General features: G+C 42.6%; 1 protein-coding gene and 1 long non-coding RNA gene across 2 annotated transcripts; both read right to left on the reverse strand.

Annotated features, from left to right (window-relative positions):
* Window positions 1–38,326: 38,326 nt before the first annotated feature.
* tmem161b (transmembrane protein 161B) lies at window positions 38,327–54,444 on the reverse strand. The gene is made up of 12 exons (XM_062382141.1): window positions 54,218–54,444; window positions 49,831–49,934; window positions 48,680–48,760; window positions 47,012–47,109; window positions 46,743–46,899; window positions 45,160–45,311; window positions 44,981–45,041; window positions 44,724–44,864; window positions 43,506–43,619; window positions 42,412–42,586; window positions 41,270–41,366; window positions 38,327–41,168 (listed from the first exon to the last, which is right to left on the reverse strand). Exons 1-12 carry the CDS (start codon window positions 54,218–54,220, stop codon window positions 40,873–40,875), a joined length of 1,479 nt encoding a protein of 492 aa, XP_062238125.1. The 5' UTR covers window positions 54,221–54,444; the 3' UTR covers window positions 38,327–40,872.
* A 15,954-nt stretch (window positions 54,445–70,398) lies between these two features.
* Window positions 70,399–106,423, reverse strand: LOC133944396 (uncharacterized). The gene is made up of 4 exons (XR_009916190.1): window positions 106,041–106,423; window positions 92,760–92,866; window positions 74,241–74,339; window positions 70,399–70,704 (listed from the first exon to the last, which is right to left on the reverse strand). It is a non-coding gene; the product is annotated as an uncharacterized LOC133944396 (long non-coding RNA).
* Between the last annotated feature and the right edge of the window lie 2,146 nt (window positions 106,424–108,569).

A 108,569-nucleotide genomic window follows, 5' to 3' on the forward strand; every position in this document is an offset into this window, starting at 1 on the left:
GTTTTGTTTTTTTTGCCTCTGTCCATTTTAGATGAAAGTGTTTTATTTAGAAAACAAAGCAATTTGTGCTCATTTGTTAACTGTCGCCAGGATTTGAATCATGTAGGAGTGAAAACACACATCAACACTTAGTGTGCGGCGCCTCAGCTTTGAGTGAGATGTAGAGGAGCAAAGACAGAACGGTGTTAAAGTGCAGCCGTTGTGGTGAAAATCCTTCACGCTACAAAGCTCCAACAAGTCCTTTAAATGACCTTTTATACCCACGTGCAATGTCCTCACCTAAATAACCAGGCCCTCGGGGGAAATGACTGGATTTAGTGTGTGCCGGTACAATAATGTGTTGCTCAAATGTGTGTTTTTTTGAGAGCTGAAATTTGAACATTAATTTGTCTGATCATTTTGGGCTTTGTAAATGTTTTTTTTTTTCCTTTTAAAAATATTTATTTAATTGTTATCATATTTATGTATTTTCTGTTAGAATCATAAGGGTCAAGATAATTTACGATTGAAATTCTGATATCTCATCTTTGAAGTCACAGTGAAATGTACCAAACTAAATGATTCAAATATCACATTTAAAATGAATCAATATTTCCCAAAACATTTAATATTTTGTAAAGAAATCATATGGCCTTAAAAAATAAGAAACTTCCACTTAAAAACTAGAATTTTATGAAGCGTCTCCATCACTAAAGCAATGCTATCAATATTGTGTTTTTTGTGTGTGTGTGTGTGTGTGTTAAAAATAGAGAGATAGAGAGATTTTCTCACAGTGGAGGGTTATGCATCTTAATCTAATTAAGAACCAGATGCCTGAATATAGACGAAAAAATTACAAGCTTCAAATTTGGGGGAGGGGAGGCCCGTTTGATCAAGCCAGGTTGCCCGGCAACCCAAACCATTTATTTCAAACAAAAAAGAAAAAGCCCCTCTAAGATTTAATAATCAGGTTGTGTTGCATTAAAATGCAGAGGAGGCTGTCGGGCTGCACCTGAAGGACGGCAGCAGAAATGAAGCAGGTGAATTTCTCCCCTTGCAGGTGAAATTCTGACCTTTCCTTGGGAGTGCTCGTCAAAAATCAACATTCTAATCTAATCAGCCAAACAAGCTCAAAACGCAGCCTGTACAAATGAATGTGAACACAGTGGAAACCTGCTTGTGCGCGGCGTATTTTTCTAATTGTGATTTTTGGATTAGTTGAGCACGCTTCAGTGAATCTAAACGTCATTACACATTTAACACTTTGATTGTTCATTTGCAATTTTCAACTCAGGCAGCGTCACAGTTTGCATGCCTCGTTTGCTCTGGGAAAGGAAACCCAAGTATAATGACAGACAGAAAATAACAACAAGCTAAGAAAAATAAAATGTCAAAATACTTTTCTTTCCCCCTGCGTGTTTCTTATAAAAACATCACATCCGGCTCGGTACAGTAACCGTACACAAATGCATATTTTAAACACAAAATGTTTTATTCATACCGACTCTAGCTACAATCACAGAGCTTTTACTGAAACATATTTTTCAAATTTGAACCAGGAGACGGGACATGTCCTGATGCTCCCGGTGGCGTCTCTAATTGACAGTGTGAAAGCTGGGTGTTGGCTGTTTGAAGTGCTCCTGCTATAATCACGGGCACCCTCCCCTCTTTTGTTTTCCTAATTGCCGCCGTGCCTTTTGTTAGCGAGCATTCTTATAAGTGCATCAATCTCTGCTGGAGAGCACCGAAGGCTTCCTGTGGACTTCCTGTGGACTCCAACAAAAAGCCCTGTCAGGTGGAACAGCCATTAGTCACCAGTCTGTATTGTCTCTGACAAATCTGACGTTTAAAGTACATGCATAATTCCAAAGCACTCACTGTGCTCCACAAATTGCCCACATTTCATCCTGGAAATGTCATAAATGTTGGGCTGAGCTTCTTGGGCTTTTTTCTGCCACAGAAAACATGTTGATGCAAAAATGTTGATTTGGACCTTAGCTCGGTTAAATCGGATTCCAACAAATGAATGGTGATAAATAAATACATGTAATTGTTAACAGCTATTATTATGATATGCTGCCTGGGAATTTACCTCTTTAAATAGTTTTTTTGTTATGTTGGCTTTGCACTCTTAAATCTACCAATTTCTTGCGCTATCAAATTATTATTTTTTTTGTTATCCTGTCGATCGATCAATTGATGCTGATTAAAAAACACAACCACTGCCACAGACATTGATATTAACAGTAATGGGGAAGATGTTTTGTTTTTTACTCAGAGGAAAGAGAGCTCTATCCCTCTATCAGTTTTTTTATCTGAACAGGTTACAAAAATGTATTTTTCCAATTTCAGTGAAATCAGTCCGTTTTGCCCCAATGCTCTGATTAAATCATGCCCTCTTGTGGTCTTTGTGTGGAGAATATTAAAGAGGAGAAAAATATAATTTATGTAATTAGCAGCAGAAACCATTTTATGTACATGTTTGTCCCTCGCTCTTCTTTTCTTAATATATTCCTATATTTGAGTTATATTTCTAATTATGTAAATACTTTAATTTCCACTTTAATTCTGTCTCATGATTATTTGAAGAGAACTCACACACGTACACACTCACTGAGTCGGTTCCTTGTGTGGCTGCTGGGAGTTTCTTGTTCTTTTCACTAGATGGGGTGAGAGCATCATTTACTGCCTTCAGAGACAGAGCAGACGTTTTCCCTTCTGCACCTCTGCAAATAAACATTCCCTGATTTAAAAAAAAAAAAACTGGGTCTCATCTCTTTTTAGGTTTTTCCAGAAATTCTGAGTGAGATGGGAACTTTCACCACCTCAGCGAGTTGTGCACGTGTGACAAATCACTGAAGGAGGTGGTATTTGTTCATTTGCACGACTGGGGGGTGTAAAACACTAAGACAAAAATCGAACATAACAAAACAGCATGCATATTGTGTGTGTGTTTTGGTGTGTGTATATGTGTGTGTTTGTGTGTGTGTGTGTGTGATGGATTGCATTAGTGTTTCTGGAGGCTCACAGGCCTTTCGCTGGTGTTTGTACGCTCGTATTTAACAAAATAAGGATTCTCTGGAAAACCCATTTTCCTGCAGGGACAATATTTCTGAATCTGTTTTAGATTTCATTTCATCCTGTTTCCCATATATTTGCACTCAGCTAAATTGCGTTTTGCCTGCGATTCATAAAGTTCCCCCTTCTCTGTCTCTTCTCCTTTCCCAGCACCCCCCCCCCCCCCCTCCCCCCGGCACCACTCCACCGACACCGGTTCATACATTCATTTCAAAGTAGCATATCATTAGCTCATGGTTGTGTTATGGGCCGCTGTTGTTCGTCCCCGGGCCCAGCTCCTCAGTGCCCCTGAATTGGCATGGGAAAAAGAAGCGGAGAGCTTAACCAGCAGAACTGTGAGGCTCCGTGGAGCTGACAAGTAGCTCCTTGATTAACCCATAGGCTGGTTCAGCGGACCCACACTTTGCCTGTGTTCTTTATTCATTTCCCTTGTCCTTTTCTTTCAGACAGAGACCCAATAGAGCCCAGCAGGTGAATGTAAAGAAACGCGAGAGGACTCCCCTCCGATCGGCCTTTCAGGGCCACACAAAGGGCCGGCCCACCTCTTGTACAGCTGCATTAAAACCCTGATTAAAGCTCTTCCTGTTAGAGATTGATTGAGGATGCAAAGCTAAAACCAACAAAACCCCGCCACTGCCCCGGCCTGATAATGGCCGGGCCCCACCTACAAAGCACATGCTTCAAGTGATTAGTGGGTTTTTGTTTTCTTAGGAGGTGTGCGAGTGTGTGAGTGTGTGTTTTCGTGTCGGTGTGTGTGTTAGAGAAAGAGAGAGGTCGGACAGATAGGTCTTAACAGCCCCCCCCCCCCCCCACACACACACACAATCTTTCTTTCTTTCTTTCGTTTTAATCCCAATCTTGCTGTTGTACATAAGTGTGTGTTTTTGTTATAGCTGTTAAAGAGAGAACTGTACTTGGTCTAAATACATTTACACATAAAATATAGGATTCTAAAGACATTCAGTAGCATCATCAAGTCACACATATATTAAGATGTTAATTTTGCCCTTAAATGAAAGCGTTGAATTAATTTTCTTTAATATTTCACTTATTTCCCCTTTTTTTATTACATGTATTGATAATAATACAGAATAACTGAAACTAAATTTTGCATTAAATGTATATCCACATGCATATATATATATATATATATGTGTGTGTGAATTTATTTCTTTAATCATTTCAAGTAGTCTAAATGTTACTCGACATTAGAAGACCTTACCTGTACCTTACCCCTTCCATCATCAGTAATAAATCGAAGGATTGTATTCTTTCACAAATTGATTGATTGAAAATCCTCCGCTATGCGCTCGAGGTCTGTTCAAACTTTCACACGATTTTCATAATCATGTTTTTAAGTGTGGATTTTTAAACACTTGTCATTGTTATGTAAACAGCCTTTTTTGCATGTTAATCCTTTTATGGGAGAGCGTTAGGGAGACGCATGACGACATGGGAAATGAGTTGTGGAGAAAAGCACAGAGAGGACTTATTAACAATATTATGCATGTGTGTGTGTGTGTGTGTGTGTGTGTGTGTGTGTGTGTATGTGAGAGAGATAGAGAAATATAGAGATAGAGAGAGAGAGACAGAGGGAGAGAGAGAGAGAGAGAGAGAGAGACAGAGAGAGAGACAGAGAGAGTGTGTGTATATCTCAGAGTGGAGAGAGGGGTTCTTCAAGAATCCATAAATATTGCATTTCTTTGTTTGATGGATGTTTGACACATTTTCATGTTTCCTCAACAAATTCCACTGTCATATTTCTCCTTTTGTCAGTCATCTTCCAAACAGCAGATCCTGACAATTATCCCAGAGAAACTTCCTGATCAAAACCACCTTATTCTGTCTGCAGCTCAGCTCCATCACACACTGATCCTGCATCACTCTCCTCCTCCTCCTCCTCCTCTTCCTCCCTTCACACAATCTTTATTTGATTCCATCGCTGCATATTACGCTGCTCATCAGTTCAAATGCAAAAATTACATTTACAAAGTGTTTGTGTCATCTGCATTTCACACGTTTTGTAACAGCTATTTGTTGATGTACAGCACAGTTATAGCAGCGGCGCTGCGGAGTGATTGTCGTCAGGCGTCTCCGTCTGCACTGTAACGAAGCAGCTAATTCACAGTTTCAACAGAGGAGGGCTTCATGCATTTTGGCTTGATGCAGGCCATTTTTAATGATGGGCTTCTCAGCAAAAAATAATGGTAATAATGGCTTTGAGAGGCCTTACTAAAAATACATTTTGGCTTATAACAGACAATGTTTATCATGTTAAGAGCAGCCTTTTTCCCGAATTAGATTTTTGCTTCAAATGGGAGCAAAAATAAGTAATTAGTCATTTTATAAAGTAGATTATAAATTAAGCTATGGGACTTTACGCCTTTTTATTCAGACAATCCTGTGTGTGTTTGAATAGCGTTCGAGTGAGAAACAGAGACAGACAGGTGGAGGAATCTGGCACTGAGGAGGCCTTCAGGGCACAGGGAGGGTACCGGGCAGATTGGCTCCGGGGATCCACAACCATCCTCACATCCCACACATTCATCACAATAGGGTTAGCATACCGCACTGTATACACTTTACAGTTTGCCCTCACCTGAGCGTACACACGCACACACGTTTAGACCCAGACGTCCGCCTACACCCACTGTAAAGCCTTATAGTCTTTTCAACGTCTCCTCTGTGCACCTCGTCCTCCCACTCGGCTGTTATTAGCCTCAGACAATCCGACTGCCTGACTCCACCTCCTGGCTCCTGTGTGAGTCAGAGCAACCCGCAAGTCTCTGTTGTTTTTTCAAGAGTATAATTGTTCCATTTGTGTGGCGTGCAACACATGCAGAATCAGAGAAATTCTGCAGGGCAAGGACAATAAGCAAGATCTTAGTACAATGTCAGAGACGGGGAAGTCATTACAGTATCTTCAGGAATCAGGGAGTAGCACATGTTTTTTTTGATTTTTGCTTTTATTCTTGCAACAAAGAGCCTGATTTTTTATTTCATACATGTTCAGTGAGTCTTACATGCAGCATTATGCTGGCTTTGTTTGTTTCAGTGTAAAGAGGCCAAGCCGGTACAATCAGTGGGTCGTCTCAATGGCGTTATAACAAGATCTCTGAATAAAAGTGGCTTTATTTAGGCTTGCATGAGGCAACTGTGGCCTCACGTGAAAAAAATTCAACTTCTACTTTTCATTTGTACCTTGTCCTTCTCTTTGGTCTTTACATTTTTTTTTTGCATATATAAATGTAAGGTGCAGCGCGCTGGGATAAGAGCAGGAGTCTGTTGATGAATCCAGCCTGGGTTGTAGATGGACTGTAACAATGTCGACACCAAACCATGGGAGTGAAAAGTGATGAAATGCTGATTTGGAAAAACCTTCTAGAAAAAAGTTTTGTTACACCGCTCGTTTGAAAACATGAACTTGTCTTTAATTATAACATCGTTCTGAGTTTTGTCCTCTGCAAATCCAAGTGGAGTCACGATGGCTGTATTTCTCTGTCCTACAGTTACCACAGAGACTGGCAGCCTTGACACAACCTCTGTCCCAAGATCCAACCCCACCCCCAACCCCCTATTCTTGTCCTTGCCCACGCCGACCCACCATTGACAAAACCGCGGTCCTTCCCCGAACAGACAGCAACACGTTGTCACGCGTTCGATCCACGGTGACAGCGCCGGGTCATGGAGGCCGAAGACGTGCAGGCCACGCTTGCCATCAAACACACATGACAGTGTAACGGACTGCCAGATTGTCAGTAACTCTCCTCAACCAACCTCAGACTCACACATACTCTTGCAGACACACACACACACACTGGCTCAGTATCCTGACCTGTCTGACCCCGGTGGATGTGGATCAGTGCAGAGTCACTGACAACTCGGGCTCTGGCTTGCCAACACGTCTGCTGTCGATGAAGTGATGCTTTGAATTAAAAGTGCGTTGGATGCTAAAGAGGAGCTAACCTGATTTGACTGGCTAACGAGATTTGATTGGGCTCAGGCGGAGATAAAGTGCCACAGTGTGTGAAGGGAAATGGAGCCGTGCCAGCCAGATCTGCTTATTCAGTTGATAATGGAGGCAAACCCGGCCAAATGAACCCCGAGGTTCAGCGAGGAGCTAATCTGAAATGTTAACAGTTGCTCTCATTGATGTTGTTCTAGGTTTTATCACTGTGGATATCAAATAGCCGCGGCTTAATGAGCATTACAAGCAGTTATTGTGGTGAGCACTGCTGAGCTCATTCAGATTTTATTAACAGTCAGAAAGGGAAGAAGAAATTCAAATGTAATTCATTCATTGCGCTTACTGTTTTATGGTTTGTATTTCTAGTCCCTTCTAGTTTCTAGAACTAAACACGTAAGAAGCTTTTGATGCACGATGCTGAGCCTCTCTGTGGTGATGCCAGAGGTGCGATAAAAAGGGTGGAAGTTTCTCTAAGAAAAGATTTGGCTATTTGAAGGCCCATTTATTTCTGTGTCCATGAAGTAGCACCTGCGCTCATGTTTCTCTTACCATGATTCAGCTGTGAAGTCATTGTTTGTGTAGGAAAAGTGTTGTTTCATCTATGTATCATATTTTGTAACATCTATTTATTGAAGACCCTTTTGCACTGATCAAAAAAATCCACTAACACGCACCAACATCTGGCTTTGGTTTGTTTGTCTGCAAGGTTATAAAAAATCTACTAAACATATTTCCTCGAAAAATAAAATTTTGCTGCAGACAAAGGGGCTCATCCAATAAACATGTTCTCCTCTTTAACATTGCAAGGTAGGATGTTTTAACATTTTCATCATGGACTAATGCATTGACCCTGATTCCCCCACTATGGAAAGGATGATTTCATGATCTGCATTGATTTAAGTCCGGACTGAATTTACTGTCTACTTTTTGTAGGTTTTGGTTAGGTGACATTTAAGGCACAGCTCATCCATAATCTATACTCACCACCAGGCCGATGGAGTAAAAACAGTAAAACATGGTGTAAATGACCCCTTTTCGAGTCGATTTAAATGTCAGGGTTGAAGGACTCTTGGATGACACCACGGAAGCAGCATGGAGGCATTTCAGGTTGTTTTTTCTGTTGTTTTTTTTCTGTTTGAAAAAGGGGTCACCATTCGCTTTGATTGTATTGGTTTTGGTTTAAAGGCTATTTACTCCTGAAACTCCAAAAATGTTTGATGGACTCAAACACTTCACCCACTCCTCCATCGGCATCGTGGTGAGTAGATAATGAGTGCATTTTCATTTCTGGGTTAACTATGAGAGCTTTCGATGAGAGAGGCCGGACTTCTCGGGTGATTCCTGAGGTGAGAGGACATCAGGAACGGTGAGATACAAAGTGAAAAAGTGTTGATTGGACCATGGTGGGTTTCTCTAAAAACCTGTGAGAATGTGTTTTACCATTTTAATGCCCATTTATATCTGAGTCCATGAAGAACCAGCTGCCTGCTAGTTCCTCTGCTCTGTAGCAACATTGCTGGAGTTTGAAAAACGCAGTGCATTTAAGATGGCGAGGCGCTCCACCACCCTCCCACCTCCTCCCTCAAAGAGCATTAATCATTGGTTCTCGAAGACAAAGTCTCTCTGAGGAGCAGTCACTCACTCCAGAATGACGAGTCAGACATGAAAGCAACATGATGAAGGTATACAGAGAACCATCCTGCAGGGTGAAGGGGGGGGGTTCCATCTCATTAAAGATCAACAGTGAAGCCCGTGCCTTAACGAGAACTTGGAACACTTGGAAAGCACCTTAAAATGGGAAAGATGCTTTCCACAGTCATCACTACTGTTAATAAAGTCAACTCGGCCGCTCTAGTAATCCCACTGTCATTGTTGGTGTGGAAACCAATCAGGGAACATGAATGCTTTCATGTTGCGTTGGAATAATTTGAAAAACGTGTTTGTGACAGGGAAAACTCCCGTGAACACAACCTCAAGGTTGGTTTTAGTTGCCAAGTTACTGTCGTCCTCATTTATAAACACAGTAAAATAACATTGAAATCATTCCAACCTCAAAGCACATCAACACACCAAAGTCAGAACAATGAATTCACAACATTCGGGTAACTTGAGTGTAACTCAATGAAGTTACTAATATGCAATTGACACAAACTAAAAAACTAAAACAAAAAGAAAGCAAATATCTCCGCATGAAAAAGAGGTGTCATACATTAAGATGCTGATGAAGATGTTAACTTGAATCGACAATGAGAGCTGGCTTTGTAAACTCTGGAGATTATTCTGTCGTTTGACCAGAGATTGTTCCGCTGCGTTCTTCACATGTGAACTCCGGACTGAGTTCTGCGGACATTTTCTGGAGTTCCTGTCTGAAACTAGGCTTCAGTTCCCATTTGGTCCCAGGAGGGAAGTGGTCCAAAGCTAGACCATCTTCTGCACTTCTCAGAAATACCTTCATGATTTACAATCGTGAGGCCTTGTCTCATGAAGACCAGGACCCCGGCTGGGCATCTAATCCTGTCTAAAAGAACCAAGAAGATGGTTTCTCTGCTCCATCCCTGACCTTTGGGTCCTCCAACACCTCCCAGTATGTGAGGGGATTAGCAAAGCAGGCCTCGAGCATCCCCGCTGTCTCCGTATGGTGCTGACCCCGCAACCCTCTGGCCAGGTGGAGATCTGCGATGGGCGGATACCTAGGACTGAATTAGCTCCTCTCCTCCTCTCTAAATGAGGTGTCCTGAAGGGCGCCAGGTAAGACAGGTCACCAGGGGTCGGCAGACACCCGCGGTCTGACACAAAAAGAGGAAGAGGATCACCTGCCGCTTGCCAGATCAAATGAGGGCTTAAATAGGGGGCTCCTCTCTTGTCAAATCTCTCGCCATGAATACTCAGGAAGGCCAGAGACTACTGTATAGCCTCCCTCAGTCTCGGCCTCCTGCAGACCTGAGACCCTCCCGACCGCTAACACCCCTGTACTTCAGCCCAGGTCCCCTCGCAGTAGCCATCAAGCTCTTAATTCCTACTCTCAGCCCATCACTAAGTACTGTGTGCATAATGGGCCTATAATCAACCTCTGGCCAATGGAGCCTTTTCTCTCAGCGTGTCTGCACTCATGTTGAGCTTGCATGTCGAGTTGCAATGAGATGCTAATTAGACTTCATATCTACGGGGCTGATCTGTGTGTCCACATTCAGGTGCTTTTAATCCACTCCATAGCCGAGCAGCTTGCTAATTTACAGGTAGAATTACCATAGTGGTCAGGGGGAAAGGGTAAAATTATCTTGTGAAATATTATGATGTAGACATGTTTGAAGGGAGCCGTTCGGCTATAACAGGAGGCGGTAATTTTTTTACGCGTAGGCACAGCGTGTTCTGTGGCTGTAAGGTTAATGGTCAGATGCTGTTCTCTCTGCCAAATAACCTCATCAAACCGCACCACATGACAGGGTAAGTGAGGGGTGTGGCGAGCTAGGTGAACAACACAATGCCCCTTGTCAGTCAGCCTCATTCCTGGGGGTGAAGAGGGGATAGGGAGGGTGTGATGGAGGCAGCCACAGGCCCTTGGGTCCCTGCGATTGGCCTTAATCCGCCAGCTAATAAGTTCAGAGAGGGGCCATATGCTGCGGTGCAATGTGTGGGGAGGGGAGTGTTGCCTCATGTTACTTACACCAGGCCGGCGCTTTCTCAGGTACCGCCCTCCCACGGTCTGTTCCTTTGTATTTGGGGATCAGCCCTCTCCACGCTGTGAATGGTCCGAATTGATTAAACCCCACCGTATAATTGTCAGCAAATCCCAGCGAATCATTTCCCATCCATTTGAAAAGTACAATGTGCGTTTCTCTTTTTCCTCCTTGCCTCCTTTCTTACACACCATCCCCACCCCTCGTTCTCCCCTCCCATTTTCTTCTCTCTCCTTGTTTTTTTTCCTCTAAGGTCTCAGGTTTGTCCCTGCATGCCACTCTCGGTCTCCCCATGAGAGAGAGAGAGAGAGAGAGGGAGAGAGAGAGAGAGAGGGAGAGAGAGAGGGAGAGAGAGAGGGAGAGAGAGAGAGAGAGAGAGAGAGAGAGAGAGAGAGAGAGAGAGAGAGAGAGAGAGAGAGAGAGAGAGAGAGAGAGAGAGAGAGAGAGAGAGAGAGCGAAGAGGAGGAAAAGTGGAGGCAGGGGTGAGGAGGCATAGGGGTATGCTTGGCAGGACAGTTGGCTGTAGATGAAAGTAGGCAAAGTGGAGATCTCTTTTAAGTCGTGGTCCGAGCCAGAGAGTGGGGTGTTGATCTGAGCTGGTACCTGCCTGGGCACAGCCAGGGCCAAGTCCTGGTCGCAGCATCAGGTCGACGCCAGGCAGCCGAGGTTTGAAGGAGGCAGAGGAAATGGAGCAGTTATCTCTGTTGGACATGTCAAGTTAGCACTTTCACTGAGGGGCTTTTCTCCATACTGGCCTCCCACAACCAAGAAGTAATTTCAGCAACTGCTTAAAAATGACATCCAAGCAGCTGCGGCTCAGGAGGTTGTCAACTAACCAGAAGGTGGTTGGTTCAATGCCCTGCTGCTCCAGTCTGCTTGCCCGAGGTGTCCCTGGGCAAGATGCTGCACCCTAAATTACCCCTAATGAGTGTGCGATAGAAAAACTGGAGCATGTATGTATGAATATGTGTGTGAATGGGGGAATGTGGCTTGTTGTATAAAGCACTTTGAGTGGTCAATAAGTTTAAATAAATAACAGTGTATTTATGTTTACCATTTACTGCCCGTCTGGTTGTATACAAGTGAAGATGCCCTATACATGAAAGACATTAATATGGAGCGACAAAGTCCACAACACCATCATCATTAAGTTCACCGATGACACGACCGGACTGGGCCTCTTCACAAACAACGACGAGACGGTCCACAGAGAAGAGACGATGTCACTGACGAGCTAGTGCAAAGCAAATAAGCTCTTTTCTCAATGTCAGCCAAACCAAGGAGATGATTATGGATTACAGAGGATAGCAGGGAGGTGGACGCCCCCCACATCCAAACCGACGATGCTGAAATTGAGAGGGTCAGGAGCTTGGGGTTCCTCCGCGCGCACATCGTAGAGGACCTCTCCTAGACACTTCAAACAGACACCACGCTCATGAAAGATCGACAAGGCTCTTTTTTCTTAGGGGAAGGAGGAACTTTGGCACCAACACCAGCATCCTCGCAAACGTCAACCGGTGAACCATCGAGAGCTGGCTGACGGGGGCTGCATCTCAGTCTGGTACGAGAACTGTCCTTCTCACAGCAGCAAATCACTGCAGAGAGTGGTAGAGGCGGCACAAAACATCCCTGGAAACAGTCTCTTAGCCACCTAACATCATCAGGGATCGCAGCTAACAACCCTCTCTACATCTGCAGAGGGTTGTTAGTCATGAGTCTTAATTTGGAAAAATGTGAAACAGCTGATATACACGGTGCAATAACTAAACATACACATGTGCAACTGTACATCGATTAGACTTTTTTATAGTAAGCTCTTTCTACCTTGCTTTAATTTCAATTGAACTATAGCTCATTATAGTGTTGCACCTGTGTTAACTTGCACGTGACAAATAAAACTTCAAACTTGAACTTGAAAAAACAGAGGTCGACAAATATTATGTTCCTTGAGTAAACGTTGCTTTTTTAAACCATGATTACTAATTAGTTATTATTCTACTCAGGACAATAAAGATCTAACCTCTACGAACTAGTCATTTTGTCTGTGATCTCAAATCACAATGTCGCCACATCGCGACATGGATTTGTGAACTTTTTGAAAGGCCCAGGGAGATGTTATGGGCGTCACATCAGAAAGACTGACCCGCTGTATTTGATGTCCTGAAGAGTAGCGACAAACGATGGATTTGGTTGTGTAATTTGCATGACTTTTTAGACTTGTGCACTTAGACATGACAGTGACAGGGTTCCAGCTCCTAATCTTAAAATTATTCTTCAGAACCCTGTCTGGAGACCAATCAACCCCTCTGACACTTGTCCTTCCTCTAATCAGCTGTCTATTATCAGCGAACATGTTCCACACCCATTCATTGATCTGAGAGGTCCCTCGGCACAGGTTCAGCACCCTATGACCTCAGCCACTTAACCTGTGACCTCAGCTCCCGGCTGAGGGTCCGGGCCAGGGCTGGGGATTCAGTTTATTCTATTTGGCCAGTGACTTCAACAAGATTCATCAGTATTTATAGGTTTTAGAAACACATTCACTGTGGAGGAGTACTTAAGACATGTTTAACCCTAAACCCTCTCATATGTATATGGACAAAACACAGAAACTGATTATTGTGTGTGTTTTAATTTATGTAAAATACAATATTGAATTAAAAGCTTAGAATTTTCAAGCAAAACCCCTCAAGAAAATGTATGTTTAGCTAAATAAATCAGTTTTTCTAGAATCTAATCTAATCTAAACATTTTGTTATCAGCCTTTCCTGGTGCTCTCAACTGCATCTCAAAACACTGAGAAAGAACTTTTCATATTCAGTGCTTTTTTTTTATTATTAAATTTTGTTCTGAAAGGTTGTTCCATATCTGATAGAACTAAATAGTCCCCACCTTTATGGATTGTAATCTCAAATTGTCCCCACTCCAGATCCCTGTGAGATATGTTTGGGGTCATCTACATGCAAGCAGGCCCCGTCAAGCGTCTCGTAACCTGACTCTGATCTTCAGCTCTGGTGCTTGGCTTTCATTACTGGCTGAAGGGCGTTGTTTGTGAGAGTGATCTTCATGTAGAGTGCTCATAAACGATCCCAGGCCATGCAGGCGGAGTTTATGATCACCGAGGTTACAAGGAGACACGGGACAATGCAGCACCTCAGCCATACTCATCAAACAGGACAGGTGCAGGTCTCAGGTTTGCATGTGGTCGCGGTGGTGGTGAAGATGAAGGTGATGATGACCATGATGATGATGAGGAGGAGGAGGAGGAGGCGGAGAAATACGAGGAGGCTGGAATCAGGTTGAGAAGGGCAGCGATGGAGACGTTAGGCAAGAGGTTGCAGTAATGACGCTTTGGGACGGATAATGGAACCCGTCCAAGTCAGTCTCTAATCCATATTAACATGCTAATCCTGGGTGTAGCTCATGGTCAGGAAATGCTGCACCTCTGGCCCCTTATTTCTATGCAGAATAGTTAACCTTGAGCTCAACACTGGAAAATGCAATCCTCAAAGAGTGTCCCTCCAAAGACCCCATATAGAGAGTTAATTAGCTTTCCCCACGCACAGTTCTGCAATGTTAATGACTTGCCGTGCTTATTTTTTGCCCCTTCTTTAGACTAAACTGCTTTCTATCATGTTGCTTTATATGTCAGCAGGTGTTGGACTGAGAATTCAATGTCTACATTGTGGTCTTCTTCTTCCTCTGTGTTTGAACTGTGTATTTTTCCCTCCTGCCACATCACAGTATACCAAGGTCAGTATTCCTATTGTCGTCATCGTTGGACGTGTTCAACTGGTGTGACGCTATTGTTGCACAGAGCTTTACACGTTTAAGTGCCTTTGTGGCTATAACCTCCCATCATTCGCTATCTCTGTTTGCAGAATATTTTTTTGCGATTTGCTCGTAGCTGCGGCTGCAGGGTTTTGCAGCTCGTCCCATCCATGATCCGGGGCAATTAATCCTTCACTTGTCCGGCCTAAATCCTTAATGATGTCCGTTAACCAGCGCATGAGTCCATCAGGAAGAGTCTCTTGGGAACAAGGTCTTGGTGTTTGGTTCGTGAACTCTGACCTCCGGTGACCACGCCAGTCTGACCCACACAAGTGCCCTTGTACCATTGAGGTCGTCAATGGGCCCTTGTCAAGGGCCCTGAGCAAACAGGTTGGAGCCATTGTGTGTAAAATGGAATAACCAGCTGCCTCATTGACTATAATTGTGTGACCCGTGAAGAAATTAAACAAGGCCTAGTTTACTGGAAGTTGAGATGATACTCATTTAAAGGACCACTTTTAACAATATTTTCACCATTTTTATGTCAGAAATTGAAAAATTAAGTATTTTATCAAATCAAACAGTACGTAATAGTCTGTTACCTCCTGTTGGTCAGTGTGGCACCGGAGAAACAAATTAATTTGAAGCCTTCAACCCAACCAACGAAACTTTCATCACCCGCCCATTAATCTCAGTAAAACCAGTCACAGACACAGAGTTTGGGATTAAGTCGAGCATCGTTTAGTGCCATTATTCCCTTGTTAACCCCCCACTCCACAACAATTTGCCCCCCTGCCATCGCTGGGTAAACACGTTAGCTGTGTTCACCCGGTGCGGCAACCGCCACCCCCCCAAACCCCTGGGAGTGCGCAGCGTGGCTGACCATGTCCTCATTTGACCTGCATCTCCCATATGGAGAGGGGCAGTAGACGGATTGCGGGGAGACACTGCTGGAAGGTCAGGGGTTAAATGACCAGGACTGTTTACAAGGCGGTGGGGAGTTCAAACAGCAGATGATTGTCCAGTCTTTGTCCTTGGCCGTTTAAAGACTCCATTAAAGACAATAATACATTTTAATTACTATTGCTTAACAATGTTGTTTTAAGAATAAAACAATTTCCTAATTGAACCATTTCAGTTAATGGAGGAATATATAGAAATAGACAAAGATTAGATAAACACATTATTTCTTCAGTTAACGGATTTAGTGACCAGTCCAAATCTAAGCCTTCCACACCTTAGCATCTATACATCTCTTCATAGAGGTTATGAATCTGATTAGCACAGGGTTTGCTTTTGTTTGGACACCCTGTGTTTACATAAAGAGGCCCAGTGGGACCAGCCTTGGAGGTCAGGGGGTCGGACCTTGGTTGTCAGAGAGCCCTGTGACATTTCTTTCCCACGTTTCCCTGCGCTCATTGTCTGCGGTGAGGAGCCCCTGTTAACGTTTGGCCCTGGGAGGTAGTGTGGCGTGAGAGGGAGGCCTGGGGGCATTGGACCCTCAGCGGGTCCCTGGGAAACGGGCGTAACCAGGCGGGGCCAAGGCGAGCAGGGGACAGCATGGGGTCATTTTCCGGCTTGCTGCCCCTCTAAAGGGCTTTGGAGCACGGTATTGGCCCCTGGAGGAGTGCTGGTGTGGAAGACGGCACAAAGGCCTTTGTGTGTGAGTGTGTGTGGGTCAGACAGAGAGAGAGGCAGAGAGAGAGAGGGAGTGAGAGAGACAGATGAGGAAAGAGAGATGTGTGACTGACTACACACCTCATCAGGTTTGTGGAGGTATCAAAATGATTATTTTCCGGGCTATAAATTCTGGTCTCTGATTCTATTGATAACTAATTGCGATAATGGGCAAGAAGTTGCCCATTATCAAACAACATAGTAGTTTAAAGACACTGACAAAGGTGTGTGATCACAAAACCAATTAGTCACTCTGCATTTGAAGACTTGTCAGGAATGTCACATATGTATTTAGTTCATTTCCAAATAAGGATCAACATAAATCCTATTGGCCCTATTGTATTTCGAAGGATTTCAAAGTACTATGAGTGTATAGTCTTTGATGAATCTTCCCTTCTAAAAAAGAATAATTGAACATTGAATGTTTGCAAAACTTTCTGTGTCTCATGATTCAAATGTGCATTGACTTGATACTAATTAAAAAGCCATGAGGCCATTTTTTATTTTATAAATAAATAAAAAAATTGAGTTAAGAAAAACAAAATTACTGAGGACATATTGACACATAGAGCTGTTCAGGCTTGGACTCTGATCATGAGATAGACGTTTGGTGGTGATAGGACAATGCACAGTGGCGTTACGACAACATTGTCTTCTTTGGCGAAGGATGAATCTTCGCACCTCAATGTTTACACGGTTTGAGGAAATGTCCCAATTCTGAGAGAGAGAGAGATAAAGAGACAGACGTCACCTTTGCAAGACTTAAATATTCCTTCGATCTTTAACCACTGACACTGCAGGAGTGGAGTTGTTTGTTTACGGCTCAGCATCGAAGGATTCATGGTCCATGTTTCTAATTTTCTGCAAATTTTGGTAAGAATTTGAGCATGTTAAAACCTTCAAAAAGCCACTGGCCTATGATCACAATCCTGACCTGAACAGCTCCATATATTAATATTGGGCCCGTTAGTGCTACAACGTAGCCCTCGTTCTCATTGTTTCTGACTTTCTCTGATTGTTCAGAAAATAAAGTTTAATAACCAAGTGGATTATCATTCTGTGTGTTAACAGAATTTAACAGCATTAATGTTTATTTCCTGAATTAAACATTATTCATTAACAGATTTAATTGCTCCATTTGGGGCAATTAGTCTTTTTTTTTCTCTCAGAAAACAAAACTGGAACATTTTACCACAAACTCTTAAACCACGTCTTCTATTATTCTGATTAGAATTCATTTACACTCCTGTTTGTTTGTTTGCTGGATTTAGCAAATCTTCCATGTTTATTTATATCTCAGCGTGATCTCGCAATATTGACACACACATTCCTTCTTCCTCTCACCTTTCCTCACTAAGTAGACGTGCATTTACATTTCGCCTCTTGTAGTCCTCGGATGTCATTTGAAGCTAACACACTGAGCTATTGAATAATGAATAGACATCTGCAAAATGAATAAATAAAACACATCATTCCACCATTATCACCTTTCTCTCTGTCTACATGCCAGAAAAAATAATATATATACATAACCCACATTCCTACTTATAATAAGGTCATCCTTTTAGTTTTTTAATGTAAGGCTGCTTGTATCTTCAGGGTCTTTGACAGATTTGCAGGAGTAGGTTTTTCCTGTAGAATTGGTGTGAAAAGCAACGCTTGACGTCGGCTTTGTTGATCTTAGAGGGTTGTGCGCTCGTTGGGTTTGAGAGATGACGGAAGAGAGAGACCCCTCCACCCCTCCACCCCAACACACACACACACACACACACACACACACACACACACCAGCACCACTACCACTGTTCCTGTGGATAGCGAAGCCAGAAGCAGGCGGGGATCATGTGGGAGAAACGCAGCTTGCATGTGCGGTGATGAATGGCAGCCATTTTGTTTTTATGCATTAAACATTCTCTGTGCCCCCCCCCCCCCCCCCCCCCCTTCCTTCACATCTCTAAATTTTTTTAGGCCATCCCAATGGAGCACAATAAATAAAGATACAAATTCACACACATTAAACATATATTTTTTCTTTAAGAAATAATTCCACATTTTCGTTATTAATAACTAAGTCTTATTCAGTGACCATTATCCATATTCATTTATCTGACACAGTGAAATGACGAAGCTCCAGCCTGCTCAAGCTTGAGGGGAATGAAAGGAGAAAAAACATTGGTAGGAATGTGAATTTTTATACACTGAAAAAACCCCAGAGAGGCACGGTTTGTTTGTCTCCAATGGAGCATGACAGCTCCTGAGTGCCATATATAAAAGTTTCTGTATTCATCCCATTGTAAGTTTACCTGGGCTGAACGTATATTACCAGTAGCATATGCAGCTGCGAGAACTGGCCTGATAGAATCTCTCCACTCTACCAAATCGCAGACAAAACATTGCAATCTAGTGGCTGATTGCAACTGTTTCCTTGCTGCTCTCTTTAGCAGGATTGTTTTCCGGCCCCCGTGAATCGAGTTTATCAGGTGTTGAGCAGCGGGATAGGGTTGGTTTATCAGGTGTTAAACAACAGAGTAGGATATTGTGGAAAGAGGTCACATCATTTTCTTTTTCTCCACTTACAAAACTCAAAACCAAACTTTGTTTCAATTTCATTTGCGGGGAGAGGGCAGTAAACCTTTAGATCCGAAATGAAGGGAAAAAAAGAAGTCTCGCTTTCTTTGGATGCACTACAGCGTTTCCACAAATCTCTTGTCGCGTGGGAGGGGGGCCATTTTATTTTCAAATGTATTTATTCATGGACCTGACATTTTAAACAACCTCTGCATGCCTGCAGAGTTACAAAGCAAGCTAATTTTCCGCCAGACTCCATAGGTTTAAGCCTCCATCACGTTCCATAGGCGGCTGTATCTGAGAACTATTCACCAGCTGTCTTTCTCTCCTCGCCTCCCGCGCTCCTCGAGCCTGAACCTGAACTCGGGAGTGCAGGAAGTAGATTTATATGCATGCCCCTCCTTTGATGACAGGGTAAATATTCACACAGACAGCCAAGGTGCCCCCGTCATTACCCATGTGCTGCGTGTTTGCCCACCAGTTAAATTCTTAGGGGGATTGTTTGGTGAGATGAATGGGGCCAAAGTGCTGAAGGACATACCGGGAGTTCAGCAAACAAAACCTCCCCTGATTGGTTCAACGGCAGCTTGGTCCAGTGAGGCAAAGTTAGCCAAGTGAGAGGGTGGAAGAATAAAAAAACCCGGTTGTTGGCTTTCGTCTGTCATTTACGGCTGCTATGAATGGCTTTGGAGGTGGGGAGTGCCCGGTTGTGCTTGCCATGTCTCCGGTCCATGTTGGATGTGCGGAGATAGCAGAGGTGGCGTTCACCTCAAATAGGAAAAACCACCGTCAATATTCATCTATTTAATAACCCTGAATGTGCTGCTCGCAGAGCCTTTTGAAGACTGTGGGGTCTGCATTTCCCTTTGATGTCCTTTCATTGTCAGACTCTCTATCTGAAATCTTCCAAGATGACATTTTCTCTTTTTTCATTCATCCAATCCAACCTCAAAGGTTTTCAGCAGTATTTCTCTCGTCCACGATGCTTTGTTGTGTGAAGGAGGAGGGGGTGGGGGGGGGGGGGCATTCAAGTTGGCTCTAGTTCCCCCACTAGGATTTCTATCACTGGGTAATGGAACACAAAGAGATTTAGGCGAAGGATGTTTCTGACAAAATATATATTTTTATATGTGCCTTGCCTGCTAAAGCACGGACGGCCGAGTCAAGACTGCTCCAATTTAGTTCGTTTTTAGAGAGTCAGAAACACGGAGATGCTGTGGAGCACATTTGTAAACATGCAACGGCCACACACACACACACACACACACACACACACACACACACACTGACTGACATCTGATTTGTGTAATTAACTGCATTGTAGTCACTAGCTGTCACTGTAACACTGTAACTCAATGTTTATTCCTTCATCACGAGATCTTCACTCCCTATTCACTGCAACAGGTCAATTATTGGTCTAGGACCATAACAAACTGTGTCTCAATAAGATAGTTAATGCCAAGAAAACATGACTGTTAATGATTTAGGTCCGCACCATCAACATTTCAGTTTAGTGTGAACCAATCTAAAAGGTGTGAAAGGTTTCTAGGACCAAATTTTGACACATAGTTTAGATTTTGGTTTGCAATTTAAAAATGTATTTATTTATTATTAAGAAGAAAGCACATTGCTGCAATCTTTGCCTCTGATGATGTATCTGAATGAGGAGGATGTTCATTTTTGGTGTGAGTTTTACCATGATGATATTACAGAGGCTTTGAATTAAACAAAGTGAATTGGTTCAGTCATTCTCTCCATTAAAACAGAAACACTACTTTTGTCTTTGCACTTGATTTAAATAATTCACAACAGGCCTGTGTCAGCCGCAGCCCATAGGTGATGAATACAAACGTCTATAGCTTGCTCTCCATATTTCAATGTCAAAGCAGGACTAATTGGATAAAATGTAAACAATGTGACAAAGACACGATGCTTGGGTCGGACCATGAAAATGCCCTAAAAGCATCAAATCCTACCAGACTCTACAGCAATAACAAGATATATGAAGTGGCCTGAATTTGTTAAAAGTTCACTTTGTAGTGCAGGCAATTAAAAGGTAAACGTGAAGAGAGGTATCAGTGTGATAATGAAGTTGTTGTAACATTGTCTTATTGACACAAAATTGCTAAAGATTCATCAGAGCCCCGACTTGAACGGATCTATAAGCCTGTATGTAATAATAGTGATGGCACCACCTACACTTTCTGGCAACAGGAAGTAAGCTTCGTTTTACAACTATCATTCGATTTACATAAAATTGTCCGTAATGAGCAATTAGCAGGCAAGGATCAACATCGCATCATGGACAGTCAAGTGAAGCGTTTAACATCGGCGCAGTGTGCAAAATGCATGCAACGCAGAGACATGCGCTTGGTCATTGATCACTCTCTCCACTAACCGCAACAGGCTTCAAAATGCATGTGCTCGGGCCCTTTAGTGCTACAACGTAGGACTAGTTAATCATGAAGTCACTCCTGGATACAATAAACACACGTTATAATACTGAAGAAAATACGTGTCACAGTATCATTCAATTTACAGCCAGTATTCTCAAAATTAGAAATGACTCTTTAGTTGCAGCGGCTGCAACTAAAGAGTTGCAGCCAACTAAAGAGCTAATTTGTGATTGTTCTCGGAACAATCACAAATTAAACCCCTTAGTTGTATGGAAGCCTGACAGGAGTGTTTTCTTTCGGTGTTACATTTGAAGACTTTGTTTGAATTAGTGGCAAACTGGCTTTTTTCAGTGGGGGAAATTACGAAGCTCACCTAAAGTGACCACAGAGGCAAAGCATTTCAAACCTACGTCCCACTCTGCAGCTTTAATGATACTGAATCACCCAGTTTACTTTATTTGAACCATTTATTGTAGGCAGTGAATAAAATGTCACACAAGACCAGACAGATTTGTCAGACTTAAAAATGTAAGCAGCCGTTGAAGTGAGGAATAGAGTTAGATATAAAGAACAAGGTGAATTTCTAAGAGCATAGTTACACTTCACCATGACCTGTCTGTTTCAGTATAGGTGTATTAGAACCGCAGCGTAATGTACACCTGTAGGTGTAATGCTTTTGTCATGTACATTCCATAAATCCATCCATTATCTATATGGCTTATTCTTTGAGGAACATAATGGGTGGGAGGTGGGTACACCCTGGACAGGTTGGTTTAATGATGTTGTTTCAAGTCTGCTTTGTATGTCAGGGCTTATGAACACTTGGATGACACCACAGTATGGAGGAAATAACTTTTTTACCTCTCAAAATTTGTGAGAACACTGATTGTCTACGTCGACTGCAAATTCTCCAGAAACAGTTTATCCACCTCCGGGAACAAAGCACACATGAGTTGGACGCCACACCAACTCGGACGCTGATCTTAATATGAATGCAACTTCGGACATGTGTGAACGGTGCCGGTACACATGTCTCAGTAGACACTGAGCGCAGAAAGAAAGTAGCCTTTGGAGGATTGGTGAAAAAAAAAAGAAAAACATGACACAATAGATCTGTGTTTAGTTAATGGCAATACGCATTTGGAGAGAAAATTGTAGGACAGATCAACAGACAGGGATTTCGTGATTTGATAGGATATTGATTTGGTCCTTTGGCCTTAAGGAGGTACCCATTATAACCCAAACCACAACCCTTTCACCAAACGGCCCCACCACTTTTTGGGACCAAATACAACAAACTAAGTCCTTTCCATAAATTGAATTTAATGTGGCAACCATGAACACAAAGGTCCCTGCTGCTGTAGGGTACTTTTCCAGGAGACACTCTTTTGAGTCGTATCAGGGTCGGGAACAAATGATCGACATGGTTGTTCAGGCTGGAGTACTTGTCACAAAGGAAGGTTAGTCACACCACTCTCTTTAACTGGATGATAACACGCCCTCCTTGACCTTAACTATGACCTTTCTAGATCCAGTAAAGATACAAAGCATGTTTATAAAACATCTAAGACGCCTGTAGAACTTGAAGCGGAGCCCTGAGCCACGTCAGATATGATATAGAGTCTGTACTTGTGAAAGCAGTGTCCCTGTGAAATGAATAGCCTGGACTTTCCCTCGCTATAAAGTGTCTTTCAAGGTCTGTCTGGAGGAGGCCATAACTATAGAGTCCGCACTCCCAGGCGTGCAGCTGTAATGTCTAACAACTTCCTCCATTTTCCTTTCTCATATTCAGCTAATTTGAGTCTTCCCGTCTCTTTGTGGTGCCGTGTGCTCTATACATCTTCACCCAGCGTTCCCTCACATTTTCACTCCGTGCACTCTCACTCTAGAGGACCTATACACTGGCAGATAAGAGGAAATGAACTCTCATCGGCACAATTTGAAGCGCCGCTTTGAAGCTGAATGTGAAATAGCAGCCGCGCTCCTCTCCGACTGGTAAAATAAGGGCCCTCTCGTTAAAAGCACTTTACCTGTGCTCCCTCTATGGATCATTGCTCTCATTAAACAGATTTGGGGTTGCATTCAAATTACAATTACTCCATGCGCTAACTATTAATGGGCGCAAGGGTTGAAAGAGTAAGAGAAATGTTTCTGACATTTATTTTTATATCCCTTTAAGCGTAAACTAAGCTAAACCTGAATGGGGATTGATTTCAAAGATGTGCAATGTTGAACTGTACAGGAAATCACGGCTAAAAAGTTGAAACCTCGCGGCAGATTTTAATCTTACGGTCCGCTGGGAACAGTCGCTAACATAATGATTATATGTTTAAAATATATAATTGAATCTTCTCTCCCGACTGAACTGTACTGTGACCTTTTAGTACTTAGTGAGTGAGTTGTTCTGCTCTTGAATATGCAACACATTGCCTTGGTGTGTAAGCAAGTGTGTGTTTGTCTTGAGGAGTGTTGTGAGTGTGTACCAGACTGCTGAGAACACCCCCTGGGTCCTCAGTGCACAGTGCCAAGAACAGTGCAGGCAAGATACTTTTCATCTGCTCACCATGGAGATCCTGCTGGGCGCGTGTGTGTGTGTGTCACCTTGGGCACCGAGCAAAGAAACACACTTGTTTGTGAGCTGAAAACTATTCCTCACTTTGATTATTCAAATTTCACAGTACATTACACTTACATTTACTCTCAATTATCAGACGCTTTTATCCAAAGCAACTTATAACTGAGCAACAACTCAACAGCGTCAGTACAGTAGGAGACCTTGAAGAAAGTACAAGGGGCTAAATTTGACAAAGTGTAGAGGATCAGGGGGGAGAAGTGCACCGGATGTGCACAGTAAGTGCTAGTTAGGCAATATTCAAATGACTGTTTGCACATTCTCAGATAAAGACAAACCTCTGTAAAACTCTCAGACTCGCTGCTTCCACTGAGAGTTTCTTTTTGGCTCGTAACCTGCTGACTGCCACAGGGAAAGAGAGCGGGACGCTACTGGTCCAAAGTTTTAGAACGCCTCAATTTCTTCAACAAAATTTACATAAATCAGAGCCAAAATTTAACGAAAATTTAGAGTCAGTTTCTCCAGAGTTTTTCCTACCAGCCCCCTTTTTGAATCTGCTGGATAATGTCCGTATGACCTAATGTGAGAGTACTGCAGGACCATGTCCGGAGAATTCCCCCAAGCAAGTGGACAAGCATGTCACAGCATGACAAAGAGGTTTCATTTGTGTAGAGAAAACTAAAACGTGATCTCTGCAGCGGGATGTATACGTTATGTCCTGCAATCCCATTCCTTAACGTTCCAAGACCTTTCTGCTGTTGTGAGCGCATGAGGCTGCACGGCTTCTTCACATGTGAAAGATAAACTCTGGACCCCATTGTCGGAACATCTCCAATAGTTCTGCTGTAGGATGAAGCCCTGATGAACCAGTTTGTCTTCCTTGTAACTAGGATTCCTCACCATTATGATATTTATAATATAATATACAAAACTATTTCCTGCAGCACAGTCATTTCCTAATAATGCATTAGAGGCTGTAGAAACACAGTTTGCTCCGTAATTTCCTTTGTACAGTAAATAATCACGAAAGTCATTTGTTGTTCATCACCTTTTACTTTTATTACCTAAAACGGTTTTAGTTTTAGACATTTTAACACTTAACTTTGCACAGTTAAAGGAAGAAAACAGGTTAAATTTAACAAAGAAAGAACAAAGAAAATATTTCTCCATTAATGACCAGAAATGAAATATGCCTGTGGACACATCCTTAGTATTTCAGACAAATGGAAAATACAGCAAAGCCCCTGATAGTGCATTGTGTGTGTATTCATGAGCATGCGCATGGTCACAGCTCGCTGCCTCTGTGTTGCACATGTTTGTGTATGCACTTTTACTGTATGTGTGAGGGCCTCTCCTGGTGACTGCCTAGGGCAATAGCACAGGACGTAATCCCATGTATGCCTCCAGTCTCTTAGCTGCCTGCATAGATGTGGAGGAACGTTTTAGCCCCTGCAGTGTGCCGTAGGGCACGAGGGCTCACCCTCCTGTTCCGCTAACAGACAGCAGCTGCCTGCTGCCGTTCCAACAGTTTCCTCCCAGCTCTCACTATTTGTGCGCGACTCCTTCCCCACTCTGTGTGGCACAGTTCAATTTCCAGCAATGAGAGATGTCTTAAGGAGGGAGAAATTGAATTTTGACAGCCATTATATTAAAGTATGCTCACTTTCACAAATTTGTATCAGTGTCTGGAGGGAGAAGAGCACTCTCATGCCTGGAAATCACATCATCTACTTACTGTATAGCCTCATCTTGATTGGCACTTGGTTGTACAAAAGCTTAGAAATAGTAAGTAAAACATGCTTATAGTGAAGCCAAATGTCATGCATTGATAAAAAAGATGGCAGACATCATCAGTGCTCAATTCTGGCTACGACAATCAAATATCAATCAACGAGGAAGCTTTGGCTGATATGAATAGCCATATTTAGTAGATTCATAGTAATAATATTACTTAAAATAGACAACAAGGGGAAACAGCCAGGATTGTTCCTTGTTGTAGAACACATTTGAAGTAAAAAACAACTAAAGCTGCAGTAATTTAGTGCAAAAATATGCTGGTTAATTAATTCCACCTAAATCACAAAGTGTTTCTGCATCAGTGGAATACTTCCATCCTCCCTAACTGAGACTCTAACACACTCAGCTGTGTGGTTTAGGTAATTATAAATATTAGGACATGAGCACACAATTCAGTGTCCTTGGGCAAGTTACTGAACCCCAACAATGACCCTTCTCATAGAGAAAAGTGCAGCACATAGATGCACTGTACAGATTACATTACAGTTAGCTGACGCTTTTATCCAAAGCGACTTAAAATAAGTGCAGATGTGTGTGGATGTAAAACTGTAAAGTGCTTTAAGTGGTCATCAAGACAAGAAACGTTCTATTTAAATACAGACCATTTACCATTTAACAAAAACTCTCTCTATATGTAATTTCTGAATCACATGGAATACAGTGAAATAAGGGTGTTTGGGCAGCGGCAGGGGCGGATCCAGGGGCGGGTACAGGGGGCACTGACCCAGGCTGAAATCTGATTGGCCCCTGAGGTGACCCAGGCTAGCTCGTAGTCTTTTTGTTAACCTCTTTAAATACATTACTCACATACTAACAATACTAATGACAACAAATATGACACAAATTACACAATATTTAATGATATGTGGCTTTGCTCAAAGCAATGGAGATAACATTGAGCAAGGAATGCTTGTGCACTTTTCTGAATCAGGAATTGTGCATGGATGTTGATTTGGCCCCTCTGTTTAAAGTGAGGCCACTTTATGGCACCTGATGTAGAAAAATCCTAGACTGGTTTTGTCTTTGCAGTTTGCTGCATTCTGATCTGTATCCAGAAAACTGTCTAGACTCTGACTGTTTTAACCCTTTTCTTCTTTCTCTGGTATTGATTGTATAGCAGAGATGCTTTTCGTTTGTATGATCAATACTATATAATCCCCCATGTACTGTTAAGGTGTATACAAATCTGCTGAATTAATACGATAAAAGAATAATATTCTATTGTCATAAATTCTTTTATAGTTTGCTGTGAAACCTGTCGTAGCCTATTTCCTCCCTGTCTGTGTCCTTCTCCTTTCAACTGGTGTATTATTTCCGTGGGCTGACCTCCCGCTGGGTTTATTGAGAGTTCTGATCAGGTTGTCGAGAAAGAGGCCAGAGGAGTGACGGTTTGGCTTGATGATAACTATCCGTCCCCCGCCTTCCTTCTCACCATGGTGCGCGTCTGTCCACTGATCTCATCTGTGATGCGCACGGTTGCAACAGATCACAGCAGAAAGGCAGATCAATAGGTGTCATAATCGATGGGTCAGAATGAAGAATCACCAAAAGGTCGGCGCAGATCAATTCCCACACTATTGCACTGCAACCTCTCAGCTGTTGCGTGTCGGCCATTAAGTATTAGACGCCGCAGGATGCCGGGACCCCTGCCTTCTTTTAGTAACATCAACTAATCCTAATTATTAGTTCCACTGCGGCTGGAGGGGCAGACAACGACATTTTCTTCATCTTTGTGTGATGTGCTATGTTTCGATATCTGCCCGGCCCTCACACCTCTGACTTGTCTCTCTGTGAGACGGTTCCTCGTTAGGAGAAAGCCAGCTCGCCCCCTGCTGCATAGGGCTGCTTCCATACCATCATTAAAGTGTGACAGTGTTGTGTGTGGCTGCCACACCGCAAGCTTCCCCGACCGGCATTCTTGAGCACCGGGATAGTATCCTGGAGCCGTGTGGGGTCCAGATCACAAAAAACACCACTCAGCTCCGAGCTATTCGTCCGTGGAGCTTAGCAAGACGGCACCTGAGCTCTCAGCTCTGCAGGGGAGGGGCGCAGGGGCTACTGGTCGAGCCAAATCTGATTTTCACCTCTGCCTAGACTGGTGTGAAGTTATGATGGAGTTTTGACTGGTTTGAGAAATACTGTATCATGGGGGCGATAGAATGGCTGTCAGCTCAGTGGCACGCTGACACAAAATAAAATATATAAAAATTCAAATCTCACGTGTTTTTTTTCCCTTACACAACATTTAGACCAAAATGTGAGAATCAATAGTGAATTAGTTTGGAAATTAAAATAATCAGCAGTACAATTGGAGCAAATTGAAAACCAGCTACTGACATACATGTTCACTACTGAGCGTAATCAGGCCTGTGCCATGGCCTGGCAACTACACAGGTTTCCTTTTACCCCCGTAACCCATTTTGTCCAGCACTTCATTCCTGAAATGGCATTAGCATAAATCTCCAGCCCACAGAGGTAATGATGGCGTGAAATTATAGCCGCCTCAGCAGACCTTATTCCCCTCTCTGCTCTCCCTCCCTCTGGGTCCAAGGCCTCAGCCTTCGAAGGAGACCGTCTCCCATGCCTTCTTTCTCTCCATCCTCTCCCTCTCTCTTCTCCTTTGCCTCCCAGTTCCATTCAAAGGGAATGTGTTACTGAATTTTAAATTGAGTGCCCTTCTTTCAAGGACCACGGCTAATGAGACGTTTTGCCTTGAAATCCAGGCCGGATGGGGGGGAGAGACCCTGATGGGCGAGGCCCGGAGATGATAGCCACCCTGTACGTCAGGTGTAAGGCTGTCCAGATTTCTCACTGCTGTGAAGGGGAAAGGTGGTCTCTATAGGGGTGAGAAATAAGTATAAGCCTTTGCAGCATGAGCACCCTTCTCTGGGTCACCTGGGGCGGTTATTGTGAATCCAAGAGCCGACCTGAAATTGCAGACCTGTGTGATCTGCATCTATGTGCAAAGAGAAGGCCGACACCAGTCAGGCCTCCCCCTTTTGCATACATGGATTAGCTATATTGGGGGAAAAAAGAGAGAGAATCGCATAAGGGCCTGGTGAGAGATAGGAGGTGACAATTAGATTGAGATGGGAGAAAGTAGAGTGGAGTGGGTCAGGGTGAGTTGAGGAAGGATGGAGAGCGGTGAGATGGAGAGGACAGTCAAAGCGATGCAAAAGGGGGACGGGCCCATAGAAACAGGTACACTTGACAGTTTGCGGTCCGGGGATCATCTGAGAGACGCTGCATGGGTGCAATGATGAAAGGAATCGAGAGCTTTGCGTCCTAGGGGGTTCTCCCATTAATCAGAGGCCCTGAGGAGAGAACCTTGCAGCCCATGGGCCCCTGGCCGCTGCTAGCCACTGTCATGCTAATGAAAGAGGCTCAGGGTGTGAATGGAGAGGCTAGCTTGTTACCAGCGTGCTAATTAATGCATGCGGCAGGGGTGTGTGTGCGTGTGAGTGGGTGAGAGAGGGTTTCTTATGCATTTTAATGAGTTGTCTGTGTACGTGTAAGGGTGTGTGCGAGCGTGTCAGGATGACAGGGATTCGAGGCGTGCAGTGGGACTGATGTGCGACGAGGTTTAAAAATAGGGGCTCAAGAGTGCAGAGCACAGCAGCTGCATCCGGGCATTGTGAGGACATCATTCGTCGGGACTTACCTGAAATTGGGACTCTAGCTCAAGAGCTGCTGCATTGGCAGTAAGCCCCAAAAAACGGATTCTGTGTATATTATCATGTTTTAAAACTAATTAAAACAAATAATCAATTTTAATGTTACTAGTGTCATTTATTAATCGACATGACGTCCTCGGTTTGAACCTCCGCCCTCACACTGAATCCTGTTTATCAGTGCTCTTGTCTTGTCATGTCCCAGACGATATGACAAAACATTATCCTTGGAGATCTGTGAGGGGTCCCTCCCCCAGACAGCCCGGTACGTCTAAGATCCACGATCCCACGGACACATAGATCAGGATGGGGCTGGGGGGGCATGTGGATGGAAATAGCCACAGCATATGGTTCTTAGCCGCATCATTGTCTAGGCTATTTGGGTAAGAAGAAAAAAAAAAGCAGCATTGTTGCACGTGTCCCTCAGACAAGACGTAGGGGCGTGTGTCGCGGCAAAGGGAGAGCCTTCGAAGTCTGTGACCTTTTAATTTGCTCGTGGCCTCTCCCACAGACCTCTGTGTCCGCCGTCCTCGCCCTGTTCTCTTATTTAGAACTCTATCAATCTTATCGCTATTGACAAGGGACGTGTTTGGTAGATTCAATTTAACTGATGTAACCCAGGAGGAAAATCCATAAGCAGAGGTTTTTTGTAAAACGCATTACCGACACTGACACAGTTTTTTTTTTCTTTCCACAGAGGGGGCCGAGATAAATTAGGTTAAATGCTTGGAGGTTATGGCCTGAGAGAGAATAACTATTATGCCTGAAATGTGAAATTGTCGTCTTTGAAGAATTAAAACGATTTCATGGCGCATCAACAATGAATTTCTCAGTGGATGTGACCCAGTACAGATGTGAGACAATAATGAAAATGCTCCACTTTTTCCCATCAATCACCTCATAGGCTTTTAACAGCCTCTTTGAATATGTTATGTACAGTTTAACGTCCCTTTGTACAAAAGTTACACCACGGTAAAAAATGTAGGTTTGATGGAACCGAGCAGTGATATTAACAGTAGATGCAGATAAGTCCTTTGTTGTAAAATACCTAACGCTTCGATTATTGGTGGCAACCTCTTTCGGCTGAACACCAAGACGTACTGTAGGTCACAGACTCGCTTCAGGAGCGAGATCCACTGGAGGTGCTGCCTCCTATATCCCACCCTACCCCCAACCTTGTCCACCCTGTAAAGTGCTATTATAAAAATGTCAAGGGGTCTCTCCCGCTCGTCCTGCCTGTCAAAATCATGTGCCATTATGCAAATCACTGTGTGAACACACACTTTCAAAGATTTACATAGGCTATAAGGGCTACAGGCGATGCTGAGTCCAGATGATTACAGAATTAATCTTATAGATACATACTGCGAATGTACATTTATGAAAATGAGAGATTTTATTTTACAGCTATCTGGCCCTAAAGGTTAAAATGTTATCACTGCATTAACATGTATCATTTTCATGAATACAAATTTTACATTTGTGTATAACGTACATTATTAAGCCATGGGTCGTGGAATTATAAAGAGCTGATTGTTCAGACTTAACTTCAAAAAATTCAAAACTTTCAAATGAAAATATACATGAGAAATATCCAAATCAAGCTTTTGAAGAACATTTGAGGTAAATGCACATATGACCAAATAAAAATATTTTGGCCTCCTGTCCCACTCGGATCGGTCAGACACAAGCTCGAATTTTTAGGATTTTGTTCTGCATTGACCCTTTTTTTTTATAATTATATTACAAAAAGACAAAGCAATATGATGTGCTTGTATGATAAAAAATATAATGATTAAAATAATATAAATAATAAAGGTAAGGTTTGGGATTTGACAACTGATCATCAAAAATACTTCACCGCCGACAATGCACTTCCTCGGATCCTCAGCAACACACCATCCAAGTCGGAGGATGATGAGTTGTTGAGAATGACAGACACTCAAAAGCTCTTTGCTCTATCTATAAATATGATGGTGCCATAACAGCACCCCTGTAAACTGGGTTTAAAGTTATTTTCTCAGGAACTATTAGATAGAAATGCATATGCGATTTAATTCTTTGACATTTCTCAACTCGTTTACTGGTCTTAAATGTCTGTGTTTGAATCGTAATCTCTGGAGTGGTCTGCAGGAATGGACATAGAATGCGTGGGGAAAGAGGGAGAAAGAGGAACGTAAGAGGCAGAAATATATAATTTTGGGTGGAAAGCATGAAAGTACCTGAGGTCAACCCTATAATGTCTCCATTTGGAGGGAGGATCACTAAAGCCATTTGCCATGACTTTCACTCCACCAATTCTTAAGTAATGACAGAGGTCCTCCTATCGCGAGCAGCAGAAAAGAAGCTCTGTGTATCTGTGTGCATCCCTCTGCACCTGTACTTAACAGAAAACCAAGACAGGGCCGATACCTCCGCTGCTCTATGACACATCAGGGTATCCATTAGCCGCAGAAAGAGCACGAGAGAGGGAGAGAAGCGCGGAGCAGGAGCGAGGGAGAGATCGGGCCCTCTGTTTTGACAGCACTGAACCAGGATGCTGCTGCATTGTTTGTTTCCCGGAGCAGAGAAGTCACGGCTGCGGTTTGAGTGACAGTGAGTCCGATGTACGCTGACACGCGGAGCTGCTTCACATTTTCTCTAATTGCTCCACATTGCCCGAGCTTGGCACACATGTAGAGCATGGTAAGAGGCGCCTCTTTTTAGGTCGAAACAGAGGGTGCTGTGATTTGGCATACAAAGAGAAAAGGAGGCACGAGGGGGGCGCAAGAAGAGCGGGAGGAGGAGAAGGGCTTGAAGAGGAGGCATTCTATTATTCCGGATAGACTACTCTGAAGGATAGAAAGGTGATGGCCTTGTTTGTACAACTCCGTGGCATAATAATGTCCTGCATTAAATCTCTTGGCAGTTAAAGCGCAGATATAGTGCCAGCGCACCAGATATATGACATCAGGTGCGATCTACCAATCAGGTGTCAATGATGCAAGCTGTACAGGCGGCGTGGAACTTATCAAAGTAGAAACAAAGACAGGGATGTGAGGAGTACAATGCAGCGGCAGACCTGGCGTCAGTTTTGATTCATGGCGTGCCGAAGAGCAGCGAGATTGGAGGAAATCCTTGCGAGGGAGGGAAGAAAGCCTCTATCCTCGCTGATGCTATTTTAATTAAATAGTTGCTAGGATACATCGTGCAGAACGACAGGGGTGGGGGGTGTGGCACAGGCGCCCGGGCGAAGGGAATGGTGTGTTAGTGTGTGTGTTTGTTTGTGTGTGTGTGTGTGTGTGTGTGTGTGTGTGTGTGAGGGGACATGTCCCTGAACAATGAAAGCACATCCCCCTTTTTTCAACACCCGATCTATAATAAGGATTTCAAATGTGAGACATATTGACATGAAATACAGTGAGAACGATTTTACGCCTTTCTAAAAATCTCCCTCACTGTCTCTCTCTCTCTCTCTCTCTCTCTCTCTCTTTCTCTCTCTCTCTCTCCCTTTCATCTCCGTGACAGTGCCTTTTCACCTCCGCTGGTGACTTACCGAGGACTAGTGCTCCCATTGCACCCTGGGATGCCAGACGGTGGAGGATGCCACGGGCCTGTGTGCCCTGGCAACCATTCCTGTTTCAGATGCTATAACCCCCCCCCCCCCCCATCAACACTCACTCACACACATATACACACAAACTTCACCCAAGCTCTTTTTCAGCTCTCCAGTCCGTCCACGACTTTGACCACACAGAAACCCAGACAGGGCACTGATGGATGGGGCTGGAGACAGCACAGAGCCCCTTGATGTTGGAAATAAATCTGACAGGCCCCACTGGATAAGGCCAAACATAATCTTTCTCATTGACTCCAGGCTGAAGGGTATGTGCATGGGTTTGTCCCTTTTTCTTTTTTTTTATGCACAGCCTTTTCTTTATTTTCAACATCCCTCCCTCATCCCCGCCACAGCCCTTCCCACCTCCTCCGGTCCTTCCCTCTGTGCCAGGCGAGATAATACCATAATTTACAGCTATGCATTGTAGAAGATGAATGATAGTTGCTTTTCTTGCATAATATCCACACACCCTACCAAATAATAGTCCCCTTGTAGGAAGAATAAAAGAAATACCTTCAAAAGGAATGCAGCAGCTTTATGTTATTTTCTCTTCCTAATGTGCTAAAAGTGATATATAATTCTCCGTCTTTCATTAAAAACAAAATTGATAATGATGAAAGTGTTCTAGGTTTTTCTATTGTGGTTCCTTTTTCATACTCTAGAGTGAAATATTGCATATTGGTATTTTTCACACTTGAGTCTCTCCTCGGTGTAAAGAGCCGGCTTTAAAGAAGGAACAAAAACACAGACACACACATGCAGGAGCGCACACACAAATAATTTTGTAAAAATCAAAAACATCCATTCTTGATGCAAACACAGCATAAATATGTCTGAGCCATAAACACCTTCAGCAGAGTGAATAGGAAGAGAAGAGAAGCTGAGGGCCAATCGTCCAGGGGCCGGTGTCTCTCGGGACCACAGGTCACAGTGAGGGGGTCAAAGGTTGCTTGATGCAACAGGGTGTTAACATGCGACCTTCCTGCAGACAAACAGGATCAAACGGTCAAATGAACCCTCTGAACAAGGTCGTGTTTTTAATGATGGTTGAAGGACTGAAAAGATGAGTAGTTCTATGGAAATAACCTCATTCGCAATTTTTTAGTTTCAGAATTCTCATACAAAATTGAGCAGTGGTTACTTTTGTATAAATGTAGCATAAAGGCAAAGTAATATTTTTTTTTATATTCAACTATTTATTTATTTTACAATCAAGCACTAGGTGACAAGGGAGAAAACGATTAAGGTGAAAAAACAAACGCAAAACAGTATGATTGTGGATGATTTTAAAATATTCTCATAACATGTCTGTTATTCATTTCCCTCCAAGGAAATATAACTAAATCCACTGCATGTATATGAATATAATCAGAATTGATCTGTGGGGAATCAAACAGAAAACAGTCATCATATTTAAGGCACAAGCTAATTGACGAGCTCAGAATAAATGCCTTCTCTATTCCAGAGTAACGCTCAGAATTTGCCGCCTTCATTGCCGTCGCTGCTACATTTCCTGAAAGCAGCACAGAGCCACATTGTCTTAATTAGGAACATAGGCTGGCTTTACAGCCATGTGGAAGTTGTGCTTCCCTGTGAATGCAATGTGCATCATCAGCCTAATAAAACATAACGCTGAGAATTAAGTCTGGGGGAGCAGAACAACAGGATCCCTGAAGCACAATGATGCAGGTTGCGGTTGTGCACGTGTGAGTGTGTGCGTGGATATGTGTGCGTTTATGTTAAGTTCACGGAATCACAAAGGAAGCAATTATAGGAAAAATGTTTGTTCACTTTATTAATTCTGTCTTTGTGAAAAGGCAGGAGAGAAGAAAGTGTGATGTTCGGGCCGCGGCTCCTTTGTCCCTGGTTTGAGCACCGCGTTCTCCAAAGTGCATCAAAGTGTCAGCAATTCAAACGTGAGCAACGGATGAAGACAGTGTTGCATTTCTCGCAATTTTTCTAATAAAGTGTCAATCAAACGGCTGCATGAATGACACTAATATCATATGATGCAGCATTCCATATCAAAAGACCTCATCGATTCTCGTTCCCCCCCTTTGGCTCAATGCGAGGCCTGTCCTCCCCTCTTATTATCACCATCATCACTCGGACATGAAAGCAGAGAGAAACAAGTGCCGCACAATTTCCAAGGAGAAACCTTGATCTCGGAGTATTTGCATTCGCCACCTAGCTCCGCTGGATGTGTGAACGCGTGTGCCGAGGCGCTCTCTGATTGGATGGCACTGGGGAAAAGCTGGCATTCTGCTAATGCTCAAAGCAAGTCCCCCTCCCCCCTCTCTGCACTGTCACACCCGGGTGGTGGCACTAGGGGGCAGTCCACTCTGTTGGTTGTTGTTAGGAAGACATCTACAGTGGGACTTTCATCTGAAGAAATAGCTGCACTTAAAAACATATCTAATTCATTTATCCATTCGCGTGGATTACTTGCAAAATCAATTAGGTTCCTGTGAGTTTAATGCTCTGCCTCTTCACCATTACAGCATGTGACAGGCATTAAGCTGCGCACAGTTCTACTGCTGTGCTAATGAATTTTAAAGGTGCCATTAATCTGCTGAACAGTTGAGGACAGTTTTTCTACTAATTCATGGATCACACACATGTAAGACACAGAATATAGAATTCTCGTGTCTTGGCAGGTGTAATTCTGATGACAAGACATCAGATAATTGATACTGGAACGTCTGGTGGCTTTGTGTGGAATGAAATAAAGGCCTGAACTAAGACTGTAATGAGCAGGCAAGAGTCACTGAACACAGCTTTTGTAGTTGTGTGATGCTTTGGAGAATGATGAGCAACACTCTCAGTAGATTCATCCTATATAAGAAGAAATCAGGAATAATACATCAAAATATAATAGATGTTAAAATACAAAGAAAGGGAGTGTCACTGTTTACTTGAACTTCTAATAGCTATTTTATTTGAGCTCTAAATATGTGGCTACGCACACACACACACACACACACGCACACACACACTCTGGTGGAGTTACAGCACTGTGTCTGTGGTGTGGCGTGTTATCACCAGGCTGCTAATTAAAGGCCTACAACATTGAGGCAAGGAAACCCCAATGGAACAATGTTCATCTGGAGATGAATTAATGTAAGAGCAGCAGTGATTACCACGAGGGCAGTCAGCCATTTCATATTTCCAGCACGAGGCAGTGGACCTCAAATTTTGACCAAGGCTAATCTCGGTTTCTTCTCTTCTTCCTTCCCTATACTTCCCCTGCTTTCCCCTGGTAATTGGTTCACATTCAGCTGAGGTATAGGCCTGTATAGTACACAGTCGGCTTTATCAAAGGACAATGTTTACCAAATGTGGACATATGAATGACAAATGGATCATAATTACTGTATAGAAAACATCTAGAAAAGTAAAAAATAAAATAATAATGCATGAAGGATGTTGATTGGTACAATGAAACACAGATTCTTATAAAACTGGATAAAACAATTGACCCTGTGTCAATAAAAACTAATTTCTCTTCCATGTATTTTTAACCTTAACCGTCTCACATTTGTATCTCACGTCCTTTCTAATGTCTCCTGATTTCTGTGTTTTCCTCAAAGGAACCTTGAATCCATTGTGGATTGGATGTTGATTGAAACTGTATAATTTACCTAAGGTATTGGTCCAATAACGCTTTGAGCTACATGTGTCTCTTTTAAACATTAAATGCTGCTCTGTCGGATCTCGTAAACGTTGTTATTTATGTGCTACATTTATGACTTTATCTCCTTTTTATGAAATGTCAAATTTTTCAAAAGCCGTCTTGCTCGCAGGTTACAAACGTGCGTTAATGTTTCGTGCTACCCTTTCGCCGGTTGTCATAGCGACGAAAGGGTGATAATTGCATGAATTGCATTTTGAGTTAATTGCGACACGCTGATCTCGGTCAACTGATGCGTAATTGACACTCAATTCTCCAATCTCACAATTGGAGAATTCATTGTGGAGAAAGAAAGAAACAATGTGACAACAGGTCAGAGGTGTTCAAGCGGTATAAAAGGTTCTCTCTTAGGCTATTCACGATGCAAGGTCAGGTCAATCTACAGTTGCTGCTTCTCACAAATCAACACGAGGTTCACCATTCAGAAAACTCACTATTATAACGTCACCCCTCCAGAAGCTTCTCGGTTCCTCTGGCCGTGTTGGGGATGGAATGTGTGTGTGTGCGTGTGTGTGTGTGTGTGTGTGTGTGTGTGTGTGAGGCTGTGGGCGTCTCTGCTCCCCGTCCTGAAGTGGAGCTCCACGCTCTCTATGGAGAAGGGACCTCAGTGAATAGGTCCCCACTCAGGAGGAATAAAGGAACCCCTCCACTGGTTTGTTTTGGAAGCTGTCTTATTGATCTGTCTACCTATGAATGAATGCATTGGCCCAGTTTTTCCTGCTTGTGTAGACAATGCCACTCAAGGCCTGTGTTCACGTTGTTCCCAGAGAAGGGCGTGCATTAAGAGGAGTTTGGGAGCATTTGTAATTTCATCCCTCCATCTACTCCGCTAACCTTTCCCAACAAAGAATGGAGGTGGCAAATGAAGAAACAGCCAATCGATGGCCATTGACCGCCTGAATCCATTTCAGTTTGCACGAGGGCATTTTCTATAAGCAGGGTGACGAGGAGACCCAATCACCGGGTTATTGAGCAGTATCATACAAACACTATTTAATCTGGTAAAATTGACGCCATTTTACATTGTGCCTGGGACCTTGACGACCCAGAGAGGAGCCACTGTAAACACAGAGAAAGAGGAGCTCATGTGTCTGTAGTCTCCGAGTGCAGAATAAAGCAGCGTTCTCAGAGGGGGACATCTTTGTGGAACTATTTGGAACAGGGTCCATTATGTGTATTTAGTGGGGCATATGATCATTACATAAAGTATGAATTCAATGGCGAGGGCATACCGCTAAAGAAAACAGGAGCTCTGCAGTAAAGTAAGTAAATATGGTCAAATTACCCCTTCAAAGATCCATAGCAATGCATATATTTCTGTTCATTGTTTAAAAAAATAATACAATAACATATTAAACATTGTGGGATCAAAGGTGTTCTTATTTTTTAAGTCTAGTGTATATATGCATATAAACATGTTTATTTGATATACTTTTGTAATTGTATTTTTAAAAAATATAAAAAATGAATATATAAAGTTTGCTAAAATACATAAACATGTTTATATTATCAAACACACATCAGACTTACAATACAGTATTAAGCATTGCTTTAAATAAAACATTCATAACCTTTTTGTTTTGAGGGTGTAGCTTGGCTGGGAATGTCACTAGGAGGGGGTGGGGTGTATCGATTGCATATTTTCAAAGTTTAGCCTGCTCTTGCGAGTTTTTCCAGGATTACTAACTCCAGCTTTAAGCTGACTTAACCGTGAGCTCTTCTGTCAACTGTAAACCAAAAGCTTAGGGATCGTGAGTTTAGGAGTTTACCTAAAAAAACAAAAAAACAAGTGCCGGTCGAATGCAAGGATTCATGAATGGAACCTTCTCCCTGTTGATTTAATGCTAAGGCTTTCTGCATAGAGCATACGGATCAAATAACAAGGACGTTGTAAAGAACATAATTTATTTAAGACAAAATCTAAAGCAGAAATAAATACACGGATGAACAACAACATGTGTGATGTACTCTAAGAACCCAAGAGTGAATAACAAACACTTTCAGTGGTAACAAACTGAAGAAACGCCTCATCAGGCCAACGAATTCTGAGAGTTTCTCCAGGTTCTTCTTACCCGACCAGACATTAGAAAAAATCTGTAACCGATTTGTCAACCACATTTTCAAAACTGATTTAATCCATCATGCACTCTATTAACAAAATAAAGTGAATATTGTTAAAATTAGAAATGTTTACAGGCCTCGACATGTGAAATAAATACAAAAAGGAAAAATCAACCAATAAAAAGTCATTAGGATAAATTAGATTTAGTTTAAAAGGTAGAATTATGAAAGGGTACGGTGGAGAGGGAAGGAAGTGCAGGTAAGGGGGGGGGGGGATGGGCTGTTAAATCAACTCAACATACAAATCAGTTTTCATCAAAACAATCTAGAAATTAGGCAAGATTGATACATTCATTATGTGCATATTCCCTATGGTATCAAACAGACAAACTGAGGCTAAGACTTTCGGCATCAGGAGCTTAAAAGTGTGATATGGTGCTGCTCTGCTTCATAAACCGTGTTCAGTACGCAATGCATAGAGCTGGAATGTGTGAACTGCAGCTCTATGATGACTGTAACAATGAAATTAAATTTGCCAGAGAACCAAGCATATGTTATTAATCTGAGAACACGTACCCTACATTCCTGAATAGACCGGACAATCACAACGGCCCAGTGCAGCGTCTGCACAGTGACTGCATGAGCTTACACCTGTACCCTCTATCTACAGCGTGTAAAGACACTGTGTTTTCATTTAACCAGAACTAGTGATTCTCTCTGTATCAAGTTGGTTCTCTAGACACCAGCACACACCTGCAGACACCACATTGGGAAAGGGGGGGACCAACATACTTGGCACCATTTTAGAATCAAAACTTATACAAATCCACAATTTGATCAGTTAGAAATAGAATAACAACTAAAAAATGATTTTTCTCAAAAGAGTTTAAAAGCAATGGATGGGTTTAAGTAAAAATAAAACAGGAAATGAGAACAAAGGCGGTAGCTTATCAACAGGAGTTGACATCCTTTCTTCTAGATCGCAATGCCCTTTGAGATTAGAGCTGAGGCAGAGATCCGACAGATGCAGACGCTACATGTTGCCTGTCAGAAGAACAACCTCAGATTCTCTCACAGCTTCAAAACGGCTCAGTTAAAACCAGGATGGTCACACTGCAAAATTAAAAACATCACAAATCTATCATTAAAAAAAAACAAGAACAACTAAGTTTGTTCTTGATGGCAACTTCAATTAGACACATTTCAAAAAAACATTAGATTCAAGTCAATGAGATGTGTACCCTGGAGTTCAACATCTTGTGTAACTCTTCTTCAGTTGTCCACACTCAAAGACCCTGGTCCGGTGACAGCTCGTCCCATCCAACCCCCTCCCTCCTCTGACTACAAACACAAACGCACCGGCAAAACTCTTAAGACTCTTTCAGATTACTTTGTGGTCCGTGGCAATGGAATTTTGACATCTGAATTTCAACACAATTTTTTTTTTTAATTTTTTTCAAAGGACAGACAAGAGGCCCCAGAATGGTAGTTATCAGTTTCCCCTAAAAAAAACGTAAGGAAAACATATAATTGAGGATGATTTTAGGCGAATAAGAACAGACCAGCCTCCACAAACCTCTCCAGATTCTATGATATTCCGTGAGCCACACGTCGCCACAATGTTTTCACTGAGGGAAGCTAGCACTCTGATGGGCTGTGATACAGACTGGTTTATAGGTGGTTCCATGACTCTTAATGTCAAGGTGGTGCGCATAACCGCCAGCCAATAAAACTTAAACCTTACAGCATTTATCCAGTCAAGCAGAGTAACTCCAGCTTTTCCTGGATATGTCTGTGATATAAGTCATTGCCGGTTAAATTTACAAGGGGACAACAGGCTGAAATCGAACTGTTACTGTCATGCATGAAACTGTAAGAGTGGGGCTTTCTAAAGTAAAAGACAAAGTGTCGATGGATCAGTAATGGATTGTAATTGGCATCTGAGATAAAAGTATAACACCTCATATCATTCAAATTTCATACACAAAATGGATCAGTATCTCTTGACAGTACTAATACACCACTGACACGGAATAATATTCGTTCAACTCGTACCTTTAGTCCGTCTGTTATTAAAATTTATAAATCTTGCCCTTCAAATGAAACACTGTAATTGTAGTATTAAAAACAACGACGAGTTCATAGAGTCATCTGTGAAGGAAGCACTGGAAGTTGAACCAGGAGCTCTGATAATATGGTCATTGAGAGGTGGTCAAAGGGAGGGAGGGAGGGAGGGAGGGAGGGAGGAGGGAGGAGGTTGACGAGTAGAGTCATCAATTGGCCTCTGCTGCCCCCAATCAGTCCTTTCTGATCAGGCTGAACGTACAGCAGCACTGCGGGATCCGGCTGCCACTGCTGGGTTCCTGGTGCTATGCCGCCATGAGATACTGATGGTAGAAGAGACCGAAGAGGGAGGTGGAGAAGAGGCAGGCGGCAATCCACCAAGTAAAGAAGGAGAAGAGGCCCCGGAAAAGCGAGGGGCTGAAAACAGTCCGCAGGCCTCCCAGAGCCACCGACAGCTGGGCTACTGACGCCCGGGCTCCTGTTTCTACCACTGAAGCTGGTGTTGGGGCGGCTGCTGATGCCTCCCCCATCACCGAGTCAGAGTTCATGTCGTAGGTGCAAGGCAGGTCTTCTTCAAAAGAGACCCACCAGGAGTGTCCACCTGCCGGAGAGTGAGCAAAGGAAAAAAGATCAAACGTCTGGGAAGAAAACTAAAAAAAAGAATCTTTAAAGAGGAAAAACATTGTGCGCTGCATGACTCACCTAAGGTTTTTAGCAGCAAAGTGGTATGCAGCAGTATCACCAGTGGTGCCACATACTGTAGTGCGATTACACACAAGTAGTAAAAAATACGCGCAACCTGAGTGAAAAGGGTGAAAGTGGTGAAAAAGAATAATAACGTTAGTTCAGGCTTTACACAAACTGTTTAAAAGAACAGTTTAAAAACTCTTGAAGCTGATGCAAATATAAAATGTAAAATATCATTGATAGAACTCCAAAACATGACTAGATCTGATATTAATATGATCACAGTTGATACTTTGCCTGATGTCTGCTATATACATCAAAACACTACCAACAATGAGTTGTCGCATAGGAGAGGCTGGTCTGCCCTACACTGAGCTTGTTTACAAGTTTACACTTACATCAGGGATTCTGTGGGTTTCAATAAGTCAGACTATTCAGACCTTAACAAATTCAATTTAAGATCCATGTTAAGTATGAGAGAAATAAAGGAATATCGGGGTCCCAGAATTATTTACACTTGCCCTTAATTGAAAATAAAGTGAAGAAGCCATGTGGAGGATAAACCTCAAAATGCCCTGTTATCTCACAAACAACAGATACAGACAATAGGTATCCATGGCCTTTCCCACAGAAAGCTGAGTGTATGGAGATAACTTCTAACTGGGGTGTTGTAGACAGTTGTCAGTTCCATGTTGGTCTTGTTTATAGTTTTATTGCACGGTGTCAATATCTGTATTGTTGACAAAGAACTACAATACACAGACGTTCCAAACTATGCACGCCACACTAAGTATTATTTAATTGTACAAAAAGTATTGTACAATTGTACGTTGTAATTTAACGTATATAATTCAATCTTAGAATTTTGGGACCACGTTGAGACCCTGAATGTTGGGGGAGCTTTGAAAAGACAATTACTGCACCAATGTCCAACTGCACAAAATTACAGTAAAGTTTTGCGCCCTGTTCCTGACAATATATATGCTATTAATAAAGGGAAAACACTTCTGCAAATCAAACTACACGGCTCCAATTAAAAGGAATATAGATCACCCCGTTGTAAAAGGGATTATTTATATCGTTTTATTATTTTATCATAGAATTACACTGGGGTATAACCATGATTAATATTGATTAAAATGAATGATCTGACTCACCATCTTCTGCAGGTCAACAGTACTTATGCGACCCGCCTCCTTCTTCATCTGGTCCACACCCTTCTGGGCCAGGTTGAGGTAGGCCTGCAAATGATGTCTCATCATGGCGAGCCGGAGCAGACACATCAGTAGGATGGCCCATAACCGCAGCGTATCATATGTCTGCTCAGTCATCCTGGTAGTAATAAGAAAGACAACAGAGAGCGAGAGAGAAGATTAAGGGATGACGGCTTTGCTGGCCCGCTAACTCAACCCATCATTTATCTGCTCCATCACGTGGATGGTAGACAGAGACAATGAGACAGAAAGGAAAGATAGTAGGAGTAAAAAAAGAGTCATAAACAGGTCAAGACAAAGAAGTAAGAGAGGGTGAAGTTGAGATAAAAAGGTGAAACGGGGGGGTTAGGTAACATGAAAGACGACTTGGTCAAGTTTGACCTTGAAGCCACAGTCGCTGTCAGCAGCAGGAGAAAGTTTGACACGTGTCGGGATTCAATCTTATACAACAAATGAAAAATATGTTTATCTTAGTATAAATAACAAGCTGACAAATGACAGCAGTTAGAGATGGAACAAAGAGCTTTCCCTCGAGTATGACTTAATATGTGTACAGTCTCATTTAAACCTGAGTAGACAACGTTCCCATTGCGGTAATTTCATCTACAAACTTCAACACATTCTTTATCTCATTCAACCTTCATAAATTCAATTTTGATAACTGCTGTTGCATTGTTTACACCCATTTTACAGCCACAATTACTTTTATTTTCACAGCTTGGCAACGTTGTCCCGTCGCGCCTGTTTGAGTGGCAGGTCATTAGCTTGCCAGGCAGCAACAGAGTCCAACTGGCTGACAACCAAATACAGATCGATCTGCTGGAGGTACGAGGATATGGCTCTTTAACAGATTATTGTTTTTCGTGAAATGTTTACGCAATCTAATATATGTGCTGCAAAGCAGTTAACCTCTGTCCGTTCTGTCCGATCTAAATTAGGTTAACTATTGAAGATGGTTAACTTAAATTATTATTACATTGGTAGTGTACTTTACATCTGGGTCAAACAAGAATTGTGTGAAACAGATAATTACTTACAAAGGCACATTCTCCTTTCCCAGATTGGGGTTCATTAGGTAGTCCTTTGTTATGGGCTTCACCCACAGCAGGACCATGATGAGAGGGGACAGGAAGTTGATATGAAGCAGAATCCTGCACAAAAGGAGACGTTACAAATAATACATCAATTATAATGTTAGGTGATCAAATAATCCAACAACTCTCTGTAATCATTGCTTTCTAATCTCAATTTGAAGTTAATATGGAGAGAAAGATGGTATATTATCAATACAACTGTCACTGAGAGGGGTGAGAAGATAACTGAGGCGCAGATTTTGTAGGGCTGGGAGATAATCCCTGCTGGTGACAGGGTCTGAGGATGTAAGCTTGTGACAGCTAAAATGGGGAATGGAGGAGGAAGAGGAGGCCAGAAGAGAAGAGAGTCTGCTATGCCAAAGTGGATTATCTGGATGCAATGTGCTCCCTGCTCTGCACCCCCTATCATGGTTGGAGACATGCCACCCAGTGAGTTCGGAAGCAGAAATCTGCCCCAACTGAGGAAGTCTTCATCTGACTCACAAGGTGCTCTCTGGTATCTGACACACTCTGAATAGTAGGAGACAAGTACAGCGGTGCTATACTTGCATTCATGGTACTCTAAAATAGGGTAGACTGATATTTGAGTTGTGGGTTTGTGGCCAATTTGAGCACATCACCACCATAGAACTGGAGAGACCACACTGGATAATATTCTTTCTCCTAGTTCTGATTTTACCACCTATTCTGTTCATCTTATAAAGTTTTATTATATCTTAATTTTACTCTTTTACTCTAATCTTTTTCCATTTTGTATCTGTGCTTCATTGCAGTGTGGTCTTCGAGTAGCTTTAAATGTTTTCTCATTGTAATGTTTAACTACTGTTAGCCTTCAATGCCTTTTTAATCTTTAACTCGTTAAGGACTTTGTATCTGTGTTTTGAAAGGTCCTTTAAAAAGTTCATCATTAATAATACAATATTTTCAATATCAGCAGAAGCATAAATTAAGAGTTCTCTACATCATATGTGATAAAACTAAAAGTTAAATACTGAAGATAATGCTGTCAACAAAGTGTCGAATGTGAAACATTTGCAGCTGGAAACTAATCTTCAAGGTCATTTCCACCAAAGACTGTTGTGGCTTTGAAGATAAGAATGTATTCCATGACAAGAACACTAGAGGAAATAAAGCAAAGACATATTTGTGTGGTGTACTTACTGTGTAAGTTTGGCTGTGGTGAGATTGAGTGCATCGAGGTGCATCTGGGCCAATCGTAGACCAGGGAAAGTTAGAAATGCTCCAATCAAGGAGCAGAGCAGAGCTAGGATCAGCTTGAAGGTGAGTTTAGATATAGGACCCCTGTGTAAAAAAAACCCCACACATGGTGATACTACTGTAGTTTCACAAGTCATAAAGAATTCATGAAGGTGGAGAAAACAAAAACGAAACTGTGAGAATACTGATATTGTACTTACTGGGACTCTAAACCCTGGTTCTCCAGAAACTGTAGAGCGCTGTCAGAGAAGTTTGCAAAACCTGGAAATGAAAAAAGTTAAATATATTCAGTAGTGACTCACACACCGGGGGTAAAAGTATTAAAATATGGTTGTTAGAAACAGGGTCATTTTTAAGAAAAGCCTGACGGAGCACTCACCGGTCTCAAGACCAAACTCCAGGTAGTTTTCAGTGACGATGAGAATGGCCATGGCTTTGACAAAAAAGAAAAAACCAAAAGTAATACAGAGTGAGCGCTCGCCACCTTCCTCGAGCTTGAAGTAGTGGGCCGTTAGAGAGAAAAGAGTCTTACTGAGGGGAAGAGTCAAGGGAAATCAGCACCAATAGCACACTGGCATTTAAAGCTTATCCAAAGTGCTTTGCAGATACATTTCTAAATTCTTTTCACAGGTTCAAGGGAAACAGAAATAAGTCTTTGCATTAAACCATTACAAAAAACTTTATAGCACAGTAACAGACAGATATTCACCACACAAAACCATACTCATCTTTTCGCAAGTTTGGGCACACCTAACAGTGTGAACCCTCAACCCTTTCGTGCCATACAGACCCTGCAACACACACAGCATGTGTGGGTCTGTGGCACCAGCGCGTGCCATCAAGCTCGCAATAGTGTTTTACTCGGCCCCTGTTGACACTGATCGGAAGGCTAAGGACAGAGCGTGTTTCTAAAGTCTAAAGATGAAACTCTCAGTTCACGGAACATTTCAGGTGACAGCATGCCAATTTTTCACTCCCTTTCAGTCCATTTCAAGAAAGGTATTCAATCCAATACGGTCTTCTTTCTGTCTCTAACCCGTATTCAGTGTTGTGAAGACAGCTGCATAAACACTCGGCAGACGAGTTAGAGCCAGCGTGAGGTTGAAACTAGAAATACTGCCACGTTTGAGCTGTCATGTAGCGGCCTACAATTATGATACAGTCGAGCTGGCCTGTAAACATAGGCCAAGCGTGAGGATATCCAGTTTTATCATATTCCACTAAACAAGAGAGAGACTCCACCGGTTTTATCAGTGGACAGGCTAACAGAGCAGTTGAGCTGATCTCCAGGCCAAGAGTCTTAAACATGTCATCAGAGCCGAAATAGGAAAACTGAAATCTAGTGTCCCATTAACACATATATTGCGCCAACATATTTCCTCATCTTCATACTCCAGTGTCATCTGTTCCCAAGTCTGCCCCCCCGAGCATATCAGCCTGTTGGGCTGTGAAAATTGGGCCTCCAATCTCGGGTGAGGGCAGGAAATGACACACCATCTGACCGTAGTGAGCTGGGCCCGAGCGGCAGCACTGGGAAGATTGATCCCTGTGGTTGGTGGCAAGGATAATGCATATTATTTAACCATCATTCAGCGTAGCAAAATAGCAGGTAGCTGTGGAGCATAAAGGTGCTGGCAGCCAAAGCTTTGGCAGTCATTTTACAGCCTCTCACCACCAATGCTGCTGCTGCAACCACACAATCACGCTGGAATGATACAGACTCTCTTATAGACAATGAGATGTTAACCTATAGCATATACAGGGGCTGTTAGGAAGAATGTAACGTGGAAATAATTGAAAGCCTGAAGAAGAGTCCATAAAATATAGGTAGCTGAAACATTGCATGTTACCAACCAACCCACCCACACACTTGATGCACAGCAGAAAGATGTTTTTCATTTGGTGTGATGTGAAAAAACAAAACACAAACCAAGATGTAAAGAGTAACTGATGTAAGGATACATGACAAAGGCAAGTACGAGCAGGCACCAGACCACACTGATGTTCATCTCTCCTGAGGGCTGAGCCACGCTGTAGTAGAGTTCTGTTATCAGATAGACCACAGTTGCCGCTACTGTGAAATCCACCAGCCACTGGAACTCTGGGAAGTAGTGCAATGCTGGGGGCACACACAGAGTATAATTAGATCCATACAGCCCAGTATACATGAACATTAAACATGGGAGAATGAAAACTTGGGATTACAGATGTTTGTCCAGTTAGATTTATACCTAATGTGTCGACTTCTGTGATGCATTTCGTCTCCAGCTGTAAGTCTATGTCCTTTGGAACTGTTAGTGGCTTATTGTCAATGTGACCATTGTACTTCCTAAGGAAAAGAGAGGTGCAAAACAACAAGTGGGGTCAGGAAAACAATGATAGAAACTCCAGAATGCAGCAAATGCAATGTTTGACCATTGGAAAACAACTTAATATTGTAATCTTGCAGACATTTGTTTAGGTTTGTTTGGTAACTTGACTTTCATGCAGATCAAAATAAAAACAGGGTCAATGAACACAGTTTTACAGTAATTTTTTTGCATGAGCAAAACGTTAACCTCACAGATTCACTTTGAGATCTTTATAAATTACGTGTTTAACCTTACTACTGACAATTTACACAAGAACATGATTTACAGTTGATTTTCCTCTCTCTATTATAGTTAATCCATCACAGAAAATATGATCTAATATCCAATAGTCAAATTTAATTTATTGCAAAGTTGTGAGCATGCACGGCCCCCTCTATATTTAATACTTAGCATAGTTCTATTTTTTGCCACTAATACTTCTGGACTTCCATGACCGAGCGCATAGGCGGTGCTAAACCGCTGACAGCAGGTGAATGGATTGCTGTTCTTTAGGTCTGAAGAACTGTCTGGTGGGCCTCCTCAGTTCTGGGCTTTGTTTGTTCAGCCTGGTGTGTGTCTGTGTGTGTGCTCGATTCAAGGGACAATACCACTGAAAGACTTTCGGGCCAAACATGCCCCGGACAGACTTCATCTCTGAGGCACCTGACGGGGGGAGAAAGGGGGCTCAGCAGCTCAGGCACCCCTCACTGAGGGAGTCAGATGGTTGACAAAGGGAACGAAGCTGCATGGCACGAGCTGGCAAAAGGACAGTGGTCCATCTTTTCCTTCAAGGGATTACTGAGCATGTGGTGCTGGAGAGCATTGACCTGCCTCATACAGGGTCGGAGAAAGGACTGTGCTACAAAACCGCCTTGAGTAAGGAGCTGGACACCATGTGGAACAGTAAGGATTAGCATTCAGTTGTGAGTTCAATTTGAATTCACATTAAGAGGGCGAGCACAAAGGAAACGGAGCCAAATTCACAATTACAACATATGGTATAACTTCCACCTGCAGCCATAATGACTGAATAGTAGTTTTTTCTCCCTTTAATTGCAAAGTGGTCTTAAAGGAAATTCATCCTCCAGAATCAAAGCTTGACATCTGACCACTTTGAAGACATAATGCAGATACAATCCTTTTAAACTGTCATCCCTTAAAATAGTTCGATAGTAATGGCTCTAAAAAACAGGACCAGATTTCCTCAGATCCACTAGACGGGGGCCACTTCTAAGCCAAGTTGCTCTGAGCCCAGATGAAGAGTCCGTAGAGGAACACAACAACAAAAATAGACTTCTGTTTCCTCACTTCAAACACCCCGTAAATGAGCCACACAAACACACATCAGCGTCATCTCCCTGCCGACATGCCTGTGGTCTCCATCCATCTCAAACGTCTGTGTCTCATCTTTGCTTTCCCCTCTGATGAAAGGGGTGCCTTTCGTTCCTGCTCTGTGCCACTGCATTTCCCCAGCCCCCAAACAATAGCCCTTCTTCTTTTCATTTCTGCAACCACTACCCCCCCATCCTTGAGCACCTGACAACCTACCTGTCTTTCCTCTTCTGTCCTTTTTGTTTCCCCGCTAAGCTCCTCAGCTCATCTTCCGTGGGGTGCTGATACCACCGCAGACTGTGAACAAAGAAAATGAAAGAGATCAGGCTCAGACTTGTACAGAGAAGGAAAGAAAATATTTAATATAATAACAAATTTAGTTTAAAGGGTTAGAAAAACAAAGACTTATTTAATTATTGACACATACTGAATAAGAAGATTAATAATATTGATTTTTTACAATGAAACAGAAGGAAGTGGATTCAAGGTTAGATACTGTAAAGTCTCCCTCTCTTCACTTATATTTCTTGTAGGAATAAGGGAATTTCACTTACTGCTAAAAGCTTATATTGCCTTTTCATTATACCTTAAAGAAATATCAAAAACCTTGTTGAAAATGCTCTTGAAGCAGTGACATTAAGTCATGATTCAACGAAAATTGACTCATCTCATTTTGTAACAGCAATGAGATTAATGTTTAACTCCTGAATAACAAACACAAAACAGACACTTGTGAGACGCTTTGCGACATCAGTCCTTAAGGATCAAGCTTGAAACAGGATGTAATTTAGGAGCTTAATTTACAAAAAAAAAAAAACTTATTTTTTTAAGAAACCCTTCTGTGAAAGCATCCTGAGAAGCACGTTGTGTGGTGGAGGAGGATAGAAAGAGCACAGCTTGCGTTTCCCCCTGTACATTTATTTATTATGGAAAATTAATTACAAAGTATTCTGGAGGGACACTTCAGGCCTACTGCTTAGGGCTAAAAAGTTTTCAAAAATGTTTCCGCAGTGCCCTGAAAATAAATATTTATGAATTATTAAACGTGTTCCAAAAATCTGTTTACTGAAAAACATATGTGACACTAATTAGGGGAAATGAGGCGGGCACTATATTTGTATGTACTTTTCTCTCGGATCATCCCGATATTTCAGTGCCCTTTGGTCTTTACAGTGTGATTTAATGATTATTTTACTTCTTCAATCCAGACTGTTTTGAACACTCTCCCATCTGAGTAAACATTTGGATGCTCATTGTTCTGGACCCGTTTTGAAATAAACTTCTCAGAAGGCAAAGGAAATTGGAGAAATGAAACAACAGCACTTGGAAGAATTATTTAAAACAGCATGTATGGGATTTTACATTACCTGCCACTGCAGAGAAGCCATCTTGCGAAGGAATAATGAGGTATTATTTTTTGAATTACACTGGCCATTACCATGGTAACCACCAGCTGCACACCGATCACACCCTGTGGAAATGAGATGGGGGGTTTAAAATCACATTTAAACAGTAATTATACATGCCACAAAGCACTTACACACATGAAGTATGGGTTTATATGGACTAATACCTACTGGAGCATGTCTTCTCAGATTAAAAAGAGTTTAAAATGCAATTTAAAGTCTTTTATCAATCTCATATCAAAAGTCTTGGCATTACACCTCAACTGCAAAATGCTAAGTGAATGGAGTTCTTTATCTTGCTGATAGCGGGGCCACAGAAATTCTTTCAACAAACATGTTTGCAGCACAGAAAGATTAATGATTACTATAAGACTTTGTTGAAGCAAGTTAACACAGTCTCTAATGTTTCTCAGGACAATTGAATTCCTTGGCAATGTAATGACAGGTGAGATCATTGATTTAGTTATAATGGTGCTTCTTTGCCCCTGCTAGCAGTGAAGCCTACGATGATGTCAGTCCAAAGTTTACAGATTTAAATATTCATGGTCTTTAGAGGCTTCACCTTCAGTTCAAAGAATCCATTGTATCTAGTTGCACACTGCAACTACATTTGGTTAGTGGTTTCAAGAGGATTTACTTTATAAATAACACTGTACGGGTTGTTGAAAGATTAGGCTCCTCAAACTTTATCAAGAACTCAAACACAGAATGACCTTCATTTGTCCATGAATCCAAGTGAGTACAACACAGGGGTTAATCACTTCAGTGTTAGCCGGTCAAACAAAACGAAAAAAAGTAGATGTGCCACATTACTCAAAACAAAGGATTTAAAACTGCTATGTGTGTAATATGACGTCTTTTGAAGTAGAACCAAATACAAAACCTAAATACTATAGCATCAGCAGTCTTCCAGGTGAGCTCCATTACCATTCTGACATCCATTTCCAAGTTCCTTAAAATAACTCACACTTTTATTCATGTTCATATGAGCCAGATAGCCAGAACCAGAGGATCCCAACAACTCTCTTGTGGCATCACAGTAGACAATATGGGGCCTGGGATTCCCCACTACTCTGCAGATTATAGGACAAGTCAATTTGCAGCAAGCATTAGACCTAGTGTTGGCTGACCTGTCGATCTAAACCTTGAGGTGACTGAGCTTTGGCAACCAGGGGAAATTGTTCTATAAATCGGACCACCAAACAGCAACACCAATAATATATTATTTCAACAGATCAGCCACAAAATGTCCTTCATATTTTACTATTTTCTTTATGTAAGGTAAATGTAAAATATCTGGTATATTGAATGAATTTCAAATCAATAATAGAGTGATGGACGATTAGTAACATTCACCAAAAACTAAGACCCAAAATCAAATTACCACTTTACCTTAGTACCAGACATGGAATGGTAGCTATTTTTAAACACATCTTTTTTTTTCACATCAAACTGTAAGGGATTTGGTTAATAAATCCCCAATTACTCTAACCTGAGTACAGTGATTTGGGTTAATACAATGATCACTGAACTAGGTTCAGCCAGGAAACAATGATGGTCACAATGTCAGTTGCCACGAGCCCAGGAGAATGAACAACTAGCACCTGCCACAGGAGGTAGATCGCCAAAGACTTAGTAACACTAGGGGCTCAACATCAACCCAGCACTTTGGATCAATATTCACTTAGGCTTATGAGGCCAAAATCATTACCTTCATGCTGCGCTTTTATCCACTCACTGTAAGGTAAGGTGTGGGGGCTGGCCCATCTCTTTGGCCATCAGTAGGAATTATTGATATCTGTGACTTCCCCCACTTGAGCCAAGAGAGCCAATTACCTAACTAATCTCCCCTAAAAAAATATATATGTTCTCCTTGCCAACAGCAGTCCCATGTCTGGGCTTGCAACTATAGGCATGCACCAATGGATCTACACTTGAAGCTCATCACAAAGACATGTGGCCTTCTCTGTTGTGTAAACATGATGTTTACACAACAATGAAGTTCGGTGGGCTTATCTTCCCCCATTTGGTAAGTTATTTTGGATACGTTGAGTGATGTTAATGTGACAGTGCCATATGATAATATGTTCAGATTAAATTTTCTTCAAAAAAACTACAATAATTGACGTTGATGCATGATGGATAAGAATGGATCGTCACCTTCATTTCACAGAAGACTATCTATTCACTTCAGCTAATGTGAAGCTTGGTGTCAAATGTGACGCTCATTAGTCATTTTATGCATAGAATGGAAATTGAAATCAGGACTTGATCGCTTGAAAAAAGTAAGATACTGATTCTGCTGATATGTGTCAATTGGGCCAGTCTCTTATTCACCAGGTGCTCGGCCTATTCTGGCTTTAATGAACCATATCCTACATGTCCTTTAGTTATTACTGATGATATTGATAAAACTACTGAATATGGCCAGCTCGTTCTCTGACACGATATTTTAAAATAAGTGATACTTTTGGCGATCCTATGGCTAGTCGAATCCGTGGTGTAACCTTGAATATGTCCTGCTTCTACCATAACGCTGGACAATAAGCAAACATTCATCATACAGAACTCTGTCACTGATACTGTTAGACTGTACCAGGTGTAGAAGGAGGAAGGGAATGACGTCTAGACAATAGAAGTGATGAGGCCAGACTTGTACCGTAGACCTAGATTTTAGATTGGTGGTGGAGATCTCCAGTGTCACCAGGCATGAGATAAGCTCCAAAAGCTTTAGTCAATACCTCCTCTGGAGTCACAGGAAGTGGGTGCCTATAATTTTGACAATTATAGTGACCAGACACAACCGCTCCGACTCAAGATATTTCTCCATGTGAGTAATGGTCATGCTATATAGGTCAAAAGCAGAAAGCCTTAGCTTGGTGGATGCTGACCATTCGCTGTGGGGGAGCTGCAAGGATCTCAGGCCTGGGGGAAATTGAGCCAGCATGGGACTCCCTTATCTTGCCCATGCCGCTTCACCCCCTCCACACAACAACCAAATGAAATCTGTAGGGGGTTGAAAGTGGGAGCTGCAGCGATAACCACCATATCAATATAAGCTCAAATACCTCACAACTATTTGCTAGGAAAACTAACTCTCTGGCAGTGAAACCCCTTATTGACCAAAACTTCCTCAATTTTATTCATCTGGAATACTCTTGGGTCACTTTAATCCTGCTTTGGCAGTAAACTCTTAAAATATTGACTTTTGGAAGTCCAAGACCACATATTGTAAAAATGACTACGGCTGTGGTTAAAAATGAGTCCCACTATACTTTAAAAAAAAGTCCTAATAACTAAAATAAATAGTGTGATAAGCAATTAGCTGGTATCCAGGATGTTTGTCACTGTACTCTGTGGCTGAAGTTTTCTTCTCTCCCCCTGGATATTACAGTATGGTCGCCACTACAATGAACTAGAGATACCCTTATCTATTCTGTTTGTTCTACCTTCTTAATTTGAAGAATGAATAACCACCTGTCTAGCAATCATTTACACATTTTTTTAATCCTCACTGTCCTTTCCTACAGTAGCTGCTGCAACAGATGATGACATTCAGCAGTGGAGAATGATACATATCAACTCATCTAATGTTCATAATGTAAACACAAAACGCAGACAGCATCTCATCTAAAGTTGATACTGATGAGTCTTCTCGTGTAAGTTTAGATTCTAAACATCAGCTGTATTTAGGAGGGACGTGTTGAGATTATTGACTGTCGTGGATGCAATTACAGCAGCAATGGTCAGTCTATGATGTAGTTACACACCTGCAGTACACATCTATTATTTTCTCTGGATGCATTTAAGTCTGTAATAATCATTGTGAAACCCTGAAAACATTGTTATTACCCTGAATACGCTTTACAGTTCCTCTGAGGGCATCTTAAGGTCAAACTGAGACAGGTGAGGTGCGTGGACACTGCTTGCCTTCTCCCATTGGTGCCCTGCTGCCAGGTGATTGGCATGCTAACGGCTAACGCTGGTACAGTTCATGCAAACATAGCACGTATCCTTCCACTTCTACCCTGCAAGGTTAGCCCCTGTTATAACTTCACAACAACACAATGCGACCGAACACCATGGAAAACATTACATTTGTATGCTTGTTAGCATCACTAGGCTGCAGTCGGTTTGTGGCTAACGCTAGCTACAATGCTACACTGGCTAGCCGGCTACAGGCACATGTTATGTCTAGCCAGCTAAACCATCGTTAACACAATGACACGTTCACAGGAAAAACATGAAGCAGTCAGAAACATCGCAGGAGGACATGCACATCGGAGATGATGCAGCATCCAGGCATGAAGAGAAAGCGTTGCGTTCAGGTGCTCTGTGACACACTCACCATGTTGATGCAGTGAAACGGACTCTACCTCGACAACACTGAGCAGCCCGACTCGGAAATGAGGCGGCGAGGAGCTCATAAGACCTTCGTGAGATCTGTGGGCACCAAATGAAGCGGGTGTCTCATTCAAACTATCTTCGTATCATCACAGACACGGGTTACATCGTCAATTTACCCCAAAAAGATCAACGGACACAGCCTCCGATCCTCAGTATTTTCAACTGCAATAGAGGTCACGCTGAAACTCTGGATGAGAAGGGGTCCTCGGATTTGCCTGTCCCGCAAGAGAAAGAAATTACGATAAAAAAAAATAAGAAAATGTTCTAATCGAGATTTAAACATTACCATACACTATTAAGAATGCACATGTAGTCCATGTTGTTTTAATATAACTTCAAAAAGAATACCAGAGTTGGTATTTTTAGACAGGATTAGTATATAATACCGAAAATATGAAATAGGACCCCTTAACCGGAAGAGAGCAGAGTCACTTCTACACATGATGACATGTCGGGAGGGAGACAGTGGAGGTGTGATGCCGACAACACAGGGTCACAGCTTCGTCTGCATTGATCAGTCCGTTACTGTGTGATTACTGACAACATGTTTATGTGTGACTGTAGTAGTTTGCAAGCCAAACAACCTAACTCTGTCTCTGAGCTCCATTAAGCTGATTGTTGACTGATGCTTTTCCCCCTCACAGACTTTAACATTGTGGCATCATCAATAAATACAGAGTAATTAACCACATGTATTAAATCTAATTGTATATTTGATCTTATGATATAGATGTATATAGTTGTTATATTATATTATCAGAAGATAAGTCAATAGAAAATGCTACAGCGATGTAACCCCAGCAAACTCATCTAAAAGCTTTCAGAGAGATTCAAATGTATCTTAAGTCCTTTAAACCTGTGGTCACAGATGTTCCCTAAGTTGTTCCATGGTCCTTAATGCCTCATGGCTTTTATTTTATTTTATTTTCATTTTAATAACATTTAACATGAAACTTCATTCTATGCACATACAACCCACTGATCAATAGTGATGTTTATTGGACTTTGCATCCAGATGGCATCTAGAAATGAGTTTAACCTGATTAATATTACACCTGGTACAAAGTGTCTAGTGTTGAAAGCTACTGCATTTATACATATGTTCAATGAGGTCACAATTTGCCCCTGTGTACCCACCCATCTGTCCTCTAGGCATCTTCGGTTAATTTACAGCTGCTATTTTATGTGGTCAAGCTCTATCAAGTTGTCATCAAATCACAATTATGCATTTTAATCCCATGTATACATGGGGAATAAATCATGAGTTGCTTGTTTTTCATTTGTGTACTTTATTTTTGCCCTTTTTCTTAAAAATAGCAGGCCGGAAATATCTAAAGAGCCGACCATCGCTCTATCCATAATTATGTGGTCATGGAAATTCTCTTTAGTATTCCTATTTCATCATACTTTGTATGAAACATAAAAACACTTAAACAATGTTTTATTATTATATCAATTCTGTAATAAATCAATAAACACTTAAAAAGGAAAAAAATGATATTTTGATGTAAATAATTTATCAAATTACATTGTAAGCTCATACTTTTATATGTTTAACACAACTTTAGAAGCAGGACTATACTTCCGATAAGTAAACACTGAGTGGTTGTTTCATCACTTCAAATTAAATTTGTTCTGTTTCTTACTGCTCCAATGGTTAAAATGTGTGAATGAAATAACCCTGAAGAATCAAGTGTAACATTCCCGGTAAATCACATCACCTGGATTGTGTACAGCAACTATCTCAATGAAGTCAATAAGCTCTTTGATTCTTCAATTCTTTATGTATTTGATTGAGGATAAAATTTGACACAGTGTGGTACGTACATCAACATGTGGACTACGCCATAACATTTGCCCATGCGCATTGAATGTTTAAGCCCTCCTCTCTTAATGCAGGGATACCTACCCCACCCCCTTGATGCATCGCACCAGTCCCTCATGGCACAGACACTGCAGGACTGGGCTTCAACACAGTCTCAATTAAGTCTCTTGCACATTTCCCCTTGTTTAAAGAATTACCATTCTGCCTCCAGGCCTGGGACGCGTCTCAATAACGATCTGCTGTCTACTAATGATGATGTCATCAGTAAATTCAATTAAGCTAAAGGGGCTGCAGGAATTCACGCGAGCAAGACAAAAACTACATCAGGAAAAATATAAAAACAGGATATCGTTTCGCAAAAGTGACTCTGGAGACAGACAATGATTTATTTCAGTATCTGGGTTATTCCATATATTTCACACTGATTTCCTTTTCATTTATAATTGAATGGAGTCTCATACTGTACATTCTCCTTGTTGTGTTCCATATCACACTCAGCACTGTCTCTGCTGCTTGTTTGAACTCTATTCTCTCTGGAGCTTGTGTTTTTTTCCCCTCCTTTTCTTATTCAGCGTTGTCTGTTCTTTTTAGTCAAGCTTGATATTTTTAGATGAAACATAATAGGCAGGATCTTCAGTGCACTGTGAGAGTTTCACACTCCTTCCTAGTGTTTAATCCATATGACATCTCCTCCGTGCAGACTGCTTCTTTTGAGTTTCGACTACAAGCCTTACAATATAAATAAAGATGATGAGAATATTACAGTAAAAAATCTCAGCCTCGTCAATCAAAAAGACTCATTGTTGGATGTCACAATTCATTTTTAATGGCAGGGCTTTTTGTGTGTGAGCGCTGGTGAGCTTTATAGCTTGTTTCCTTCTTTTATTAATCAAACAACAGTTTGAAATGTGTGTCACTGATCTCAGCAGTATACCTCGAAGCCGCGGAGGAAAATAGAACAAAAAATCCATGTCAACTTCTCACCAGTAGGACAGAAAATGGTTCAGAATGTAATTCTCTTTGGTGCAGCACCTCCCTCTCCATTCTAATCTATAAGAATGCAAATTACAATGCAAATGCAAATACTCCTGAATAATTTATGTGTTGCACAGAGTTCCTTTGCAGAAACCTGGAGCTTTATGCTTAAATAATGTGGCGTTCGCAGCACACTTTTTAACCACAGAAATACGCCATAAAATACAGTATGTAAAATTCTCTTTAGCGATTAAGTAAAGGTTTTGCAGGCATCAGGAGTGACTATTTAAAATGCATCGTATCTATTTCTGAATGAGATCATCTCAAATACAGTACTCTTTTTACCGTCTGTTCATATTGCTGTAGGCTGGACATATCTGGATCTATCAATCACTTTTTTCTCTTTTTGCCTAAATACTAAATTTAACATTACATCCACGATCACTGATTGGTGTTAATGTGTAATTTGGCTCGTACAGCCCTGATGAAATGGTGGCTGCAAACCACATTTTACTTTCTGTTGCAGTTGCTGAATAATCTTTTTTTCCAACCTTCATTTGTTCGCATGTTCACTGGAGCTGATATTTAAATACCTCCTACATACTGTATGTAAATGTCAATCCAAACCACTGTTGACATTAGATCCCATTCTCAGATACTGCAGTGCTTCAGCATCTAACACCGTAACAAGGCCTTCAAGGTCCCTGTTCAATATATCAAACGTAATTTCTGGAAATTAAATTGAAGCACAAGCCAAATGCCTTCATCTTTAGTGTTGATGCAGGGGGGAAAATCCTCTATTACTAATAATAACATTCATATATACTTGAACACATATAGTTAGTCCTTTCTATGGAAATAAACATGTCTGTTACTACCCTAATACATGGCCGTCTTCAGGCTTCTCCCTCAGTGTTTTTCTTTTTTCATCAGGGATTGTAATTAAGCAGAAGCATTCATGAGTGGGCATGCTCATTTAGCCTGTGTCTGGGTTTAGACAGCTTTAGAGGGATGGAAGAACAAATCCTGATGGAACAAGGCAATGTATGCTATAGCCAAACTGAAAACATCGCAGACAGAATAACAACTACTCCAAAAGTTTGTATGCATATCTTTTTTCTTTTTTTTTTACAACATGTAGCCTGCAACAAATTCTTCCTCCTCTGATTATTTTTGTACAGGGAAATACATATCTCTACTGTAAATTATGTGTTTCACATTGCAGAGATACTTTAACATGCTTACGAGGTTTACTGTTTACTGTGATTATATTTTATTATCTTTAACTAGAAATGAATTATACACCTATTCTGAATATTGTTTTATGATTTTTGTGTTTTCATAAGCACATACACACCACCATCCTCTTTTTGATGTGAAATTATTTTTGTATACGTAAAAGCTGTTGTTAAATTTTTGAAGTGAAGAAGTAGATTTGGTCAAAATATTAGCAATAGTAATGATAATTAAATATTATATCACTGTACAAATTTACTGTAATGATGTTGCTCTATGCTCATTTGAATACAAAGGAAATATTCTGGATTTGACGCTGTGAAGGTGATGCTGAATCTTAAGAAAATCTTAATAATGAATTTTAATTTAAACCATGAGGTCAAATCTGTTTAAGGACAAACATGAGTAACAACTTGAATATAAATAATATTGCATTCTGAAGGTAGCTTAACGTAACGGGCCTTGTTACGACTTCATCGAATCTGTGCACACACGTATACACGTACAAAATCTTTAAATTTTCTGCATTTTGATTTGTTTCGTTTTATTTAGTAGTTTTATTGTATATACAATTTTCAGCTCAAAATCTCTGTTGTGTAGTTAAGTCACAGGGAAATACTAGGTTTCACCAAACTGGTTCCACTGCTCGGCGCCATTTCAGCAGCCAGAGATATTAATGCAGATTGTTTTTCCCTAATCAATTGAAGACTGATTTATATCAGAATCAGGCATTTGTGTGTGTGTTTGTGTGTGTGTGTGTGTGTGTGTGTGTGTGTGTGTGTGTGTGTGTGTGGTTACAGACACTGAGAAATGAGGGCAGAGCAGGAGGAGAGAGAGAGAGAAAGGGAGAGAGAGAGAGAGAGAGAGAGAGAGAGAGAGAGGGAGAAGCTCATTATAATCAGGCAATTATGCTGGCAGAATTAGAAGCATCCTTATTTTCTCTTGTGGCAGCCTCAGTGTGGAGACGGCTTTTTAAACTGACTGCAGACTAATCCATGGATATGACTGACTATCCTATATTAATGTGGAGCATCTGTAGTGGTGAATGACAACAAGATTTGGAAGTGAAAGCCTGTAATTTTGGCTTTTTTTTCTTTCTTTCTGGAGAACCGGTGAGTCAAGCAAGGCTCCCCAGGTTTGTGGGCTCTGATTTGCATTGATGAAATCGAAGATTTTTTCTTCGCCTCCTGGTTGAGGTTTAGGCTCAGCGGTAGTGAGAGAGTGAGCGAGAGAAAGAGAGAGAGAGAGAGAGAGAGAGAGAGAGAGAGAGAGAGAGAGAGAGAGAGAGAGAGAGAGAGAGAGAGAATGAGAGAGACGAGGGCAGTTACACACGCCTACAACTCAGGACAATGGCTGCACAAAATCAGAGTCTTCTAAACTGTACTATATGATTATGTTGCATGTGTTTTCAGACATTTTATTCAATTCCATGTGGTGTAGTACGTGCATTCAGTGCTGCTGTAGTTGTTGATGTTGCTTTGTCAGTCATAAAGTGTGTGGATGTGTTTGTGCATATGATTTACCCTAAAATTTATTTTTTTCTTTAAAGTGCATCGTTAAATAGCACCTTTAAAACATCAAACAACTGGGTTATCTATGTTATATGTAAAAATGTGCTAAAATCAAAAAATTGTATACGCTTAAAAAAAAATACTGTGGCAATTACATGATATAGTATTCCTATATAATAAGACGTGTAAAGAAAATGATGTCTAACTTTACATTTTTTTGTGAGAATTCTTATTCAATAAATTCACTTTTGTCATATCAAGTTCAGATGAGACACATATGTAACTGTCCCTTCACACTAAAGACTTTGACCTGTAGGTCAAGGGTGTTTGACCAGCATTTGACTCTTGACCTTTTACATAAGTCTTATCAACTCATCCTATCAACTGAGTATTGATCACCGCTCACTCTATACAGAAAGGTCCAAACATATTATTTCCGGACTATCCTGTAATATGAGAGCTCCTAGTTTTTGTCAGCTTAGATGGGCACCTCTGAAGGTAAGGAAAATATTCTTAAATTGTCTTTATTTATTAAAAAATCTTGATGTTACAAAAAGTTGTTTTGCGCAAGTATTTTTTGCATGCTAAGACAAACGTTAGAATAGAAAGGGGCACCTCTTAATGTCCTCAGGACAGACACACACACATATCACATCTCCCACCCCTATTCCCACTTGATAAATAATGTTGGATTGTGCCGGGAATTGGGCAAGAGGGATTGTCTACGTGTGTGTCGGGGTGGGGTGGGTTGGGGGAGGTGTTGGGGCTTTAAGATGAACAGTGGAATGACAACTCGCTGAAAGTTCTCAGGGAAGTGCTTGTGTCTGGCCACGGAGCAGGCAGCTGATTTGGGAAAGGGTGTTAGCATAACAAAGGGCCTGAGCCTGTGAACTTGGGGCACCTTTCGACCCTAGCGCTCTGGGGATGAATAGTCTCGGGGCCTCCCCATAGAGCACCCCTATCGCTATCCTGATCGTGGCTAAATTGTTAATCAGGGTAATTTAATATAGTTTTCAATATGCCTCATCTCTCATCGGGAAAGCATTCACTGCCCCTTCTAGCCTTCCCGCCTAAAAAAAAGAATCCCACCCTATTCAAGCAGGCGAGACTGGCAGCTGCAGGTCTTATAGGCTTCTCAATTTAAATGTCCGCCATCAACATCTTGGAGGCCTCAGCCCTGTGTTTGGAGTTTGTGTGTTGCATAAGTGTGCGTGTCCGAGGGTTGTGAATCAAAGAATCCTGTCTTTCCTGCCCATGAGAACACAGAAGGTTGTCCAGGCCTGTGTCAATATGGAGGTGCATACTCAAATACACCAAGTTGATAGACTGCGTATGTGTGTGGATAAAAGAGGGGACAATGACAGAGCTGTAATGTGCAATTTTACACTACGGCTCCGTGCTCCTAACAAAAATACTACGGCTTCGCCATCTTCGTTTTCACAAAGTGCAATGCCACATATTTACTCTGACCTGGGCTCAGAAGACGAGAAAATGAGGCGGTGTCTTCAAGCGCCGACAAGACAGACAATCTGGGGTTCTTCTCCTCTCTGACCCGGATCAGAGTGAGGTCAGTGGGAGCAGTAACTCTCGCTCTCGGGACAGGTGACGTCAGGTCTCCCGGTGGCAGTGTCCAGTAAACCTGAGGTGAGTCATCAGACTCTGGGCCCTGGTTTTAGGTGGTGTGAGTTGGAAACACCCATCCACACACACACACACACACAACACACACAAACACACACACTCAAGGCCTGGGTCCTGACTCTGCTGTCTATAAATACAACCTGTAATCGAGGCTGACTCAGACACTTCATGGCTCTCTGAAGATGGAGAGGGGAGGACGGGGAAACTGTCGGAACAACGAGAGAAAACTAGCGAGACCATGTGTTGCTTATGTTAGTGTGTAGGCTACATTTGAGCTCTGAGCTCTGAGCTGGCACAGTGGCAGAAAATGGAGGACAAAGAACATGATTTTCCCACGTGCTGTTTTGAAATGGATGACAGTCGTATGGAACTTATCGATTAATAATGTACTATGTCCGAGTGTTATTATGAGCACATTACTTGTGAATGTGAATATATACATGAATATAATAAAAGGAAAGAAAGAAAATAGATGTAAAAATCTATCGAATAGGATGCACATGATCCGTATTTTACGTGTTTATCATAGCTGATTATATACGCGGCTTGATTATGTGCTTTATTGAATGTTAATTTGACTCATTCATTTTGCATGGCGATAGACTGTTCCAAAAGTGGGACAAAATTAAAAGGGATCTGGCTAGATGATATTGCGGTATCGTTTTTTTTTATAATTTGGAATAATTATCTGTGAGGGTTAGGTTTTTAGTGTTTTTTTCTTCTATTGATAATATTTTGATTCATAACTCAAATTATTTTTAACCTCCTTCTCGTCAGATAATCGGTGTTGGCATGTAGACATTATAACAATGCATATGTCATACGTGTGCAAAACTATCTAATTACCATAGCACCTAGCCATGGGAAGGTCCTGTGCTGAAACAGACACTGAGGAGTCTCAGGCCAGCAGACCGTGTTCCCTTGTGGGCCGTTGAATAGAAGTGGTCTACTCCTGTGTACGCTGTCGAAGGCTGTATGTTAATTTCTTTTTTTAACACCGTGTGACTAGATTATAATTCATGACTAAATCACCAGACTGCTCCCCCTACCCGAAACCCCAAATCCAGACGTGTGTCTATGGGAACCAAGGATCTTAAGTCAACGAAAACATATTCACATCACACACCGGGACAAATCTACTCCGTTACACACAGTAAAACAAACTGAATAAAAATTAGATTTGTTCTTGAAAATCAACGTTTATTCCTGCACAAAATTATCTGTAATTACTTATTAGGTTGATTGTGTTTAACAATATTATCTGGCTTCTCTTTGACGTCATATCTGCGAAACGAGACCTCCATTTATGTCTACTCTGAAAGTCACTGCCAAAACCATACCTGTGGTCCAAGTTTCTAACTTTGTTTGTCTGTGTTTGTTGTGTTGCTAGTATGACAGGAAATAGAATTTATCAACATGGAAACAAAGGTATTATAGGCCCCTGGGGGGACAGGGTCTAACAGGGGTCAGGACTGAGGGGCCTTGTCTAGACGGAGCTGCTTTTGTGACTGCAGGGTTTCAGCCTCCATCTCACCCTCTCAAAAGGAAGAACTTGACCCGTGTCTAGCTGCCGTGGGAGTCAGAGACAGGGGGACGGAGATCGACTGACGAGACAGCGGGACAACGAAGGAAGTGGTACGATTATGGCAAATTAAGTAGCGGAGAGAGACTTTTCAAGTATTTGAGGGTGGCGAAACTTAATTGAAACACTAAGTAAAACATAGATTTTGAAATTGCATTTGTAGTGTCTTTTTTACTCATTTCTGATTAATACTGTAGGGGTTGGGATTTTTAGTTTTTTAATCATTTTTTAGATAATTAAAACAAAAAGATGTTAACGTTGATGTTCACCTCAAAATAGAGCTGGCCGACTTCAGATCTTCTTTCGAGGCTCAGTTTGTAAATATTTTTCGGTGTGTGGGTGTGTTACTCCAACATATACAGAATACATGCACTAGTCGTAAGGATTTCAAAGCAACCAATGACAACAGCATATGTAGAAACACCAATACACCTATTAAATGCCAAATTCAAATCCATCCCTCCTTCTTTCTCAGCTCCCATCTCAGCATATGTGGAGGGTGCAGGGTGCTGCTGCGGGGCATGGAATAATTGAAAGGCTGAAAGAGAATACTGCTTGTTTAAACCAACCAGCAGGCAGCGAGGGCATGATGGGAAAACAAAGCCGAAGCCCCAGGAGTGGGTGACGTGACATCACTAATGGTGGAGCAGAGGGGAACACTGCCTCTGTTTTGTTAGCCTTAGTCCTCGCGACAACCTGCAGGTTGAAGATACTACACGGTACAATTCAAGAATTTGAATCTGAAGTTTGCACAGCTGAAGCGAATTGGTTCTCCGGGATCTAACAGGACTCTCTTGGGTGCTGATGCCAGAGTTAGTGTCTTTATTATATATATATACTGTATATTGTGGAAACGTATTGCCAAGTATCTGTGTAATTTGAATCTCAGTATAAAGGAACATTTGGTTCAAAAGGTGATTCATTTGTAGTTTGTTGCGGAGATGGTTTCATAAGTGTTGGTGCAAATTGAATTCTATATTTCCACAGCTAATATGGTTTTCAGGCTGCCACAAATATATGATTCAAGGGCAGAAGGAGCACATATGGATTAATTTGCTGCTGCACATGTAACAGAACCTCTTTATTTCCTCACTTCCTTTCCTACAGTACCTATATACTGTAAATACATATAGCCCTGGCCAGTAAGTGGGTGGGTGGGAGCATAGATTGTAGAGAGTGCAAATAAGCTATTCTATTTAAGCAATATTGAAAATCTGTGATGTTTCCTGAGACCTTTCCATTTCACATCTCGGCTGTGTTTTTCCTCCTATGGGTGGTTCGACACCTGCATATATCTCAGAGGTATAGGCTTCAGCTGTGAATTCCCTCAAAGTAAATCACCAGGCATGTCTGTCTCTTATTGACCTATATAAGCAATTCCCACCCACCAACTTCAAGGCGGTGGCTCATTTTAGCCAGCAATAAATATCATGTTATATATCAATAAACCCATCAGAGAGGAGGGTACAGTAGGAATAGCATGGAGGAAGAGGGGCTCGATTGAAAGGGGGGAATGATGTGGAGAAAAGTAAGGCACCCCTCGCCTGTTCGGCCCCGTGGTCTGGTGCCTCCTGGGATAGGCCCAATACTCTGTCAAGATCCCACACTTCAAAATCAATCGCTCTGGACTGGGCATGCAGGGAAAGACACACACATGTGCGTGCTCGCTCACGCAACCGAACGCCCTTTCAACATCTTCTGCCTGCGTATATGGCTTCTACAAGGCAACCTCAGCTTGTCACTGCAGTGTGTGATTCCGCACCACTGTGATGTGATGTGATGATTGTAGAGGGAGGAGAGAAGGCATCAGATTTCCCAAAGTTATACGGAGAGACTTTTATAGTGTTCGGACATATCAACCATTCTAGGGGGAGTTGCTAGTGGGTACGTGGAGAGATTTTTAAAACTAATTTAACAAAACTAAACAAACAACAAACAAAACAACAGAAATTCTAATAGCATTAAATAATGGATAAACAACATAAAAATTACTCAACCAATAGTGGCAAAGCTGAACGTAGCCACCTAGGCCATGATTACTTGCTTTGAACTATGCATACACATAATGGCTGCCTCGTGAATCCTGCATTGAGTTGTTCTATCGGCACATATGCACAGAAACAGTAGGGGCATTGGAAAAGCAGATACTCGCCATTGTCACGCTGCTGATTTAAGGGTCTCATCTTACAATGGCGCCATGTTCCGTGATCTCAGAAGTAACCATGGGCTCACCTCCTCTAGTGTCGCCATGGTAGTTATTAACAGAATGCAAATCTGGAAGTTCTCAGCGGTCACAGGTCTGTGGTGTGCCCTCTTGTGGAATACTCCAATGGGTGGTACAGAGCGAATATGTGAATATTTACGCTCACAATGTATCTGGTTGTCTCTGCCAACACGTGGCTAAAAAGCAAGTATTTCTCTGGTCTTAATGGTTGAAGCTTCCATCTAAGGTCCTCATTAACTGCTCTACTGTAAAGCTTAAATTGCTATGGAACGCCACAGAGTAAGGTCAACAATAACAAAGAAGGGAACCTCCAAAATAACCTTCAGGACATGTTTGCCAAGGACCTCATCGGGACAGTTTGTTGTTCACTGGGAGACTTCTGACAAATGAAACAGTTGTTGTACAAACGCAAACATGACCACAGTGACAGTTCATTTATTTATGATAAATAACATCCAGTGTGGGGGCCCCAACTACCCCTAACCAGCTTTGGGGGGGCCCAGCTAGCAAAAGTTTGAGAACCCCTGATGTATGTGATTAAAACTGAAAAGCAAAAAGGACAAAGCAAAACCCCTTTTACCTCAAACCTTGAATAATGTAATCAAACTCCAGTTTCAAGCACCTCATTCCGATTTTGATTGTAAAGATGCTGCTTTTTTTAAATCAACACACATCCCTGTGTTGTACAGAACTGTTTAGTCCTCCAACATAATGCAGCCATTATGCTTTCCAAATCTTTTGAGGCAAAAGCCTCAGTGTTTAACACGTACCAAAGGTAGTTCCGGTAAGACCTCATTTTTCTCGCTGTGAAGTTTCCAGACTTGGAGTTCTGTATCTCTCCGTCTTTTGGGATCATGGCGCGAATGGTTCTTGTGAATCTTCTCCCAAACAAAGTAAGATAACACAAAGTCCTGCTATCTGCAGATAAAAGTGAAATACTGTGCCGTCTAGTGGAAAAAAAGAGTAGGGAGACAAAAGAAGGAGCAAAAAAGTTCTAACACATAATGGAGTTTAGAAGTTTTATTCTTTACCTTTCCTAGCCAGCAGCTACCAAGGTCATGTTCATGGGCCAGAAAAACACTTTGATTTTCTTTTTCAAAGATTAAGTCAATAGTAGAGTTCTTGCATTTTTTTTTTTTTTTTACTGCCTTCAAGAGATCAATCTTATGTAAGTGCCACGTAAAAAGTCATCTGAGATCTATGTGGTTCCCAAATGCTTTTGGCTCAGTTCAGTCGTACTGAAAGATGCAGACAGCTGCATTATTATCCCAGGAAGACCTATTCAACCATGTCTTCACGTGTTTCAGTCTGTCTCTGTTGGATTTCACTACACATTCATCCACCAGCCCAGTGTCATACAATATGATCTGTGGGGAGGATTGTCTTTCATTGATAGTGCCAGATAATTGATGAGGTTTTTGTCAAGATACAAAATCATGTTCTATGTCTGTGCATTATGAGTAAGACTGCAGAGATGATTTTGCATGTTTTCAGCCCAGGATCTGAATGAGAAATGAACCTCAATGTATGTGATTAAAACTGAAAAGCAAAAAGGACAAAGCAAAACCCCTTTTACCTCAAACCTTGAATAATGTAATCAAACTCCAGTTTCAAGCACCTCATTCCGATTTTGATTGTAAAGATGCTGCTTTTTTTAAATCAACACACATCCCTGTGTTGTACAGAACTGTTTAGTCCTCCAACATAATGCAGCCATTATGCTTTCCAAATCTTTTGAGGCAAAAGCCTCAGTGTTTAACACGTAACAAAGGTAGTTCCGGTAAGACCTCATTTTTCTCGCTGTGAAGTTTCCAGACTTGGAGTTCTGGATCTCTCCGTCTTTTGGGATCATGGCGCGAATGGTTCTTGTGAATCTTCTCCCAAACAAAGTAAGATAACACAAAGTCCTGCTATCTGCAGATAAAAGTGAAATACTGTGCCGTCTAGTGGAAAAAAAGAGTAGGGAGACAAAAGAAGGAGCAAAAAAGTTCTAACACATAATGGACTCTGATTAACAATTAAACAAAATAAATCATAGCTCGTCTAAGTGATCCAAAGTAGTTATAGGTTAGAGCAGTTATTTTAGAAATACAATTATGTAAGCTCGAGCTCAATTGTGCAAACCTGTATCTCAACTTAAAATGTGGACAGAAAACAGGGCTGTGACTCATTCTTTGTCTTGTTTCAAACTGTCCTTGTGTTACCCAACACATAAAAACAATGGCTTTGCAATGGTGTGGTGTGCTTTCATGAAAAAAGATGTCGCTGCACAGAATTCCCATGTGTGCACAATAAAAGAAGGATTTGAGCACTTGTGAGAGGAATAGTTTATTCAAAATAAGGCTCTGGCATATATGTCATGGTGTGGATAGAAATAACACAGAGAGCAATGCATTCGGTTTTCAATGTGAGAAATAAAATCCTTACCAAAAATGTGTAGATTGTCAATACACTGGTAATTAAAGATATACCTTCTAACACACATTCATTGAAATGTCTAAAAACAAAGAGATCTCTGTTTTATAGTTGTGTTCCCAACAATGTTTACACAAATTTATCTTATTTAATTCAAGTTAATTGTACATTTCAATCATTTTAATTTTGATGTATCCACTTTACCTGTGGCTTTGTCCATCTCTGCTTTGACTTCCGGGGCAAACAACGTATGATGAAGGAAAGCATTCTGTTCGCCAGTTCCCAGTCTGTTGTTTTTTCTCATTTCAGTTTGTATTGGTCGCTCTTAATGGATCACAATTCTTCTTTAACTGTGTAATGTTAGTAAGATTAATAATTATATTCAATGATAGTGAAGACAACAACTCCCATGATCCAACACTACAAACTACAAACCAATTTTTGGTAGTTGTTTGAATCAAGAGATCCCTGGTAGTTGAAGTTGCATATTCTACGTTTAATGAGATTTCGATGTGGGTTGGAACAACAGAATTCTTTGAGCCCCAACCTAAGGACAAAACAACATTTTAATAGAATTGACTCGATAATTTTGGGAGGTTACCAGTCTGGGATTTTTACCTGCTTATGAGCAGTTATATGAATCTGAAGCTTTTTTAATTTTTTAAATGACAAAAGGCCCCAAAATAATGCATGAATATTTTATATCTCAAACACAAACAACTTGTCTTAAGGCGTCACAAGTCAAAAAGGTAGGAATCCACTGAACTGCTGCAGAATAATATACAATATAAAGGCTTCTTTAGTTGTGTGATGACCTTCATCTTCTGTTGAATCATGGCTGGAGCAAAAATGCATTGAATTTTTTAGGCCACACCTACAATAACACTGCAACAGGAACTGAGTTGTATTAACAGTTTCTACAAGTAGTTTAATATTTATTTCATAATTCAAGTACATATTTCAAATATTTGCGCTTTCATAGGCATTTCATGACTTAAGTTTCTAGATCATTAAGATTTATTAATGTAAGTTATAGACCAACATTTTGAATTGGTGGGAATTTTAGACCTCTAGCGATTTTTAGATTGTGCAGTTGTGTAGCACTTAGAAACAACCCCTTGTGTTTGAGGTTCAAATTTTTTTTTTTAAGGCATGACCTTATCTGTGGTCACTACTTTTGTGTGGATGGAAATGTCCTTTAGAAAATAATAATTTCATCATGTATCTAACTGTTACAGTATATGTTAAGTCTGCAGCCAGCAGGACTGACTGGATGCAGTGCACAGGATCTCATGTTACATCCTTCAAGTTGATGCCAAGACAAGTTGGTGCTATTTTAGCCTCCCGGAGAAACTTTATTGTTGACGGCTCCTTTATTTACCTGTAGATGTGACACTGCTGGCTCCAGGGCATCCTTTGTCTAATCACAAAAGCCACTAGCAGTTGATACAAACATCTCTGGACACTCTCGGAATACCACACCGTCTCACCTGTCACACTGTAACAATCACATCGACAACTCAGCGCAAACATGAGGTGTAAAAATGTGCACAGACACAGCCATCAGCTTGGATTCCTGTCCCATACGACCGCTGATGTGTTTTTGTGAGCGTGGCCGCATGTACGCTATGTGTGTTTGTGTGTATGTGTGTCTTTTTGTTTGAGTCTGTACTGTATGCAAGTGTCTGTCTGTCTGCGAGGGGATAGGAGGAGGCGATCTTTCATCTCTGGCTGTGATCAGGTATTCTACATGATATGATATGATGATACAGGCCCAATTAAGGGATGGGGCTGTGTGAAAAATGTGATGACAGGGCAAGCGGAAGACTAGACTATGATCTGACATCTGAGAAGGAGAGAAAGACAAGGGAGGGAGAGAGAGAGAAAGCAAGAGAGCTAGCGAAAGAATGGGCAAGGGTGGGGGAGGACAAGTGGGGGGGGGCAGATGGGACTGAAAGATGTAGGAAAGAATGGAAGAGTGATGCGAGTAAAGGAAATGAAGACGGGGTAAGCAGGAGATATATAGTGAGAATGAATGTTAAGTAGGGAAGGACAGAGAATTAATACGATTAGGAAGTAGAAGGGAGAATGGAAAGTCACATAAAAATGAATGAGGGGTAATGACCGATAGAAAAAAGGGGGAAAAAATAGGCTTCTTCCCCACAAGAAACACTTTAGCAGAAGTTGTGGATCCTACTTTTTATCCCTATAGTGTGAATACACCTATAGGGAATGTTTTGTACAGGAAACAAAAGTCTTTGTCCTATTTCCTTTTCAGAAGCACAAGCCTGAAGTGCATGGGCAGAGAAAGAAAACAAAACATTCTAGTTGTTAAGCAGAGAATCGCTAAAGTTTTTAATTGTTGCTTTGTATTTTGCACATGCTTGAATCTAAAGATCTCACCAAGCACTTTGGAATGGAACTGATTCCAACAGGGGAGCCTTCTTGCCTCCGCGTTTCCTAAGTCTGCCTGGATGACTGTGTCAGGTGTGGGATTTTGATCAGTGCACTCTGCTGCTTTGATCACCCTGCCGGCTTTTTATCGGCACGTCTGCTCTTTTTCGTTAAACTAAATGGGACCCAATTATGTCAAGTACTATTGTTCTTTACCTGGGGTGCACAGAAACAGCAGTGCACAGAACCAGGAGTAAAATAACTCACACTTAAAAGACATCACTTAAAGTAAGAAAAAAGCTTTTATTTAGCTGTCAAAAGATCTTCTTGTTACACTCAATCAATTACATGAAATAAATGAGAAGTTTATTAAAAAGATAAACATTGAAAGAACAAGTGCTGATTTGGAGAATATTTCCAGCGTATATTAATATAATACATAATAATATTTCTCCAAGGCTGCTGTGATTGCATCATTATAGGTCACCGTGAAGGGTATTTAACCAGAGAGAGAAATACAGAAGGCAGTTTTTAGTGTTGTAGAGAGTATGATGAAGCTCCTGGCTCTTGTCAGACACGTCAGTCAAGTCAGATTCTTCTCTCGTTGATCAGGTGGACGCTTTACCTTAGAAATGAGAGAAATATAAAAAGTTAATTAAACCTCAAAACATTAAACGACATTCCAGAAATCTCAGTTGATCATTTGCAGTGTTTTACATTCTATTGCATCAAAGCTTCATGGAAAACCTCAGAAAAAGTTGCCCTTTAGCCACATGAGGCACATAACCTCTGTGTGTGGTGTTAAAGTATGTGTAACAGCACTGGTTGTAGAGTTTCGTCTCATCCCAAAGTGAAATCGTTGAATGAAAAGAGTTCAGTGAGCCCTGAGTGGCTAGTGTGTACTTGAAGGTGACAAAGGCCTCGACAATTATCCACTGACATTAGTCCCCCCCTCATATCACACTGCACTTTCCTCCCATTGTTCCCCCTGCACTTCTCACATGTATTGTCTTACATGATATCCTTAGAACCCGATAAGACGCCCGGGTGAAGGTTTTTGTGGCTGAGGACACAGGCCTGGGAGTGTCTCAGGGTTACAGCTGCTTATTATCCTCCGATAGAAGAGACCGGGAAACTGCAGGGTCCAGGGAACGCCTTATCGGATCCCCTTTACACCAAGCCTAACCTGGGTCATACCTGCATCTCCAGCCCTTCCTCCATTACTCCCTCCATACCTGACACTCCCTTCATCCAGACACACATTAAGGTATTACATTTCTGCCAAACTATAGAGCTCGCTGACAAGCACTGGAGGTATTCTGGGGCCCGATATGAATGTATAGGGCTGTGCACAACAGCTGGGGTTATTTGACAAAGTAACTAACTCAGGTATGCCTTGACTGTATGGTGTCATTGTCTGCATTGGTCAACAAGGACAGAGATACATGTCATATTTTATCCCATGAATTCTCCTCGATGTGTTTCCTAAAGGTTTGCTGTAAATACATTTGCAGATTTATCTTGTGAAAACATCTTAAAAGGGAATCAGTCTTTGAAGCTGCAATAAGTCCAGATCCTGTTTTTTTTCCTTTACAGGGAATTCACATTGCACAAAACTAGTGTTTAGGCCAGGTCTGTCTTCTACAAAACATTTCTCAGATGTTTGGCTGACAGTAAAGAACAGTTTGGGGTGGGCTGGAGTTCCCTGGGTCATCAACAGCCAAACTCAGCCCAGCTCCAAAGAGATGAAGAGAAGGGGATTCAGACAATTCAAGCAAACCAGCCTGTCCACTCAGAGCACCTCAAGGGCTCACACTGGCTGCCTGGCCGGCCTGTCTATCTGTGGCAGCTGATCTTAGCTACATGTGCCTGTCATCTTTTCTGCTGACACTACACTTTAAAACCATTATACTATAAAAGGATGATGTCCGCAGTGTGTGTGGGTGTGGGTGTGTGTGTGTGTTTGTATACACATGGGTCTCTAGACAGATTTTTCTCAATATGTCAGATATTTTGGTTGCATCAAACAAAGCATGGACAATGTGACGGACAGATTATATGAAATAACTGCAACAACGTTCTTTGGAGGTTGACTCAATTTTAGGCTAGTGGCATTTTTGGCTGAGTTATGTTGAAGCAGACATTCTGACATGGATAGAGGGGACAATACATCATTTACGGACGATTATGCTTTATTAAGATGAGAAACAAGGAAAATCCCTGAAAACACATGCATATACATGTGAAACAGTTTTAAAATTAAATTGATACATGAAATGTTTCAAGGAGATGTTGGCATACTGGCAAAACAATAGGTGTGAAGTTGAATTTATCTGTCTATCTAATTTTCATCTTAATGGAAAGAAAAACAATCTTTTGACTTCATAATTTGGGATAGTATTCACTTCCCGTTGACCTGGATATTCACTGACCAGATCTGTTATCATGCTCTCAACCTCAATGCACATTTATCCAGACAAATAAGGAAGTCTTGGGAGTGGTCTCCCCTCATCCACAAAAAAAGGATTTCATGTCAAAGTGTCCCTCAGGAACTTGACAAAAGCAGAAAGTGGTGCCTGGTGTTGCCCCAAGTCTGATAACAGGAAGGAGGAGTTGTATGACTTCTCCGTCTGCTAACTACTCCCTGTGGACCGCAGTCACATGCCTACACTCGCCATGAGGAGGCAACTGATGCTGCTGCTGATCTACAGAGACTGTTACCTGACTGAAGCATTCCAGGTCTGAAAGAGGCTCTATATACTGTATATACAGGCTTGGTGCAGGAGCAACGTGACACATACACATGCATGCACATGTGTACAAGCAAACATGTGTGTTAGATGAGTTCAATTGCATTTTGTAATTTAGAACACTTAATTTAACAGCATCAACTAACTAATTAAAACCAAACTTACCAAGAAAAATAACACTTGATCACTAGCTTAAATGATAGACACCATCTTTGAGAAAAATTTATCTGATGCCTTTCACTTTTTAATTTGGCTCATATCCCATTTTTTGGAACTGTACTGCAGCCAACCAACAAGGACCCATCAAATCGCTCCCGCTTTACTTTTGGGGAGCTGTCTAGTCATTCATATTTAAATACAGTTTATAAGCAAAAAGGTTCTTGGTTCAAAGCTAGGTTGTGTGTACTCCTTGACCTTTGGAACCGTTTTCACAACATGGAGACTATGTCATGTATATTATTTATGATGCTTTATTTGTGATGTACGGTTTATAAATTGTTGTATCGTCAAAATAGCTCTTTAGTTAACTCTGGTAAGATCATTGTGTTGTACATGGGCCCAGTTCAATCCACTAATAAACTAAACTAAATTAATATCCGTATGTCTCATTAAGCTAGCCTGTGATAGGCTGCTGACCTGTCCAGGGTGTCCTGCTTCACATCCAATGTAAACCAAGAGTGGCTCCACCTTTCGATAAAAAGTAAAAATTTAGCTGATGGATGTTTGGGAACATAACACTGTACATGTACACTTTCTAACAAACAGACTGGGTTAAAAATAAACACACATGCTCACAAATGCAGAGACATGCACAGAGAGATGACTGACACACACAGAAACGCATCTCCCTGCCATCCCATCCGCTCCCTCTCCTCCCTTCTCCATCTATCTCTGTCCATGCTTCTGAACCTTGGGGAGACATATTCTTTTTCATCTGTCAGTATGGATGGAAACAGACATGTTCAAAACACACAACAATGGCCGCGCCAGCACCAAGGAGGCTCTATGTTTTGTATGCTTGAAGCACTGCATTATTTCCTAAGTGTCTTGCAACCCCAGTATAGTAAATAATGGATGTTCCCCTTCCTTCTGGAAAAAAACCCTTTTCACTTCAGGGACCAGTCATGGTTTACCTGTATAAATGCCCTTTCTGTGTCTTTGGAAAAATGGATAGCACTAAAGGATGTGGGTCAGACGATTTCATTAGCACAGCATTTCTCTCTGTCGTCTCCGATCAGTCGTTTGACAGAGGCAATGTCACTCAAACTGTCTCACTGACACTTTTATATGGAATTCAGAGGGTTCAGAGTGAATGCAGAGGCCACTGATCTATAGCAAGGAATTTGTGAAATATGGCCCATATAACAAGAGGGCAGAAACAGTAATGCTTGAAAGGGGAGCATGTAGTCACCTCTGATATCAGTGGGATATCCTTGACGTCTTCAGCCTGGAGGCTCCAGTCATTATGCCATTTGTTTCTGGGTCACAATCTCCGAGGTCTGCATTCAACCTAAAAAGACAGGATAGGCATTGTGTTTAGTGGTGAATGTTCAGATACACTCAAACATGCATACAGACAGAGGATAAATATACAGGTTTACATGTAGCTGTACACAATTTAAAGACATTTCATGAAATCAGATTTCATCAGACGATGAGAATCATGTCATGTCTTTCTTATCAGGTTTTTGACCTATTTCCTTTGCTATACTTTGCAGAGGTAACGAAAAAAACTGCACAAATGGTGTGCTACTGCACAACTAAATATCTGGCCTCCCTCCCCCATTCATTCAGAGGTTACATCGAAAGAGTTTCAGCTATTGTGAATTATTTACTTGATTCACTGTTCGGCCCTTTAACCCCTCAGCAAATGCACATGCAGCCAAGGTTAAGAATACACTCCCACTGGATCTGAGTTTGACTCAACGTAGGTGTGTGTATGTGTGTGTGTGTGTGTGTGTGTGTGTGTGTGTGTGTGTGTGTGTGTGTGTGTGTGTGTGTGAGTGTGTGTGTGTGTGAGTGTGTGTTTGTGTGTAGGGATGTAGGTTTAAATATAATACAGTGTATAACCCATGACACATATGGCACCTTCCATACCCCCCCCCCCCCACACACACACACACACACACACACACACACAGGAACTCATCAGAGCATCATTGTGTGGGTACTTTCTGAGTGAGAATACCGGCTGTCCCAGATGGGATTATTATAACACAGCTTGATCTGTGTGAGTGTGATGGTGCGAGGTTGTGTGGGTGTGGGTGTGCATGTGTGTGTGTGTGTGAGTGTGTGCGTGTATTAATGTGTGTGCATGTTTGTGAGCATTAGGCAAGTCTTGACCCCTGCTTCATGACCTGAGTCAATGTGAGGGTGCACCTCCCTGTATCTGTGAGAGTCTGAAATATATAGTACAAGCTTTTAAACTGTGCCATGCCAAACCCTTAGCGAGACAGTGTTTTCCCTGACAACACTGCAAAAACTCTGGCTTACATGCACTTACATGGGGGTATGCCTACAGTGGACATATTTACGTTGGGCCTCTGAGTCAAAGGCTGCAGTAAAGGTGCCTGGGATACAAGTGGGTCAAACAGTGAACTGATTGAGGCTGCAGCTGCTGCCATCTGAGTGACTGAATATTAATGTCACTGAGATATGTGGGCCTTAAACACACAAACACTCACAGTTGGCCATGTTGTCGTGGTATGTCCCTGGCATGCAGCATTGTTGTCATGGATACCCCGAGACACATCCGCCATCCCATATGTGGGGGGATGCTGAGCGCTTCAGAGGGGCTGGCGCCTACCCCCCCCCCCACCCCACCCCAAACCCCTACTCTTTATCCCCTTCCCCCCAAAAGGAAACCCTTGTCCCCTTATCACCCCCTAAACAAACCCTGCTCAGCCTCATCAACTGAGTATAACCTGGAAGCACACGGCAGTATCTCCTCCCGTGTTGGTGTCCTCCTCCCTCTTAACTGGGATGGCTTGTAATGTAACTTGAATGTGGATTTAACAATTAAGAGTGAAATATAGGTGGAGAGGACTTCGCCAGTTTCAGTTTAATTCTTGTCTCAAGATGAGAAAAGGTAAAATAGATGTTGCTCGGGGAAAATGAATGACTTTTGGGTGAGTTTATGTGAGTGTGTGTGTGTGTGTGTGTGTGTGTGTATGTAGCCCTCAGGGCTATGGTTAAGCCTGTAGTTCATCCTGAACTGATCCTTTTCATTAGCCATTATCAATAATTCAACATTGCACTTGCTTTAATGGTTTAATGTGGGCAAACCGCACACATCCACACTGACACTCACACACTCTACTTAATAGCACTCAGTCTCTTGGCCTGCACCCAATGCCACTGAGGTGAATATAGATGTGTAAACGTGCATATAACACAGTCAGTGCACCTGAAGGTAAAATAGCTATCAGTCAGAAACAGCATTTTTGCCCTATATACCAGGCAGCCACAGGATCCCTTGATTTAGAGAAGAAATCATATATTATTTCCCTACAAAAGTCTGTTTTACTGTAAATCCAGTTATATTTGCCATAAAAAGCCACATCAAATCCTCGGCTCTGAACTGAGGAGATGAAAGGGTTAATCTTTTATGACGTGTCCCCTCCTGTCTCTGCTCCCCCTGCCCTCCCTTTCATATTCTCCGGTATGGCTGTGCGCGCTGCCTGCACATAGGCTGAAGAAAAAAATAATAATCCTCTTTGATTGGAAGGCTAATTTGAAGTGTCAATTATTCTTATGCAAATTACGGTACAGATTCTCACGTCTGAAATGGGTTGGGGGCACATATGGGTTCATGTGCAACGTACGTGTGTGTGTGTGTTTGTGTGTGTGTGTGTGTGTTTGTGTGTGCCAATCTCCCTCCCAAAACATACAGCGCCATTCCATCCCCCTCCAACTCTTCATCTATACCTCTTAGCGAGGAAAGCTGCCATACAAAGACAGGCGGCATAATGGGACGAGGATATTTGCATGCACATTGTCCACACTGAACGCCAAACAGATCATAAATTGGAGGACACAATGCCAAAATAGTGAGAAAGGTGTAGAATTGCAAGTCAGCGTCCCAAAACGTTCGACAATGCCCAGGCATGGTCCTATGTTGTAACATAAATAATGAAATGATGTTGGGTAAACAGGAGCTGAAATGCAGCCCGGCTGTATCATGGGAAGCATTGTGGGCCAACAAAACAATTTACTAGAGCTTTTGTCGTCTAAACACTTGCCACTAAATCTCCCTTTTGCGATTGTCGAACCAGAGGTGCAGGCGAGAAATGTAATCCTTGTGTCTGCCGGGGAGAGACACAAGAAGATCATGTTTAGAGGAAAAAAAAGGGAGAAATCAAGAGCAACATCATGCCTGAAAGAATTTAGTTTCCGTCCAAGTACAGTATGTGAATGAGTGCACATTCCTCTTTCTGGTAATTAAAGCTTTGGACACGAATCTGGAGTCTGGATAAGAGATTTAGTTTCGACAAAGTGTGGATGAAAAAGGAGAAAGGAAAAAAAGGAGTAGACAGACAGAGAACTCTACAAATAGAGTCTGTTGTCTGACCCTCTCAGCTGATGTGGTGATTCAAGTAAAAAAAAAAAAAAAAAGGCTTTTCAGGCCCAATACAGGATCAAACAACCTGCTGTAGAGTCCGGTTACACCGGAACAATGGCTTACATTCACTCCCAGCCTCAACACACAAGCTTTTACCTCAAAGGGTGCAGAGCGAGAGAGAGCGAGTCTAGTTTGGAGGGTGCTGGGTGAAAATGCGGGTATATGGAGTGGAAGTGTATAGCGATATCTTAGACGATAATGGCGTCCAACTGATTAGATGGTATCGGCCTACAATGTTTGTTTTCAACTGTCGGCGGCTGCGGCTTCCACTGAGATCTATGGTCGACCCCGCAGGCACTCTCAATCTCAAGGAAACCTTCAGATATTGCCGGAGTAAGTGAAGCGCTCTGATAGATAGCATTCAAAACTCCCAGATAAAGGCAAATGGTGAAGACGGAGCAGCTGAGGACAGATCATTGTCTACCGAGTGAAACGCGCCGACATCTTTAAAACCAGCGAACCTGCCATCCTCAGAATCATTTGTTGTCCGACTGATCGCATTTGAACGTGTGATGGACTTTTAATTGACTGGTGAACGTGTTTTTTTTTTTTTTACTCTTCCAATTCATTATCTCAGGATTTTAAACTCAGACATTTTGACGGATTCCTAAAGATACCTCATGGCCAGACCACAACAGCGGCCCCCTGTAAGCTCCTCTGTCCACAGCAGACAATCTGATTAATCACACACCCACAACAATAGCCACTATATGCTAACCTTCCATGGACCATGCTTCTCCAGTGAGGAACCGCAGCCCCGGCAACTCGTATTTGTTTTGCATTGGTTCAGTAGTTCTGGGGGAAATTAGTATGCAGTCAGGGACGGGCGAGCTTGTCAGGATCAGGGGGAAAATCTCTACCCACCCACTGGGTGGATCTACATTCATGAACAAGGTTGACAAGAAAGCTGACTAGTGTAAAGACAAGGAGCAAATAAAATGGTGGAGAAGACACTGAATATTCTTTTTCATATGAGTGCACGGAGAACACCTTCGTAGACAGCACTGTGCTTTATCTGGCTGTCGTGCACGTCTGTTCATCTGTCAGGACACTCACTCTTGCTGTCTTTTCCTATTTGTTTTCCCGTTCTCAAGCCCCTCGTCTCTTTCCTACAACTCTGTGTCATGCACGTCAAAACGCTAAGGCCAGTCCTTTCTGAGGGTGTTCTGGTGGACCATGGAGCGAATAAACATCCATGTCAGGAGAAAGCGATCTGGTGCCCTTCTCTCGCTGAGCCCGAGCTCTCCTGGGAAACACACAGCTCATACAATGGATAGAGGAGGCCTTTTGTTGAGTCGCTGGGAGCTGCAGGGCTAGCTCTCGATCAAACAGGGGCATGTGCGTGTGTATATGTGTGTGTGTGTGTGTGTGTATGTATGTGTGTGTGTGTGTACATTTTGGCGTTTCACACATGCGCACAAACACATACACAAGTAAACCGCACTGACACGCGAGAGTGCACCTTCGCCCACACACACTTGAATCACCGACTTTCCTCGTCTCCCTAAACTGTGACTAAGTAAACTTCTTCACCCTTTTTGCAGTAGTTGCCAGAGGGCAGGAAGATGAATTAAAAATAGCCAGCAGGAGAGGAGACAAAGAGGAAAGAGGAGAGTGGTGACGAAAATCAGTGTTGGGCTGATTTAAACTGGTTTAGTGTCCGTCTAAAGGGGCTTTCTGTTGTACCACACACAGTTCAAAGCCAGAGGCTGGGCTCCCTCCTAGGGTGCAAGGCAGGGAAATCCGGAAAGGCAAGTGTCTCATGATTGGAGGTAGCCTGTGTGTGTGGTGAAGTTGTTTATTATGAAGTCGAGAGAGAGATATCTTAAATATATGAGCTCACATTGGAATGGGATTAAGTGTGCAGGGGGCTACAATTGTGGACAGAACACTTTAGGGGCAGGAGGTGGACGAACACACACTGCATACATGTTTTAATTTAGCACAATCAGCTGTTATTTTATGATTGTCTGTTTATTGAGGCTGGATCATAGGAGTAAACATGGAGACATAACATATACAAAAACGTCCTCTCCTTATCCCAGAATGCATTTGAATCGATTCCATTCAAGCCACCGCCTTTCTCCTGGCTGTACGTCACGCGTGTTGGATTTATGGGAAGTCTGCTCACCGAGATGAACTCACACCGTAGGGCCCCTGGACTCCCTTTTCCAGTCCCCCAGTTTCCCACAGCCCCCCCACCCACCTCTCCTGTTCCACTCTCCCTTTTGCAACCCTTCCCATCTTCCTCCCTACCTTCCCACTGCCCCCCCCCCCCTTCTGCACTCCCCTCCCATCCTGAGTCTCTGCCGTGCTTTCAACTCCAATTTTGGGCACAATGAAGTTGTTCTGGCTGACAGTTTGGCCAGTAGAATAAGTGTTGTTTGAGCCCGCTGTGTGGCCCTGCAGTGGTCCCATTCTCCCCCTCGCTGGCTCAGTTACAGAGGGCCTCGTTGGTGGGACACGGAAGCCATCCGTCCCCGCGCTGCTGCCCCTCGCCCAAATGAATATCCTGGAACCACACTCCGGCTCGCCTCCTCTTTATACACACTCAAACGCATGCAACTCAACAAAAAAAAAATGGTGGGTATCATCCAAAAGTCTGCTTTTGAGTGGGGTAGAGTTTTGAGATCGCTCAATGTCCTCAAGCCTTTATGCTCCTCATTGTTCTGACTTCATATGGTTCTGTTCCTTGTTGCATCTGATGTTGCGGCCGCAGCCTCACCACAGCCAGGTTGGCCTGATTTACTCAGTTACTCCACGTCTTGTAGGACGTGTCAGAAAGGACTCTGTATTGGGGTCAGCTGGAAAGACAAAGCCTGCAGCCCTCTCTCCTCTGTCGCTTTCGCTTAGCATCAACCGGTCTCCCCTCCGCACCCCCCACCTCACCCCTCACTCCCTCTGTTTCTTCTCCATGTTGTCTATTCCTCTCTGTTCCAATGAGTTATCAAACAAATATACAAATCCAGGCTATAAATATTCCTCCTGTTTATATCCCTGCTGACATGCACGCACACACACATACACATACACGCACTGACACACACACAGACACACACACGCACACAGAAGCCATGACATGAGAAAGTGACTGGGAGAGGCCCTGATGGGGGGACCATATGTCCAGGCGTTGTATATCAGTGGGCTCACCCCCAGCACTCTGCTAGACCACCATAACTTAGTTTGTCTTCAGCACAAAGTTTGGTCCAAGCTTGGCTGGGTTCATTAGGAAGCTATTCTCTGGAGCCAATGAAGCTCAACAGACCTCCAACAAAGGGGCTAATCACACCCACTGCTGCTCTCTCTCCCTCTTTTCCTCACCTTCACTCTGTCTTCAAAATACTTCATCGCTACCGTTTCCACAAGGTCTCACTGCGAAACTAAATATAAACCAACTGTGTGCAATCGGACGGCACCAAACAATAGAAACTGTCAAGCAAATTTTACACAATACAGGACAATCTGTAGCTGAAGAGCATTAGGAATGAATTATCACGTTAAAGGAGCTGCAGAACACATAAGTAATGGCACAAAACCAGCATTTGTCCAATATTCAGGTGTTTCATTCTTTTGTGTCTAGACAGTCAGTGCTTCATAAACATGAACTACTGCGGATCCATCGAAGATTCCCATCTGCAACTTTTGTTTGTTTGTGTTTGGGAGTGGACCTTCCAAAGTGTCACGTTCTCACCTGACAGACACTTTGCCGTCTCGGATGTTGCCAGTGTTAGTGAGATGCCGTGTGTAGCGTGCACGCTAACCTGCAATGTGTTGCGTGTGGATATCAGTGCATGTGTGAGCCAAAGGATGCGATGCACCAACAATGAGAGAGCCCCGGGCTGCTGAATACTTAAAATGACCTTGAACCTCAGCATTCTCCATTCCCATGGCTGCAAGGACGGTGAGCATGTCTGTATGTTTGTATGTTTGAGAAAAAGAACAATGAGGCTTTGCACTTTGTCTGTGCACATAATAGCTCTTCAGAAATGTGTTACACAGACAGCCAGGGACAAGATATTTCCAAATAATCTACAGCAAATAATCTAGGCTAGATTTTATGGCCATGAAATATAGAAAATAGATTTTATGAAATTTGAATATACTCTGTAACAGATCAGGATATCCGACAAGTGTTGGTTATATCTTGTCCAATCAGACAGAGCTCTCCAATGTCACATGTGTACCACACTGCCTCCCAGCCTGCAGTGACTGGATTTGCTCCCCCTGTATCCAGCAGAGAAAGAGGCTTGTTCCATACCATGTCCCCTACTGTGCACACTGCGCTACAGGCAAGCATGGACGTGGCTGATCTGGACACGACTTAAACACACAGACCCTGGACACACAGGAAGGTCCCAAAGCATGCAAACACACACAAACAGACACATATCTGTGTGCACGCTGATGAAGAGGACTTGGTGGGTTAAGAATGACCATAGGGGGTAGGGATGGTGAAGGGAGACCCAGCGAGGGGTGGTAAAGGCCATGTCAATGGGCCCTGCTTGGACACAAATGTCATCAGCATGACTGCCTGTACATGGAGAGCCAGCGGTGTGAGAGCACAGAAGATGATCAAGATGAAATGAAGAAAAGAGAGGAACAGATGTCACCGCCCCAAAACAAATGGAGCTGCAGTTTACCTCAGAAAGCTTTCAACATAAAGAACATAGTTTGAGATTCCTATACCTAAGAATTCAAACACAGTGCAAAAAACAAGCTGTGTCTTTTTATCTTTCATATTTTGTGTGATAACTAAATTGCCAGCTGTCAAAATGTAACACAAAACAACCTCTTTGCATGCAAAAACAGGTTTTCATTGTTAACTTATTTGAACACCGGTGGAATGTTAACGAATCTGACTTTACTAAAGCAAAACTCCATGCAACACACAGCGTTTTTTTTTTTATTCTCTCCAGAACTCTCACCCCACAGCCAGATGTATTACACAAACAGATGCAATAGTGTGTGCAGCCCTCCCTCTCATGCCCCATGTTCCCATCGCTGCTGCCCATCCATTAGATGTTGAGCATTTCAACTTATAAAGGGTAGAGACAACACAATGCCCTCTGCAGCTTAAAAAAAACGGAATACATTACAAGCATTTTGAGACTCGCACTTTCTATTCTGCCAAATACAAATATATATATATATATAAGCGCACATACAGTATACACTTAGATTCTGAGGAGAAATACATACATTTTCTACTCTCTTTGAAAGGTCAAAACACAATCCTGCACCAGTCCAAGGCCCTCTGAACATCAACAAAACACTTCAACACATACACTCAAAGTGAGAGGAGATTAAAAAAATCCACTTTGTAGCTCCTCAGGTAACAACAGACAGAATATACAGTGTGACATGTTTATTTTCATCCATGCATTAGTGAAGAGGCTCTAAGAATGTGTGTGTAAAACCAGTAGCCTTGGATTTCCTGTTCCAGGGATCAACATCTGTGTTTGTCTTTTGTTTTGTTTTGTTATAGGTGCAAACACCACACGTGTGGAAAGACTAAATAAAGACCGAATGACATCAGGAATTCAAGTTTGGATTCTGATGGATGAATATTAGTAAATAAAATGATCTATTTTAATTGAAGAATGACATTTGTAACGATTAGATTCATTGTTACATAGTAAATTATGATGAATGCCATTATGCTCCATTGAAGGTATCACACGCAATGTACTGCAAACAAATACAATGACCGGTTTTTATTCCGTTATCTGTCTGTATTGCAGATTCTGCAATTGTTGTCACATAGTTTTCTAAACACTGCATATTCCAGATACACACAAAACAAAATTGCATTCCAAGTATTAGCCTTGTTGTCAGTGTAATTACAGGTGGAGATGTGTATTTCTGTTGTTTTCTGTTGACCAAAAATTGCACAATTTAAAAGCACACAGTGTGTTAAATATGATTTACAAGTTTAACTAAATAAGTATCAACACGAATTCTGAAATTATTGATATTTTATTGAGGCAGTGGTGCTGCTTTTCTGATCAGCTCACTAACTTGAGAGGAAAATAACATGTGTGATGTGGAATAAAAACGTTATGCCTCGTAGAAAATAAATACAGACCATTAGAGAACAAATGCCATTTCTAGTTTTTTAGATTAATACCTTTTGTCTTAGGAGTCTGAGGTAAATGTGTACACAGATTATATAGAACATGTTTTCAACATTAGATAGTATTAATTTAAAGAAAAAGATAACGTGACTGAGATACACACACACACACACACACACACACACACACACACACATTCACACACACAGCCTTACACAGTAAAGTGTGAATGCCGTTGCAAACCCAGCAACAACAGATTCCCTGAACCCAAACCCAATGACGTCTACCTGCAGGATGCGACTTTACAAAAAGAAACAAACACATACACACACACACAGAAAAACGACATCCTGACTGGTAATACAAATGTTCTTTTCTCCCTTTTTTCCCCCCTTCATTTCCTTTTGTTTCCTCCATTTCCAGCCCCGGCCCAGAATCACATCACAAGTTCCTTATAGCGAAGGCAGTGTGCTCTACTCATCACCGACGCTTTCCGCAAATCCTCAGCCAGACAGTGGTGATTTGTGCCTGTGTTAAGGCAGAACTACTCTTTGCCTCTTTCACAATATAGATTGCTGCCATTATCTGGAGCTATTCCTCTGGAGCTGACACAAAAGAAGAAGAAGAAAAGCATAGGATGTGGGGTGGTGCTGGTTATGCTGGTGGTGGTTGGGGTGGGATGAAGGAATTTCCCCCCAACCGTTGTATGAATTGCTGATGAGACCTGAGTGACAAATAGATATGCAACTGCCAGGGTTGTAGTCACATATCGGGGTCGTGTGGTATTCTCCTCTTGCGGGCCCAAGCTTTGGTTTCCAGGGTCTGAGGCTGTAACGTAACCTGACTAATATTCCTGCTAACGTGCAGTGAATGTGGCCGGGAATGCAAATTTAGCAATGCCCCCTTTCACACCGAGGAATGAAATCAAGTCTTTTGTGGCCGCTGGGCATTGAGGGTGGGAAAAAAAAGCATGGTGAGGAGAGTGTGTGTGTGTGTGTGTGTGTGTGGGAGGGGGGGGGGGGGTTCCTCAGGTCACCCGTTTGGGCGGTGAATGAGCCGGTGCCCGAGCGCAAAAGATGGTGTGCCACTGGTGCGCTCGCTGCTAATTGATTGCCTCTACTAACAAGAGCATAATGTATTCTATTGTGATCATCCCTCGCCCGTGTTCATTAAGCCAGGAAGCGGCGTGATCTTCTCTTTTTGTCTCGCTCCTGCCCCCTTTCTCTCTCCCCTGCTCCTCTCGTTCCCCCTCCCAGTCCTCTGTTTCTCCACTCCCCTCTTCCTCTCGCTCTCTCTCTCTCTCTCTCTCTCTCTGCGCTGCATGGGAAAGGTGATGCAAAGACGGTATGACAGGCAAAGCATCCCTCACCATCCCAAATGCAAAAACGAAGAGGAACAAAGGACAGATGGAGGGAATAGAGTAGGTGGCTGGTAAGATGATGAAGGAAGGATGTATAGATGAAAGGATGAGAGGAAAAGACGGGGAAGAGAGGTGATGGCTGGGGAGATAGAAGGATATGGAAACAAGATGGTGGAAAGAGAAGACATAATGAAAGTGTGGGAAAAAAATAAAAAAGATGAGGATCAGAAAAGCACCTCTCGCCCATCTGCATCCATCCCTATCTTTTTCCTCCACCTCCCCCCACCCCGTCCTCTGCTCCTGTCAGGTTCCCACCCGCTCCCGCTCTCCCCCGCACCTCTTCTCTTTCTTTTTACCCCCCTGTTCTCCCCTCTTGCCCCTTTTTCACCCACCTCCCTTCTCTGCCTCTGCTACTCACTCCATCTCTGGCTCGCCTCTTAATGAGAGCTGGCGGGACAATAGTGCCATTGTTGTTCATGTTTGGGAACCCCGGACTGAAACAATCGCTGTTTACCCAAGCAGGGGCGCAGCCAGGACCCTCTGCTTCATTACGACCGGGCCAAGTCTGATTAAGTCCGTTCCACAAGTGCCACAATGAGCCACTGAGCTGGTCGCTACAAAAGCCCGGTTGCCTCTTTCTCCACCACTTCCTGTCCGTCCTCTGTGGTCTTAATTTCAATGTGATTCTCTCGCTCTGTATATTCTCGCCCTTGCTACCGCTGGCTAGCCTCTGATTTACATGTTCTTTCTCCTCAATGACCAGGACCACGTTCACTTCAGGTGGAGCACAAGAGAGAGGAAGAAATGCAAGAAGTAGCAGAGATGGAGTGTAAATGACAAAGTAAGCACCTCAAAAATCATTAGTCGAATCTGGTCTATTTTCAAAATGACCTTCATAATCTAGGACACCGCTAATTTCTTTATTAAAAATCCCACAAGGGTTGAACATGCTGGAGGCAGCGGCAACATGACTGACTGCAAGAAATAAGAGAAATCTCTCCATAATGGTCTCAGATCATAAAATAAATTGGCATGGAGGTAGTGTTATCAAGCTGATGCTTGTGGGGAGACGCACTGAATCATTGGATTGAAAGCCTTTTCACTCACCCATATCCCTCAGCTCCGCGGCTTGTAACAGAAGTATGCTACCAGCACTATGCAAAACAGCATCATGAATATGCGTAATTAGGTGGGACTGGTGTAATTTTTCTGGGTTATGGGATGTGACATTTGTGGGGCAGCAGCATACATCAATGTAAGCACGACTGACAAATGCATAATCCCTTTCTCTGCCATGAGGAATTTTACACTTCGCGATACAAAATATGCAGTTTTCCTTCCCTGCACTTAAACAGCCCGAACAGATGCATGCACAAATGCACAAAATCATCCAGATAAACGTACACACACGGGCACGCATCAGCACGGTCGCACACATGCAAAGACATGCACAGTTGGACACATGTGCAATAAAGACACTGGGGAGAGAAAGCACTTTGCATATATGGCACTAAAAGAAATCTGTGTATTTGAACAGAAATGCTGCGTAAACTCTAAATCGCGGTCCGATTGTTTTACAAAGCTACAAATAAAAACACGAATAGAGAGAGAGCTAGTCGTAGAATAAGTGGAATACAGCTTGCGTTGTGATTAAGGGGAGCATGACTATCAGAGGGACACAATTACTCAGTGATAATGATGCAAACCAGATAAATAAAGAATAAAATAAAACATGGCGCAGCCTTGGAAGGCGGAGGGACACAAAGACTGCTATTGCCAAGCAACAAGGTTAAAAAAGGACTGATCCACATGCATGTTTAACATGACACGAGACTAGATATGAGTTGGCAATGAGCTTCAGACGTAGTAGTTAGTGATCAGGAAATGCAGCAGAGGGGCTGAGGGACTAAGAGCAATTTACCTCCACACTCAAATACAGTGCTGAGAAATACCTGGAAGTCTAGAAGGATTTTATGCTTTTGTCACAACACTTAATTTACTGAGCATTTATTATAATATATACTATGTATTTTTTTTCTTTCGTTCTTTTTTGTGCGTTAGAATTCAATTTAGATGAAGCTTCAAAAGAACCGAACATGTGAATGCTCAAATAAGGACGGACGCATAATTGGATCATATTCTTACACAAGCGGACACAAACACATACGCCCGCGCACACACACACACGATCAACACACCTCTTCCGAGAGAGCCAATTTATAGCCACTGTAGTGAACCCCCCCTCACCACCTCTCGTCTCTCCCTTTGCCTTGCCATGCCCCCTTTCTCATTCCCCATTCACCCCAACACACACACACACCCACACACACACACACACACACACACACACACACACACACACACACACACACACACACACGTACACAACTCCACTCACAGCACCCTTCTACAATCCACCACCCTGCCACACATACCGAAGGGGACGACACATCCCTCATAGCACCCAGGAAATTAACTTGACATTTGATGCAGACAGAAAAAATATATATTTCGGTGGGGGGGAGGGACAAAAAATAAAAATAAAAAGTGTACCAAAGCAGAGATAGCATAAACCCATCGCCTGTTCACCCTCCTCCACCCCACCCCCCCTTAAGCCCAGGGACGCATTCGAGGGGGATTTCAGCGATCTGCAATGCAGACGCCACTGGGTGCCCACAGAAAAAAATGAGCTTCATCTTTCGCCTGTCCTTCCCTGTGTACGCTGTGTGTCCCTCTTTGTTTCCATCTTTCATGCACTCCATTTTCCTACGCACTTCCCCTCCCTTGTTTGTCTCTTTCTATTTGGGAGGAAGTTGGGACAGGAATATGCTAGCATTGGAGGATCACTGGATGGTGCATGTGTACGAAATTAAGACACACCCTCTGAAAGCCAATGGTATTGAATACAACACTTTATTTTCTGAGGACGGGGGTGTTTTAAAATCGCTACCGCCATCCCATTTCTTTCAGTTTGGTGTTTATTTTCTCAAATCCATGATCCCTGTGACACGCTGCTCCCTTTACTACGTTCAAACAGCTCTGTAAATCTGGGTTAATCGCTCCAACATTAACAATCACCCGAGAAAAGCAGCAATAAACACACATCCACTGGTTATGATTTCTGTTCAAGGCAACAACAACAGTCGTTCCCGTTACTCAGATTGCGGCACACCTACAATTTCATGCGAGCGGGCTGGAAAATGAAGGTGCGGTGTGATCTTGCATATGCTTGATAAGATTAACGATTGCATCGGAGGCCTCGTGGTAACCTCGGCAAGGAGCCCCGAACCCACGAGCGAGAGCAGGCCACAATTAATACATCATTATGCATCGCTACAGTGTACAGCCGTGAACACACAACACGCAGCGCGACCGTCGGCCAGCTAGTGTCGGTCTCAATATCCCCTGCATTAGACATGCAGGAATGCTAACACCATTATGCACAATTGTGAATGTCTGTCTGAGCCCTCCCCCTTTTCTCCCCTACCATATTGTGTCTGCGGGATAGTCCACATGTATGTGTGTGAGTGTGTGTGTGTGTGTGTGTGTGTGTGTATGTGTGTGTCTGAAAAAGGGCGGCACTATTTAAATATGATCTATTTTTGTATGCAAGTTAAGACAAATTGCCGATTGTTGTGTGTCTATGAGACTCTGCATGTTTAACCGTGTCTACGTTAATATCAGCATTTTTCCGCAGAGGGAGGTGATGCTGCAGGAATTAATTTCATGGAAAAAATACTTGCCTGGCAAAAACGGTTCGACTCATGTGGAAGGACATTAATGCATCAATCTAGAATTTATCTACAAATTAGAACTGAATGAAAGAATTAATTTGTGATGAAACGCACACTGGCATATTTTACTCTTCACACACACACACATTTGAAATGCTGTGCAACACTGTGTGGTTCTATGAATTATGAAAATAATGATAGATAATTTAATATGAAAGCAAAGAGGCTTTTAACTTTTAAGTACTCCAGTGAATCTTCTTGTCTACATTTGTGATAATGCAATAACAATACTGGTGTTTTATCCGCAGTGAGAATCAAATCAAATATCAAGAAAAAAATAATACGAGCATATTTTCCTTCTTAGGGCTCCAGGAGAATTGAGGCCGACCTGCGGCGTCATTACCTAAACCTCCTGTAACTGAACATAATTATGAAAATGTCCTACGCTCGACAAAGCTGAAGAGTAGGAGAGGCGGGACTTTCATTAGCGTTGTGTTGCTAATGTCTACTCTGCATTTCTCTGCAGCGGTACGCTCCAAATATTGTATCGTGCACATACACACACATTTGCTGCAATGCTGTTAGCAGCCACTGTATCGCAACTCTATTACCACTGTCTATCTTTTGTATCACAATAAAATAAACAAATAAAAATACAATAGCACTATTCCCATCAAAAAAAAAAGGAACAATACAAAGCTAAATGTCATTCAGGCGTTGTGGGATTAAACACATCTATCCGGCAGAGAAACTCTAGGAATTCTTGAGATCAGATTTACAATCAGATTCAAAACCAATATATTTTTAGTTATCTGCCACAACTTGACGGGAGATTGTCCGGCAAGTATTGTACACACAGTCCTCCGCTTACACAAACTCTCCTCCTGCCACCTCGCTATTCCTTGCTGCCAGCGATTTGCATTCATTTGCATGATTTTTACAATGTGCATATCCTTTGTTCTGACTGTAGGATGATGCAGAAGAAACCCTCCCTACGCAGCGCTATTACACGGCCCCCCTGAAAGCTACTTGGATATTAAATAGAAGACAAAAAAAACACTGTATGGTCTCATCTCTTTTAATTATAAACCGATACGACAAAGATTCCACAAATAGCAGACTCATCCCCTGGTGTGTCCACGATAATGTGGTACATCCCAATCTGGGGAGACAAGATGAGTATGTTCCAGTTGTGTGGAATCTTTGAACAGCCATGGAAAGGACATACTGTACTATCACTAAGAGCCATGAGCATCTGCAATGTAAAGCACGGGGGAAGGAATTGCATCCGAGAGTGAAATATGTAATTACTTGACAAATAGGAGATGGGAAAAATTATAGATGAAAACTAAATCAACTAAAAAGAAAAAAAACACTTTTCACATATTTTACAATACTCATAAATAATTTGTACTATTCTGTCCCTCACTTTCTTTGTGGTTTGAGTCCCTTATTTATAATTGTTTGCTATTGTATTACCGGATCCCCCAAAATATTAAGCCTATGCATTTACTGAGCATTCCTCATTGCGAGAAATTGTCATTTTGATGTTTCTGAATGGAACCAGTGCGAAGCCTTCCTGTTCGCTTGCATCTTTTGTTCTCTGTTGTCGTTTCATCCGCTAACACAAACTCACACACGCACACACACACATGCACACACACACACACACACACACACACTCACACACTGATGCGTTAGCGCTCCTTAATCATGCAGACACAAGCAGATGACTTCATTAATGGCTGAGGGCTACTACTGATGATGCACAGGCTGGCCTACAAGACCGGAGGGTTTATATTCACAAATGCGGGCGCCACATTCTAAGTGCTCACTCCTGCTGGCGCCTTAATAGTAAGCAGCTGCACTGCAAATATGCATGTCTGATGGATGATTATGAGTATAGCATAGGAAATGAGGTAATGCCATGTAAACAAACCACACTGTATAGCAAACACTGTGGATATCCGTGGGTGCTTATGTCTTAATATTCAGCAAATGGCACAAAGGATAAATTTGCAGTGTAAATGTTTTTGTTTTGTTTGAGCTGCAGAAATATTCATCACGGCTGTAGAGATTTAGAAAACGGTGAAGGAGAGGGGGAGAGAAAGACAGAGAGAGAGAGAGAATGAGACAGACTGAGTGAGATGGGATGGGATCATCTCCTGATATTGTCAAGGTACATCTGTATCTGCAAAGATGGAAAGTTGTCCTGGTTTCCAGCTTGGGCTTCAAGCCCATGATCCTGATGCTGCTCGTAAAAAAAGTCTACCTTTCTAACTAAATAATGCAAAGTCAGAAATATAGGGGCCTAATAACCTCGACGCACTTAAAGGGCCGGGCTTTCAGCTTTGAGCGAGGTCGATCCAAGGTGATCGCTTTGTACGTAGAAGTCCTCCATAGAATTTGTGCTTCAGAAAACTGAAAACCACCGACACCAACAAGTCGGCTTTTTACGTTTTTCAGTGATAATATCCAAAGCTCTTAACTACTATGTTGTGAGATGATCAATCAGTAACAACCTTCTTTCTCAAGGAGTCAGTGGTTTTCACTTTGACTCTATTCCTGGATGCTGAAGATATAGCGGACAATACATTCACAATCAATACAGAACATTTTTAAGTTATAAAATATTCTCTGTGAGGTGAAATGGTTCATTCTGTCCAAAAACATAATTTATGGATCTGTACTGCAGAGATCACCACTAGACACAATCTCTCTGTGGTATAGTCTGGACTTCAGCAATGACTTTTCCCACCCAGTGACTCGCCCTGCCCTTCTAATTGGCCCTTTGAGCGGTCCACCAAAAGTGTGTGAGTATTGGGAGTAATTAGGACGAGTAACACTAACACACTGAGGCCCATGGGCGCTGACATACCACCGCTCCTCCTCTGCCCCTTATTTTTTTGTTACCAAGGAATGAAGTTTTAACTCTAAGAGCTCTCAACACAGAACATGTGGAGTCACTGGGGTGTTTTCATTTGGTGTAAGTTTGTCCTAGCAAAAGTGCACCGCGTGTGGTATCGGAGCACTTCTCCGGATCACCTACACGTAAGAGAAATGGTGTCAAAGTTGAAATAAAGAAAGCACCAATGGAAATAGACTCCTGCCGCTGCCAGCTAATATAATATCCATTTCCTTGTCATGAGAGGAAGCTCAGCTCATTAAGGTTTGTCTTCAATAACGGAAAATGTCATGTTTAATAATGGCTTGAGGTCTAATTGATAGAGCAAGATGTCCTGCACGCACCGCAAACAACGCCAGGGCGGAGGGCAATTACTGTTGCCCCATGAATTTGAATGGCTAGAGGAAATCTTTGAAATCACTTCCTGGTTCCAGCTAATGTTGGTGTGTATCTTTTGTGTGTGTGTGTGTTGTGTTGTGATGATGAACAGTGAACAATAACCTCTGTTTCCCCCGCGCTCCTTCTCTTTGGTATGGACCACAGGGCAAAGAATGGGTCATGGGATTTGATATTGCCCACGATCACCTCGCCTGAGCTCCCTTCAAACCACTGTTATTCTGTTTACTGTGTCCTCTGGACCAATGCTCACATCTATGCCTTTATCCGACACACACATGGGCTAACATGGCTGCAGGCAAACACACACACACACATCAGAGGAGATGGGCACAGAGGGGAAAAAAAACCTCAAACCCCTGCCAACAAAGAAATGTTGCCAATATTTGACAAATCTTTCAACACTTGGTTTAAAAATGTCAATAACAAGAACTAGAAATGTTGATGTGAATATCAAAGAGGATCATTTTGAATATGTTAAATAAATAAATCAGAGCTCAATAATTGTAATGTGGGAAGCAATAAAATAAAACATCACTGATTCAAGGCATTTCAACACCTTTGAAGAGTGAGTTTCATTGATTTGTTGTTCTTGAATTTAAAAACAATTATTGTTATTGCTGTTATTGTTATTTAAAAGGTCATGTTAAATAAAGACATTTGGGATGATATAATTTAGTTGTGATTAGCTTAGTTTTTTGTTGTTTTTATGGATAGGAGGAAAAACAACATGTTGCCATGGTATTGCACATGCCTACACATGTGTCCCTATACACACACACACACACACACACACACACTTTCACACACACACATTTTGGTTTATTAACCCAAGCTCACCTCATGTGGGCCCAGCGAAGAGCAAAATCCCAGAGATCCCATGTTGACCTCTACCTCTCGCTGCCGCCCGCAGTTCTCCACAGCTCCCTGTCTCCATCACTGCAGCACTGGAAGACAAAGAGAGAGGCAGGGAGTCAGTACATTTACCAAATGCTAACCTTTACATATTGAATAACTCTTCTCGAGCAAATCACAATTAACGTGGCTCTACCACAGTGAAAAGAGGAAAAGCAAGCGCTCAGTTATCACGCTTATATGGCAGAAGGAGGAAAAAGCTTTCGCCATAATTTTACTCACAGGAATCCAAATTGGCAATAACTTTGTGCAAATGTCTTATCAACCTTTACACTTTGCCACAAATAGCGAGAAAAACTTGGGACCTTTACGGCTCAAGAGCAGCTGCTTTATAAATCATCTGAAGGTCACAGGAGGCGTGTCTTTACAATCCTCAAAATACTAAACAGAGATGTTGTTTAAATGTTAACCTCAACACGGCCATAGTTGAATCATCCAATTAGCACCAATAGTTCTGGTGTCTTTCAAAAGGTAGGTTGTTGAAACCAGCCAAACTTGACCTCTGCCTCCTCTCGCTGGAGGGTGAACAGGTCAAAGGTCAAATGTCAGGCCAAAAGAAAAAAGTCAATTTGAGGTCAAATGGTCAAACTAATAGCTGGAGGTGTTAATGCTTAGATTGAGACAAACGTTTAAATTTAGATTTGTTCACACTGTGAATGGCTGTGATTTTACATATGAAGCCGTGTCTAAGAAAAACTGGTGAGATGTCAAAATCCAATCCTGACATCGCACTGATCATTTTTCCACATTCGTTTCACATTGCATTCTGGTTTTTGATCCAAAACGTGTGCAACGCTAATTGCATTTTGTTGAGTTGACTGCGCATTATGAGGATATACAGGAAAATGTTTTGTGTGTAGTGTCTCTGTCCTTCTGTGTTCTGATGTCATTGTGAGTTTTTTTTTGACGTGTCATTCCAAAGCACACACGTGTTCATAACCACACACTTGTGCGGCTTCAGGGAGCTGCATGGCCAGGGTCAAAAACACAACTACGCATGACTCTGATTATTTAATTCTCAATTTTATTAATAATGTTCAAATACAAAGTACAACAATGCATTTACATCAAGGATCCTGAAAAAAAAGCAGGTACATATTCAATGAACACTTATTCAATATATATGGATACAGACATATTCTTACACTCCCCATGGCAATGTTCTACACTGTTGTGAGTGTGTCTTGCGGTTGTGTGGCACACCAATTTGTGTGTGTGTGTGTGTGCTTCAAGCCCTACGGCAGGGTTTAGGGTAACTATTCAGCGACCCCCCCCCACACACACACACACACACACACACACACACACACACCACCACCACCACCCTCACCCCATTCCCTTTGCGGCTTGTGTGGCTTGTCTCATCCCATCTTCCTCCTGCTCCTCTATCTTCTGCCTGCGCTCCAACACCCCCTCTCCCCTTCTCCCAACCACCCCTCTGCTTCTAGCCTACATGCATGTTAGGAGTGGGGTGGGGGTAGTGGGGGTAGTGGGCTAGTTGGCGACGATAGTGCAAAGAATCAGACCCTGGTTTCTCTAAAGCAGCACCTAGGCGATGCAGGGGGATGCTAAAATCGTATGCAAATTGCATATGTGCTGTATACGTATCACACACACACACACACACACATGCAATGTTAAGTAATGTGTGGAGAAATATGAGCAGCAGCTGCAAGGATTGTTTTTATATTTAAAAAATAAAAAAATAGATTTAAGTGAGCAGCACTGATTTGAAAAATAGTGTGAGAAAACTAAAAGAGGAAAAATTACATTTCTACCGAATAAGTGATGTTGTTAAGACTGTGCGTCTCTCACATTATGTGACTCCTCAACAACTGCACCTTCATAATGACAAAAAGGAGTAGTCATAGAACAAAAGCATTTCCTTCATGAGAGGTGTGTCTACTCTCCATCCCGGTGGCTTACAGTGTTCCATTATCTGAGCGGCGAGTGCTGCTTTGCCACCCAACTCCCCCATGCTGCCTGTCTCATTTCCTACCGGTAACAATCCATTAGCCAGGCTCAAACATGCAGCCGTTTAATTATCCTCACTTCTTTGGCAGCACGCCGGGGCGTACCACTCATCAGAGGAAACAGGGAGCCAGCTGATACTGTATACGTACTTTGTGCATGTAGAAAGGGACAACAGGCTGACGATGCAAGGAGATGGCGCTCGCCTAGACATAATTTCTACTCGTACACTTAAACACAATGGCTTCCAGGTGAACACGTACACAGCAATATACACGTAGCTATAGAAACAAATTTACACATCAACAACGTATGTAAACTGAACCTTTAATTGTGACAATAAACACCTCAGATAAAATACATCCTTAAACTGGTGAACTGCGTATATATCCGTGTGTGTTTGTGTGTGTGTGTGTGTGTGTGTGTGTGGGTGTGGGTGTGGATGTGTATTGATGCACGAAAAATGGGGATGATGTTTGGTATAATCCAACTTGAATAATTTCCTGCGCATTTTTCTTCATGCTTTGCCCCAGGAGCACTTCAGGATGAAAGGAATGTTAATGCTGTGTCTGTATCTCCCTGAACAATGTGTGATTTTTCCCTCTGTGTGTGTGTGTGTGTGTGTGTGTCACCTCACTAAGCACATTTATGATAATTAACAGATAGGGGAGGTCAGCTACTGTATGTGTATGTGGCAGCGACAGTGAGTAAGAGAGGAGACAGAAAATGAGAGAGTCGAGCGCTGATTTACATAAATTGGAAATACTGCCATCGACTTCCTTTCTTTTTTCTTTCATCTGTATTGTCATTTTTGATAGAACAGCCTTAAGAACATCATCTGTACTCTCTGAAAAACAGCAAGTTTTATCAGTGACTGTTCACAAAAGGTAAAATGAGGCACCATTAACCTGCACGTTCAGTTAATGTAGTTGATATATTTGGGATATATAGGAATAATATGCAGACTTTTATTTCTGATATTTGGATACTTTAAAATGGCAAGCTGTTACTGAATATGAAGCAGATGAAATCATTTAATTTGGACTTTGAATAAACACATAAACACTTGAAGTATTATTAAATATAAATCCTGTGTGTCATATTACAGTGTTTCATCAAACATACATAATTGGCCCGAAAAATACATGAATAAACAGAAATACTTAAAACATTAGCAGATAGCAGTTTTGGTTCTAATGACCGCGGTGTTCTTAGCACTTCCAGCCAATAAACCGGGTTCAGCGGAGAACTAAAATGACGGCCGATCTTGTAGGAGTCGGTAATCGAGGGAATTAATACATGCAAATCAAATGCTCAGCATGCATAGCCGCTGTTGACAGTAACTGAATAATTGACTTTCGGAGCTCCGTCTTTCTGGTCCACATATGCCGCACACAAATTTGTATGCGTTAATGTGTATGCGTGCGCGCGTCTATGCCAGCGGACATTTTAAGTCTACCCTCCTCACACTCTCACTACTGCCAAACGCCTTAAGATGGTGGCACCTTGAGGCAGAGAGAGACACTCGTAGAGAAATCCAACCTCCTGCTCCCTCTCCCCCCTTCCTCCACCTCGGGTGCTCACGACAACACAGGACAGGCCCCCCTTCCTCACCCTTCGCCCCCCAAATAAATATTTAATTCGCCCCTCTCTAATAAGGATATTAGGCAAGTACACCCCGGCCCTGGCTTATATGCATGAGTCCTTTCTCATCAAATTTACATAAAAGGGCCAGATGCTAATGCGAGCGTAGCAACTACTGCTCACTATTCTATATGCACTCGTACCAGCTCCCCAGCCTGAGAGCCCATATAATTTAATTGCCGAACAGCATATATTTTTCAAATGGTTCGCCGTATTCAAATTGCACCCAGGCCTCAATACGGTGCCTTACAAAGAGTGGAGCGATGGTCGTATTTTAATTGTGGTGGCGGGACGTCTACAGTATTTATGCTTATTTAATGTTTTCTGAGGACCCTCTACTTTTATGAACCCCTCCATAATACAGTGTTTATGCGTAGCATGGGAAATATCGTACACGTACATACAGTGTATGAAATGTAGGAAATAACATCTCAACCCTTTTAAATACGCAGTATAGCATAAAGCATTTTGAGACTGAGTGCCACGATGTTTGTAATTAATAGTGAATGAATAATGCAGTGACACGAAATATATTATTTACACCCTTTCATCTTTGAGGAAGATTCAAAGCATATTTCAGATGCAATTATACTAATTTATTTATAGCATATTATTTGCATAATCAAAAGCCAGCAGAGCACAGATATCTGAGGAGCCAGGCTGCTTTAGACCTGTAGTGCAAGAATAGCATTTATGTACACAGCCTTATTGTGCACTGCTGCTGTCACAGCACTGATACCTTACCGTGAAGTATATTGTAGCAGCTATTAGCATTATCATCAGTCACAATATAGGTACAAAGTGTTTAATGATATTGTATCGTATCAAATGTCCTGTAAATTCTGCAGTTACTTGATGTATCGAAACACAGGGCTTACATTAAATAACTATTGTAAAATCACGCAAGAAACAAAATCTTAAATTCTAGGGTTTTATGAACATGACTATCGACTCACAGAATTTCTTGCACTATCACATTGCGTTGATAATAAAACTCACACAAGATAAACATTACATTATCTTACTAATGTCTACAGACTAGTATAAATATAAATGTATATATACATGTATTTGAAATGATGAAGTCAGCTTAATTCAATGTGACTTCTTTTTTTATCTTTTTCTTCCATGTAGACTGAGCTTCGTGTTTAATACATTTCAGAGGCTAAATTGTTGACGCTGACAATTTATCAATTTAAAGTTTTCCTAAGTATCACTTAAACTCCATGTGTCCATAACAAGGGATGAGATCATTTTAATTCCTCGAGAATAGCCCTATCATCCCAGATCACAACAAACCTGCTGCATACAGGCAACTCCACTGCCCCTCTTTCAAGCACGATCTCATTATGCCACATATGGAAGGGATCTTTGACGATATGTAAGTGACAAGGGTGCCTGGCAAACACGTCGGCCGTGCATATCCATGCAGTTAGCCGAAGGGGAGGGTCGTACGGCGTGGCAGAGCACAGCATGCCCGCTGATCCCCACAAGACGCTCAAGTGGCCATGCAAGATGTCATTAAAAAGGGCCCGACCACGACATTCCTCATCGGATTATTGGCAAGTTATGGCTGGTTGGTTTATTACGGAGCGGGGATCGATCAGACCCCTGTTAATTGGGGATGACACCTTTTGAGGCTAAGTGCATGTCAGTATGTGTGTGTACAAGACCGACGTACAACCTCGGACATATACGAACACACACAGCCTTTAGACTCACAGTTCATTGAGCAGCTGGTTTGATGTTATGACTTCACTTTATAGAACAAATACTGATAATTTAACTAAATCAATTAATCAATGCATGTGAGGTTACCTTAATAAATTGTGACACTATAACATGTGTCTATATTGGCCCATGGAGAGAGGGTAGGAGGCCTTCTAGTTTCTTGCATGGAGTATACACACACACACACACACACACACACCAACACGCACACACCAGGAACCTGTCCTGCATTGGCAGGGGCTGATGCTGCCATGCGCACGGTGATCTCACCTACCGTTGCCGTGGCGACACCAACCAGAGAGGAAAGCCTTGTTGTGTGTGCGCATGCGTGCGTGTGTGTGTGTGCGACTGTGATTGTGATTGTGACAGAAGCTTGAGCTGGAGAAAGAGGAGGAGGAAGAGGAGGAGGAGAAGGAGAAGGGGAAGGAGAAGGAGGAGGAGGGCCTGCAGGAATTCACATTGTGCCTGGCTTGTTTAAGGTTTATGCTTCATTCACTTACTACCTCTCACCAGGGGAAATACTGAACCGGCCCTTTCAATTATCAAGGCAATAAATTCAGTGTGGCTGTGTCTTTATAATAGCAGCCCGGTGCTTTAATAGGAAGAGGGCCGGTATATGGGAAGGAAGGGGTATGCAGGTTCATTTGCATATAGGCTATAACGGAAGACAAAGATTAACAGGGCTTCATGAATACATACAACACCGACAAGCACACAGACGCATGCACTCTCATATACAGCACACAGTCCTATAAGCTCCATACTGGCACATCCCTACTCCGGCTTCTCTTGAGGCCAAAGTAAACTGCCCTACTACCAGCTGGTATTGTTGAATTCTATTAGTGATGAAGAGCTAACTCAGACTATAGGGGTCATCTGCTCATCAATGGGTGGCGGTGGCCTCGGCCTGCTCCACAGCCATGAATGCACTGAATTCATTACTCCTGGTGCACAGATGGTGTCTGGCTGCCTGTCTCAAGTTCAAGTTCATGTCCAGGAGACACACACACACACAGAGAGAAAGAGCGAGACATGGCCCAAGCCAGACAGACAGACGTTGTTGACTGAGACACAGCTATTGTTCCCTTTCATGATGTCGTAGCCTCACTAGATATCCAAGACGCCTGGGTCGGTTAATGGCAGAGTCGAACGCACAGGGAGGAACATACACTCATGCAAACACAGACACACATGTGTGCATACGTGGAGCCTCTCATCCCATCTCAAGCTGCAGCAGCATGAAAATAATCCCTGCATTTCTGCTGGGAGAACGTGGGGGAAATAGTCCTGACTGTAGCTGGTTAATACTGAAAATGATGTTTCATGTTAGCTCGGAATACAACAGCGTTTAAAAAAAAAAGAGCCACATATCTCATCACTTTGACATCGCAAAAACAATCTAGGCCGCACGAGCAAAAAAAAAATTAACAGCCATGCAACACATCTATTAACAAATGACACCTGTATGAGGTCATAATCACATCCTTTGTCTGGCACAGCAATGACCCCGAGCTGATGATATTAGAAATCTGACACACACACACACACACACACACACACACACACACACACAGGAGAGAGGCACATGACTAGCACAGGCTCGCTCACATGGAATATGCTGATTGCCCGCCCAATGAATATGAATACCCCCTTCATGGTCGCCATGGTTTTGTTACTCAACAGATCACGTGACATCGATGTCTGTAGCGCACTGTTTGTGTTAGCAGGGAAGAAGGACACAGCCGAGCGTATAGTCCCCGTTTACTGAGGAGAGGGACTGGGGACTGTCGCCACCCATGCACGCAGGGTCAAATCACACCCCTGTGATTATATATAAATTCATACGTGGCAATGAGGCACTGTGAAATGAATGACACAGGTGCATAACATATTTTTTACATGAAATACACTTCTCATCCTCGCGTGTGGAGACAGAGGGAAGAATGGAAAAACTCATTCAGGTAAATGTGGAATGTATACATATGGAGGCCAACGATGTAGGATACGCTTCATTATTTGAAGGACTCGTAGCAGCAGGGGTTGTCAGTCTAATAACAAGCACTAATGTGAAGCACATTTTACAGAGATTTACACAGCCTCCAGAGAGAGGCAGTAAAGTCTGTGCAAACTGCTGCCGACCCACACTGCCTCTCTCCTCCGTGCAGCCCGGCTCAGAGTGACAGGGCTGAGGAGGGAGATGCAAGCCCGTGTGATCTGCAGCTGTTGCTCTCACCACTACATCCCAGCTGCATATTACATACCCCACTGACTGGAGGCTGGACCTTTTTCTTAATTTGAAAAGGCTATATAGGAAATTATAAAGTCTTGATGTCAAAGCATGATGACATTAGCGTTTTAGCCTGAAATATACTGAAGTACAATAATGTGGCCTTAATTTGAAGTAAAGAAGAGTCAAGTCAGTCCCTTGATTGATGAAGAGCTCATAAAATGAGTAAAAAGTCGGAAGCACACTGGATACGATTTGAGATGTTAGCTTAGTTACAGACGCTAAGTTCTTTCATGCTCTGGGCTGACATTAAGTGTGGCCCCCAGACATGATGAACAGTGTTCCCTTTCATAAACGACAATTTCAATCCACTTAACAGGGGACAATAAGACTTGTTTTCTTCACTGCTGCTCGGCCCAGATTGTGTTCTCAGATTTTCTCTCGGGCAAACGACCAGGAATTGTGTGCCGTCTTTGACAGGGGCCCGGGAACAAGAGACACTAGTTTTGTCTGACGGTGTAAGAAAGTCAGCTAGAGACCTATTCAGCCGAGGAGGCAGAGCTGGATCCAGCCACCGTGCCTCTGTGTAGCAGTGCACTTGAACAATCCTCCCTCTGACCTATGTCTTAATCAGATAACCTGCAAGAAACTTTTAAACAGGATACAACCAATATTACTTCTTCTTTTTTTTTTGTTACCCGAATTGTTATTTGAACAGTCAGGGCCACTTTGATCAGATCCTGCTGTCATAAGGTAACATTCACAGTCAGCATGTGTCTCTGAGCAACTGAGAAAATAAGCATAAAAACTACACTGATGATTAAACAAGTGCAACTCAGATACAAGTTTAAAACTTCTTATTGCAGTTATTTCATTATATAGCTTATAAAGGGGCTACACACCTAAAGATATTTTCAGATAACGTGTGTATATTCGGAACGTGTGTATATAAATTGAGTATGCATGTATTCTGAAAGTACAGCTATAAAGATTTTATGTTATAATGAAAACACACAACTTAATCTCAAATTGGTCTCAGTTCATGGTCAAGTTCAGGCAGGAACAATGCACTGTGATGTCACCTATTTATACACGGCCCAGATTTCTCTCTGCGCGTCATTATGTGCGTTATTTTCTGATTCTCACGAGGTAGTGAGCGACGCCTGGATGCGCGCGCTCGAGTGCAGGATTATAGGGCTGCAGCGCCTCCCTTTCAAATTCATAAACTCGCATAGTTTTAAGATAATGACCCGGAGTTCTCATCATCAACACAATTGGCGAGACATTAGGCATTCAGGGGCCGTTGCTACTCCAAGTTTAGGGAGCGCCGCGCCGGCTGGGGCTGGGAAAACGTCGCCTCTTTCTTTGGGGATGCAGATGAGTCTGGTGCACTTGACGTCTTTTCATGACCCCTGTCGCCCCCCCCCCCCCCCCCCCCATCCCCTATCCCCCCCTTCCCCCCTCCTCCCCAGCCCCTCTAGGCCCTCACGGCGCTGTCTGTCATATTGGGCCCGGGCATGGCATTGCCACTTGCCCCACCGAGCGTGGGAATGGGATCGTCCAGTCGTTCACATCTCCTGCACTGCGGTTAACGGAATCAATTAAGCAGGCCCGACCCCCCCTCCAACCCCCCTCTCCCCCACACACACACACAATACCCCAATCCCCTCACTCGCACCCTCCCTCTTCTGCCACCTCCCTCCCTCTCCTAACCCCTCTCCCCTGCTCTGTCTCCCTCTCTCCTTCCCTCTCTCTCATTTTTGTCAGTTCAGTATATGTCCTAATTATTGCTGTTTGGGAGGCCAGCGCCGTTGCCTGGCCGGACTCGAACATGCTGCAAGAAGCCGCGTAGAGGCGCACACGTGGGTTTACAAGTGTCACCCATTTAAAACTGGTGTTAAAATGTCCGATCAAATTAAATAAAATATAAAACCATTCGGCCAATAAATAATGCAATATGTGGTCTGGAGTCAACCTCAGTGCGTGTGCGTGTGCGCGCGAGCGCGTGTGTGTGTGTGTATGTGAGAGAGAGAGAGTATATTAAATGTTTAAATGGGGATTTGCGCGCAACTGTTCTTAACAATAAACTCCACGGTACTCAAAGTTATTGATGAAATTAAAGAGAGCGCACAAACAAAGCTGCCCCTTCCTGTAACTTATAAACGTACACTGGGGAAGAAAATAAGAACATAAATCAGAATTAACTCAGTGGGATTCAAAACATCTTCCATATCAGTTCCATGGGATAATACATATCACCCCAATACATGTCAGGAGACGTCCACAAGTCCTCGACGAGTTTGGAAGTAGTTTTTACTTTCGGTTATCTAGCTTTATGACGAGCAGAACACTCATACAGCTAGATAACCAAAGATAACAACCCACTTCCCACATCTTCAGCAGCAATAATCCACATGTGCACGTCCTCTTCGTGTCTCCATCCCTTAGAACTCAAAGTATATTAAGCAAAAGTCATCAGTGTCCCCTGTTCAAGTCACACTGCGCTTTATATTCCTTACATCCCCCTTTCTGCCATTGAGGGCCACTACTGCACAGCCTGAGCCGTCACACACCCGCTGGTAGAAAAAGGCTGCAATTCTTCGCAAAAAATGATATAATCCCAGTGTTCGTGTCATATTCACTTGACATTAACCAATATTACTGAGTTGAAGTAGGCCTTGAAAATCGCGGGTAAGGTGCAGTCATCCTTGCACGGGGGCCCTAATTTGCAATGCAAATAGCTTCAATCCCACAAAAGGCTCTTTCGCCTCTATTAAGTCGTTGTGGCAGCAGCAATAGATATCCTGAGAGGCCGGCGGAGAAGAAACACGGCGGAGAAAGGGGGGAAATCCGGTTTCCTGTGGAAAGTGCAATAACAACACGGGGAATTACGACGCAAATGTTTCGGATTATGAAGACAGGAGCTTGTTTTTTTTTCTCTCTTTCTTTGACCAAAGAGTGTCAAGTTGTCCGTTTACATCCAGCGTGCAAAGCCGATGACTGAGCCCAAAAAAGAGAGAGTCCGTTCTGCAGGCTGCCTGGTCGGTCGGTCGGAAAAGAGTGGGGGGGTGGGATGGGGGGGATAAGGGCCATCCCCAATGGATAAATCGGGGGGCTGGGGGTGGCCAAAATATGGACCAACCCCGGTGAGGTCAAAGGCCTCGGACCACGACAATGTAACTGCGGTGATGTCATGAACGAAAAAAGACAGAATCGCAGATCGCACCGTCCTATCCGAACAATCTCCATCCATTACTGAGCGCGCGCTGGAAGAAGACCGCCTCGCCACGAGCTCCTCTCTCTCACACGCAGCGAGGTTGTCTTTACTCAGAACGAGAGCGATTCTGCTGCTTTTAATGGAGGATGCGACCGGACAGTCAGCAGCTCGCAATAAAAACGAAACAAGTGAGTGAGGGGAACATCCCGGAGCTGCCCGAGCGCCCGCATCCTCCCCGTCTCCTCCACCGCAGGCTGGGGTTTCTATTCGCGACCGCACCGCCACTCACACATTGCATGTAGGACCGCTACAGGAGTTCACCGCAAAGCGCACCTGGTCGATTTGTTTGCGTCGAAATCCCGACTGCTGTGTTCTTCATGTGTGTGTGTGGGTTTTGTCATCGTCGCATCCTAACGGTGTATAGACCATACACTTGTACGTGTTCAGGTGTACGGATATGGCCATGTCACCCTCGTCGCGCGAAATCAAGCCCAGTACGCGCTGCACGTCGTGCGCACACAGCCTATATGTCACTTTCCCACAGAAATGTAAAGTCAGCCCGACGAGCTGAGCACAACCGGGACAATATGTAAGGTCTCTGCCAGTGAGTCAACAACAACAGGCAGCGGGAACATGTGATGGATCATGCGCAGGAGCGTACGACTGCAGGTTGGACCCAGGCAGGTTGTGTGGCGCCTCTGAGGACCACTCTCGGTCCTGACCATAAAACACAAGTCTATTAGAGGAAAAGTTCCTCTCTGACAGTGATTGACTTAATTCATGCGCGTCTGCCTGTGAGTGAGAGCTCGTGCATGAGAGTGTGTGCGTGTCGTCGGGTTGGGAGGGGGGGGGGTGCCTGTGCGTAAATGACAGGAAAAGTGAATTATAAGCTGGTGATAAAGTATCACCGTATTATTTGTCAATGGCATCATCGGCATATTTCTCTTTTTCTTCCATCAGGCCCCCCTCCCTTCTCTAGCCACAGTTTTAAATCTGGCTCTCAAGTTTACTCTACGGTGGGAGGGGCGAAGCAGAGAGGTTTTAATGAGCCGGTGTGAGCCACAAGGCCTGTGCATTTCAATAAGAGATTATTATAAACATCAGTTTTATTCTCACATGTTTACAGTCACAGCCACAGCATTCGTAGCATCTCTAAATATCACACTCCACCTGCCACACATGACACCAGCCAGCAGCCCGAATTTATCCAAATGTCCAAATGTGCCAGGAAAAAACCTCAAAATCCACTAATTTACGCAAACATTTTTTCATATATTTAGTTATATTAAATGCATCGTCTATTTCCATTCAATCTGCCCCCTCTCCCTGGTGTGGCTGAATGTTAAAGTGTGAGGAAAGCGAGATATCACTAACATTCACGATATAAAGCCCACCTCATTAGGATAAAAGGGCCGGAATAGGCCTCACTCGCAGGCCAAGCTTTAATTGCACTACAACCTGCTGATTAACGATAGGGTTAACGATACAGCAATGAGAAGCCAAAAAACATATATGTTCGAAAGGGGAAATTATATCCGTATTACCGCTGCGCGTAATTGTGTGCGTAAAACAGAAATAAACACCACAGGGAAGGCTTTGTTTTCGAGTCATTTTGTGACGGTTTTGGTGACGTTGTTGTGTGAGGTTAACTTTTTGTTTCATCACAACTGTTCAAGTCTTTTGCTGAAGTTAAATAATACACTCGTGATTTTTGAGAATATTGTGGTTGTTTTGTTTTTACATTTGTAAAATCTTTTTCTCTGAAACCATCTCGCGCATCGCTCCCGGAACGAAACTGAACCAAATGTAGTTTACACACACACACACACACACACACACACACACACACACACACACACAGAGTGTCCTCACTGATGTTGAAATGAGCCTCATATAGGCCTGATAATAACAGCAAATTAGTATCACTTCAGTCAACAGTTTTAACAAGACGCTGTTTATGTGTGTGTCTGTTCGAAAGCACTGAATCACAGATTGCTATCCAGTGCATTAGAGATACTGCCGATAAAACTCAGTGGGAGTCAATACCTGAGGGCAGAATATAGAGCAATGTCCCCTGTAAAGTGGAAGATATGTCATTGATTTTTACAAATAATACAAATAAGTAATCAGATCAAATTTTTGAATGAAGCCACCGGTGAGTTGTGGTACATACAGTTGATTCCAAAAGGTGCCAGAAAGGTGTAATCGGTGCGCCCTTGGGCCAAACTTGTTATTTCCCATTAAATTCGTGGAATCTCTACACGAAACACGAGTCCAAATCATCTCTTAACAAAACAGCGCACACAACCTACCATCTATTTTATATTTCCCGTATTTAACGCGTAAAGACCTTTTACGCACATGATAGCCACTATATACACAGCCCATCAATGCAGGCACAAAAAGTTGTACTTACTTCCCAAAGGTGAGTCAAATCACTGCACTCGATCAGAAAGGGTCCCGAGCAGGCGAGGCCGGACAGCGGTGCGGAGTGGGGTCCGTGTCTGTCGGGCTGCGGTCGTGTACGTTCCCCTCAAATATCCCAGCCGTGTTCATTTGATGGGGGGGCATCACTTTAAAATTGCCGCTGACACTCAGTGTGAACATAGCCTGCATCATCAGGCGTGCTCCACAGCTGCTCTGTGCAGAGCCACGAGCACATCCCGAGCACATGATAGACGGAGGGAGGATGGAGAGGGACGGGGAGGGACGGCGAGAGGGAGAGAGATGCAGGGAGGGACACAACTTTCCCAAGCACCAAATAGAAAAAGTGCACGGCACAGTTGAGCTCTCACAGTGTGCAAGTTTTTTCTTTCTCTCTCTCCCTCTGTTGGTGGTGGTGGGGTGGGATGAGAGTGGGGGGTGTGGGTGGGGGGTGATGATGATGATGAGGGGGGGGGGGGGGGCGGTGTAAAGTCCATCCTTCTGTGTGAGGAGAGGACGTGCTCGGAAATTCAAACAAGTTCCCTCGGTTCTTTTGTTGCACGCACGAACTGAGGCAGCATTGTTCGCGCGGGGTTTGGCGGCGTGGACCTCTCCCTCCTCTGACACCCCCCCCCCCCCCCCCCCCCCCCCCCCTCTCCCTCCATCCTGACCAGGTTACGAAGTGAGCCTCGCAGCCGGGCTGGTAATGAATTTGCTGCAGGCGCATCGCTAACACGTTTTGACAAACGGAACGCATTTACCGGGTTCCCAGACAGAGAGAGAGAGAAGGGGGGGGGGGGGGTGATTTGCTACATGCAATTCCCAAACTAAGTCTAGAATGAGGTCAGTAATAAAAAAGAAGAAGGGAAAAACACACACGACACATTCAACTTCACTCCAAAATGGTTCGGGATTGGATCTGTGCGTAAAGTGCAGGCCTGAACACCGCATCGCTTATGAATTGACCTTGCTCCCAGTTGCCTAACAAGAGGTAATCTTATAAGACTCTCACACACACAGGCGCGTGCCCCCTCGCGAACTGGACACACACGAGAGAGAGAAAATAAGTTGTGGTGACCTATTTGACAGACTTTTTTTTTTGTTTTTTTTGTGAATATGTTATAATCCGGTAAATCTTGTGCCAAAAGAGATGGAGCGCTTTGCTCTGCAGGAACATCATCCATCCATCTTTCTGTCTGAGACACTAACGCGTCAGGCTCCCTGCTCGGTTATTTAATTTAAATCTCAATTTTCACATACTTCTTTTTTTCCCCTCTCAAATGTTATTTTCCCTGAGAAAAGAAAATGATAGAAAATCATCTTGATTGGATATGTATACGTATATAAATATATATTTTTTTTAAAACAGGCAAAAGGTGCGCAGAGCAGCCTCTCTAAGGGACACCCCCCTCCTCCTTGCCTAATTGCAGGCGTATCCATTACATTCAACCGGATTCACGTTTTAGTTTAACAGCGAGGGCACGTTCAATGACGTAGACAAGCATATCAGCTACGTGCAGCCATATTTAAATACATCAAGGCAATTAGCGCATCAAAATATGCAAATCCCGCTTACTAGGCTACATAGTCCGCCCTGCCGCAGTCGGAGTAATTTCCCCCCAGCCAGTTTCTTGGGTGTTTGATTGCCGTTTTGAAAGCCCGACATATAAAGTCTTTTGTATGCTTTTTTTTTTTTCATCCAAAGAGGCTTCGTAAAGGTGAACGGGACAGAAGAGAGACCATGAAGAGAAGGGGAACCGTGGCTCCATGCGTTGAAAAACCGCCCATGCGTAATGAGACGACCCGCTCCGCCATTCTCAATTCTCCGACGCCGTTGGCTCTGGTGTGCGTATTATTTTCAATATTGATGCATATTCAGTGGCTAGATTTGCATTTACACACTTTCTCGCTTATGGTGCCTGTATACTGTATGATTTCTGCGTCTTAAGATAGATTGTGACGCCCTTGTGCGCTTTCTGCTGCAGCGATGGTATTTAATACACACTGCATATTCAGAGCTGTAGGTGAATATGATGCTCATGTTTACATAGCCGCGATAGCAGCATCTCTGTCGTGTCAATAATGAAGATTCACCCTTATAATATGAGTGATGTAAATGCGCTATAGGCTTTGAATACGCATATACAGCGTGCATGAACAAAGAGCTGTGCGCTGCGCAAACAATAGAGGAGAGGAGGAGGTGATGTGATTCCGCCGTGAGGCGACTCGTGGCGCATCACAGGAGAACGTCTGAGTCTGAGAGAAGAAAAGTAATAAAACAAAAAAAGTCTCCTGCCCTGTTTGTGAGGAAACCGGTGACGCTGCGCTGACATTTAAGGCAACGATTTCTCAGGCTGTCTCCTCGGCGGCCGTGCACGCGCTCACCGGTGCCAGCGCGCGCATGCGAGTGCAGTGCATACGGAGGATATGTCTCCAATCATCGCGTCAAAGAAAATAGAAGACAGACATTTCCAACGCTAACAAATACCAACAACTTTTTTCTTTTTGTATGAAAGCGCAC

This window comes from Platichthys flesus, chromosome 3 (assembly GCF_949316205.1).
Source record: "Platichthys flesus chromosome 3, fPlaFle2.1, whole genome shotgun sequence".
Lineage (NCBI taxonomy): Eukaryota > Metazoa > Chordata > Actinopteri > Pleuronectiformes > Pleuronectidae > Platichthys > Platichthys flesus.

Excerpts from the sequence above, each read along its gene's own strand:
- tmem161b (XM_062382141.1), bottom strand. Across the intron at positions 44,865-44,980 it reads AACCAGGGTTTAGAGTCCCA|GGGTCCTATATCTAAACTCA; the intron begins GTAAGTACAATA and ends TTTTTTACACAG. Across the intron at positions 41,367-42,411 it reads CTGTTGACCTGCAGAAGATG|GTTGCGCGTATTTTTTACTA; the intron begins GTGAGTCAGATC and ends CTTTTCACTCAG.